This window comes from Macaca nemestrina, chromosome 8, assembly GCF_043159975.1.
Source record: "Macaca nemestrina isolate mMacNem1 chromosome 8, mMacNem.hap1, whole genome shotgun sequence".
Lineage (NCBI taxonomy): Eukaryota > Metazoa > Chordata > Mammalia > Primates > Cercopithecidae > Macaca > Macaca nemestrina.
Genome location: NC_092132.1, coordinates 8,982,509 through 9,126,687, shown reverse-complemented (window position 1 = coordinate 9,126,687; position 144,179 = coordinate 8,982,509). Strand labels below are relative to the sequence as shown.

General features: G+C 38.0%; 1 long non-coding RNA gene across 2 annotated transcripts; it reads right to left on the bottom strand.

Moving 5' to 3' along the window:
• Window positions 1-34,074: 34,074 nt before the first annotated feature.
• On the bottom strand, window positions 34,075-101,605 carry LOC105488255 (uncharacterized). Of its 2 annotated transcripts, none has more exons than XR_011606711.1 (5): window positions 101,296-101,605; window positions 44,846-44,991; window positions 36,328-36,463; window positions 34,418-34,511; window positions 34,075-34,331 (listed from the first exon to the last, which is right to left on the bottom strand). It is a non-coding gene; the product is annotated as an uncharacterized lncRNA (long non-coding RNA). The 2 variants fall into 2 exon arrangements; XR_011606710.1 differs by lacking the exon at window positions 101,296-101,605 and adding an exon at window positions 89,264-90,035.
• Between the last annotated feature and the right edge of the window lie 42,574 nt (window positions 101,606-144,179).

Sequence of the window (144,179 nt, the reverse complement as noted above, 5' to 3'; positions counted from 1 at the left end):
GTGGTTTAGTGATACCTCATTTACAGATACCTAGGCACACTCATAAATCTGGAAGTGACATGCTTCAAGTTCTGGGTTTAAATGCCTGCAAAGGAGTCTGAGTGATGTATTTATCATTAAGTAAACATACGTTAAGTATCTTCTACATTCCATTTATTAAGCAAACAGAGGTTTAATAAATGTTTATCATCTTCGATTTTCCAGTATCCGGTATTCTTCTAGTATCACCTAGTTTTGTTTTTGAAAAATAGCATTTCTCACATTGTATGTAATCCTAGTGGGAGAAAATGCTTAGCTCCTACTGCCAAAGTTTCTGAGAGCCCACTGCCTTCTCCTTGCACCAGGTGAAACCTGGATTGTGCTGTAATGGTGACCCAGTGACATCCAAAATGTCATTCTCTCCAGAGTGTTAGAAATTTAAGCCATTGATGCATGGACACGAAAAACAAATGTAATAAATGCAACAGTGTAGACACTTCCTGCTTTACAACCAACTCTGTGTTTCTTAAGACCTCACCATCTCTATGACTTTATTCTTCTATGTTCCCAACAGCCTGGGGAGATGACTGACATACAGCTTATAAGGGGCTAATGGGCTCTTGTTTGGTATAACTATTTTTCATCATCTGGTATCTTATTCTTAAAATATATATTCAATAATCATTTTAAGGACTTACTTGGTCCGTAAGACCCTACTTAGTGTCAAGCAATGTGCAGGTAACTTAGGTCACACTAAACTGCTTAAGGAATTATACCCACTCTGAGGAAGCTTACAGGCTAAGGCTAGGGCTTATACATTTGCAAAAGCAACAATTGTAACAGTCACATATTAAGAGGTGGTCAGGAAGAGAGTACTGTGAAAAACCATAGATGTAAAAAAATATTAAAGTATAAGGATCAGGGAAAATGTTGTTGCAGAATTTTGAGATGCTTTTGGAATGGTTTAGTCGTATGGCAATGGGAGAGGGAGCACCAGCAAGAACAATAAAATCAGCCAATGCTGTATGCACATATATGCCTGCCCCTGTATTATTGGCATTGCACTCTGCACACACCGACTTTTTTTTCAACCCAGCCATGAGAAAATATTTCCTATCACTTTAAATAAATTAAAATATAATTTCTAAAGTCACAATGTTGTCCCTTAGTGTAAGACATACAGCAATACTTTGAATATGAACTAAAAATGACATATAACTCTTTTAAAGGCAGAAATTCAGACAAAAATAAGTAGTTTATGGAGACAATCCAGAAAAATAAAGAAGAGTCCTGACTGTGTCTGCAGAGAAGGCTTTTATTGTAAATGAACAATGGAGAAACAGAACCAGCCACTTGGCAGGACTCTAGGGCCTAACATTTATGGGAAGGATATTATGGGAAACATTGCATTAAGTTCCCTTTAAAACCTGAAGATGGATCTGCTCTTGCAATGAATACCACTTTTTTTTCCTCTCTTTTTGGAGAAAACAAGAGCAATTAATATTCTCTGAGGATGGGCTATTTTTCTAACATAAGTCATATTAAGATGTATGTGCCATTGCCGAGAAGAAAAATTATACACTTTGCAATAAGGCAAAATAACAGGTAAAGTCTGCAACATGCCAATGAAAATCCTCTCTATTTCAGAAAATAATGTGTTCCGTTTAATTAGAGAATATAGTAAAATGTGTATCTTAGTATTCAAATAACCTCAAAAAGTTATGAATGGAGGTTTTTGTGGCACATTATTTCTGCTCCATATGGGAAAATAAAGAAATCAGAACATTTTACATTTTGGAAGCCTTTGTGTGTTTGAATCCTTGGATTTGGGCTGAGAGTCACAGGCAAACTCTTAAGTATTCACCCATTTAAAGAAGTAGGTGAGGCCAGATGAGGATGCAGGATTCTACCCATGTTTGAAATAATTTCCTCCTTGCCAAAGTAATAAAATAAACGCAGGAAATAGCTGAATATTGCTTAATAGAACTATGCATATATAAAAGGAACAGTAAAAGCCTTTTGACAGCTTCCTATATCTTACTATCCCATAACTCACTCTTAATTGCATTTAAAACAATAAAAATGAAGCCTTATCCAGAGAAAGAACTCATGTCTACTTTTGCAAAGATTCTGTAGTTGGTGAATCTTATGTCAAGGGAGTGCGAGCGGTTCTGTAGAATTGAATATATTCTTCTTTAATGTCTATGGTGGTTGTTTATATTTGGTAAAGTTCTGCAGGTAGGTCCGGAATGACTCAGGAGGTTGTGAGCAGCACATCACCTGTGCAGAATAAGCTCAAAGTGTCCTTCCAAGAAGTCAGTCATTCAGGAATACACTCCAAGGCAGAGTGTCCCCTGAGGTCTTCTATTCTGTGTAGGATCTTGTCAATTCTGTTCATAAAAGACAAGCCAGATAAGAAGCTGACCTGTGGAGATGGGGAATTCCTCCTTCATTTTCTTTCTGGATGAAATAAAGGGATAGTCATTTTGTGTCCAGAATAATTAAAGAGTTGTTACAAGCTCATGAGTCAGAGAACCTCCTTTAAGAAACGGTTCTTTGAGGTGACTAGGAGCTTTTACTTCTCCCTCATCACCTGCCCTCCAATTGAACTTGGAGCATTTGGGAAACTTCCTAATGTCCTGCTCCCTCTGAGGACCTTGTCCAATCGTATGTAGCCTCTTTTGCTAGATATCAAGATGAAAAATGGTAATTGTTCTGCTATTGAAAACGTAGTAACTTCAAATATTTATGATAATCATTTGTAGTAAAATTGTAAGTATCCCTCCAGAGATGGACTAGAGACCATAATCTAAGATTATGTGAGGGAGAGAGAGACTAGCTTTCCAGAGAGAGAAAAATTAAGCAGAAATCATAGTAATTTATGCTCTCTAAGAATGATAGTTCACATTGAGATTTCACGTGTATTTTTTGATCCCTCTTACCAGTACTGGGTAAGGCAATCTAAGATTATCTTCTCAATTGTACAGCTATACCTCAGAGAGGTTAACAGGTTTCTGTAAGGTCACACAGTCAATTGGCAGTGAAACTGGAAAAGACAAGACATCTTCTGGTCCAAACCCTGTGATTTTCTGCTACCAGTCAATAACAGTGAAACAAATGGAACACTGTTTTGTTGTTACTGTTGTTTTGTTTTTGCTATCATGGAGAAAGACAAGTTATGTACTTTCTAATTAAATTAATGCCACTTAGAGATAATTTGTTTATTGCTTATGTTCTTAAGTTTTGACATTAAAATTCCAGGATTTGAATTTCAGAGTCTATCACCTATTAGCTGTGAAAACCTGGAACATTTAAAACAATTCACTAAGCCTCACTTGTCTTAGTTATAAAATAGGGATAGCCATGGTATCTACCTCATAAGATCATTGCACATTAAACTGAATTTAAAAATGCATATAAAGCACAAAAGAGTCTTCAGTAAAAGCTAGCAGTGAAATGGTTGTGATGTTGATAGTAATAGTGCTGGTGAAGGTGATAACACTGGTGGTAATGGTGATGGTTGTGGTAATGATGATGAGGGTGGTAGTGATGGTTGTGACAGTGGTGTTGGTGATGTAATGGTAGTGGTGACTGTGGTGGTGGTAGTGGTAACAGTGATAATGATGGGATAGTGGTGGTGATGGTTGTGATGGTGGTGGTGGTGGTGATGTAATGGTAGTGGTGACTGTGATGGTGGTAGTAGTAATGGTGATAATGATGGGATAGTGGTGGTGATGGTTGTGATGGTGGTGATGGTGATGTAATGGTAGTGGTGACTGTGATGGTGGTAGTGGTAATGGAAATAATGATGGGATAGTGGTGGTGATGGTTGTAATGGTGGTGATGGTGATTTAATGGTAGTGGTGACTGTGATGGTGGTAGTGGTAACGGTGATAATGATGGGATAGTGGTGGTGATGGTTGTGACGGTGATGTAATGGTAGTTGTGACTGTGATGGTGGTAGTAGTAACGGTGATAATGATGGGATAGTGGTGGTGATGGTTGTGATGGTGGTGATGGTGATGTAATGGTAGTGGTGACTGTGATGGTGGTAGTGGTAATGGAGATAATGATGGGATAGTGGTGGTGATGGTTGTGATGGTGGTGGTGGTGGTGATGTAATGTTAGTGGTGACTGTGATGGTGGTAGTGGTAATGGAGTTAATGATGGGATAGTGATGGTGATGGTTGTGATGGTGGTGGTGATGGTGGTGATGGCAATGGTGGTGGTGGTGATGATGTTGCTCATGATAGTGGTGGCGGTGATGGTGGTCATTATGGTGGTGGCAGTGATGGTGGTGGTTGTGTTAATGGTGGTAGTGCCAGTAACAGCAGAAGCAATAGAATTTCAAAGGAGTGAAAAGTAATATATTGAGAGAAAACATGCCTAATTTTATGTTAAGCTTAGCAAGACTCTTAGTGTTCACCCTATTGCAAATTGTTCTTCTCTGTGAACTGTGATCTGTAGACAAAAATAACCTAAATTTATGAGGCCGTACAAACAAATTTTTCAGTTCTCATTGGGCCGTTCCACTCATGATGGGCTATTGTTGTTAGTTTTGTGCTGAGCATTAGAGGGTGAGGATAATTTCATGTTTGTCCTTGATCTTTTCTATCATAACAGCTCATGGATAAATAATCAATCTGAGGGTTTTATCAACTACTAAGTACGTCCATGATGATTTCTTTTGAGAACCATGAAAATTTCTACTGGGAGAGTTTGTAGCCCTAGCTGACTCACTGCAGTAGATTATATTGTTCACCAAATATCCTAGCTCTGCCCCTGGGATATATCTTCCTGCAAGCTGTTTTTTCTTCCCCATCCTGTTGGTTTTATGATGGTCATAGGCTGTACATTGAACAATTAAATATGAGCGGAAGTGATATGTGTCTTCATCTTTTTCCTCTCTGCCACAGGAGCAGCCATATTTCACATAGAGATGTTCCCATCAACCCTGTCCTGTTTTGAAGACTATACGAAACAGAGGTGAGGCTGAACTAAGATATGTAAGTAGCATGACTGAAAAATACATCTTGTTTATTCTGAAGTTGTTGGTACAATATAATTTAGCCTGACAGATACATCACACTGCCTAATAAACTATTTAGTTGAAGACCATGATTTTTGTTTGTGTGTTTGTTTTTTATTTTTTGTTTTTGTTTTTTGAGATGAAGTCTTGCACTTTTGCTCAGGCTGGAGTACAGTGGCACGATCTTGGCTCACCGCAACCTCCACCTCCCAGGTTCACTCCATTCTCCTGCCTCAGCCTCTCAAGTAGCTGTGACTACAGGCACACGCCAGCACGCCTTGATAATTTTTTATATTTTTAGTACAGATGGGGTTTCACCATGTTGGCCAGGCTGGTCGCAAACTCCTGACCTCAGGTGATCCACCCACCTCGGCTTCCCAAAGTGCTAGGATTACAGGTGTGAGCCACCGCACCCGGCCAGAACATGTTTTAATTATCATTAAATCCATATTGTCTACTACAATGCGTAGAATATACTAGGTGCTCAATAAAAATATTATTAAATGAGAAGTGAAAGCAACATATCCATTTATTAATATTACCTTAGTTTGAAAATCCATAAGTATATCTGCATTTTGAAAAATTACTAAGCTTTATCTTCTAATCTTCTACAGATAATGGTAAATAACACAAGACTTTATATGGCCAACATTTAATACATACATATTGATTTTCTAAAGACATCCATTTCTTTACCTTCCTGTCTCTCATAGCATCTGTTAATGTATCCCAATGGACTCGAAATTTCTCAAGCAAAAGAATCATTTTGTATTCTTATTTATTCCCTGAAATCTAGGTTATTCCTGTCACATTTGCCATACATATACACATTTAATATATACTTGTAAAATGACTGACAAAATGAGTGGTTACAAAGAAATATATTTCCCATGTGTATATTTCAGGCTGACAGTCATGAAGTTATCCAGATACAGGTGGGCATTTTTATCTCAAATAGTACCCTTTTGTCCACCTTAACCAAGCTAACTAACGATCAACTATTTATTTCATAGTGTCAGTTGTGTTCATAATATTGAGTATTGATTGATTGTGGTTTTATTAATAAAGTGTGCCATGTAGGACATAGAAGAGTTAGATAATTTTGGCTGGAAAAATGTTGTTGTTGCTTGTTGTTGACGTTGTATGTGTATGTATGTTTCTTTCTACTTAATTGATGAACATTCCCCAAAATGGGAAATTGCAATTGATGTAGTTTTGATGACTAACCTCTGCTAAATTTAATTATATGAAATGCCAGTTATGAGTGAATTTACTCACATTTATAAAACTTGTGGGGTCCATATGGGTGAACAGATTGCTTTATTCACATGTTGTCCCATGTGGGGGTTATAGCCAGAGATAAATATCCCTACCTTTGTGTCCTTGATGCCAGCAAGAATCAGCTTGCAGCAGTCAGTGCTTGTGGTAATTTGGAGCGAAGCATATGAACATCAATTACTAAGATGTACCTGGCCTGGACAATGAATTGCCTCTAACCTGTCCCTTTGCCTGCTGCCTCTCTAATCTTTCTTCATTTTACTGCCAGATTCAAATTTCCAAATCACCATTTTTATCAGGTTATTTCCCGCCTTCAATAGCTTCACTTTGCTACAAAAATCCAAGCACCTTGGACCGATATTCAACGTTTTCTGCTAGTCTCGTCTCACTTCAACTACTCTTCCAGGCTGAATCATTACCTCTTATCTGCATGGATGTAGAGTTGCAGCTGAACTTGATCGTTCAATATCTTCTTTGCACCTGATTCTTTTCTGCCTCCTCTTACTTGCTCAAGTCATTATCTCTGTTTAGAAAGCACTTTCCATATTCTTCACAGTCATTTGGTTGGTACATATTTATTGAGTATTGGACTATGAGTCAGGTCTTGTCCTCTCCACCAGTGATACAGCAATTAAAACAGCCTAGGGACCTGTTCTCTTGAAGCTTATGAAACAATGTATTATATTTCAAAAATCCTTATAAATTTCCTCATCGGAATATTTAATCTTACAGTTTGTTCAACTGAAAGAATTCTCTCCTTCTAAAAAAATTTAGTGCTTACTATATCTCCCTAATTATTTGTGCCTGTCTGTTCTCTATACTTTGACAACAAGCTCCTGGCAAGGACAACCATATACATACTCCTGTATATTTCCACACTCAAGCCTGGTTCCTGGAACATGGAACATATCAAAAACATTTGTTCTTATTATTTTTAAAGTGATTGAAAAAAGGAACCAATACCAGACATATTTTTGAGTGTTTGCTATGTACCAAGAATTGTGAAATATACTTAAAATATATCCTCTCTCACCTCCACAAAAGCCTGACATGGTACATGCATTTCTTACAACTTTCTTAATCAGAAACTATTAATGAAAAGTTAAGACAGGTAGTATGTAATTTGTTGAAAGAATGGAACATTTTTAAATTAAACAGTACTTAGTTCCTCTCTTTAACATAGAACTAATCTGTGACCAGATGCTGCCCTTACAGAGTCCATTGTGTTCATGATGATGTATTTGACTCTAGTTTTATTGATTTAGTGGATCATGTAGAGTAATGTAGGCTAATTCTGAGTTGAGAGAATTTTGGCTACAAAGTTATTATGGCTGAAGTGGGATCAAACTCAGGTCTATTTTAAGGCAGAGCGCACACATTTTCTTTTTCTATACTACTCTGCTGAATAAGTGAAATAGTGGAAAAGTACTCAGAGGTATTCACTGCAGTAGAGGCTGTTGGTGCCTTGTCCATAACCCCAAGGCAGCACCTCTAAACTCTGAAGCCTCTTTATTCCATACAACGATAGGGATTTTATCTGGCTGTGACAGTAATGACAAGCCACATTTGTTGGAGGATTAGTGTCTTCAAGATACATCCTCAACCACTACCAGGCAAAGAATTAATGTGTAAATGCCCTAGTGCCCTCCTGCCATGGTGGGGATAGTGAAGAAGTATGTTCTACACTGTATCCCTCATGTATTTAGTGAAATTAGACTCTGGTATCCTATAGGAGTAACTTGCTTGATAACGCACACCGTATTGAATTGTTTTGCTTCCCTATGTAACTTTTTGACTCCCCACCAGTATTCTTGGGATTCCTCCCAACCTCCACAACCAAAAACATGTACTATTTGCACTCCAGGTCTTGTCTAGTTCTGCTTCTGGGACAACCCAGACCAAAACACCTTTCTGATTTCCAGTTGTCAGTGGCTGTCTTGTCACCCCAGCCTGCTTTCTGCTGCCAGAATCCCTGTCTGCTGCTCGTTTTAGGATCCAGAGGTCTGTCACCAATGAGCTTGCTACTGCTTGGCTCTAGTTTTTAGCTCTCAGCCAATGGGTAGTGACGTAAGACGTTTATTTCCTACTCATGGCTATGATTTTGGAAATGTTTGCCACCCGCCTCCTAAGGTCAGTCGTGCCAGTCTGTGTTGAGCTTCGGAGAACCCACAGGAGCCTGGCGAGGCTGGCCACTTTTCTGGCCACCTTTCTTACATGTGGCCAGCCTGCCTCCTTCCCAGGGCCGTAATTTTATTTTCTCAATTCTGTTCTCTCTCTCTCTCTTTTTTTAAAATATAGACAATTTTTACTTGACAATTTTTAAAATAAAAAATTGTAAGAAGAGAATGGGAGAAGGGGTTGAAAATACTAAGCAATTAACATAAAAATCTTTTTAAAATACTCGATATATGACAAACAGAACTAATCAGTAAAGACAGAGCACTTAACACACACTGTATAGAAAAACATGGAAATCACAGGAAGAAAGAATTCAAAGCTGTTGAAACTGGAGACTGAATTTGGGTGGGCTGTCACTGTTTTTTATTATCTTACTTTTCATATTATTTAATTTACTTAAAAAATATGTGTATGTATACATTTAATAAAATTTCTATAAAGTAGTTGTTAAGAAATCAAACCTCAGAGGGGCGGAGCAAAATGGCCGAATAGGAACAGCTCCAGTCTCCAACTCCCAGCGCGAGTGACACAGAAGACCGGTGATTTCTGCATTTTCAACTGAGGTACTGGGTTCATCTCACTGGGGAGTGCCGGACGATCGGTGCTGGTCAGCTGCTGCAGCCCGACCAGCGAGAGCTGAAGCAGGGCGAGGCATTGCCTCACCTGGGAAGCGCAAGGGGGAAGGGAATCCCTTTTCCTAGCCAGGGGAACTGAGACACACAACACCTGGAAAATCGGGTAACTCCCACCCCAATACTGCGCTTTAAGCAAACAGGCACACCAGGAGATCATATCCCACACCTGGCCGGGAGGGTCCCACACCCACGGAGCCTCCCTCATTGCTAGCACAGCAGTCTGTGATCTACCGGCAAGGCAGCAGCGAGGCTGGGGGAGGGGCGCCCGCCATTGCTGAGGCTTAAGTAGGTAAACAAAGCTGCTGGGAAGCTCGAACTGGGTGGAGCTCACAGCAGCTCAAGGAAACCTGCCTGTCTCTGTAGACTCCACCTCTGGGGACAGGGCAATAACAAACACAGCCGAAACCTCTGCGGACGCAAACGACTCTGTCTGACAGCTTTGAAGAGAGCAGTGGATCTCCCAGCACGGAGGTTGAGATCTGAGAAGGGACAGACTCCCTGCTCAAGTGGGTCCCTGACCCCTGAGTAGCCTAACTGGGAGACATCCCCCACTAGGGGCAGTCTGACACCCCACACCTCACAGGGTGGAGTACACCCCTGAGAGGAAGCTTCCAAAGCAAGAATCAGACAGGTACAGTCGCTGTTCAGAAATATTCTATCGGCCGGGCGGGTGGCTCAAGCCTGTAATCCCAGCACTTTGGGAGGCCGAGACGGGCGGATCACGAGGTCAGGAGATCGAGACCATCCTGGCTAACACAATGAAACCCCGTCTCCACTAAAAATACAAAAAAAAAATTAGCCGGGCGTGGTGGCGGCGCCTGTAGTCCCAGCTACTCCGGAGGCTGAGGCAGGAGAATGGCGGGAACCCGGGAGGCGGAGCTTGCAGTGAGCTGAGATCGCGCCACTGCACTCCAGCCTGGGCGACGGAGCGAGACTCTGCCTCAAAAAAAAAAAAAAAAAAAAAAGAAATATTCTATCTTCTGCAGCCTCTGCTGCTGATACCCAGGCAAACAGGGTCTGGAGTGGACCTCAAGCAATCTCCAACAGACCTACAGCTGAGGGTCCTGACTGTTAGAAGGAAAACTATCAAACAGGAAGGACACCTACACCAAAACCCCATCAGTACATCACCATCATCAAAGACCAGAGGCAGATAAAACCACAAAGATGGGGAAAAAGCAGGGCAGAAAAGCTGGAAATTCAAAAAATAAGAGCGCATCTCCCCCGGCAAAGGAGCGCAGCTCATCGCCAGCAACGGATCAAAGCTGGACGGAGAATGACTTTGACAAGATGAGAGAAGAAGGCTTCAGTCCATCAAATTTCTCAGAGCTAAAGGAGGAATTACGTACCCAGTGCAAAGAAACTAAAAATCTTGAAAAAAAAGTGGAAGAATTGATGGCTAGAGTAATTAATGCAGAGAAGGTCCTAAACGAAATGAAAGAGATGAAAACCATGACACGAGAAATACATGACAAATGCACAAGCTTCAGTAACCGACTTGATCAACTGGAAGAAAGAGTATCAGCGATTGAGGATCAAATGAATGAAATGAAGCGAGAAGAGAAACCAAAAGAAAAAAGAAGAAAAAGAAATGAACAAAGCCTGCAAGAAATATGGGATTATGTGAAAAGACCAAATCTACGTCTGATTGGGGTGCCTGAAAGTGAGGGGGAAAATGGAACCAAGTTGGAAAACACTCTTCAGGATATCATCCAGGAGAACTTCCCCAACCTAGTAGGGCAGGCCAACATTCAAATCCAGGAAATACAGAGAACGCCACAAAGATACTCCTCGAGAAGAGCAACTCCAAGACACATAATTGCCAGATTCACCAAAGTTGAAATGAAGGAAAAAATCTTAAGGGCAGCCAGAGAGAAAGGTCGGGTTACCCACAAAGGGAAGCCCATCAGACTAACAGCAGATCTCTCGGCAGAAACTCTCCAAGCCAGAAGAGAGTGGGGGCCAATATTCAACATTCTTAAAGAAAAGAATTTTAAACCCAGAATTTCATATCCAGCCAAACTCAGTTTCATAAGTGAAGGAGAAATAAAATCCTTTACAGATAAGCAAATGCTTAGAGATTTTGTCACCACTAGGCCTGCCTTACAAGAGACCCTGAAGGAAGCACTAAACATGGAAAGGAACAACCGGTAGCAGCCATTGCAAAAACATGTCAAAATGTAAAGACCATCGAGGCTAGGAAGAAACTGCATCAACTAACGAGCAAAATAACCAGTTAATATCATAATGGCAGGATCAAGTTCACACATAACAATCTTAACCTTAAATGTAAATGGACTAAATGCTCCAATTAAAAGACACAGACTGGCAAACTGGATAAAGAGTCAAGACCCATCAGTCTGCTGTATTCAGGAGACCCATCTCACACGCAGAGACATACATAGGCTCAAAATAAAGGGATGGAGGAAGATTTACCAAGCAAATGGAGAACAAAAAAAAGCAGGGGTTGCAATACTAGTCTCTGATAAAACAGACTTTAAACCATCAAAGATCAAAAGAGACAGAGAAGGCCATTACATAATGGTAAAGGGATCAATTCAACAGGAAGAGCTAACTATCCTAAATATATATGCACCCAATACAGGAGCACCCAGATTCATCAAGCAAGTCCTTAGAGACTTACAAAGAGACTTAGACTCCCATACAATAATAATGGGAGACTTCAACACTCCACTGTCAACATTAGACAGATCAACGAGACAGAAAGTTAAGAAGGATATCCAGGAATTGAACTCATCTCTGCAGCAAGCAGACCTAATAGACATCTATAGAACTCTCCACCCCAAATCAACAGAATATACATTCTTCTCAGCACCACATTGTACTTACTCCAAAATCGACCACGTAATTGGAAGTAAAGCACTCCTCAGCAAATGTACAAGAACAGAAATTATAACAAACTGTCTCTCAGACCACAGTGCAATCAAACTAGAACTCAGGACTAAGAAACTCAATCAAAACCGCTCAACTACATGGAAACTGAACAACCTGCTCCTGAATGACTACTGGGTACATAACGAAATGAAGGCAGAAATAAAGATGTTCTTTGAAACCAATGAGAACAAAGATACAACATACCAGAATCTCTGGGACACATTTAAAGCAGTGTGTAGAGGGAAATTTATAGCACTAAATGCCCACAAGAGAAAGCAGGAAAGATCTAAAATTGACACTCTAACATCACAATTAAAAGAACTAGAGAAGCAAGAGCAAACACATTCGAAAGCTAGCAGAAGGCTAGAAATAACTAAGATCAGAGCAGAACTGAAGGAGATAGAGACACAAAAAACTCTCCAAAAAATCAATGAATCCAGGAGTTGGTTTTTTGAAAAGATCAACAAAATTGACAGACCACTAGCAAGACTAATAAAGAAGAAAAGAGAGAAGAATCAAATCGACGCAATTAAAAATGATAAAGGGGATATCACCACCGACCCCACAGAAATACAAACTACCATCAGAGAATACTATAAACACCTCTATGCAAATAAACTGGAAAATCTAGAAGAAATGGATAATTTCCTGGACACTTACACTCTTCCAAGACTAAACCAGGAAGAAGTTGAATCCCTGAATAGACCAATAGCAGGCTCTGAAATTGAGGCAATAATTAATAGCCTACCAACCAAAAAAAGTCCAGGACCAGATGGATTCATAGCTGAATTCTACCAGAGGTACAAGGAGGAGTTGGTACCATTCCTTCTGAAACTATTCCAATCAATAGAAAAAGAGGGAATCCTCCGTAACTCATTTTATGAGGCCAACATCATCCTGATACCAAAGCCTGGCAGAGACACAACAAAAAAAGAGAATTTTAGACCAATATCCCTGATGAACATCGATGCAAAAATCCTCAATAAAATACTGGCAAACCGGATTCAGCAACACATCAAAAAGCTTATCCACCATGATCAAGTGGGCTTCATCCCTGGGATGCAAGGCTGGTTCAACATTCGCAAATCAATAAACATAATCCAGCATATAAACAGAACCAAAGACAAGAACCACATGATTATCTCAATAGATGCAGAAAAGGCTTTTGACAAAATTCAACAGCCCTTCATGCTAAAAACGCTCAATAAATTCGGTATTGATGGAACGTACCTCAAAATAATAACAGCTATTTATGACAAACCCACAGCCAATATCATACTGAATGGGCAAAAACTGGAAACATTCCCTTTGAAAACTGGCACAAGACAGGGATGCCCTCTCTCACCACTCCTATTCAACATAGTGTTGGAAGTTCTGTCTAGGGCAATTAGGCAAGAGAAAGAAATCAAGGGTATTCAGTTAGGAAAAGAAGAAGTCAAACTGTCCCTGTTTGCAGATGACATGATTGTATATTTAGAAAACCCCATTGTCTCAGCCCAAAATCTCCTTAAGCTGATAAGCAACTTCAGCAAAGTCTCAGGATACAAAATTAATGTGCAAAAATCACAAGCATTCTTATACACCAGTAACAGACAAACAGAGAGCCAAATCAGGAATGAACTTCCATTCACAATTGCTTCAAAGAGAATAAAATACCTAGGAATCCAACTTACAAGGGACCTCTTCAAGGAGAACTACAAACCACTGCTCAGTGAAATAAAAGAGGACACAAACAAATGGAAGAACATACCATGCTCATGGATAGGAAGAATCAATATCGTGAAAATGGCCATACTGCCCAAGGTAATTTATAGATTCAATGCCATCCCCATCAAGCTACCAATGAGTTTCTTCACAGAATTGGAAAAAACTGCTTTAAAGTTCATATGGAACCAAAAAAGAGCCCGCATCTCCAAGACAATCCTAAGTCAAAAGAACAAAGCTGGAGGCATCACGCTACCTGACTTCAAACTATACTACAAGGCTACAGTAACCAAAACAGCATGGTACTGGTACCAAAACAGAGATATAGACCAATGGAACAGAACAGAGTCCTCAGAAATAATACCACACATCTACAGCCATCTGATCTTTGACAAACCTGAGAGAAACAAGAAATGGGGAAAGGATTCCCTATTTAATAAATGGTGCTGGGAAAATTGGCTAGCCATAAGTAGAAAGCTGAAACTGGATCCTTTCCTTACTCCTTATACGAAAATTAATTCAAGATGGATTAGAGACTTAAATGTTAGACCTAATACCATAAAAATCCTAGAGGAAAACCTAGGTAGTACCATTCAGGACATAGGCATGGGCAAAGACTTCATGTCTAAAACACCAAAAGCAACGGCAGCAAAAGCCAAAATTGACAAATGGGATCTCATTAAATTAAAGAGCTTCTGCACAGCAAAAGAAACTACCATCAGAGTGAACAGGCAACCTACAGAATGGGAGAAAATTTTTGCAATCTACTCATCTGACAAAGGGCTAATATCCAGAACCTACAAAGAACTCAAACAAATTTACAAGAAAAAAACAAACAACCCCATCAAAAAGTGGGCAAAGAATATGAACAGACATTTCTCAAAAGAAGACATTCATACAGCCAACAGACACATGAAAAAATACTCATCATCACTGGCCATCAGAGAAATGCAAATCAAAACCACAATGAGATACCATCTCACACCAGTTAGAATGGCGATCATTAAAAAGTCAGGAAACAACAGGTGCTGGAGAGGATGTGGAGAAATAGGAACACTTTTATACTGTTGGTGGGATTGTAAACTAGTTCAACCATTATGGAAAACAGTATGGCGATTCCTCAAGGATCTAGAACTAGATGTACCATATGACCCAGCCATCCCATTACTGGGTATATACCCAAAGGATTATAAATTATGCTGCTATAAAGACACATGCACACGTATGTTTATTGCAGCACTATTCACAATAGCAAAGACTTGGAATCAACCCAAATGTCCATCAGTGACAGACTGGATTAAGAAAATGTGGCACATATACACCATGGAATACTATGCAGCCATCAAAAAGGATGAGTTTGTGTCCTTTGTAGGGACATGGATGCAGCTGGAAACCATCATTCTTAGCAAACTATCACAAGAACAGAAAACCAAACACCGCATGTTCTCACTCATAGGTGGGAACTGAACAATAAGATCACTTGGACTCAGGAAGGGGAACATCACACACCGGGGCCTATCATGGGGAGGGGGGAGGGGGGAGGGATTGCATTGGGAGTTATACCTGATGTAAATGATGAGTTGATGGGTGCAGCACACCAACATGGCACAAGTATACATATGTAACAAACCTGCACGTTATGCACATGTACCCTACAACTTAAAGTATAATAATAATAAATAAATTTAAAAAAAAATAAAAATAAATAAAATTTAGGATTCATTAATAAGAACTTTTATATGCATGATGTATAAATCAAAGTACTGTACCTGATTCTTGGAAGTTAATGCATGTAAATCAGAATTCTGAAAGTTAATATTAATAAATCAAGGAAATGCAAAAAAAAATAATTAAAATGATATCTGTGAACTGTAAAAAAAAAAAAAGAAAAAAAAAAGAAATCAAACCTCGTATATTTATTAAATCATTATCCTATTTGACATAAGAAGTAGCCTGTATTAAATTTAAGGTGTTTACATGTTTATATACATACAAATTCACACACAGACACACACACACTTTTAATTTTTTAAAAAGTAAATTATATACTTTTTTTAAAAAGTCATAGATTCAGGCCTAAAAATGCTCCTTAAAGAGATCAGAATTGTGTGCAAATTCTGAATTGTGTGCAAAAAAAGTATATAATTTATTTTTAAAAAATTAAAAACTCTGCTTTTTTGTTTATATCTCTGTGTCTGTGTTGCCCAGACTGGAGTACAGCGCCACTCTCTTGGCTCACTGCAATCTCCACCTCCTGGGTTCAAGTGATTCTCTTGCCTCAGCCATCAGAGTAGCTGGGATTTACAGGCATATGCCACTACCACGCATGACTAATTTCTGTATTTTTAGTAGAAGTGAGTTTTGCCATGTTGGCCAGGCTGGCCTTAGATTCTTGGCCTCAAGTGATCCACCTGCCTCAGCCTCCCAAAGTGCTGGAGTTACAGGCGTGAGCCACCATGCCTAGTCAGTAATCCTATGACTTTTTGATGAGGAGACTTAATCCTGACCCTCCCAGGCCTTTGCTGGGGAATCTGAGCCTGCTTCTGTCTTTCCAAGTATTACCTTGGTCAGACTTAAAGACTCTGTGAGGGAATACAGAAAGTCACATCTAAACCTAACTTACAGAATGGAATCCAAAAGTGTGTTCTCTGGGTAGAAGAGTTTGCCATTACCTTGCCTTGGTGTCTTGGTCGCCACCATTTATAAATATGAGTCATTTTTTTCTGTTTAGTTTATTTTGCTTCTCTGATGAATATCATGTACCTCATTTCACTTGCTACTAGTTAGCTTGCTCTTTGCTCTGAGAGGCAATATAATAAGATGTTTTGCACTCAGATTTGAGCTTAAATTTTATTTATTTCCCTTATCAGATATTTGACCTTGAGCAAGCAACTTAGACGTTTTGATCTCCAGTTGCTTTATATCATATTGGAGGTAGCTTCAAAAACCCTAAAGTGCATTGTAAGGATAAAGAATATATTTTGCACAATTTTGTTAAACTTGTTGAATATTTAGTAATTGGGAGTTGTTGTTTAGTTATATGTCTGTTTTTGGCATTTCAATTTTGATTTTTGCTTTATATTTAAGCATTTTTTAATAATACAGAGAGACTCAAATCGTTCCTTGGTAATAATAAGAACTTAGGTTTTAGATCAACATTCGTGGAAGACGTAAGTGAGACCCTATCTTGGTGCAGCCTTGAGATGATTTCAGAGGTCAAAAGCACAATCATATTCACCTTTGACACAGCTGAACAGTGAGTAATGACTGACTTAAGGTGCCTTGCTGGGAGGCCATCATAAAAATTATGGAGTTGTCAGTGGCAGTGATTTGGGTTACATCTTTACTTTGGTCATTGTTTATTGTGCCAACCTTGTGTGATCTTCAGATACTCAGTTGGAAGCATCCATCATCTGACATCATCTGACATCATTCTGTGCTATGAAAGCATGTAATCTAGTACCCTCATCCTGTCCCTGAACACTGAGACTCATCACAACTCTATTTTTTTTCCCAGAAAACAAGTTGTATTTTTGTACCATAGCACTGGATACTTTATTCTTAATTATAAAGTTTTCTAAAAGATTAAAATCCTACTTGCAAGATATATTAGCAATGGATTTGGAGCAAATGATTTTACTTTGAATATCTTTTTATTTTTTATTTTTTTGCATTGAATATCTTTTCTGCCTCTCACTCACTGCATAACTTTAGCAGTTCACTTACCCCCTTAGTTTCTATTCCCTCAACTATGGTACTTGTTTTGCATATGATATAGGGTTGTTATGAGTCATAAATGGAGCATTCATGACAAAAGCACTTTGTGAACTATAGCACAATAAGACAAGGAACAGAAAGAGAAGGTGGAAGAAAATAATGAGGAGGGACATGAATAAGACACAAATTTCAGGTTCCTCCCTATTCAGTGTTCTTTTAACTTTAAGACTAAACTAACTTCTATCAAAGAAGTAGATAGTTTATTTAATTTTTAGATTTACCTTGCACGAATTTCAAATTTTCTATGTCTATTTCTACTGCAGTTAGATTTAAAGGAAGCAGCACAGGTGTAGAATTTCTTCCTATTCTGTGTGTCTTGTAGATTCATTGTTGCTCCTAGCTAAAAATCAGTTCCATTTACATTTTGTATGAAGAAAAGTAAGAATAATACTCTAGAAAGCAATTGATAGATGATTCTACTTGAAGTAGCACTCTTCTAAGCAGACAGTAATGGATACTGTTAAATGAGTAGAAGCTCTCATTATTGCCATCAGCGCCAGTTTGAAATCAGATGGTGAAAAATGTGATTTAGCTAAAATGCACAGGAGTAATGTCAGAGTATCTGAGATGTAAGACCAAGCCCCTAAAGTTGGTATGAACTTGATTTTGAGTCACCCTCTATCATTGATATAAAATTATGTCTGGGAAATCTAAGAGAAAAGCCCATCCAAGAGTACATGGGCAAGGTTTGGGATTACTAGGTCAATGTATGTAGATGAATATTTTTTGAAATGTGGTCTTGAAAATATCTGCATTTATTGCCTGAGCATTGCATTATAAACATAGACAATAAGACCTAAGGAATCTTGGTGGTAGAGCCTTGGGATATGAATATTTTAAATGTTCCCTAGGCCGGACGTGGCGGCTTGGGCTTGTAATCTCAGCACTTTGGGAGGCTGAGGCAGGTGGGTCACCTCAGGTCAGGAGTTCGAGACTAGCCTGGCCAACATGGTGAAACCCCATCTCTATGAAAAATACAAACATTGGCCGGGCATGATGGCACGTGCCTGTAATCCCAACTACTTGGGAGGAAGAGGTTGCAGTGAGCCGAGAGCGCACCATTGCACTGCAGCATGGGCAATAGAGCGAGATTCCATCTCAAAAAAAAAAAAAAAATTTAGCCACGGATCATTGTGGTTTGAATTTGCAATTCTCTAATAAATATTATTAAGAATGAGCATCTCTTATTGTGCTATTGGCTATTTACATATCTTTTCCAGTGACCTGTTTTCAACTGTTTACAGACTCAACATTATTCCTAAACACTCAGTTCAGCTACTATGGAAAGCAGTTTGGAGATGTCTCAAATAATTTAAAACAGAGCTACTATTCAACCCAGGAGTCCCATTACTGGATATATGCCAAAGGGAAATTAGCTCACCATACTAAAAAGACACATGCACTCTTATGCTTATTGCTGCACTATTCATAGTAGTGAAGACATGGAATAAATATAGGTGCCCATCAATGATGAATTGGAAAAAGAAAATATAGTAAATGTACACTGTTGAATACTGCACAGCTATAATAAAGAATAAAATCATGTCTTTAACATCCACATGGATAGAGCCAGAGACCATAATTCTAAGTGAATTAACACAGGAGAAAAAAGCAAAGTACTGCGTGTTCTCACTAATGAAGTACTATGTGTTCTCACTAACGGAGTACTGCGTGTTCTCACTTGTAAATGACAGTTAAACATTGAGCACCCACGGACATAAACATAGAGACAACAGACACTGCAAACTACTAGAGGAGAGAATGAGGGAGGGGGGTCATAAGTTGAAAAACTACCTATTTAGGTACTGTGCTCACTACCTAAGTGCAATATATCTAAGTTACAAATCTGTATATTTACCTCCTGTATCTAAAATAAAAATTGAGAAAAAAAATCTCACCAAAACATTTTTAGATGTGTAATGGAGAAATCAGAGAAAGTTCCTCTGTAATCCCAGGTCTAACATTAAATAGACAGCAGTAGTGGTCTACTATTGGAGTAACACAAGCTTGTGCTATCCTAAATGTAAGTAAAGCATCAATAATGCATTCTGCTTATTGATATACTAGATTTATCCAAACTCCCTCACTAACTATATGGTGTAAGAAGAGAAATTTTCTTTCCTTGGAGGAAATATTTCCCTCAGTCTTACTGTTCTTGACATACAATTTTTGACATTCGAATTTTAAAAACACACAAAAAAGCAAGAAACTATGACACGTCATCAAAAGAAAAAATAATCAATACAACCAGACCCAGAGATGAGATTGTACAAATTTGTTAGTCAAGTAATTTAAAGTAACTATAACAAAATTTAAAAGGTAGAAGACATATTTGAACAGGTGGGTTATTTCAGCAGACTATAAAAAAGAGAACCAAATGAAATTGCCAGATATAAAATACATGCTATCTGAGATGAAGGGGATAATCAGCATACTGAATAAAGCGATATAAATAATTTGTGAACATTAAGACTGGCTAATAGAAATTATCCAAACAGAAATAAAAAGAAAAAAGTATAAAGAAAAATGACAGCACATTTGAGATCTGCGAGGAAATATTAAATTTTCCAACACATGTGTAATTGCTGTCCCAGAAGGAGTTAAAAGAGAAGATGGATAAATAGAAAACATAGAGGAAGAGAGGATATAGTAGTCAATACTTACATGAAATTAATGAAAAAATAACCCACAGATCCAAGCTCAGAAAATTCTAATAAGTATAAAAAAACACAAAAGCAAAAAAACACAAATTTGGGCATGTCATGATGAAACACCTGAAATCAAAAGAAAATGAGAAAACCTTAAAATCATTCAGAAAATAAAAATGGAAACATTTCCCTGTGTATGAAACATAAGAAGATAAAGATGAAAATAATGTGAAAAATGCACAATTTGATTAACACTGTCAATCTGCTTGACCTCTTGAAAATTATGTAATGCTATATCCCACAAAAGCAGAATACACATTCTTCTCAAACGAACATGGAACATTCATTAAGGTAGAGCAGATGGGACAAACAGAAAACAAATATCAAGTGGGTAGTTCTACACCAAATCATATCAATATCTACATCAAACACAAATAATCTGAACACCTGAATTAAAAGGCTTAGATGGTCAAAGTAAATTAATAGCAGTCAACGTAGTATTTGCTGTTGATCAGAAATCCTTTTTAAATATAAAGACCAAGATTAAGGTGAAAAGATGGAAAATAATTACACACTGGAGAAAGATTAATTATAAAAAACTGGAGTGATTATATCAATATTAGACAAAATAATTTCAGAATACAAACCAAGATAAGGAAGGATATTTCATAATGACAAAAGAGTCAAAATTATCAGAAAGATACAACAATATTAAATTGTTTACACCCAAAAACAGAGTTTAAGACATATAAATAAAAATAATGAATATAAAGGAAAAATATAAAGTCTATAACCACAGTTGAAAAGTTTGACACAGTAAGTAATGTGTAAGTACAGAGAAATTCAGTAACATAAAAAATGTACATAATGCCATAATTCAGCCTTACTTGATTGACATTGTTACCACACAATAATAGTTAAATGCTCATTATTTTTAAGGGAACATAGAATACTCACCAAGATAGGCAAAATATGAGTAACTAAATAAATCTGATTTAAAATAACTGAAATAATGTAGAGTAAGTTCTATAGTAATACAATTAAATAAAAAACCAATTAAAAATATCTGGAAAATCTCTAAACCTTTGGAATTTAAAGAAACACATTTCTAATCAAATCGAACAAATGAGTAATTTTAAATTCCTAGGAAAGGAGCTATATAAAATCAATTATCTAAACTTTCACTGTAAGAAGCTAGAAAAGGAAGAATAAATTAAATTACACAAGTATAAATTTATGTAGCAGTTAGAAAGAACAAATTACCTTTGGTTATAAAAAAGGATAAACATAAAAAACAAAATAGGAAATTTGCAAGGACCAGTGAAGCTGAAGAGCATGATTAACTGAAAGGAAATAAACGAATGAATAAATGCATGGATACAAGGAATAGCATTATCTGGGGACCTGGAAGGGGTGAACAAGGATTAGCTTTGTTAGGTTCCAAGTTTGTACCAAGAACTTTTATATGGTACTTTGCACAGATAATGTCAGGTTCTAACAATTTTTTAAAATCCCAGATACAGAACCTGATAATTAGGGAGATTACGTCTCCTTTAAGTTTACCATGGTGGTAAGCATTTGAGGCAGGGGGTGAAACAAGTTCATTGGGTTCTGAGTCTATACACTTTCGTAAATATCACTGTGATCAAAAAGCAGCTTTTTGCTTTAGGCAAGAATTTACACAGGTCAGCATCTTTTTCAATCTCTTATTTATTTATTTTTAAACAAATGTTTCACACAGAACAGTGATATGGCAAAATTAATGGTATGAGCTTTGAAATCAGACAACAATTTTGAATCCTGATACACACACACACACACACACACACACAATAAAACAATACATACATCTTTACATCTTATTTTCTTTTAAAATTATATCTCTGGCCAGGTGCAGTAGCTCATGCCTGTAATCCCAGCACTTTGGGAGGCCGAGGCAGGTGGATTGCCTGAGGTCAGGTGTTTGAAACCGGCCTGGCCAACATGGTGAAACGCTGTCTCTACTACAAATGCAAAAAAAAAAAAAAAAAAAAAAAAAAAAAAAAGCCAGGCATGGTGGTGGGGGCTGTAATCCCAGCTACTTAGTAGGCTGAGACAGAATTGCTTGAACTCGGGAGACAGAGGTTGCAGTGAGCCGAGATTGCACCCCTGCACTCCAGCCTGGGCAACTGAGTGAGATTCCATCTGAAAAAAAAAAAAAATGATCTCCAAATATGGCTTACTGAGTTAAAATGGATAAACAATTTTTAGCTCCTTACTCAAAGATGTTCATTATAATTATATTTAAAAGAGGGAAAAAGATAAAAATTGGAACCTAATGTCCAACAATAATATTAAATTAACAAAATTAGAAGACTTTGGGGGTAGGATTAAAACTTCATAAAATATTTATATGTACATCCATATTATATTTATACCCATGTTAACCTCAACCATGCCTATCTCAAACCCTTGGTTTGATCAGAAACTGCACATGATTATTAAATAGCCCTTTCTTTTATTCAATGGATTGTTTATCCTAACTCTAATATTGTCTCTGTTTTTATAATCCAAGACTTGCCTTGGGTCTCCTGGATTGATTCCTACCATTGGCTCTGGCCTCCATCCATACATATTCTGGCCATAGTGGTGACAAATCTTGTCTCACATGCAGATTTACAAAGTATAAACACTGAGCAGTGAGGTACCTTTCCCTCCTTCATCATTACCCTTATTATCTTGGAATAGTTGAATAGAATAAAGTCCCTAGAAAGCCTATCACAGACCAGAAAAAAAACTTTCTAGTAGGAGATGAGAGTGGATAACCTAACGGTTCTTTTTTATTTTTTACTGCACATCTCTGTGATAAAAGCAAATGTAATTTTTATGTAGTTATGAGAAGGAAAATTGAAACAAGGATCATTTTGTAGTATTATATCCCCGTGCACTTGTTCCAACTTCCCTCTGCAATTGCTGTTCACCACTCTGGTGTAATTGCATAGGTCATTTGTGGAAAAGCATAATTATACCTTAAGGTAATGTTCTCTCATGCATTATTAAGTCATGACTTTTTCTAAAGTAGATGGAGGGAGGGAGCTAGGTGACTGGAAGAGAAGTCATAGAATTGTGCATCAGATGAAGCATCGAGACCAGGCTAACCTCTTTAGGGCTACACCCATGCCTGGAACATCTTCACCAAACATCTGGACCACATTGCATCAAAATTTCTTTATGTGTAATAATCTCTTTCATTAGGTTGAAGACGTCTTGACGGTAGTAATGAGTTATAAATAATCTTTATTTCCCCAGCGCCCAGCATATTGCCTGGCACAGAACACAAACTCAGTGTTTTCTGTTGAGTGAACATTGAGGAAATTGACAAGCAAGAAATGTGAAATGGATTTTCTTTGGCAGATTATGTTATATTCAAAGACATCTAGACCAGTGAAGGAGATGGCGTTAGAGTCTGCTTGAATCTGAATTTTCACAAAGGAAAACCAAATGTAGAATTTTAAAAGTTAGGCACAGAGACAGAGTTGGTTTGAATAACTCTGCTTTCTTCCAGCTTATGACTTCACCCCTATGAATGTCAGAATTCTAATTTAAAAAAAGGTGGATCACCATATCTATTGACATGGTTAGTGCTAGGTTCAAATGAAATCATGCATCTAAAAGTAGAGAATGCAGTGCCAGGTTCACAGAGGAACTTAATTATAATGCAAATTATTGTATTTTGCTACGAAGTGCTAGGCATGGTACAGGCTGATTTACAGTCAATGTATCTTCTTTTTCTCATTTGATGACCATGTATTAATTTCATTCAATGACCCTGACATTAATGGCATACCAAACAGAGTGCTGGGTCTTTTGGTCTAGAGCCAATGAGACAGAATTAGGTGGGAGAGGTAGGTAAGTAAACAGCCATGACTCATCACTATCTATCATACCTTGCCTCTGCCAAATTCATGAAACAGGTGAAGTTCGTCTTTGATGCATTCCACCTTTAATAGTTTAGTAGCTGATGTGGTTTGACTGTGTCCCCACCACAAATCTCATCTTGCATTGTAATTGCTATAATCCCTATAATACCCCTGTCAAGGAAGAGGCCAGGTAGAGGTAATTGATTCATGGGGGCACTTTCTCCCATGTTGTTATTGGGCATGCTACTGAGTTCTCATGAAATCTGATGGTTTTATAAGTGTTTGATAATTCCTCCTGCTTTCATTCTCCTTCCTGCTACTTTGTGAAGAAGGTGCCTTGCTTCCCCTTTGCCTTCCATCATGATTGTAAGTTTCCTGAGGCTTCCCCAGCCATGCTGAACTGCAAGCCAATTAATCGTCTTTCCTTATAAATTACCCAGTCTCGGGTGGTTTTTTATAGCAGTATAAAAATGTACTAATACAATCACTTAAAGAAGAAATTATGGTTGCAAATGAATCAGACTTGTGTTAATGGGTTAAAATATTTTAAGTGCCTATATTAGAGCTTGACACATAATAAGTGCTCAGTAAATGTCAGCCATAGTATTATATAGGAAAATGCTACTGATTTCAGTTCCCTTTGAAAAATAAAATTATAAATACAGAACTAAACAAAGCAGGAAAGTGGGAGAGAGATTTATGTGATTTTAATTTTCAACATGATGGCGTAGGAAAACTCTCTGAGGAACTGACTTAAGCAAAGAACTTAATGAATAAGAGAAGGAAGTAAATCAATCAATCTATCTATGTATCTATGTATCTATCTATCTATCTATCTATCTATCTATCTATCTATCTATCTATCATCCATATCTGTGGGAAGCCCATCATCTATATCTGTGGAAAGAGGGAAAAACATGTGAGAATACATTGAGCATAGGAATAGATGGTGTCCTTAGAGACATCACATAAGTAACAGCACACTATCAGCACACAGTATGTATCCCAAAAATACTCAGTATTTCATTTTATTTTTTCACTGAGACAGGTTCTTACTCGGTTGTCCAGGCTGGAGTGCAGTGCTACCATCTCAGCTCACTGCAACCTCTGTCTTGCTGCTCATGCCATCCTCCCGAGTAGCTGGAACTACAGGCGCGTGCCACTATACCTGGCAAATTTTTGTATTTTTTTTTTGTTTTTTTTGTAGAGATGGGGTTTTGCCATGTTGTTCAGGCTGGTTTTGAATTCCTGAGCTCAAGCCATCCTCTTGCCTTGGCCTCCCAAAGTGCTGGGATCACAGGCATGAGCTACCACATTCTGACCAAAAAATTCAGTATTTTAGTTGCTTAAATTTGCATCATTATTTACCTTTTATACATTATTTTCATGTATATTAGTTTATTGATCTTCACAATTGTTCCATGATGATATGGTATAAAAGGGAGTGAGAAGGGACTTCTTCCAGGTCCCACAGTGACCGAAGAAGGTCATGAAACCATATTTCCTAACTCACTCTTGTTATTCTTTCTTTAGCAACTGAATTTCCCTACTTCCCCCTTCTGTTCACATTTTCTAATCAAAATCTTTTCAGGGACCTATTTCTCCTGTGTTTAAATACTGAACATATTAAAAGACAATATGCCTATAAACTAGATGTTAGCTTAAATCTCATAGATTTGTAAACCCTCTCTTCCACCCATGCAATACATTTCCATTTGAATAGACATCCTTAGGGCAAGGTTTCTCTTAAAAAAGACTTGATTACAGGGTGTTTTAGTTTTTAATGGAGCAAGGACTTGTTTTTTCTTCCAGTTCCTCAGATCACATCTTACTTTTGGCTGCCTTCTCCTTCTACAATCTGTTGAAGCCCTCTGTGGAACAATAGTGTCTGCAAGTTTATGGCATTATCACAAATCATAGAGGTGGCTGTTGGACTCACATTTACAATCTATGGGTGTTCACACTGGTTTATTTTTGGCAAGATGTGGCTGCCGCATGGCTCATAAACAGGCTTCTGAAATAGCTCTGACAGAGAAAAATGCTCATGATGTTCTGGTCCAGATGCTCTCAGGGATCAAAGACTCCTGGCTATGAGCAATCCCCTTGGAAACTGTACAGTTGGCTTTCCTGGGCTTCATGCTTCCCTGAATGTCATGGATAATATTATCTGGGCATCCTTCTGGACAGATAGTGAAGAGCTCTCTTTACCTGCCATATCCTCACTCCCAGGTTAGAATGAGTGAAAAAGATAAATACACAAGTTTGAATCCAAACACAGTCACTTTTAAACTATGATTTTGAATAAGTTATTTAGCAATGCACACATTCTATTTGTGCAATTGTAGACACAACATATTTACTTTTTCTTTCTTTCATTGTTTTGAAAATATCACCTACTTTAACTTGGAAACAACTTCTTTGTCTGTCCGGTGCATGTGATCAGGAAGTAATGAAAATATCTCCCTTTCTGGAAGAAATGGAAAACAGGCCCTTTTGTTCTTTAAAGTTTGAGCCCTCCTTGAACCGGAAAAGGCAAATGATTGTGACATTTTTGTGGCTGATTTTGACAACCTCATTAAATATTTTTAAATCTTAAACTAATCATAGAATCAAAAGAAATTACAGACATACAACAGAGAGGTCTTGTTTACCTTTGATCACATTTCCCTCAATGATGACATTTTGTATAACTATGACAACATCACAGTATCACAGAAAAATGACATTGACACAATATAAGAAAATGTCAACTTTTAAGGATTCCATGTGACATTTGGAAGCCTGTATTCTACCATTCACTTTTCCTCACTGTAGAATTCTCATCTGAAGGAGACATTCACAGAGAGACAGGACCTCCCCATTAGCATCTGGCCAAATTATTAACACTACAGATGAGGAACTCTTGGGTAAAGCTGACTCACAGAACATGGTTGAGGCTTGAGGTCTAAGTGGAAATGCATTTTCTCTTTCTTTTCTTTGATTTACCCATGTAGTTTCACTTCCAAAGAGGATATGATACATATAGAAGCACTAGACAAATGGCTGAGTGTTCTGAGGAAGTAAGCATGTCTCCAATTGCTGGCCACTTATGTGCCCAGAGCATGCACAGAGAAACCTCCTTTAGGTGGGAATTCATTGTCAGAACAAAGAATGCAAGGGAGGGAGTGGTGCTGATGTTTATTTTATTTTATTTTATTTTATTTTATTTTATTTTATTTTATTTTATTTTACTTTAATTCTGGGATACATGTGCAGAATATACAGGTTCGTTATATAGGTATGCATGTGCTACAGTAGTTTACTGCACCTATCAACCCGTCATCTGGGTTTTAAGCTCCTCATGCATTAGGTATTTGTCCTAATGTTCTCCCTCTCTTTGTCCCCCAACCCTGACAGGTCCCGATGTATTTTGTTCCCCCCTTCCTGTGTCCATGTGTTTTTATTGTTCAACTCCCACTTAGGAATGAGAACATGCAGTGTTTGGTTTTCTGTTCTTGTGTTAGTTTGCTGAGGATGATAGCTTCCATCTTCATCCACGTCCCTGAAAAGGACATGATTTCGTTCTTTTTTATGGCTGCATAGTATTCCATGGTGTATATGTACCACATTTCTTTTATCCAGTCCATCATTGATGGGCATTTGGATTGGTTCTATGTCTTCGTTGTTGTAAATAGTGCTGCAATAAACATATATGTGCATGTGTCTTTATAGTAGAATGATTTATATTCCTTTGGGTATATACCCAGTAATGGGATTGCTGGGTCAAATGGTATTCCTGGTTCTAGATGCTTGAGGAATCACCACACTGTCTTCCACAATGGTTGAACTAATTTACATTCCCACCAACAGTGTAAAAGCATTCCTATTTCTCCACAGCCTCACCAACATCTATTGTTTCTTGACTTTTTAATAATTGCCATTCTGACTGGAGTGAGATGGTACCTCATTGTGGTTTTGATTTGCATTTCTCTAATCATCTCATATGTTTGTTGGCCACATAAATGTCTTCTTTTGAGAAGTGTCTATTCATATCCTTTGCCTATACTTTGATGATGTTGTTTATTTTTCTTGTAAATTTGTTTAAGTTCCTTGTGGATTCTGGATATTAGACCTTTGTCAGATGGGTAGATGGCAAAAATTTTCTCCCATTCTCTAGGTTACCTGTTCACACTGATGCTAGTTTCATTGGCTATGTAGAAGCTCTTTAGTTTAATTATATCCCATTTGTCAATTTTGGCTTTTGTTAGAATTGCTTTTGATGTTTTGTTCATGAAGTCTTTGCCCATGCCTATGTCCTGAATGGTATTGCCTAGGTTTTCTTCTGGGGTTTTTATGGTTTTGAGTTTTACATTTAAGTCTTTAATCCATCTTGAGATAATTTTTGTATAAGGTGTAAGGAAGAGGTCCAGTTTCAGTTTTCTGCATATAGCTAGCCAGTTTTCCCAGCACCATTTATTAAATAGGCAATCCTTCCCCCATTGCTTGTTTTTGTCAGGTTTGTTGAAAATCAGATGGTTGTAAATGTGTGATGTTATTTCTGAGGTCTCTGTTCCATGCCATTAGTCTATATGTCTTTTTGGTACCAGTACCATGCTATTTTGGTTATTGTAGCCTTGTAGTATAGTTTGAAGCCAGGTAGTATGATGCCTCCAGCTTTGTTCTTTTTGCTTAGAATTGTCTTGGCTTTATGGGCTTTTTTTTGTTTCATATGAAATTTAAAGTAGTTTTTTCTAATTCTGTAAAGAATGTCAGTGGTAGTTTGATGAGACTAGCATTGAATCTGTAAATTACTTTGGGCAGTATGGCCATTTTCATGATATTGATTCTTCCTATCCATGAGGATGAAATATTTTTTCATTTGTTTATATCCTTTCTTATTTCCTTGAGCAATGGTTTGTAGTTCTCCTTAAAGAGGTCCTTCACATCCCTTATAAGCTGTCTTCCTAGGTATTGTATTCTCTTTGTAGCAATTGTGAATGGGAGTTCATTCATGATTTGGCTCTCTGCTTGTCTATATTCTTGGCGTATAGGAATGCTCATGATTTTTGCACATGGATTTTGTATCCTGTGATTTTGTTGAAGTTGCTTATCTGTTTGAGGTGTTTTGGGGCTGAGACAATAGGGTTTTCTAAATATAGAATCATGTCATCTGCAAACAGAGACAATTTGACTTCCTTTCTTCATATTTGAATACCCTTTCTTTCTTTCTCTTGCCTGATTGCCCTGGCCAGAACTTCCAACTGCATGGTAAGAGAGGGCATCCTTGTCTTGTGCCTGTTTTCAAAGGGAATGCTTCAAGCTTGTGCTCATTCAGTATGATACTAACTATGGGTTTGTCATAAATAGCTCTTATTCTTTTGAGATATGTTCCCTCAACACCTAGTTTATTGAGAGCTTTTAGCCGGAAGGGTTGTTGAATTTTATCAAAGGCCTTTTCTGCATCAATTGAGATAATCACGTGGTTTTTGTCATTGGTTCTGTTTATGCGATGGATTACATTTATTGATTTGCATATGTTGAACCAGCCTTGCATCCCAGGGATGAAGTTGACTTGATCATAGTGGATAAGCTTTTTGATGTGCTCCTAGATTCAATGTGCCAGTATTTTATTGAGGATTTTTGCACTGATGCTCATCAGGGATATTGGCTTGAAGTTTTCTTTTTTTGTTGTGTCTCTGCCAGGTTTTGACATCAGGATGATGCTGGCCTCATAAAATGAGTTAGGGAGGAGTCCCTCCTTTTTAATTGTCTGGAATAGTTTCAGAATGGTACCTGCTCCTTTTCGTACCTCTTGTAGAATTCAGCTGTGAATCTGTCTAGTCCTGGGCTTTTTTTGGTTTGTAGGTTATTAATTGCTGCCTCAATTTCAGAACTTATAATTGATTTATTCAGGGACTCGACTTCTTCCTGGTTTAGCTTTTGGAGGGTGTATATGTCCAGGAATTTATTCTTTTGGGTTTCTAGTTTATTTTTGTAGAGGTGTTTATAGTAGTATTCTTTGATCATAGTTTGTATTTCTGTGGGGTCAGTGGTGACATCCTATTTATCATTTTATTGTGTCTGTTTTCTACTTGATTCTTCTCTTTTCTTCTTTGTTATTCTGGCTAGTGGTCTATCTATTTAGTTCATTTATTCAAAAAACCGGCTCCTGGATTCATTTATTTTTTTGAAGGGCTTTTCATGTCTCTGCTTTGCTGCGGTGTGGTGAATTCTTCCATAGAAACCTCCCAGTCTCCTTAGCACTGTCAGGGAAAACTGCCTCCTAACGCCACAGTAGTTGTGGTTGCGCCTCCCGCCATCAAACTCAATTGTCCCAGGCTGACTCCACACTGCTGTGCTGGTGCTGAGACTTTCAAGCCAGTGGTTGTTAGCTTGCTGGACTCTGTGGGAGTGGGATCCAGTGAGCAAGGACATTTGGCTCCCTGGTTTCAGCCCCCTTTCCAGGGGAGTGGACAGTTCTCCTATCTCACTGGAGTTCCAGACACCACTGGAGTATGAAAAAACTCCTGCAGCTCAGAGCTCGCCCAAACTGCCTCCCGTTTTTGTGCATGAAACCCAGGGCCCTAGTGGTGTAGGCTCACAAGGGAATCTCCTGATCCATGGATTGCAAAAATCCATGGGAAAAGCATAGTACCCTAGGCAGGTAGCACAGTCTCTCATCACTTCCCTTGGCTGGGTGAGAGAGGTCCCTGGGCTCTGTGCACTTCCTTGCACTTCCTGGATGAAGCGATGCCCCATCCTGCTTCTGCTTATTCTCCGTGGGTTGCACCCACTGTCTAACCAGTCCCAATGAGATGAACGGGGTACCTCAGTTGGAAATGCGAAAATCACCCACCTTATGTGTTGGTCTTGCTGCAGATCGGAACTGTTTCTATTCAGCCATCTTGGCCTGGTGCTAACATTTAAAGGCCAACATCCCTGCACCCCATAGGAAAAAATATGCTGCTTAATACATATTCTGAATTCTGGAAATCAACTTTTCTTCATTTAGGATAGAGAGTCCCAACTCAGGAAAGATATATGGACAGGAAGTCAGAAGGTGAGTGAAAAAAAGAGATGGTCCTTTATATGGTTTGGCTGTGTCCCCATCCAAATCTCATCTTGAGTTGTAGCTCCCATAATTCCCATGTGTTGTGAAACGGACCCAGTTGGAGATAACTGTGTCATGGGGATGGGTCTTTCCCATGCTTTTCTCTTGATAGTAAATAAGTCTCACAAGATATGATGATTTTACAAAGGGGAGCTCTCTCTTGCACATGCTGTCTTGCCTGATGCCATGTAAGATGTGACTCTGTTCCTCCTCTGCTTCCACCATGATTTTGAGGCTTCCCCAACCGCGTGCAATGCTTAGTCAACTAAACCTCTTTCCTTTATTAATTACCGAGTCTTGGACAAGTCTTCATTCACAGAGTGAGAACAGACTAATATCTGATGGAATTTTCATCCCTTACATGATGGAATTTCTGAGAGTATTTTATAAATCAACATAGGCAAGACCCTTGGCTCAGTGTTGGGAAACGTGACAGTTATTTAATAAAAAATAATACCATTCCCTTAACTTATATTCTTTTCTGGAAACTGACCCCCAAAGAGTCAAAGAATCTCAGTGTTGGAAGATACCTTAGAAAGTATCTATTCCCACCTTCTACACAGTGCAAAACTCCCTGGAATCTCCTCCAGGACTAATGTTCTGTGAGGATAAGACTGGTGGAAGAGAGTGGGCTGGTTCATTTCGACCCCACTCATGGTTTCCTGACATATGTTTCTGCACTGGAGAGGTTTGAAAGAGAAGAGCTACAATACCTAGACAGTCTTGCAGCTAAAGTTTCATGTAGGTCCAAGATCCTGCAAAGGAGATGTACACCTGTGACACCAGAAAGCTGAAGTGAGCAACCTGATCACCCACTCTGAGACAGCTCTGCTGACATTTCTTATACCCAGTTGTAGAGTCAGTTGCCCAGGATGGCCGTGGTGGCAGTAGCGTTTCTGCTAAACAACCCCCATGGTGTGTGCAGAGGGTCATGTCCTAGCTGCTTTATTAATGGCTGTGTAACACCAATCCCAAGACATCTGATCCTCTCAGAGGCTCTGTGAATGCTGTAGTATAATAAGTATTTATTTTCCTGCTTGAGATAGCTAGATTGATTTTATTTCTCAAACAAAGGTCCTGATTAATACACTGTTCAAAGACTCTATGTTATCTAAACAATAAAAAGTAACATAGTAATGTGACAGTTAAGAATTTATGTGAATTACCCTCTGGGACATCTCCTGCCTCATCTCTCACCCCCATCCAGATCATGCTCTTGCCTTTTATACTCTGCTTCAGAGTTTCATGAATATCCCCCATTCTATTTTGAGGAAGATTTGGGTTAGATAAACTAGCCTCTTATTGAGCTGACCCTGTGTCCTCAGACATTGTACCAATTAGTTCTCTGTATGTGTGTGTACAGAATCATTATTGGACACCTATGGTTTTCTAGTCATTTTTCTAGGCTTTAGGACTTAGAAAATCTCATTCATGAAGTCAGATTGAGTATGAATAGGAAAGAGATAGTAAAGGTGTACATTGGAAATGCATGATTTCATATAAATTCTCTTTGAAATGCATAATGACAAGTGGGTTGTCAGGGAAAAAAAATTTCTTTGAGGGGGAGTTGTTGGAATTAGAACTTGAGTTTTGACTAGGAGTCAGCTGTGGAAAACAAACATGCAAACTGGAGAAAAATTCTAAGCAGAGTAAACCGCAAAGGCGAAGACCTTGAGGAAGAGCAAAGCTCAGTGTCTATGAGAAATCAAAGGATGGTCCATGCGTGTGCAAGCTAGTGAGTAAGGGGCAGAGTGACAAGAGCTGTGTTCGGAGATGGAGGGAAGCTGCGGCATTGTAGCACCGGTGAGTAGTGACAATTTAAATTCTGATACCCCAAATCTCCTCCTCACATGACAGTGCTCCAAATTTTGAAGATCCCAATCAAAGCAGACTTGGGGCACCCTCACAAAGCATGGTAGAGGTGATTAAGGAGCTGACTGAGCAGGCATGGTGCAACTCCAAGCACTGTGGAAAGCTAGAGATGTTTGCTTCTGTAGGAGCCACACTGCCAGAAATAAAGCTTGCTGGTTATTCATCCCTGCTAGAAAAATTTTGTTTCATTTCTTTCTAAAGCCATTTTAAAGGGTGTACAAGAGATTTACCTCCTTGCTTTGATGCACTAGAAAAGTTTAACTGCATTATTTCCCTCTTCTTCCTCTCTATTCCCTTCCTCTTTTTCTTCACTCTCTTGCTGTCCTCCTCTTCATCACTAGCTACCTCTGTACGTTTTCTTCTGCTTGTGTTATATCTAACATTCACAGCTACTTTTGCAAGAAGTGTAAAATTATTCCCATTTTATAGTTAAGAAAACTGAGTCTTAGTGAAGCTAAGTATTATGCAAATTAGTATAGTTGGTAAGTGGTGGAATCAAGATGTAAACCCACTACGCTTCTGGTTTCAAAGTCTGAGATATTTTCTATATTTCATTATGCCATGCTTTCTTTTACTCAAGAGATTGCACATATTACTTGTTCTGCTTTATCACCTTTACTGTCTCTACATTTGATTATTTCTTACTGATCTGTCAAAACTCAGCTTAACATTACCATTTCTTAAAAGTTTTTCAGTGAGTTCACTTACCTGCTAGATTTGTTCGGATATCCCTCATAACTGCCCATCTATGTGTGACCTCAGCCTATCAAAGCACATGTAACATCTTACTGTATTCGTCAGTTTACTTATCTGCCTCTCCAACAGGACTGTGAGTTCCTTGAAGGCAATGAGTGTGCCCTTAATCTCTGTACCCAACATCCTACATTTTTTGTTTTCTCAATCTCTATTGAGCAAATATATTCTCTAGAATTTGGCGAGGTAATGGAGAGAGAAGCCTCAAGATGTCTAAAGGAGTGATTCAGCTATGGTTTTCTACTCACATCAGTCATCTTTCGTTATCAAAGTGCTGAATAATAAATTATCTCAAAATGCAGTGAATTAAAACAAAAATTATTTATTATTGTTCATGAATCTGAAGGTTGGCTAAATGTTGTCTGATCTAGGTTGGGCTTGACTCCAAACTGCACATTTATGCCAAGCCTTTTCCATGTATCTTTCATTCTTTAGGGATCAGGGACCACCAGACCATGTTCTTGCCATGGCAATTGCGGAAGCACAGGAGGGAAATCATCTCTCAAGCCTTTGATCATGTTGTGTTTGGTAACATTTCATTAGCTAAAGCAAGTTACACGGGCCAATTCCAGCACTGATGGGAGCATGGTCTACCTACAATGGGAAGGAAAGGAGAATGAGGCTTTGCTTTGTCATATTCCAAGTGAATGAACAAATGTAAAGTTAACTAATCAACTTACACTTAATTAAAGTCAGATCTAGCACAAAACACATCGAGATCTTCTCTGGTGAAAATTGCTGTCTCTGTCTGGTATGTTGGGAACAAACTGACACCTGGAATAGAGTAATAAGTGGTAGGGAGTCACTACGAAGCACTTACATTAAGCACCTGCTAGGTTGCAGAACCTGTATAAGAATTGTAAATACAGAGAACCTAGTGGCCAAGATCTGTCCTCAAGGACCCCCAGACTGAAAGGGAAGACAGGAATGTAAGTTAACCAGATCTATGCTGTACAATAACTCCCTACTAAAGCAATGCTCAAGATTCCAAGAAAAAGAGGGAGGAGAAAAAATTCTGATTATGCCTCAGGGAAGATTTTCCTAATAAGGCAAAATCAAAAGAGAAAAAATCTAAGTACTCCTTCTAATTTGTTGAAAGAACTATCCAGGTTATTTACTTTTCTCTGAATCCTCAGTTCTTATCTGACAGCCTAGCACAGAATATGCCTTCAGTGCATGGTAATTATAAGACTGGTGGATGAGGGCGGGTGTGGTGGCTCACGCCTGTAATCCCAGCACTTTGGGAGGCCAAGGCAGTTGGATCACCTGAGGTTGGGAGTTTGAGACCAGTGTGACCAATGTGGAGAAATCCCGTCTTTACTGAAAATACAAAATTAGCTGGGCGTGGTGGCACATGCCGGTAATCCCAGCTACTCAGGAGGCTGAGGCAGGAGAATTGCTTGAACCCAGGAGGTGGAGGTTGCGGTGAGCCGATATCATGCCATTGCACTCCAGCCTGGGCAAAGAGAGCAAAACACCCACTCAAAAAAAAAAAACAAAACAAAAAAAACTGGTGGATGACAAAATACTTCAGACTGCCTGTGAACTATCAACATAACCCTCATGTTTGCTTCTCCTTTTACAGATGATGAAACTAAAACCCAGATGTCTAATGTAATTGTAAAGATCACACAAATATTTAATGATGTTGCTGGAAGCAGAACCTAGGTCTTGTGGCTCCCAGTCCTGTGATTTCGTGCTAAAAATTGCATGAAAATCACCTGACTCTAGTTTTCGATGGAATAAAACAAAAATTATACAGCTGGGAGCTGTGTAGCACAGTGACTGCAACATAGTATCCACTCGGCAAATGTTTGTTGAATTGAATGGAGTTAAAAATTGGAAAGATTCGTAAAGATTCTCTCTTCTAATCCAGCTCTTCATTTTGCCACGATAAGGAAAGTGAGTGCAGGAACTGGGAAATGACTTTGCCAAGGTTGCAGGAACGGAGTTCTTTGCTTCTTCCTTTCATTGTCATTGGAATGCGAATGTGGTCCTGTAAACTGTGTCTGTGGGTAAAGAGGTGTGACATTGTTTAAAGTCATTTCCTTGTAAGCTCAGTCGCAAGCAGGCAAGTAGGAAAAGACAGTAATTCAAGTTGTCAGGGCCCTTAGAAACCTGCCCTAGGGTGTTGTATTCATAATGGAAAGAATTGAAATGCTTGAATATAGTTATTCTTGGGCCTATTCTGAAACCAAGAGTGTGTATCCTCAGCAGGCTTAATGCAGACAATTACAGTTAAACCCAGGCTTCCAGATAAGCTAAATTTCCAGGACCTTGTAAATAACTCTTTGTTCCCTGTCTCCTCACGCTGGGTCCTGTCGGTATAAGGCGGGAGACAAGCAAAACAACCGCACACTCTTTATTCCTTTCCGTCCTCGTCCTCTCCAGTAATTCCATCTTCCCAATTTTTCCATCTCAATTGTAACTTCATGGGGCACATACAACACTCCCCAAATTCTCTAATAATGTAGAGACACCCTGAGCTGTTCATTCTGTTTTCTTGCCCCACAAACTTATTTTGGTTGCAAAGGACATTCCAAGGACAAGGACACATTAATCAATAGCAGGACATAATGGACTCGTTTACCACTGCAGCTATCCACATAGGAAGGAAGAAAGAGAATCACACATAGCAAGACGCTGTATCTTCTCTCTCTTCGTACAGAGTCCTAGTGTGCCCTTTACTGCCTTTCAGTCATTCCTGGGTCCATACTGGTGCTCTTCTAGAAAGAGGAGAGAAAGAAAATAGATTGCACCAACATTGAATTCATTCCTCATTTTTAACAGCGTGTAAGTATAAAGTTTTACAAATTAGCATGTCTGCAAGGAGCCACTGTTCATTCAGTCTGGTCTTTTCATTTTCTGATGAGAAAACTGAGTTCTAGAAAGAATGAATGGCTTGTCCTTAGTCATCCTATGAAAACGGTTCAGGGCAATATTAGATCTCACGGTTTTTGTGTCCCAGGGCTATTTGCCCCACACCTAACGGATGTATGACTTCCCTAGATTATCTTCAGAACATTAATGAACTTGTGGATTTAAACACATTGAACTTCTGTAGCTACTCTTATAGGGCCATTTAATTACACACACGAAACCTTTTCCATTTTAAGCATAGTGCTTATTTCACCCCAAAAGTCACTGGATCATCTGATTACTCAAGCCAGGTAAGCTAAATTTCTCATAAGCCATGCCTCTTAGAAACTTGTCATTTTGCTCTTAAAGGTATCTCCAAAATAAAGAGATTTGAGTACATGGAAGGATGTTGAATCCATGGTCCAAAGACTCTGGATAGGAGCAGTGCCAAGGGAGCTGCTCACTTTGGAATTGCCTCCTGGTTCCCCTGGATTTAGCTTGTGTTTTGGGACTGGTAGGTGCTCAACCCTGAATTTCTTGTTGTGAACACTGAGCAAGGTATTGAATGACTTGGATTCTCAATTCCTTCATCTGAAGCTTCGGGATAATGATAGTCCTTCAGTGGTTGGACATGGTGGTTTTTAACTATCTGCCCATCCTCTCTACTGTTAATTTTTAAAGGCAGGTTTGCCAATTCATTTTTATCACACTACCCACTGGCATAGCCTCACAAAAAGCAAGAGTTTATATCCATTTACAAATTGAGATTATAGTAGAAACTTGCTTCTGCTAGTTTAAGAAAATTTAGGCAATAATTACAAATGTTAGGGCTATTTCATGCAACCGGGTGGAAGAAATGGGACTGGGCTTTAGGTTCCCAGGAGTGCCAGGCTGCCCAAGAGGGCAGTGACTATGAAAGGAATGATTTCCAGCCAGCTTCTGCTCATTTTCTGGGCATCAGGATTACCTCTACTCTTTTGTAACTTTCTCCTCTACTATGGGGGGGATGCTTGAGTCTTTCTTGCTCTTACCCCCCTTGTTCTTGATCTTTGTTCTGTGTTTTTGTTTTTGTGATCTCCTCAAGATCAAGGTTTCTGGTCATGATTCTACTTCCCACCAGTAGGGAGAGTGAGTCACAAACCAAGCTGGTCCAAGTCTATGGCACTGACTGTACTCTGTTTTCTAGGGGTAAAGATTTCAAGGACATTAACAGGTTAGCACATGGCTGTGTGGTCTAAAAGCAGGCTTGACTATTTATCTTTCTCTCATTCTTTTCAGGATTCCTTTTGCGTGCATTTAAGAGAGGATACTTGAGGCTTCTCTAGCTTGGTGATTTGTGCATATTCTCTCTCGCCTCCTCCCTCCGTCCTTCGACACGCTGATGGGTCCAAGTCGGCTGTCTCAGACGACCGGGTCTGGAGCAGACGGCTCCAGTCATCTCATTTGATGCAACAGGATAAATTATCTGGTTGCCCTCCCACCTACAAGGAACATAGGTGCCAGCAAATGTTCTCTGACTTCAACTTGCTTTGCTTCAGAGTGATTATACCTGACCTTCGGGCTTTGTGATAGCAGAGAAATACCTTAATCCTATCTTATTAAAAACTTTTTCTCAGTAAAATTTCATCCTTCCTGGTATCCATGAAAGGAGTCTACCAAATGGTTTAGGTGAAGTTACCAGTTTCTATAGTGGAGTTTTACACCTAAAATCTTGCATAATATGTAAAGGTTAGTTTTTCATGCTCTGCATATATTTTCTTTCTGGGAAAGAAGTGGTGGAGAAAGGAAAAATAGATTTCTTAATATCTAGCCAAAACACCAATAAAGTGTAATTTTATACCCTGATTTAGTCACACCCTAATTCATTGTTCAAATCATCTACCACAGTAAAATTTTATACGTTTATTTATTTTATTTTTTCTTTAGAGATGGGGTCTTTGTCTGTCACTCAGGCTGGAGTACAGTGGCATGATCACAGCTTACTGCAGCCTTAAACTCCTGTGCTCAAGCGATCCTCTTGTCTCAGTCTCCAGAGTAGTTGGAACTATGGGTAAACACCACCACAAATAATTTTTTTCTTTAATTTTTTTTTTTTGGTAGAGTCAGTCTTGCCATTTGGCCCAGAACTGACCAACATAGTGAAACCCCATCTCTACTAAAAATACAAAATTTATCCAGGTGTGGTGGTGCGTGCCTATAATCCCAGCTACTCGGGAGGCTGAGGCGGAGGCAGAGGAATCACTTGAACCCAGAAGGTGGAGGTTGCAGGACCCAAGATTGCACCATTGCACTCCAGCATGGGCGACAGAGACAGACTCTATCTCAAAAAAAAAAAATCTATCTTTCTGGTGAATACAGAATTTCACCAGCTGACTCTCCATGTGCTAAGTTCCAGTCATGGTCATCTTTCCACATTTGTCTTCCTCTGATTCAGGTCAGCTCTCTTCCATTATTTTTTTATTAGGGTTCCCACACTTCTCTTCCCAGCCATCTTTTGGTCAAGGATCTTTGTATATTTCTTGCTATGGACAGAATGGAGGAATACTAAGTTTTCAAATCCCTGCCTATCATTACTCTGGTGACCTTGAGAAAGTTACTAATCAATTTATGGTTTATCTTCTCCATCTATAAAATGAGACTACTACAAATACCTACCTCACAGGATGGTGAAGATTAAATAAATTGTTGCATATGTAAGGCCTGTAAATATATGTGGTTCATAGTAAGACCTCACTAAATGCTAGTTATTGTTATTCCTGTTGCTTATTAAGCAATGTATTCTGTTTATTTATTTATTGTTTTTTAGGTTGTTCCCCACCCGACTAGGAAATAATCTGAAGCTTATTTTTCAGTTAAAAAGTTATGCCAGTTTGTTTTGCTAATCAAAAGACAGTCTCCTCCATAAGATAAATTCTGACACTATGCTTAAGTACAATTCTTAACCTTTCTTTGTTTATTTCTATCTCTGTGACATATTTTTGGGAGACAAGAGGAAGGGAAGGATGGAATAAAAAGACTTAGCTGAGAGGGAGAATTTGAGATCCCAGAGCCTAATATTCTAGGCTCCAGAACCTCTCCTCAATCTTCTTCTATTTCATCTAGATTAGTTGAATCATTTAAGAATCTCCTAAATTTATTATTCCCTGTACCCACCCTTCTATTATTTTTCTTATCAAATCAGTCCCCTTTGAAAAAGTTTTGTTTTTTTTAAGCTTCTGTGCTCTCTAAACTACCTCTTGAGTTCTCCTTGAAGTCAACATTCATTCCTTACTGTCCTGACCTTTCTTTTTAAACCCCTGTGAAATGCTTGTATGAGAGTATCAGTGCAGAAAATGATAAATAAGGCAAGGAACTGTATGTCAAGTGTCTATTGGAGGTTAGCAACAAGAGATAGAACTGGAGTAAATTTCAGAGTCTCTGGGCCCACCTGGTACCTCAAAACCTCTTGGAATTACAAGGACATCAACAATCCTAATTTCAGGATTACCTGATAATTAATTGCTATGCAAAAACCTTGAACATGAGAAATAAATAAGAGGTGAATTACAGATAGAGAGGATATTTAATTTTAATAAGACAGTAGAGAAAGGAAGTGCTAAAAGGAAGAAATAAAGACAGAATAGAGACAATATAGTTAAAGACCCAAAGTGAAATTTAAAAGGAGCAAAGAAACTATGAGCTTTGGCTCAGGGAAAAGAAGCATGCATATGAAAATAACATAATTCAGGGCGGACATCAGGAAACAGTGATTTGAGTTAGTCAGCATGTGAAGTGCGGGAAAAAATCATTGTGTTTTCCTCTGTAGCTTCATCTTAAAGATCTTGGACATGGATTTTTTACAATCTGTCAGTGAACATATGGAAGGCACGTCCCAATACAATTTTTTAAAAAGGAGTCTTTAAGGTTCTGTTGGTATACAATCATATAATCAGCAAATAGTGACAGTTTGACTTCCCCTTTACTGATTTGGATGCCCTTTCTTTCTTTCTCTTGTCTGATTGCTCTGGCTAGGACTTCCAGTACTATGTTGAAGAGAAATGGTGAGAGTGGGCATCCTTGTCTTGTTTCATTTCTCAGAGGATTATATTCCATTATTCAGTATTATGTTGACTGTGGGTTTGTCATAGATAGTTTTCATAACATTGAGATATATCTCTTGTATGCTGATTTTGTTAAGAGTTTTAATCACAAAGGGATGCTGGATTTTGTCAAATGCTTTTTCTACGTCTATTGAGATGATTATGTGATTTTTGTTTTTAATTCTGTTTATGTGGTGTACCACATTTGCTAATGTGCATATGTTAAACCATCCCAGCATTCCTGCTATAAAACTCTCTTGATCATGTCTCATCAAAATGTGGTCTAAGGACATGAATAGACCATTCTCAAAAGAATATATACAAATGGTCAACAAACCTAACAAATTCTCAACATCATTAATGATCAGGGAAATGCAAATCAAAACCACAATGTGATACCACCTTACTCCTGCAACAATGACTATCATAAAAAAATAAAATATAATAGATGTTGGTGTGGATATGGTGAACAAGAAACACTGTTGCACTGCTGGTGGTAATATAACCTAGTACAACCACTATGGAGAAAATAATGTGGAAATTCCTTAAAGAACTAATAGTAGAACTACCATTTGATTCAACAATCCCACTACTGGGTATCTACCCTGAGGAAAAGAAGTCATTATACAGAAAAAGATACTTGCACATGCATGTTTATAGCAGTACAATTTGCAATTATAAAAATGTGGAACCAACCTAAATGCCCATTGATCAACAAGTGGATAAAGAAACTGTGATATGTATGTGTGTGTGTGTGTGTATATATATATATACACATATATATATATATGAGATAGAATACTACTTAGCCATAAAAAGGAATGACTTCATGGCATTTGCAGCAACCTGGATGAGATTGGAAAGTATTATTCTAAGTGAACTAACTCCAGAATGGAAAAACAAACATTATATATTCTTACTCATAAGTAGGAGCTAAGATATGAGGAGGCAAAGGCATAAGAATGACACAATGGACTTTGGAGACTCAGGGGGAAAGGATGGGAAAGGGGTGAGGGATAAAAGACTACAAATTGGGTGCAGTGTATACTGCTCGGATGATGGGTACACCAAAATCTCACAAATCACTACTAAAGAACTGACTCATATAGTCAAACACCACCTGTTCCCCAACAACCTATGGAAATAAAACAAATTTTCTAAAGAAACAACTTTGGTAATAATGTCTCTGGCATCTCCTGAATGGGTGGTTCCATTCCATTGGAGTGAGTGGGAGTTGTAGGGCAGAGGGAATCATAGCTTGTCACAACATAAAAGGGTACATTAGAGAAAAACTTCTGTAATGGCAACAGGAAAAGCATGGTGGGCACTATTGCCAGTGAAGCAATTACTTAACCACTGAAAATTGTGAATAAGACATATAAAAGCATTCAAAGTCTCCAAAAATAGTCCTAAGGGCATACAGTAGACAGAGGAAAAATATACTTAAGAAAATCTACTAAATCTTGGTAAGAACAGTGAGCTTTGGCATTTGATCCATGACCCACCCATGCCACTCCCTCTTTTCCCCAACTGAGTGTGAGGGGAGCTATACTCCAGGCATGCTTACCAAGAACATGGAGCTATGTCTTCACTAAATTTTCAGTTGAAGACTGCAGTTAAACCAGGGAGGGTAGGCCAGAGGCACATTTCATAGTATTGAGAGACAGGACTAGCTGGATTTCCTAGGCAACCTGAAAATCCCTAAGCCTAGCTGGGAAGGTAACTGCATCTACCTTTAAACAGGTGACTAGCAACTTATCTCACACCCGACCAATCAGGTAGTAAAAAGAGCTCACTAAAATGCTAATTAGGCAAAAACAGGAGGTGAAGAAATAGCCAGTCTATCACCTGAGAGCAAAAGGGGGAAGGTACAATGATCAGGATATAAATCCAGGCATTCAATCCAGCAACAGCTATACACTTTGGGTCCCCTCTCTTTGTATGGGAGCTCTGTTTTCACTCTATTAAACCTTACAACTGCACACTCTTCTGGTCCGTGTTTCTTACAGCTCAAGCTGAGCTTTCACTCACCGTTCACCATTGCTGTTTGCTGCCATTGCAGGCCCTCCACTGACTTCTATCCCTCTGGATCTGGCAGGGTGTCCGCTGTGCTCCTGATCCAGTGAGGTGCCCATTGCCGCTCCCAATCGGGCTAAAGACTCATCATTGTTCCTGCATGGCTAAGTGCCCGGGTTCATCCTAAGCAAGCTGAATACTAGTTGCTGGGCTCCCCGGTTCTCTTCCATGACCCACGGCTTCTAATAGAGCTATAACACTCACTGCATGGCCCAAGATTCCATTCCTTGGAATCGGTGAGGCCAAGAACCCTAGGTCAGAGAACAAGAGGCTTGCCACCATCTTGGAAGCGGCCTGCCACCATCTTGGGAGCTCTGGGAGCAAGGAACCCCTGGCAATAGTCTCAGTTCCAGATTATAGATAACTCTGTTCCAGAGTTCTTTCCTGATACAGCCACCACTTTCAGGATGAAGGCTCTGCTCTAGGTGAATCAGGTAAACAATCCTTGGCCCTGAATGCACCTGTCTGCCATGGCTTGCTTATAAGGCAGAAGTTCCACATGAGGAGGGACAAGCACGGAAGACTAGGGTCTAAAATCTCCTCTGAGATCAGGGTTGCTACTCCAGGAGAAGTGGGCCACTTCTCATCCAATGACATGGATTTTCTGCCCATGGAAAGAGACAAGACTGAAGCACAAAGAACCTCACAACTGAAGCAGAATAAGGTTTCTCCAATGATGTCCCTGTCTTAATACACAGAGCATGCAAAGATATTACCTTACATGGCAAAAGACACTTTTTAAATCTGATTAAATTAAGGTTATTGAGATGAAAATATTATCCTGGGTTACCTGAGTGGTTCCATTGTTATGAAAAGGGTCCTTATAAGATGGAAACCTGAGGGTTAAAGAAGGCCTCAAGCCAAGGAATGCTAATAGACTCTAGAACCTGAAAAGCAAAGAAACTGATTCTCCAGTGGAACTCGCAGAAGGAACGTAGCCTTGCCAGCACCTTGACTTTAAACTCTTACCTAAAGACTGTAATAGAATAGATACTTGTTATTTAAGCCTCTAAGTTTGCAGTTATTTGTTACAGTGGCAATAGGACATGAATATAACTCTCCCAAATAACACTGGCTTTATTTAAAACAGTATGGGAAAGATCATGCCCAAGAGCACTGCCAAAAACAATAGATATCTTAGTGGTGAGCAACTAAAAGGAGACTGATAGCTACAAGATCTTACAGCAACAGGGGAATTGGTAGAGCAGTTGAAGATGACCAGAGAAAACCAGGGAAAGAGACAGCTAAAAAAAGCCTCCCTGAGGTCTGAGCAACCTCAAAGCCTCAGCACCCTTCCCCTTTTAAAAGAGTCCCTATTTAATTGGATCAGATAGTGGAGCAATTTACACCCCCAGGGTATTGTTACAAAATATGAACAGTCAACTGCTTGATAAATGCTTTCTATGAAAAATCTCACATACTCATCATACTTAAAGGTGAAAGACATCATATTTTTTCTTTAAAATCAAGAGCAAGACAAGAATGACTACTATTGCCACTACTGTTCACATTGTGCAAAGGTTTCAGTCAGGGAAATTAGAAAAAGATAAATAAATAGAAGTTATCTGTATTTGTAATGAAGGAGTGAAAATTTCTATATTTTCAGGTGATGTGATCTTGTTAAAGAGAAAATCTTAAGGAATCCACTAAAACATTATTAGAATTAATAAACAAGCTCAGCAACATGAGTGAATACAAGATCAACATGTGGAAATCAATTGCTTTTATAGTAATATAAATAAATAACCTCAAACAAATTAAAAAGATATTTATATTTACAATATTACAGAAAAGAAAAATATACTTATGGATGAGTTTAACAAAGAGTGAAAGACAAGTACATTGAATTACTGCAGCAGGCAGAATAATGTTTCCCCAAAGATAATCTCCTTGTCCCTGGAAATTGTGAATATATTTTGCTTCATCGCAAAGAGGAATTAAGATTGCTAATAAGCTGACTTTATGATAGAGAGATTATCCTACGTTATCTGATTATTCCAATGTAATCACAAAGGTTTGTAGACGTGAAAGCAGAAAAATGAATAAGAGTCAAGGTAGAAGTGATGTAATGTGAGAAAGAAAAACTCAACCCACCATTGCTGGATTTGAAGATGGAAAAGGGCTATAAGCCAAGGATGTTGGCAGCTTGTGGACACTGGGAAAGACAAAGAAACTGCTTTTCTTCCAGAGCTTTCAGAGAGAAACGTAGCATGCTGACATCTTCATTGAGTCCTGTGACACTGAAATGGACCAATGATTAAAAAACAAACACACAAAAATGTAAAATAATTGTAAAACATTGTGTGATTTAAGCTATTAAGTGCACTAAGTATGCTGTAAAATGTTACAGCAGCAATAAAACCTGATACAACCATAAAACACAAAGGAAAGAAATTAATCAGAACTTAAATTAATCAGAACTTGTTAAGATGAAATTAATCAGAAATTGTTAAGATGCCAGTATTCCTCTGATCTATAGATACAACACAATTCCTGTAAAAATCTCAGCTAGCTATTTTCCTCCCAGAATTGACAAGCCAAGTTTTAAATTCATATTTAATGGAAAGGATAACGACTTTGCTATTTGTATTTAATAACAAAGTTGGGGGGCTCACACTTCTCAGATTTAAAACTTACTACAAAGCTATAGTAATTAAGAAAGAGTGGTACACAATAAACATGTATATCAATGTAAATGAGAATCCATAAAGAAGCCATTACATCTATGGCCAATTGATTTTGATAAAGGTGCCAACACAATAAAACGGAGAAAGAACAGAGTTTCCAACAATTTTGCTGGGACAATTGGCTATCCATGTGCAAAAGTATAAATTTAGACCCCTTCTTCATGCCATATGCAAATATTACCCAAAGGGGACCATACACCAAAAGGTAAGAGTTAAAATACAAATCTTTTCACGTGAAATACATGAGTAAATCTTCATGGCTTTGGGCTAGGCAATGGTTTCTTAGACATAACACTAAAAACACCCATAAAACAAAACCTATGGCGGACTTCATCAAAATTTAAAACTTTTGTACTGCAACTAATACCATCAAGACAGTAAAAATATAAACCTTAGGATGGGTGAATATATTTACAATCTTATATCGAATAAGAGACTGGGATTTCTATCCGGAATGTATAAAGAACTCTCACAACTCCATCATTAAAGATAAATAATCCAATTTAAAAAGTAACATAACTCAGTTGATATTTATCTAAAGAATATATACATATATAAATGGCCAGAAGAAATACTCAACATCTTTAATTGCTAGACAAATGCAAATCAAAACCACAGTGAAATATTACTTTTTTCCCACTAGTAGAGCTATAGTAAAAAATTAGAAATAACAAGTATTGGAGAGAATGAACAAAAATTGGAACTCTCATCTGCTCCTAATGGGACTGTAAAATTGAGTAGCCCCTTTGAAAACAGTTTAGCAGTACCTCAAAATATTAAACATGATGTTACTCTGTGTATTAGTTTGTTCTCATGCTGCTAATAAAGACACACCCAAGACTGGGTAATTTATAAAGGAAAGAGGTTTAATTGACTCACAGTTCAGCATGGCTGGGGAGGCCTCAGGAAACTTAAAATCATGGCAGAAGGGGAAGCAGACACTTCCTCACATGGTGGCAGCAAGGAGAAGTGCCAAGCAAAATGGGGAAAAGTCCTTATAAAACCATCCGATATCATGAGAACTCATTCACTATCATGAGAACACCATAAGGATAACTGCCCCCATGATTCAATTACCTCCCACTGGGTCCCTCCCACAACAGGTAGGGATTATGGGAACTACAATTCAAGATGAGATTTGGGTGGAGACAACCAAACCATAACACTATATGATCCAGTAATTCTGCTTGTAGGTATATTCCTAAATGAAATGAAGGTATATGTCCACATTTTAACTCATACACAAATGATTATAGCAAAACAATTCACAATAGTCAATAATAGGAACAATATAAAGGACCATCAACTGATTAAGTAGTAAATAAATGGGTTATATCCACATAGTGACATATTATTCAATCATAATTAAAAGAAATGAATTTTGGATACTTGGCAACAATACGAATGAACCTTTAAAACATGTTAGTATATCAAATAAGTTGGTCATAAACGACTATATGTTGTATGATTCCATTTATTTTACATGTCCAGAATAAAAAAATCTGTAGAAACACAAAACAGATGAGATGTTTCCTAGGGTGTGAGAAGTGGGGTGGTGATGGTCACATAAGAAACGGAGACTAACTGCTAATGCAGAGTTTCTTTTCAGATTGGTGAAAAAGTTCTAATATTGTATTACGATGATGGTTACACAACTCTTAGTATACTGAAAAACACCTTAAATGAGTGCAGAGTATGGTGTGTGTGTGTTATGTCTTTAAAATGATGTTTAGGAAAAATAAAGATAGAAAAAGGAGAGACTGAGACATGTAAGGTATTCAAAGAATCTGCGAGGATTATTGTTCCAAAGGTGGAACAATAGCTACTTCTTCAATAACTACTTTTAGTAAAACAGCTACTACACAATCACTACCTCTAGTAGACACTTCTACTACCTAAGATTATTTGGTTCTCCTCTTCTGAGATGCAGGAGCATACTTCCCTGCTAGTTGGTCATAGCAGTACCATCTGACTAGTTCTGGGCAAATAGTTGTGGGCAGAAAGGTTGTGTATTATTTCCCAGTCAAGCATTAAATTTTGATGTGAGGTCCTCCAGCACTCTCTTCCCCTGATGTATCAGCTGAAGACGCTGTGTGCTCCAAATGGTGCAGTGACAATTTCATAGAGTTTTTCAGAGCCTCATTCACTAGATATAAACTGGAATTCAGAAAAACAGGAATGTGTGCATGAGCAAAAAAATGCGCTTTTGTTTGTGTGTTGAACCACCGACATTTTAGAGTTGCTTATTACTGCACCGTAACGTGTGTTATGTGACCTACACAACAAGGTGATGGAGAAACAGGGGTATAGATAAATATAATAACTGACTTGCAAGTTTGAAAACCCAGTACTCTATCATAAAACAGGCAGAAATTCTGCGTAATTTATTTTGGGTTAGAAAAATAATGGCTATCACCATTTCTCCCTTCTGGAATATGTTGAGTCTTGTGAGGGATAGTGAAGCCTGCTTTTAGTTGGCCGGTGGTTCATTTGAAACAATCTGATTGGCAGAAGGGGAATGGCTTCATATATATATTTTTTTCCATAGGACTAAAATAGAATCTCCCACACATCTAATAATTCTCCATTTTCTATTTTCATATGTTCTTATTTTTTATTTAGTGGGTGGATAAAAGATTTCTAATAGATGGGAGTGAATTTGGATAAAGGATCTATCATATATATATATAATATATATACATATAAAATCTCATACAAGTTGAGTATGCCTTATCTGAAACGCTTGGGTTCAGAAGTGTTTTGGGTTTCAGAATTTTTTAGATAGTGGAGTATTTGCATTATATATTGGTTCAGTGTCCCTAATCTAACAAAGCCCAAAATCTCAAATGTTCTGAAACATTATGCATTTCAAACTTTTTGAGTATTTCAAGCTTTTGAGGACCAATGACCCTCAAAAAATTATTTTAGAGTATTTTGGATTTCAGCTTTTTGGGATTAGAGATGCTCTAAATGTGTACGTATAAAATTTGTCACTGTTTGTAACTTATAAGTATGCAAGTTTTTATTTTTAGAGAAATTGTTACTAAAATATAAGTTCTTTTTTAATGCGTTTGTAAGTTTGGAGTTTGTTTTATCTTTCATTTTCCTTATTCCACGTTCCCGAGATCATTGGTAAGAGAAGAAAGCATACTTTGCTGTGGGTCAGGTGCTACATTGGAATATCATGGTCATGACACCAGGTTCCATTTAATAAATTACTGCTGTGGGGACACTAAATGGTATCCGTAGCTTCAAATCCATTAAGCGACAATTTGCTAACTTTGTGGGGAAGGGATCAGGGTAGTATTGGTATTACCTTGTGTACCTGAAGTTCAGGACTCCTCCTCACAGCGATTTCATCCAATTAATTTAGAAGGCTATTATCCCCATTATACAAATGGACAAAGTGGTCTGTAAGATCAGTGCGAATGTGTCAGGTTTCCATAAAAGAGGATGCCATTTCTGGATACAGGATAAAGGTGGCTTTAAATTTTTCTGTCCTCCCTCTCAGACATCATAGGCTACCCTACCATGTTCTTTGTGTAAGTTTGAGGCAGACTTGAACGACCACAAAGCAAAGTAATGCTTGGAATTACACTGTTGGTTACCCTAATTGCTTTAGTTCTTATAGTGGGACACCAGGATAAAGAAGAAACAGAGGATTATGTAATATCTATATAATGAAGAGTAGAGAAATCAAAATATTCAGTTTAGAAAAAGGAAAAACGTAATGCTAAAAATAGTACCCATATATCCGGTCCTCTAAATTGACAAATAACTTACACATCAAGTGTTTTCTCATTTATCCTTGAAAAGAATGTGTAGGTTAATTGACACTCTTATTTTCACAAAGGAGAAAACGGAAGCTTGAGCTTGGTGATGCCTATAAGGTGACGCTCCTAGGAACTTGAGAAAGCCTCAATGTAGGCTCAAGGTAGGCTCAAGGTTATCTCAGGGTAGGTATGAGATAACTTACCCCATTCATTACCCTTACTAATCAAATTCAAAATTCGCATTGTCTCATAACTACTGACCTAATCTTGCTCTTTCTTTCCAGTGCCATCTTTTTACCTTCCCCTCATTCACTACTCACTGGGCACATCTCTGTTATTGCTGTTTCTACAAAGACCAATTTTATTCATGCCTTGAAGAATTTACATTTGCTTTCTTATCTTCCTGTATAATTCTCTCTGAAGATTTTCACATGGCTGGCTACTCTTTACAATTCTCAAGGCTCAGCTTACACACTTCCTGCTTGGATTAGACTTCCTTGTCTACTTCATCTAAAGAAGTTCCCCTTGAATATTTTTATTGTATAACACTCTTCTCTATTTTTGATTTTAATCTTCATAACACTCATTTTTATCCTGTTTAGTCATTTAACACCTGCCTCTCTCTTCTAGAATTTAATCCTAAAAGAGTAGGTTCACTGTCATTTTACTCAATACCACCTTCTCAATATCCAAAATAGTCTCTCGGGTATAGTAAATGGTAAATAAAAGTTTACTAGGTGAATGAAATAATATATTGACTTTGGGGGAAAGAAAGATAGTGTATCTATCTTTATGAAGTACAGAAGAACTAATAAATTTACATTTAGCTTCAGAAATGGGCTCAATAGATGAGGCTCTGAATAGATAATCGAATTTAACCTTTCACAAAGAAATAATTTTATAAAATATCACACTTCTGATTTCAGGAAACAGGCTGTCCCACACGGTGGTTCATTAGCACTGACAAAATGTTCAAGCAAAGGATAGGTGTGCATTCTGAAGATGTAGGGATGCCTGAATCAGGCATGTGGTGGTGCTAAGGTTGCCTCCATCCTATTTTATCACTTCTGAAACCTATCACTCTAAAGAGGTATTTTGTATAAATTTTTTTTTAACCAAACAAAAACAATGAATTGGGCAAGTCTGCTAATTATACTTCATTATTTTCCATTAAACTCAGAAAAATCGTAAGATTCTTTTAGGCATTGCATATGATCTTGTTTGCAATAGCCTTCTAGTAAAAGAGAAAGTTTTAACAGCACATTAGATTTCAATTGACATTAAATGTGTAATTACCCCCAATTAATCAGTAAGGAATGATTTAAGCTGCAGCTAACCACAAATTGGACTTAAAAATGGCTTAAACAAATAAGGCTTTTTAATTTCCATGTAAACAGAAGTCTGAGGGCAGGTGGTTTCTAGTATACATCTTCCAATGGTGTCACAAGTTCCAAATTTTATTTCCGTCTGCTCCTCTGTACTATGGATTGATAGTGCTACCTCTCAAGTAGTTTCACAAAGAATGTATTACTGTTGCTGAGCATCAGGTTCTCACAGGTAACATATTAAATGATAGTACTTCTTTTATACCATTTTTACTAGAAATAAAGAGAGAATGTATGACAAGTGTTTGGCGTTGGTCATTGTCTTGGAGGGCTCCATCATTTTCTCCTTTTTTTTTTTTTACTTTATTACTCCATTTCGCTTACATTTAATTCCTCTGTCAGCACACAAATTGCACCTTCATCTGCACTTATCTCTTTGCCTATTGTTTAGGTCAAGATATCCACTTGATGAAGTTTTCTCTTACAAATGTGTACAACTTATTCTTCTACAGTCGCCGCCGCCAACTCCCTACGTGCCTAGACTTTAGAGTTCTGAATACGACTACTGAGGGAGTATGATTACTTAGGTCATGACAACAAATACTATATATTTCAAACATCCAGCTTCAGTGTCATTTCAGTTCAAGCCAGCAGTGTTTATGAAAGTAACTACTGCATGCCAGGCACGGTAGAACTTCTGAAAAGCCACCTTCCAATTCCTGTGAGTACAGTTATTCGCTTATACTTCTAGGAGCATGCAGCTGGTTGGGCTCTCTGAAAGCAGATGCTAAAATGGAAGTGTCACGGGGAAGGTGTTAATTAGGGATCAACAGATACCATAAAAGGAACAGGGGGGAAAGCAGGACTGTGCAGAGGAAGAAGTCAAACTGTGGCACAGCCGGAAAGAGCCTCAGCCCCAAACAGGTAATGCCAGTCAAAATCATTCCAATTGAGCCAAAATGGCCAGGTCTTCACATACCTTCCTCCCTCAGTCACCAATGTGGGCTGTCCAGAGACAGTGATCTCAGGCAATTCTGTTTTGAGGGACAGCTGGAGTTGGTCTGCTAACCACACTCTCTGTAGCTGGGAAGGAAAGTCCTTTCTTGAAGAGAGAGCTGTGTTGCTCCTTCCTGTGTCTACCACAGTCTATGTCTTAGAACGCTGAAGTCCATTTCTTAAGATATATTCAGGATATGATTCCTTCAGGATTCCAGTGGACTTGTCTTCCTTAGAAGAAACTTAAGAGGCAGGTAAGAATGATGAACTATAGCCCATGATACTACAACAAGTTTCAGTTACACAGTAGTGTTGTCCTCCTTTAGCCACCATATGGTCTAGATTCTCCTTCACCTCTGCTATCATCAGGGGTTTATCTGTGGCATGACCTAGACCTCATCACCAAGAGGCCTCAGTCCTTGGTTACAATGTCCTTATTAGGCCAGCATTGCCAAACCTGCTATTTTACAATCACAATTAGCAATGAAGAGACACCAAGACCTACCTAAGTGGATTATATGAGTTCCACAGATATTCCTCTTTGGTCACATTCTGAAACAGGAGCTGAGCCTCCAACTGCCTATCAGAGTCAATTACTTCTGCTGCAAAAATGGTAATTCCTTTTGCCTGGTAGTCTATTGACACCGCAAGCCCAAACTGCTCAGGTAGCGGCTATAGCTTATAATTAAACAGAAGTGTTGCATAATTCCCTTGCAAGAAGTGCCTCCCTTTTAAGAACCAAGATTTCTAATTCTATATTCCAAGGTTTTGGAGATGGGAAGTAAAAATTCTCAGGTGAGTCATTTGGCGTGATAGCACTTGGGGTCATGCCTGCTTCTATTCTTCGGTTCCTAAACCCATGTATTCTTCCTGTTGGGACACATCACCACGTAAAATCTTGCTTAAATGCTTATAAAAATCCTGGCACTGTTTTTCACAGGGTATTTCCCTTAAACTGGCACTTCAGTGGTGCCTTGAGCAGGACATTCAATCCTCTTTCAGGCTGGTGTCTGGATGGGGCAGAATGTGGGACATTCCATTGTGATGGTACTACTCCCATACCTGGATGCAACACTTTCATCTTAATAAAAACAATTGTTGGGCTTCCTGTGTTGATCCTCATATACTTGACAAAACCAAGTTTACAACGGGTAGTTTTGGCTACATTGTCATAGAATGTCCTGTGGTCAGATATTTTGTTTTCATCTGGGGTTGTTCCTCAAAAACTTACAATTATTTGTTTCGGTGGCTTGGATGTGTTATTAAACTCTGATGGCTTGTGTTGAATTTTTTTTTCTCATTGAATCTTGCCAAAAATTCCTAATGACATTTTCTTTTTCCACCACTGAAGTCTCCAGCACCGTAGTGTATGCCAGATTATATGGTCTATACTGGGCCCCAGTATGGCTCAAACTCCACTATTGCTTCCATAGCAGCCTGGACCTGCTGCAGAGCCCTTTCCTTCTCTAGGCCCCAACAGCCCTGGTAGCCTCTGTGTTACCCAGAAGATGAACCAAAGCAGCATTTCTAGCAATGGACCACATTCCTTCCAGAACCCAAAGAGTCCCACGAGGCATGGAGATTTATTCTTCATGGTGGGAGGTCTGACATGGTAACTTATCTTTTGCTTTGGAAGCCATGTTTCCAAAGCATGATCTTATGATCATGATCTTATGTTCTCATGATCTCATGATCTCACAACATTACAATTATCCTAAGTATTCAACCCCTAAAATGTACAGACACGCGTAGTCTCCAAACATTTTTTGGCATATTTTCCATCTTCTGGAGCATAGGTTTCTTACACAGGCTTCCAGCTTTTAGCCACTACTTGCTCATCCAGCTCAATAAATATAGTATTATCATGTAATTGATCAATGTGATGCTTGCCATAATATCCAGAAAATCAAGGCCAGGTTGGGTTTTACTATGACAGACAATAGAGAGTTAGCACATTCCCAGGGCAAAACTCTGTGTGATTGTATGCGTGCGTGTGTGTGTATGTGTGTGTGTGTGTGTGTGTTTTATTTCATGAAAATTCAAACCGCCTTCATCATCTTTTCTGATAAGGCTGGAAAAGAGCACAACAGCCAAGTCCACGCCCCACTTACTTGAGGACATATTTATATCCTTATTCAAAGACACTATTTGCATGATGGCTCCAATTGGAGATAGTACTTGGTTGAACTTGAAGTAGTCTACAGTAATCCTCCAGGATTCTTACAGTTTCTACGTTGTTTAATGTGGTTAGAAAAGCTATCATTGTGATCACTCACTCCCCCGAAACTTTTCCCTTAGGAATGGCACTAATCACCCCTTTCCTTTGGGATACAGTATTGTTTCTAATATCTTATCTTGGGTATGAGGAAAACAGTGTTGATGATTTCAGTTTTCTACTTGGCCTTTTCCACTGCTTTTACCCCACAGATCCCAATATGGAGATTTTGTGTCAATTTCCCAATCTGTCTATTTCAATTTTATGGATCAGAAAAGTGACCGCTGGAATCATTTTTGTGGTTGATATCATGGATCCCTGTAAGGTAGATGTTGAGCAGGACTCCAGGATATCATCTGACATCCATAAGACCCTACTCTAACAAAGAACCTTCATGATGGTTTGTTTTATGTGTAAACTTCGCTAGGATATAGTACCAAGTTATTTAATCCAACACTAGTTTAGGTGTTGCCGCACAGATAGTTCTGGATAGGTTTAACATCTACAATCAGCTGATTTTAAGTAAAGAAAATAGGCATTGTTTCCTCCATTTACCCGTCTCCTGTGCCTGATATGTGATCCTCAGTCATTGAATCCCTTTCCCATACAATTTCCTAATTCATCAGTAAAATATTTAACCATTGGACCACAAATTTCTGTCAGGAACTACCTGTACTCACATTTTTTTTTTTTTTGAGATGGATTCTAGCTCTGTCACCCCGGCTGGAGTGCAGTGGTGTGATCTCCGCTCACTGCAAGCTCCGCATCCCGGGTTCATGCCATTCTCCTGCCTCAGCCTCCCCAGCAGCTGGGACTACAGGTGCCCGCCACCACGCCTGGCTAATTTTTTGTATTTTTAGTAGAGATCAGGTTTCACTGTGTTAGCCAGGATGGTCTTGATCTCCTGACCTTGTGATCCGCCCGCCTTGGCCTCCCAAAGTGCTGGGATTACAGGTGTGAGCCACTGTGCCTGGCCTGTACTCACGTTTTACTGTTATTGTGCACTTATTGCCAGCCAGACTGTGAGTGGCTTTGTTCTAAAGCCCTGTCTTACCAACTGCTTTCCTAGATTGCGCTTGGTATCAATGCTTGAGGTTGGAAGCTGTCAGCTTGCCAAGGATTAGAGCTCTAAGTAAATTCAGATGTGCTGAAGGGTATGGGGCAAGGCACAAACAGCATCTGCCACGTTGGCCAGTAGAGGGGAGCGGCTCTTGTTACTGTGGTTGTTGAATCTTCTGCTGTTGATGTCGTTATTATTATTATCGGTACTAGTGAGTGGCTGCAGAAAATGATCAACACCTGCACATTTTAAAAAAAGTGTTGTTTCTCTAGTTTTACATTAAGGCAATGCCAATAATACAGACTCACTTCAAATACAAATGAATAATTTTCAACATTCATTTTCCAAAGGTAAGTAAAAGTTGGATCCCAGAACAGGCACACTGGTCTTAGGGTTAATTGCCGTGCTTTCCCTGTGAGTCCACCCTTGTTTTGCAATTTAGTGTCTTCCTTTTTTCCTCCCTTTGTGTCTGTTTGCCGGAAGCCTGTGGTCTGGGCACGGTGCCCAGTTAGATTTAATTTTGGTTTCCTAGTTATGCAGCATCCTAGCTGTGGTTTGGAGATGACATTTTACAAATTGTGTTTAGGCATTTTTGTTTATTTATGGTGGAACAAGTACAGAAAGCTTGTGCCCAGCCTGTTCAGATAATAACATTTAAAATAGAAGAAATAAAACTAATAGCACATGATAATACATACAAATGTGTGGTTATACAGACACTAGTGCATGTTTACATGCCTTTGAATGGAGCTTTGGATATAATAACAGGACAATACTGTCATATTTCTCTTCTTTTCCAATCTTTTCCTGTGATAACCTGAAAAATGAGAGACCAGAATATAGGTGTGTGGCCATAGTATGCCATCTGAAAGGACTGGGTAAGCACGTGGGATGGACACTGAGCTGGGAATTAATAGAGGGTGTCCAGACTCCAGAGTCAAGAAATGAGCTGGGCTCCTACCCCATTCTGAAGTTGCCAGAGAGTGAAATTGACCTGTATTCCTGCTATAAGTTGCTTCTTTAAGGTTCTGCTGGAGCTTTCTTAGTTTGTGAATGGAATCTGGGCTGGTTTCCATAGTTTTTCTGGTTACTTTCAGGGATTACAATGTCCAGTTTCCCCTCATGGAATGTCTCATACATCATAGAGCTTCCCTCCACCCTTCAGCCTTTTTAGTGCCTCCAACTAGAACATCTGCATCAGGAAAGAGGCCAGGGTGGGTGGGCTTCTTTACCCTTTCATTAGACTCTTCCTCATCTCCTCCTCACTCATTCACTGCGTGGTCTCTGATCCTGCAGGGATAGAGCAGAAAGAGAGGAGAGGTAATGGACAGAGACCTGGGAATGCTGTTTTATGCAGTGTGTGTGTGTGTGGTGTGTGTGTGTGTTTTGCAGATATTTATAAGCTGATCCCTCCTTCCTGGAGCTCCTTGAAGACTCCCCAGGTGGGCACCTCCCTGTATCGGTAACTCTAATTCATTGGCTGCCTCCCCTGGCTGCTCTGTTTTTCAGATGCTCTCACATTCATTCCAACCGCCACCTTTTACCCTCAGACACTCTCAGGGTTGAATCAGATAGCCATTTGCAAATGCCCCAAATTTCAGGAACACACATCCATCTTGGTAATTAGTTCCCTTGAAGTTCCGCACTTGGTTTTAGGTGGAAAAGCAGAAGGCTCTCCTCTCCCTGTGGCAATCAAGAGTTTTCTGCACACCTGCAGCCCTCTCTGAAGCAGCCGTTCCAGTCCCCAGGCTCGGATCTCCCCTATTTATCTGGTGGGCTAACTCTGCTATGGCCATAACTACTGGGCCGTTCCATTTGCAAGACCGGCACTTCTGTGGTGTTTTACAATCAATTTTTTTTTGTTCTTAGCATTTGTAACTTCTGCAGAATCTTCAAGATCACAAGAGTAGTCACTTTTTATACCCTATTATAAACAAACAAATTTCCAGTAGAAGCCGGATAAGTGCATGTATTAGAATTCATATACATGTTGGCTTTATTCCTGTTTCACTTATGCAGATTTTACCTCCACCCACTAACAGAACCGTAAGTTTATTATCAAATTTTGAGGGGTGTTACCTAGAAATCTACACCAGCACAAGTTTATGATATTATTTGCCTGAGAAATAAGAAAGTAGCAGTTCAGTAGCTGAGAGGCAGTGTGTAGCACAGAGATTAAATGTATCGATTACTCATCCCTACCTTTGTTGAATTTTATCTCTGTAAGCCCATACCTATAGATCAAGAAAATGTATTGAATCTTTCTGTGTTTCATTTTTTTTCATCAATCAACTGGTAATAATAATAATTGTACCTACCTTACAGGTAGTTATAAAGATTAACTAAGATAATATATATGTGATACTTAGAACACTGTAATTAAAAAAATGCTCAATAAATGTTAGATATTATTGGCTTAGGGTTTGGGTAAAGCACACACACACACACACGAAGTAAAACCATTTCTGGACAGTTGGTGATTAATTTTAGTCAATCAGTTAAGCAACTGTTTACAAGCTTCTCTGTGCCAGAGTATTATGCCAAGCACCGGAATACTGGGGAGTGTGGGTGAGGGTGGAGAAAAGCAATTAAGCAAGACTCACTAGTGTAGTAGGAGAAACAACTATCAGGAGAGTCTCTTGAGATATTTAAGGTCCAAGGTACTCATATTGTGAAATAGTGCAAATCCAAACAAAATGAGGCAGTGTTCACCCCTCAAGTTGGCAAAAATGCTAAAGTTTGAGAATACCCATTGCTGGAAATGATGTGAGGAAAACATGCATTCTCCATCCATAATCAATAAAGGTAGACACTTATCAACTGTTTTGTGGAAGGTATTAGAAAACATCTACAAAGGATGAGATACGTGTGTAAGGACGATGGACTGTAGTCAAGTGTAGGCCGAGGTACACATCCGGGATGGCATGACACAATAGGATTGGAGTGCAGTTGCACAGTCCCATGCATTATATAATCACAGTTATGAAGCCATAACATGGGAGGGCTCATCACCTGGCTCTGAACCACTATCGTGTGTGACATGCATAAATGCAACACCGACAGTGTGAGTGAGCTGCTGAATAAAACCTTGTCCCACCTACCTGTGATCTCTTGAGTGTTCTTTCAGTTGCTCACCCCTTGACGCTGACTCCCCCCTTGCCACTGACTCCCCCAGAACCTAACAATGTGTATCTACTGATTATTGTATCTTGCACGTACAGATATCCTAGAAAAGGATAATTAAGATACACAGGATGTTTATTTCATTTTTGTTTGTAATAAGAGGGCAAATAACCCTGGAAACAAAATGTCCTTCAAAAAGGAAATGAATATATAATTTATGGCCCAATAGTGCTTCCTTGTCCATAAGGGAAGCATTCCAAGACCCCTAGTGGATGCCTGAAATCACAAAGGGTAATGAACATCATACAGATACTCCTTGATTTATGATGGGATTGTGTCCCAATAAACACATCACAAGTTAAAAATATCATAAATTCAAAATGCATGTAAAACAGCTAAACTAACAAACATCATAGCCTAGGCTGCCTCAGGTGTCCTCAGAGCACTTATGTTAGCCTATAGTTGGGCAAAATAATCTAAAATAAAGCCTATTATAAGTGTTGAATATCTAATAAATTCCTTCAGTACTGTACTGAAAGTGAAAAACAAAATGGTTGCATAGGTACTCAAAATACTGTTTCTACTGAATGCATACCACTTTTCCACCATCATAAAGTGAAAAAAATAGTAAGTTGAATCATTTTAAGTCAGAGGCCATTTGTATATACCACGATTTTTCTATATACATATATACCTATGATAAAGTTTAATTTATGAAACAGTAAAAGATCAACAAAAACTGAAAATAGAACAATAAGAACAATCTACTGTAATAAAAATTATGTGAATGTGGTCTCTTTTTCTCTCCCTGAAAATATCTTATTGTCCTATATTCACCATTCTCGTGATCTGTCAATCTAATAACCCCAGCAGCTACTAAGTGATGAATGCGCAGGTAGCAGATGCAGTGTGGATACACGGGACAAATGGATAATTCACATCCTGGGTGAAGGGTAGGAGACAGGTAGAAGCTGAAAACTTAAGCTAGATCAGCTTATTGCTAGAATTTCCATTTAATATTTTTGTACTGCATTGACTGCTGGTAACTGAAACCACGGAAAGGGAAGCCAAGATGAGGGGGCCTACTTTACATCCAAATAATGAAATATGATGTGGCATTTAGAAGAATTGAAATAAATAAGTACATGCTAATATGGAAAAATAAGCAGAGTATATTATTAAACCAAAATAAAAAAGCAAGGCCTACAGCAATATGCATTATTTGTTGGTATCTGTAAACATACAAAATATATACACATGTGCATATAAACCTGGAGTAGCATTAGTACTGAAATATTTCTAGAAGCCGTTACAAGAACCTGTTAACGGTGATTATTTTTGAGGAACTGCCTTAGCAGGTGACATATTTTTCTTTTCTTTGTTTTTTCTTTTTTGTTTTTTTGACGGAGTCTCAGTCTGTTACCAGGCTGGAGTGCAGTGGCCCGATATTGACTCACTGAAACTTCTACTTCCCAGGTTCAAGCGATTCTCCTGCCTCAGCCTGAGTAGCTGGGACTACAGGCACCCACCACTATGCCCAGTTAATTTTTGTATTTTTAGTAGAGACGGTGTTTCACCGTGTTGGCGAGGATTGTCTCGATCTCTTGACCTTGTAATCTGCCTGCCTCGGCCCCGCAAAGTGCTGGGATTACAGGCATGAGCCACTGTGCCTGGCCTCTTCTTCTTCTTTTTTTTTTTTTTTTGCATAATTCAAGGCAGTTTAAATGTTTCCACTATGTATAAGAATTTTTATAGAACTTCTTTGAGTAGTGATATTATAGAACTTTTAACAAATTTGCCTTCATTCCATATGGTATTTAGAAATACATGTTTCATCTTATGTGAAACACACATGAACACAGATTATTATTATTCTTAAGCCCAAGAAAAAGAAGTGCACCTGGAACCCCACAACTGAGTCAATGGACTTTCTCTGGTCTCTGGCCTATTTACACTCTTACTTTTGTTGCTTATTCTATCAGCTTTGCTCTGATTTTTCTTTGCCGATGACTTGCTTTTGTTGATATCTTCATTTTAAATTGGCTTCTCTCACTCCTGAAAACACTTCTCACTTGAACTGAATGTCAGCATCACCTGAAGGAAGTTTTAGGGAAATAGAAGCCAGCATCTTCTTCCTGATAATTACACAGAATTCCTGGGAGTATGAAACACCGTGTGTGTGTGTGTGTGTGTGTGTGTGTATGAAGCTCGCCTGATGATGGTGAGGTGCCTCCAGTCTTAAAAGGAGCTGAGTTTCTCATAGTTTCTCATAGTTTCCCAGTTCATGTACAAAAGGGACAGGGTGTCCAGATGTTCATACTCTTCTACTACTTCATCTCTTCTTCCCCTGATCTCTCAGCTTTTCTCTTACCCAAAACAACCTGCAACTCAAAGATTTTTCTTTAACTTCTCATCTTGCCTCTGATGCATGAAGTCAGCTACGTTTTTCTAAGTTTGCTCAGTATTTTGACTTCTCTGGTTAGGAATACAGATCTTTTTAAGTGAACTGACCCTGAAGAACAGTCTTGGATAGCAAAAACTTCTCTTCTAGAATTCCATTTACTGGCGCTGTCTCTGTAAAATTACCTGTCAGTTACCTGTCAATGGGTTTACCCTGTAACTGTCTTTACTCACCATTGGAGAATTCTATTTTTGTTTTGTAGTTTTTGCTCTGAGTTACACTGTTTCTCCAGCATTTGCCTTACTGGGGCCTGAACCATTAAAGCAGTATTTCTCAAATTTTACTGTATTATGAGTCACCTAAGGATCTTGTTCAAATGCAGATTTTGAATCAGTAGTTCTGGGGTGGGGCTGAAGATTCTTGCTTTTTAATGAGCTCCCAAGTAATGCTGAAGCTCCTAAAGCATCACGGTCCACACTTTGTGGAGCAAAGCATCACAGCTCCTGGCTCCTGGCTTGCAGTTTCCACTCTACTAGCCTCCTTCAGATTTATAATTGCTCTATCGCCCTTCTTTGACCAGAGCTTGCAAGTGAATCATGGCATTAATAAGTGGCATGGTGAGGATTTAGCCCTGGGTGATCTAGACATTGGTATCTACTGTATGTAGAAACATGTTTTCCAGGAATGATGATCACAGATGGCACTTGCCAAACACATGCCAAGCACTGAACAATGTTCTTTTTATTTATGGTTTGCTAAAAATTATACCTCACAATTCTATAAAGTAGGCACTACTATAATCCCAGTTTTGCAATTGAAGACCCTGAAGTTAACTAGCACAAGATATCACAGAAGGTGATGGGGTTGAAATTCAAACCCATGTAATTCTCTCCAAGAACTACTATTAACTTTTAGATGTATTTGTTTGTCTTTATATTATTGTGCAAAATGAGGCTATGATATAAACCAGTTATGTAATTTCAAACTGATGTTGATTATCTTTACTGTATTTTTATTCTATCTGAAATTATATACAGATTTTTAAATTAACTTTAAAGAAAAACTGCAACTCAATAGATTCAGCCCACCATTTTTCATCTTACTTTTTTCCCCTGTTTTCTCTTTTTAATTTTCGAAAGGTGTGAGTTCTAGTCTCGACCCCATACTACAGTGAACATCAGCTTTTTATTTGTTGCAGAGGTGGGGATTCTTCTGGGAAGAGGATGAAGGTCTGGGCATCCTGTCCCTTTTGTACGTGAACCGGGAAGCTCTATGAGAAACTCAGCTTCTCTTAAGACTGGAAGCACCTCACCATCATCAGGCGAGCTTCATATGCTCACACACACACACACACACACATTGGAGTATGCTAAGGATTTATATAAGTTTACATACTGTCCACACCTATGAGATTCTAATTCAGAAGATCTAGGTTGGTGTCCAGGAATCTGTAATTCAAAGGACCCACAAATAATTCAAATGCATATTTTAGTTGTGAATGCCTTAGCTAAATGGTCCCTACGCTATTTATTTTCACACTGAAACCTAGCTATGACACTAATCCCCAGTAAATTGTGTTTTTACTTTCCATATGGGGCTTGTTGTCTTTCCTGTAGGAGCAGACAGTGCTAGAAGAAAACTTGTTTTGTTCCTGAAATCTTCCCCATTCAAGGTGAAGGATTAGTGTGACTGTTGCCTCTCCTAGAGCAATCCCAACGTGGGATGCACTGTTGGTCAGGTGATAGGTGGCTTAATTAGCAGGAGTCAATGCACAGCTGCTACCAGTCTGGGCTCTGTTCGGCTGTCGAGCATCTGTTATGACTTTACGAAAGCTGGAGGGCGGGAAACCATGGGGAGTAGTCTATTTCTATGGTGTGTGTTTCCGTTGATGATATTGTCTGCATGCAGAATGAGCCCATAGCTCTTTATTTGGAAAGTCTTGAGAATCTTTTTTGCTTGAAAGCGTGTGGCAGGTTTTCACTGTATCAGCAAGCAGAGACTGTATTGGGATTATTGAGTGGCACATGTTACAGCTATCTCTTTAGTCAGCTGCAAAACTGCATATATTCTTAATCCTCATCCTCATCTTATTCCACATCCTCTCTGTCTTGGTCTTTCTGTCTCTCTCTCTCTCTCTCTTTCTGTTTCCATCTGTCTCTCTCTCTCTCTCTCTCTCCCTCTCTGTCACTTATAATCATCAAGTATTAAAACAAGAAAGGCCCAAGGAGGTCATCCAGTTTGGTAGTCCCTGAGTGATGGCCAAGAGATAATTGTTTTTTATTATTTCCTATCACTAAATACATAGAGTTTTCCCATTAAGACATTCTGGCAACATACACTTTGAAAAAATCTTCAAAGCAATTCTTATGCACAGCAACTTTGGGATTCCTCATGTTATTGTTAGTTAAGTTGAAATCCAGAGAAGTAAAAAAAAAAATTGTTCACATATAGAAAGTGAAAGAATAGAGACCTCAGATTACCTGATTCCCAATCCTCTCTTTTTTCATACTCTATGTTATTTCCATTTCTCACCCATTTATAACCATATTAGGACATTTCTGTAGTGCATATTAGTTAATTTTGTCCATCTAGAAACTCATTACTTTGGGCAACTATGTACAATAATGTGATTATTAAATGGTGACCAATCATAGAATCGCACTCTCCTGCCCTAGGTTGGGTATGTGACCCAGTTCTCATTGGCCACTTATTTCTCTTATCTCAACATGTAAGTCCTGGGTCGTGCCTGTTATCAAACTGGGCAAAGAGAGCTCTTTTTCTGGGTTCTTCGATTTGGAGGTAACGAAGTACTTGTTCCTTAGGTTAAAAAGCTCAATGAGTGCAAGTTAGGGGGTGTCACAGTGCATGTTTTTTGGAATAAAGTTAAAAACCCAGTTGCAGGTGGGGAAAATGAGGCCACAGATAAGATAGGCAGAGCCCAGAGAGGCCGATTTGAAAGGAGAAGAAACAATGTATATTTTCTATAGAGACTTTTAGTACCTGGATTCGGTACTTTTTGAAGCAAGTTGTCTCCTGATTGCATAATGTTTCTCTATTAGTCTCTTTCTGATTTCCCACTAAGTTTTCCTATATCGTTTTCTGCATTATGAATTGAATGTCTGTGTCCCCACAAAATTCATGTTAAAGCCTTCATTCCTCATGTGATGGTATCTGGAAATGGAGCCTTTGGGAGGTAAATAGGTCCCTCATGAAGGGATTAGTTCCCTTGTAAGAAGAGAAAGGGAGTGATCTCTCCCTGAGGTGGCACAAAGGGGTCATGTGAACACACAGCAAGAAGGCTGCTGTCTGCAAGCCAGGAAGAGGGCCCTCACTAGAACCCAACCATGCTGGCACCCTGATCTCAGACTTCCATCCTCCAGAACTGTGATAAATAAATGTCTGTTGTTTCAGCCACCCAGACTATGATATTTTGGTATAGAAACCTGATATGGTTTGGCTGGGTCCCCACCCAAATCTCAACTTGAATTGTTGTTCCCATAATCCCCACAAGTCATGGGAGAGAGTCAGTGGGAGGTAATCAAATCATGGGGTGGTTACTCCATGCTACTGTTCTCATAATAGTGAGTGAGTTCTCATGATATCCAATGTTTTTAAAAGGGGCCTTTCCCCCTTTTGCTCTGCACATCTCCTTGCTGCCGCCATGTGAAAAAGGACATGTTTGCTTCCCCTTCCATCATAACTGTAAGTTTCCCGAGGCCTCCCCAGCCACCCTGAACTGTGAGACAATTGAGCCTCTTTCTTTTATAAATTATCCAGTCTTGAGTATTTCTTCATAGCAGCTTGAGAATGGACTAATGAAAAACCCAAGCTGATGCTTACATCATCTGTCTACCTATTCCCAACATGTGGAGAATAGTTCCCCAGTTTAAAATCACTGGCTAATTGCTAACACTGTGCCTAATTATTTTTGGTCTTCTATTCCTCTGGTTTGTGTTTTAATCCTTTTATTTTGCAGAGTAAATCAAAATTAAACAACACCCTTGTTATCATCTCTATACTTTAGGTTCTAGGCTCATTGGTTTCTACTTAATACTTAATCTTCACTAAACTTGATCATTTGCTGTCAAACTATAAGTCAGTGTCAATGAAGTGAAATGATATCAGCATTAAATTTGGTCACAGTTAAATTAATCTAAGTACAGATGCATTGAAAACAATGGAACTTTGAACAAGTTCCTTATTAGTGCCTCGCTATCTTCATTTATAATGTTCCTCATATTAAAATGAGCATTAGAAATAACACACAGGATTACATCAAGCTAACTAAAATATTTATCACCTAATATACTTCTTTTTCATAGTGAGAACACTTAAGATCTATTATTTTAGTAATTTTGAAATATACATTATTATTAACTTGGATATGTTAATTAACTTGACATAATAATTCTACATTGTATACATATATCAAAAAATCATATTATAACCCATAAATATATATAACTATTACTAGTAATTAAAAATTGAAATAAAAAATAACATAGGAAATTATTTAGATAGTAACTGATACTACTTGCTTAATGGCTCGTCTTTCTTATTTTTTTAATGTAACTGTTTTACTAGTGTAACATTTTTGTTAGTTTATTGAAAAATGACTGACAGGAGGTAGGACTCGATTCTAACACAAGCAAGATACACAGCTTTCCTTGGGCATGACTGACCAGTCATTTCAACCTCCCAGTGTCAGATCTTCATCTGTAAAGCATTATAATAAAACTTAATTTTCTGATCTAACAAGGTTTTTGAGAAAGGCAAAATAGATCTTGTCTGTTAGTGCATTTTTTTATAGCTGGCTGTCTGACCAAGGGTCTTGTCTTTACCTGCCCTCAAGATCCTTCCACCTAAACAAATACAGCAGTGCTCTCTGTAAAAGTCCCTGACCAAAATCAGGAAATAAACTTAAGGATGCAGAACTCAAAATCTATTAAAAAGCAGTGGAACCTACAGAAGGAAAACAAACCAAAACAAAACAAATACATCCTCCGGCATATTGTGATATATATTTTTAAAAAGCAATTACCAGAAATGAATGTGTGTTCAGGATGACTTCCTTCATTCAAAAATAAAATGATCCACAGTCGGAAACATGGGACACACATCCAGCTCTCAAAAGGCAATATGATTTTGCCCCCTACATTATCCAGCTGTGATTGATGAGTGACATTAGGAGAAATACACGTGGCTGAAAGTACACAGCAAAGGTTCTCAAAGGTTCACTGGGCTAGGTGACTTGCATTTGTGTTTGACTACATGTAGTTATTATGGTGAGTAGGTATGGGAGGAGAGAGAAGAGCAATGGTGCCAGGAGATGAAGACATAGGGACAAGATGGCATTAATGTTGCTAGATGAGGGAGAAATTGCAAAATGATCCTGTTTGTCTATGCCATTCCACCTTGCCACAAGCCTGGGGGCCAACTGTTCTGTTTTATCTTACTTCATAGCAGCATTTGGCAATCAACCTGTTATCCTCTTCTTTTGTGGTTGGCATTACTTACTATCTTCTTCAACAGTTTGTTTATTGGAAATTGCAGGCATCAAAGTCAATTCCATGGGAGCTTTGAATTCTAAGGGTGTCCAAGGTACAGTGTCAGAATTTCAATCCACTGTTCTCCAAGAACACTAAAAACACATATGGTTTTAGATGAATGGAGATAGGCTTATTTGTGGAAACTGCAAAGATACAGAAGTTGTCCAGAGGAGTAGCAAGAGAAAGAATCAACATCCACTTGCCTTGAAATAAAAAAGAAATAAAATGTTTGGCTAAGATCTGAGAATTTGGTACAGATGTATAAGAAACTTTGTTAGATATTTCAAGAATATAGAATTACATATTATTCCCTAAATCAGACCTCTATTGAGGACCTGATGGATACAAGTTCTGGGAATACAGAGCTGAATAAAGCAGGGTCTTTTCTTTAAAGGAGCTCACCTTTTATTAAGAAGGCAAACATATACTCATAAATGCAAAAACATCTGGTAAGGACATTTGAACATGAAGATTCTGGATCTGGGTGTCAGACGAACCTTTCTAAAAGACTTGACTTCTGACCCATGTTTTCAGAGGAATAGTTTGCTAACACAACAAAGGGATATATATTTTCAGACATCTCTCACCTACTGGATGTTGAGTTCTGACAATTTAAAGGCCATCCAAGGTCATCTTTATAAACCCAGAACTTAGTATATCCTGAAGACATGTAATCAATGTCTTCGCGATTGTTACTGGAATTTTATTCTGTACCCCAGTTCTGGTAATGGAACACACACACACACACACACACACACACACACACACACACACGACATAGATTGATCTCTTTGAAAGATTAGAGTCTAAAACATTTATGCATTAATACCAGGACACACACTCTTCCACTTTCTCTTATTTTTAGGCTTATTTCTTTTGGAGTGTAGAAGTCTTCAGGGCATGATAGAGAGACAGGCAAATCCTGCTTAAGGTGGAACCTACCAGTTAGAAGCGAATCTGAATTGTCCCTAACAACCATGACTGAAACCAAAAGGTGGGTGAAGGGGCTATAGGCCAAGAGGATGGGGGCATGTGCTACTAATTTTCTTGGGGAAAAATTATGTAGCATAAGTTCAGAAGGAACCGATCTTATTGGGATCAGCTTAGGTTTAGATACAAACACTCAATTGATGCATATATTTATTGAGTAGGGCTTTAGCTCTGTTTTTCTTCTGTAAAGCTAAAAGTTTGGCCTAACATGCTTACAGATAACATGGTTATACTTCAGTATAAAGAAAAGTCAATTTCTATTAACCATTAAATTTCCCTTCTTCTCTGTACACATGTTACTTCAGAGTATTTGCTGACCTTTTCGTGATAAATGTAATTCACTCCAAAACCCAAGGGTCAAGTGAGAAAGAGGAAAATCTGACATTTGGAATCACCATCCATTAGGCTCTATAAGGCCAGAGAGCACCATAAAAGGCAACATATGTCACCTCAAATTGATAGTGTTGTCAACTCACAGTGAATGTTTGAGCAATTTTTTAAAAAGTTTTTTTTTTCCAAAATACTTAGCAGCTGATAGTTTTGAAAGCATTATTTCTTTAATATCCAAAATCAGACAGAACCTGAACTTGGGTAGCTAATGTTGTTGCATGCTGATATGATAATGCTTATCAGTAAATTGTCCTCAAATTATCCTCTTTATTATTCTATCTGTACTTAGGAAGCATTGAACTCTAGACAAGCTTTCCATCATTTATTCTGTATGTTATTTTGATCTAGTCCTTTAAATTTTTGTTTTTCTTTAAAAGTTTCCTTTTGTTTACATTTTCAAATAGAAATTCTTTTAACAATTCAGTTTTGATCACCTACCATATCTAAGGCATTAAGCTAGGTAGTGAGGTCTCAGCTGTGGAAAAGATGGACAAGGGCTTACAATCTAACTGAGGAGATAAACAATACATGATGCAATTTTGACAGGATGGTCCTGATAATTAACTCTGAATACAGGCAGGTAGAATATCTGGTACATACATTGAAAGTCTGTGGTAAAGCAATGATTCTTCTATTTACAAGATGTGTGATCTGAGAAAAATATTTTTTCTTGTCTAGAAAAAGGAAAATAAGACTTTGATTCAACAAATATTTACTGAGGGTAAAAATTACATTTGAAATTCTGATAAGTGGTCGGGATATAATATTAGATAAAAGAGATATGACAACACCTTCTCTGGGCTTACGTTGTTATTTATCTTAGTGTTTATTTAAGGGCTACATAAGAAAATACATGCAAAAGTCTACTTAAAATTATAAATCAATGTAATTATTCAGCGAGTGTACAAGATATTAGATCATGTTTCCTAGGGTTTTATGACCTCTGTTTCATTATATTATGCTCTATATTCTTTTCAAATTCTGGCCTTTGCCTCCATGTGTAATAATAGCTTGTTTATTTGTCATGAAATGGGAATCAGTATTAACTTCCTCTTCTACACAACCACACAGATATGATGCTTTCTGAATGGATTCTTGATCCTGAGCACTGTTAGCTTGCAAGGGATTTTCAAACTTTCAAGGGAAGAAGGTATGATAGAAATATAGTTTTGGTGAGTGCTAGTTGCATTCTAGTTTTTTACATTTGAGAGTTTTAAAATATCTCAGTATATGATTAAGTTGATTATTACAGAAAAAGAGAAGACAGGACAGGGTGAAAGAAGTTCGCAGTGACTATATATAGCAAGTACCTAGAACTAGAATGGCATAGGCAGTTCTTCAAAGCTCCTTGTCAACATCAGCAGAAAAAAAAATGGGGCTTGTTTACTACAAACCTGAGCACAGTGTCAATATTCCCAACAGGGTGCTTGATGCAGCCACACCAATGCTGCAGAGGTGGCACATGTCTTGAAATTATTGTCTCTGTCCTGACTCAAGATTCTAATTTGGCAGTGGAGGAGAGATTGTCTGCAATCATGTGTCAGTTTATGACAAAGAAAGCATTTGAACCCAAATCTAACGCCCTTTTTGCATTTTTTTTCTATTTTTGTTTATCTCACCAAAACACCATGATCTTTAGTCACAACATACCACAGACTGCTTGTATTACATGTCCCAATTTTAAAATAAAAATCAGAGCATCAGATGGTCCAACGTCACAGCAATCGAGATATTGCCTCTTCATCTTTCCTTTCTCCTACATCCAACATTAATTAAAATGATAACATCAAATTATAGATCACTGTTAGAATCACTGAATAACAAAAAACTCAATCTGAGTCACAGAAATTAAGATGATTTACACAGACTTCCTGATAAACAATTGAAGCAGATGTCAGTGGTGCCCTGCCCATAACCTCTTACTATTTTTGTGATGCCAGCCCAACTTCCAGCTGCCAGCACCTATAATTCTTTGCCAGTGGTCATTCTCTGGCTGCAGAACCTCTGTGTGTATGAGGGGTGGAGAGACCTCTCTGGGGAATAATGTGCCTGGGAGAAGCCGTCACTCAAATGATGAGTATGAGTAGGCAATTAGTACTCCAGCAACTCCACTGTGCTTTGGAGGTGTGTGTCCTCCGTTGACTCTCACGGTTCCCTAGCAGGACCAAGTTCTACACGACAACAGCAGGATTTGCTTTCTCCTCAATATACCTTTCACTGGTGCCTTCCCTTCCCTGACTCACTCTCCATTTCCCTACTGGTGTTTCCTGAGACCACTTCCCAAATAACTGTTTACATCCTAGCCTTGTCTTAGAGTCTGACCCTATAGTAACCAAACCAAGACAAAAATGTATCCATACAAGAAATTGAATGAATGTATATATGAGTTCATTTCTGTTCTAGGGCTAAGGTTATAGCAGCAAACAAAGCAGAATAAAATTTTTGCCTTTAGTGTGCTAAATAAATGTGTATGCTCTTCCCTGCTTAGCAGTTCTCTCAGCTGAAGAAAGCAAAAAAGAGAAAGAAGAGGCAATTTTCGTTTTTAGGCTCCTGCCAAAAGTTAAACAGGTATCAAAGAATGATGCATAATGAGAGCTTAGATTTTACATAGCAATGTAAAGTGTGTAAAAGCTTTCACCTAGAATGTCCTAAAAACAAATAGACAACCTCTTCAGATAGAGTGGGAAACTATCATTCTTACCATTTCACAGATGAGGAAATTGAGGTTTAGAGACATGATTGAGCAGATTAATTCTGCAGGCAAACACCAGGGTCCATTACAACTTATCCTTCTTCTGCCTTGTCAAAGTCTATGACATTATAGCCTGTATGACAAGATCACAAAGGCAGTGCTGCAAATCAAATGATCACTTCCAGTAATCCTGGCTTGCTACTGAATTACAGTTTCCTCACCTTCTTTTGAAACAGGCAGATTAGGTCACTGCTGGGAAGAGCTACTTCCATGGCCAATTGATTTGCTTTCATTGGGTATTTTTTTTCCTGGAAGAATAGTTTGTCGATGATATTAGGTAGATGCAACTTATCATGCATTACAGAAGTTTATAACTCTAGGGAGATGAATAAAAAGGAGAAAAATAGCTATTGCTTAAAATAAGACTCTCAGATGTTGGTGTGCTTGTGTAGGGAGAGGAGGTTACCATGGAGATCAAGACTTTACAACACACTTTGCATGATATAATGGCACAAGTCTTCGGCTGGAATAGGCCCTTATGCAGCTCTTTCACCATCATTGTGCCACATGCTGTCAACTCTATCTACAGAGGGGTCAACCTATGTGCCCCTATGCCACCCAAGTTCATTCCAGTTCGTGGAGAAAGTTTATGTATAGTGGGAACCTGCCAATAACTCAACCCTATCATCACGTTCCAAATGGAAGTAAATGTTATTAGCAATTTTTTTATTCTAAGAATAAGGCAAATAGCAACAATAAGAATAAAAGCAATCATTCATTTTTTATATCCCCTATGCAAGATATTGAGCTGTGCCACATACATTTATAGTATTTAATTTTCAAAGCTGGGAGCTGTATGTTTATCTCTGTTTTGCAGGCAAGACAACTGAGGCTTAGAGACGTGAAGCAATGTGCTCACCACCACCCAGCACCTAATGGAAAGAGCATGGATTCAAACCATGACCCATGCTTTTTTTTTTTCCTTCCAGGAATGCTTTATGTTTCTGCCTTCTCTGCCCCTCCCCTTACTGACCCAGTCTATGGACGTGAGTTTCTTCAATATCCAAGTGGTTCTTCATTGCCTTGCTGACTTTTCTCCTTTAAGTATCTCACTTTCCCATTAGCACTGATACTTCACCCCAAGGCCGGCCCATTTGTTTGAAGCATTGATACACACAACTGGATTAGTTTCCCAAACATCTCATTCCTCTTGGTTCAGTTCTGCATGTTCTTCTCTGTTTAGTTAATAGGTCATAGTACCTCCTTCCTGACCAGACATACTAAAATTAGGAGACATAGGTTCCAGGCTTTGTTGTCTCACTAATAACTCTGAATCATTAAGCATGTCGAGGCTCCATTTATTGTGACAGACGGATATCCAGGTTGATTTACTCTTGTACATAAAGGTAGCATAACTGTATATTGAGCACTTAGTATGTTCAGGAACTTTGAAAAAGAGAGGTAAAGCAGCCGGGCGCGGTCGCCCATGTCTGTAATTCCAGCACTTTAGGAGGCCGAGACGGGTGGATCATGAGGTCAGGAGATCGAGACCATCCAAGCTAACATGGTGAAACCCCGTCTCTACTAAAAATACAAAAAATTAGCCAGGCGTGGTGGCAGATGCCTGTAGTCCCAGCTACTCAGGAGGCTGAGGCAGGAGAATGGCATGAACCTGGGAGGCAGAGCTTGCAGTGAGCCAAGATTGTGCCCTTGCACTCCAGCCTGGGTGACAGAGCAAGACTCTGTCTCAAAAAAAAAAAAAAAAAAAAAAAAAAAAAAAAAAAAAAAAAAGGAAAAGAAAAAGAGAGGTCGAGTTTACACATTAAGCATAATTCAGCAAAAAGAGCAAAGCATTGTGAATGGAAAGCATTTGATTTAAGTTCATAGGATTGGAATTTCCATAGGTGGAGAAGGCAGACGTGCAATCCAGCTGGAGGAAGCATTTTGAATGAAGACAGAGAGAACACAGAATAAGATCAGGTGGCAGAAGGTTGTAGAAAAGTCATAGAAGACGATTTGTTGTTCAAGAGTGGTTGAAAACAGGAATCTCATTTGAACCCTTCATCTTATATGTGGGAAAACCTAAAGCCACTGGAAGTCAGCAGCTCATCCCCCAAACACAACTGGCTGGTTTTAGGGATGTAAGTATATCAAGACCAACAACTGCCTTTGCTGAATTGACTAGTTCATCCTTATAAAATGATTATTCCAATAAGCTCTTAGAGTAACAATTAAGCTGGACATGCTCAAAGGATTTCAAATAATCCAAGAAAACATGACTGGTAGTGAAAACAAGTATAGACATAAAGAAGTGAAGGGAAAGAGGGCATGTAGGTATTTCTGTGATTGCCTTAGTTAGCAGCATGACTCGTTTAATTTATTGGTTGGTCAGAATTAGACCCTGCCTTTCTAAATAAGCTCACTGGTATGTAATTTGCTTTCCACAACTTCTGACTAGCTATAAAACAAGAAGAGAAAACTGAGCAATAACCCAAGGAATTCTGAAGACTGATTTATATAAATTGGCTTTTGTTCTTTTTACTAACCAAAGGTAATGATACTACTCTTGCTGCTCCAGATCTCCTGGTTTTTATACTATTTTGCAGCAGGGAGGTTTAGGTTTTGGTGGGTTAGGAATGCTTTGAGAATCTCAGAAAATCTTTAGGATCTACATGTCGTTAGTGTCCAAACCCAGAAAAAAAAAATACACTTTTGTGCATTCACACACAATATATATAATTTTATTCCATATTTTTGGTACCTCCAAAGCATGTGCAACCATAAATACAATTGGGATTTATAAACTCTTGTAAAGAAATCCTATTTTATACTTCACAAGACAAGTTCACAAATATTCATGTAAAATTTACACCTCAGTGATGGAGATAAAGAAATTGAGATATGCAAAGGTAAAAATGGGCTTCCTTCATTCACACAGCTGGCACTTGGAGGAGCCAAACACAGTTCTAGAACTTTTAGTCATGATGCATCACACTGCATTTTTGTATGCATCATGTGTACTATTCCTTGGATAGATTATGGCTGGTAAGAATAAGTGGGATATTATGCAGAACACATTTTATATCTAATTATAAATAAAGCAAGGGTCAAAGAGATAAAAGGGCATCTCTTTAAGCTATCTTTTCCAAAAATGGAAGGATGAACTTTCCAGTGTGTAAATTTCAACATGGCTTCCCCATGCTGAAACATCAGTTAACTGTAAGTCAGTTTCACAATCCCGTTACACTCGTGTTCATTTGACTACAGTTAGGTCCCTCTCATTCAAGAGACAGTCAATTAAAGACGGATTTGCCAGGCTTAATTTAGTCTTCCATATTCAAGAGTGCCCTCTCCATTTGATAAGAAAAGAGATATTTAAACAGGCTCTTTTCTCTTAAATATCAAAATCTCTTAGCTGGGCTTACAGAATTGTTAAGACCATTAGTTCCTCTCCTGTTTTATATCTCCCAACCTCTAATTTATTACCTCTACCAGGCTGTCAGTGTCACAACGGTCCAATTATATCATATTCATCTTTGTGCTCCTAATTTCTAGCATTGTGTTCTTTATTTAACAAAACCTTGTTGTGTATGGACTTCGTGCAAAGCCCTGTTCATGTAGGGATGGGGATAGTAAGGAACAAAGCAAAGTCTTTGCCTCCATTGTGCTTACTTCTAGGGGGAGAGAGAGGCAATAAACAAACAAATAAATGGAAAATATAATGCCAGATAAATTAAAGTGCCATGAAGTCGGGGGTAGGGAATGATAAAGAGCAGTTTTTAATCTTTTTTTTTTTTTCTTTTTCTTTTGTTTTTGGATGGAGTCTCTCTCTGTCACCCAGGCTGGAGTGCAGTGGCTCAATCTAGACTCACTGCAACCTCTGCCTCCTGGGTTCAAGCAATTTTCATGCCTCAGCTTCCCAAGTAGCTTGGGATTAGAGGCACCCACCACTATGCCCGGCTAATTTTTATATTTTTAGCAGAGACGGAGTTTTGCCTTGTTGACCAGGCTGGCCTCGAACTCCTGACCTCAGGTGATTGGCCTGCCTTGGCCTCCCAAAGTGCTGGGATTACAGGGTTGAGCCACTGTGCCCACCCAGGTTTTTATTCTTGGATAGTGCTCTTGGGACTCTTTCTGCAGTGGTCTAATTGAAACAAAGATCTGAATGAAGGGAAGACAGTAGCACTTAAATATCTGGAGGGAGAATATTCCAAAGAGAGGGAGCAGCAAGTACAAATATTTAAAAGACAAGAACCTACCTGATATGCTTGGCATAAGGGAAGAGACATGTGTGGCTGGAGAGCAACACCCCTGTATGGTGTCTGCCATATGGTGGACACTGAACAGAATTCAAAAGAACTAGCACCTAAAATAGTGCTCACCACGTAGCTGACCTGCAATTTATGTTTTGTTGTTGTTGTTGTTGTTGTTTTGTATGGATACGTTTGTACTCTCCTCCAATCTGCCCATACCCTAAATATCCATAAATGCTAGCTGTCTTCCCAAATTAGTGATCTCATTTAATGCACTCTGTAACAGGAAGGGAGCTAAAATTGGCTGTTATATATTGAGGCATGGCTTTATGTATTAAATGTTGGTTCTCTTTTTAAATTCCCATGCCATGGTTGTGGTTATCCTCATATAATGAACAAATAACGTATTGTGATGAACTAACTTGTTCAGGCCCACTCAGTCGTCAGGCTACAAAAACTGGGAGTTCAGATTTTGTTTAAAAGCCCATGCTTTGTTTATTCTCTGTATTGTCTATTCATTCAGGAGTCAGATGAAGGAAATGCTTTTCTCCTGATGTTAGAGATGAGGAAAGGTAGTGGACTCAGTTAAGCATGAGACAGATTATGGAAATTTTTTTTTTTTTACTTTATTAGTATTATCAAAGTCTTGCAGGAAACAGACATCACATTCAAAGGAGTGTCTGAAAAGAATACAATGAAGAGACTGTTTCCTGAAGTGTAGGCACAGCAGAGGGAATTAATGAGGAATAATGAAGATCCCAGGCACTATCAATTGAGGGAAGCCATCATCTCCCACAGGCCTGGAGAGGCAAGAGGGAATTACCAGAATTTGATAATACCCTTGAAGATGTAGTTGAACTGTGGCTGTGTGAGGGAGGCCACCGGATAGGAGTTGGCTGGGGACTTTCCTGACTTGCCCAGAGCTATCCCAGTTTCATTATCGAAAGTCCTGCATCGTGAGAAATTTCTCAGTCCCAAGCAATCCAGGATGCTGAGTGAACTTACCTGTTCCGATTTACATAGAATATTGTAACCAGTGTCAAGCCATAGCTAAGGAGGGATGGGAATGGGAGAGGGATAAGGTGGAACTAAGCTCTTTGTCTACAGACAGTGCCTTATACTGGTTCCACCCAATGGGATGCTTGAATGCAAGGGAGTTTATGTGATCCAACCTGTAAAGGTCAGTCTGTAGATGATCATAAGCAGGAAAGAGAAAGACAGAGGACAGATCTGGGAAGTCACATGGAATATCCTCATGGGAATGCAGTGCAATAGGAGATAGGCTATTTGCACGGGGTGATGGGTGTGACAGGCCACTGGGTACAGTAGTTGCCTGTGGAAAATCATGAGCTGTTTACAAAAGACAGTTTCACTCCCTAGCATGGCATCTTTGGCTCTTTCATAGCCCCAGCTTGACTTTCTAATCTTATCACCTGAAACGTTTCCTGTGTACACGGATTTTACAGTCACAAGGGACTACTTAGCATCCTCCGTCATACCTGCGCTTGTTGATGCTATGACCTCACTGATTCTGCTCCTGTAATGTCATTCTCACCTCCATCTGCAAGCAGTTTACTCACTTCCAAGACTATAACCTGTGCTAACAGGCTTCAACCCACAAAACGACTGTTTTTCTTTATTTTCCCACCATATTTTATACCATACAAATGGTTATTATTTACCTCCCTTGTCATGTGGCTCTGAGCATCTCTCCAAATCTTTGCTTCTACGGAGGTGGTGGGATGCTAGTCAGCAGTGACTATGTCTGATTTGCTTTTGTCTCCCAACCTGGACCTAGTGCAATATGTTACACAATGTGTGTACTCAATCAACTCTTGTTCTGTGTAGAATTGAATTCAAAAACAAAATGTGACAAAGAAAATGTCCTGCAGCTTGAAACCTCTATAACTACCCTAAACAGCCTGAAGAAATTTAATTAGAAGAAAAATGTAGATTTCTCCCAGACACTCCTTACATGCCTTATTCTTGAGGAGAAAATGCTCACTGATGTGTCTACTTTCATAGGAAATAGATTCTGCTGAGTGATGATGATTCTGCCTGTCTGCTTCAAATTGAAACTCAGTAAAGGGTTCAGGAACAAACACTGGGTCTTGCCAACAGAGCCACATTTGTAAATGGGTTGCATAGCTTTTCCAGAAAGAAAACAGATTTATATCATCATCAGACAAAAGCGTACATTGCCAGATTAAAGAGAGAAAATTCTATGCTTCCGTGATTTTTAGTAAGTATATGTTTCAGATATATTAAGTCAAGCCAAATGTCTTTGCTTTCTTCTAAATACTTTAAGAGAAAACAAGCTACTAATTATGCATGTATTTAACAGTAACTACTGAGGCCTAGTTGGCTCCAAGTGATGTGCTAAGGTAAGACAAAGAATAAAGAATTTGGAGTCAACAATCTTGCAAGTCCTAGACTCACCACTGCCAGGTGTGTGGACTTCAGCATCTTACTGGGTCTCTCAGCCTATTTCCACATCTATACAAGTGGAAACAATGAATCTATGCTGTTCTGCCTTGTTTTGAAATTTTTTTTTGTAGACTCTACAATTACATTAACATTACACTCTTTCTTAGGAACTTAGTGACTTTCTCTGCATTGCAAGTCCCTTGTAAAACAAAGAGAGTGGTGCCAGTTCTGTCGATGGATCACGGTATTAGAGACAATGTTATATGTGCTGAAATTATACAAATCACAAACGAAAGACATTATTACTGAAAAGCCTTTGGAGCCAAAATAGTAAGTTCTTCAGAGGTCTGGGTGCTTGGGTGTACAGCTTTTCCTTTCCACTTAATAACTGTGTAGCATAAATACATTTCTTTATTTTAGTCTTAGCATCATTTGTAAAGGAGAGATGAAGATGCTCACTTTACCTGGCCAAGCTAAGGGTAGAATAAAATGATATGTGTAAATAAAAGACTTGGAACATAGTTGGCATTCAGTAAAGTTGTTCTTTTTCTTCAATTATGGTATTTTACATTATTCAATAGAGATATGCAACATTTAGCATGGACACTCATAGAAATTCCTCAGGGACTCTCACTTCTGCTAAAGTAATATAGGTATATCAAAGGCAAAGGCATGCAGTGAGTTGTTAAAGAAAGCTGATCTCCTCTTAGGGATTGAATTTCTTATAAGCAGTTTCCCATATTGTGCCACGGTCCTTACATCGCATTTTACAATCAGCAAAACTTTCACAAATATTATCATTGTGGCATTGAGCTGGGATTGGCAGGCTTTTTCTGGAAAAGGCAATGTAATTAATATTTTCAGTTTTGCAAGCCATGTGGCCTCTGTCACAATAAGTCTACTTTTTTTGTTATAACAAAAGTGACTACATACAATATGTAACTGAATAAGCATGACTATATCTCAATAAAACTTTATGTACAAAAGACGGCAGGTAGCTGGAATGACCCATGGGTTACAGTTTGCCAACCCCTGGCATAAATGGTGTGTGACTTTCTAGTAGCCAGATAACGGAATAGCCTCACCACGTGCCCAGCCAACAAATACTGCAAGGAACACAGAAACAACTATAAAAGCTTAAATGTTTGCTTACAAGACAAAAGGTTTCCCATCAGTGATTAGCCTAGTTTAACATTATCTCCAAAGAGTGATTTTCCCTGGTACTTTCAGGGCTTTATGCACTGTTTGGATTTTCCCAGTTGGAAGTAGAGAATGAACTGATAAAAATGAAGTAGAGAAGGTTTACAATGCCTTTGCTAAACTTAAAAAAAAAATTAGTGAAGCCTCAGAATCCTAAGGACTGAACTCTGAGCAATGCCTAACAGGGAACTGAGAACGATGGGTAAGAGCTATCTCAGGCTTCAGGTGACACAGAGTGGGATGAAGGATCAGATTATTCGAGGAAAAGAAAAAAGAACATGAAAAATGACCTACACTGGGACAATGAGAGACACTCTTTTGGCCACTTCTGGTCAATGTCTGATTAGTACCTAGCACCAAGCACAGACCCTCACACAGAGAAGGTGTCCAATGAAGGCTCTAGGTTCAAATCACACCTCTGGCACTGAATACCGATGTCCCTATGGATAAGGTTGTCAAATCCTCTGCATCTTAATCTCATTGTTTATAACATAGGGATAAAACAGTATCTACTCACAAGTTTAGAGTGAGAATCAAATTAGTAAAGCATATATAAAATATTTAGTATAATACTTGGCATATATTAAGTTCTTAATAAATGCTTATTATTATTGTTATTATGTACATCAATGAGTAAGTGACCTATTGAGTAACTGAATAATGTGTTGCATGATTTTATCTTTCAGTAAGGAGGGGAAGAACACATCCCAGAGGATACAGGGCTTGAGTTCACAAACCAGGCCCAGGCTCTCTGCTGGATGGTGGTCTGTGAATAATTCCCATGGACTCTTTGTACTTTTGGTTCTGTTTTGCAAGCTGATAGTTCCATCTCAGCTACACAGTGAAAAACCTAATTTATTAAATTTATCTTCACTTCCTTACCATCACATTTATTTCTGTCTGCATGAAACTATATTCATTCCACCTTGTTTATAACTTGGGTATTCATGAATCACTCAGTCACACATTACAGACAACTGCTGCTTTTATTTTTACTGATAATTAATTTTATTCATTAAGAAGACTTCGTTCTCCTACATCTCAGAGAATGATGTTATAGTGGTTTGAAAAGATCTGGACTCTAAAAGTCTGGAAAAGCTTTTGATATAAGAAAGAAAGTTTTCGAGATAGGGTACACAGAGAGATGGTATGTCAAAAAAATTTAGAAAGATCAGCATGAGAGAGCATGTGAAGAAGGGATTGGGAAAACATTAAATACAGGGGAAACAGCAAGTGTGAAAAAAACGGGTTCTCAGGAAGTGTAGGTTAACAAGTATCTCAAGAATATAGATTATTTGTATGGGAAGGGGATAGTCAGGTCCTCACTGATGATGGCTTCTCTATATCATTATGAACATAGTTGACCCTTTAGTTACCAGAGCTGCTCCCTGTGAGATAGGAAAGATAATTATCTAGATTGAAAAAAAAAAGGTTGATCCAGTCTTCTTCTTTAAAACCTCCTTCTTCAAGTGATTTGAAACCACTTCCTAAGGAATGGATCACAGGATATTTGAGTGACAGCACCCTGTTTTCATGGAAGTATTCCTCTCCCAGCTTTCCTATTTTCCTTGTATGATAATTTTAGCCTCTAGGTGAGTAGATGAGTGAAGAGCCTTGCAAAAACATGTCAAGCCAGCTCCACCTGCCTCTCGCCTCCATGCAGACAAAGGAAATCTTTGGTGTAGCCTGAAATCTCTGAAGTCACATATGATTTTATAAACCTTGGGGCCTTGCCCTTGCTTATGGGCCAGTATTTCTGAATCCTACCACTTGTATCCATAACAGAACCCATTTCTTAGTATATGCTTATAGTACATATTTCTTAGTTAGACTCAATCATTTCATAGCATTTTAAAGTTAGAGTGCATAGTTTTTAGGAGGTCAGTATTATAGATGTATCTTATGCAAATCACAAAAGCAGGAAAAGAGGAAGCAAGCATTCAGCACAGGAAGAGAGAGTGTGAGAAGACTCAGCAAGCAAATCTATCCCCCTTTCTTACATCTGCTTTGTTCTAGCCATGCTGGCAGCCAATTGGATGGGGTCCAACTACGTTGAAGGTGTGTCTTCCCTTCCCAGTCCACTGATTCAAATGTCCTCTTCTCTGGCAACATCTTCACAGACACCCAGAAACAACACTTTACCGGTCATCTAGGCATCCCTCAAAACAGTCAAGTTGACACTTAATATTAACCATCACACTCCCTACCTCTTTACCCATCCCAGGCCTCTTGTTTCTTTGGAAAACCCTGCCTAAAATAGATTTTAATACCAAGAGTGATGTTAAAGCAATGAAATTTTAAGAAAAAAAATAAAATTTTAAGCAAACCATAAGTAGAGCTTAAAGATTTTGAAAATTCTTAATCTAGCCATATTGTAAACAATTACAACACTTAGGGTGTGAATGAGCATCCGTTTGATAGAAGGATCAGTATGGGTGTGAACCATAGACTTAACAAGTAAATCCAGGAGGAAATCGAACTGAAGGAGAAGGAGATGAGAAGAAATAAAGGAAGACTGTCAGACTTCTTGGATTTTACAGGACAGGACCAGGAAGCTGTTCAGCTGAGAACATGGGCTATTCTTCAAGACAAGGGAAGAATGCCCCTGAAAGCGATTCACAGATCATCAGGGAATGCCTCCTCAGTTTCAAAAGGGTAGCTCACCACCTTGCTTTCAACAAAAAAAAAGGCCTCTGCCCAGAGCTGTGGGGTTGGGGCCACCCAGAGCCATGGGGAAATAATCCCTGCTGAGTAGAGTTGTTGGGGCAGAACCTTCACCTCAGTGGGTCTAGAAGGCTAAATCCCTGACCCAGTGGGTCTGGAAGGCAAGAGGTCTACCCCAGTAGGCCTGGGATATAGAATTGAACCAAAGAGGATTATTCTTGAGCCTTATGATCTCATGAAATTTGCTTTATAGTTTGGATTTATTTGGAATCTGATACCTCTTTCTTTTTCCTATTTTTCCCTTTTCAAATGAAAATGTCTATCCTATGCCCATCCTGCTCATGTATTTTGGAAGTACATAACTTTTTTGATTGTATGGGTTCACAGCTGAAGAGCAACTGACCCCAGCATAAATCATAGTTCAAGTCTCACCCGTATCTGATTTAGTTGATATTTTATTGAGACTTTGTACTTTAGAGTTTTGAGTTAACACTAAAAGAAGTTGGAAGTCTGCGGTGTGTTAGGATGAAATAAACATATTTTGCATATGAGATGGACATAAATTTTGGGAGACAAGGTGTGGAATGCTATAGTCTGAATGTACACGTCGCCACAAAATGCATATGTTGAAATCTTAAGTCTCAACATGATGGTAGTAGTAAGTGAGGCCATTGGCAGGTGAATAGGATTAGTGTTTTTATAAAAGAGACTTTGGAGAGCTCCCTTGTCCGTTCACACATGTAAAGACACAGTGTGAGGATGGCAGTTCATGAAGCAGAAGGCAGGCACTGACCAGTTGCTGAATCAGCCTTGATCTTGGACTCCCCAGCCTTCAGAAACGTGGGAAATACATTTCTGTTGTGTATAAGGTGCCCAGTCTATAATAGTTTGTTATTGCAGCCCAAACAGACTAAGACATGATACCTCATAGGACTGTTGTGATAATGAATTTTATATTTACTGATAACATTCACTTAGGAGTTGTTTTCTCAGTTTATTCCTGAACTTAATTGAAAGTAAAAGAGATGTTAGTTCCTATTGAGTCAAGCGTTACATTAATGTGGCTAAGATGCCACTTAGAAGAAGTGGTTCTCTTTTCTCTAGTTAGATAATTTCTTGAATTTTGCTCTTTTCTCTACCATCATAGACTCCATTCTAATGGATTATGATTGATTTTCTTGCCTTGACTAGTTGGAACTCCAGGATATGTACAATACACATCAGCAGTCCCAGGCTGGAAGACTTTATGGGGCCTTGCAGATCTCAATTCTTATTCAATTCCATGAGGTCATGTTACTTTTAGCTCAGTTTCAACTTACAGAAGCATCAATTTCAGTTTAACTTAAGTTTGATAAACTGAAACCCTAATGTCATACTTAGTAGTTTTTTTCATACCCAACATCCAATTTTACTAATCTTTTTTAGAATCTGTAACCAACTTATATCCTAAATGAAACTTCTGTAAACTGTCTTGCACCTCACCACTCACCTGTAATACTGAATTCCCTGTTTCCACTTATACCAATCTCTGATTCATTTTTCACAAAGGATTTATTAAGTTTTATCTATACAATGACTTATCCGTTACAATAAGACTAAAATACAAACTACCTATCATTGTGTACCCAATACTACATGATTTGGCCTCTCCCTAAGTTCCAATTCCATATCTTTCTGCTTCCCATACTGTTGGCTGTGCTGTGACCACACTGGTCTACTTGACTACACCAAGCTCAATTCCCATCTCCAGGCCTTTGAACCTGGTCTTCCCTCTACTTGAAATGCTTTTCCCTCTTGTTGTCAAATGTCTCTTTCTCTTAAGAAGCTTTTCTTGACCACTCTAAAGCGTTCTCTTCACTTTCAGTCATTCTTTACCATATCAAAAACATAAGCCTTTATTGCATCTATTAAGATCCAAAATTATTTATGCTATGCATTTTTCTTTCCTCATTATAGTGGAAGTTCCATGTAGATCAAGATCCTGACTGTTTTGTTTGTTATATTCTCGAAACTTGGAAATAATAATAATGCTTGGCAGGCAGTTAGAATGAAAGAAATGTGTGTTAGCTAACTAAAGACAGCATCATCATAATCTTGGAGGAAGTAGATGTGTTATGTACAGGTGTGGGGGTTGTGAGTGTAACTGATCAGCTAATGCAATTGCTAGTTCTTTTTTCAACTTTCAATTAGGTTGAGAGTCAGTTGTGCTGTTGATTTAAAAGGGAGAATCAGTTGTCCCCATGTGCTCCCAACAGTCTTGACACAGGGCTCATGACTTTCTCATATTTTCTAAAAAAGGAAACATAGTTGTAGCAAACACAATAATTATTCTGAATTTTGTTGACATTTCCATGGAAAATGTGGGAGTAGGCCCTCACTGCAGATCCCCCAGCAAGCAAATTCACTAGATCCTATTAGACATATATGTTCTTTCCAGAATCCTTAGTAGTGCCAAAAAATATGACTGCTTCTCCTTTTACCCATTCCTGTCTAGCTCTCTTCCTCTGAGAGGCGTGACTTTCCATTGTGTTCTCTAAACCACCCAAGCTTCTATTACGTCAATGAGTATAAGGGCATTGAAACAGCTCCACGCTTGCAAACCCATCAGCCAAAAACAAACCAAACCATAACAACCGAAAACCTTCAGGTTAGAGGATTCACACATTAAATACTTTTATATCTAACATTATCCAATTGTGTATTGCACAGGATTGTATTTGAATTTACTAAATCCTCACTTGTAGTAAGAAGATCTTTCTTCAAAACCACTCCTGTGAACTAGCAAGTCAGGCTGAAATTCGAGAGAAAGGGCCCCGGAGTTAGCCTGCCGGTATTCTACCCACACATCACTTTCTCTTTGTATGAATTTGGACAAGTTATTGAATCACTCTGAGTCTCTGACTGTTCATGTGCTGGAAAAGATTAAAAAATAATTTGGCCGGGTGCGATGGCTCACGCCTGTAATCCCAGCACTTTGGGGGGTCAAGGCAGGCGGATCACGAGGTCAGGAGATTGAGACCATCGTGGCCAACATGGTGAAACCCCATCTCTACTAAAAATACAAAAAAAAATTAGCTGTGCGTGGTGGTGGGTGCCTGGAGTCCCAGCTACTCAGGAGGCTGAGGCAGGAGAATGGTATGAACCCAGGAAGCAGAGCTTGCAGTGAGCTGAGATGGCGCCACTGCACTCCAGCCTGGGCAACAGAGCGAGACTCTGTCTCAAATAAATAAACAAATAAATGGTAATAATTTTCACTTTGAAAGACGGCTGTGGTTTTAGTGGTATAGTCTCTTGTAGAGTGCTTATTCCCATGTCTGGTACATGGTATACCTTAATAAAGGTAAACTTTCACTACAAACCGTGTACTTTTTGGTGAATTTCCTAACCTCTGTGCTTCAGTCTTCCTTAGTAAACTGGGCACAATAATACCTCAAGAATACAATGCATTCTGATTTACTCTAGTCACCACGATGTAAACTAGAGCTCCACAACTCATTCCTCCTGCCTAACTGGGACTTTTTACCCTTTAACCAGCATCTCCCCATTCCCTGTGCCCCCAGCCCTTGGTAACTACGCTGTACTCTATACTTGAAAATTGCTAACAGAGTAGATTTTAAATGTTCTCATCCCAAAAAAATAAATATATGTGGTCATGAATATGTTAATTAGCTTGATTTAATTATTTCACAATGTATACATATATCAAAATACCATGGCATACATGATAAATATATAAAATTTTTTATTTGTCAATTAAGACAATAATAATGAAAATATAAAAGAGGGTTTTCATTAAAAAACATTTTAACATTTTTTAATATTTTATATATTTATATATTATTTATATAAATATAAATATAAATCTATTTATATATTTAAAAGATTTTAATATATTGCAAAAAGATTATTTGGTGGGAGTTTAGAACAGGAATGAATCAGGCTTACTCAGCCTGGGAAGTTTCAGGGTCTCTTTACAAAATGTACTATAACCAAAATATTGTACTTTTACCACCAATATAATCACCCTGAAGAGGTGGGTAAAAAAGCATGGAGAAGAAACTTTTCAGGGACGCCAGCGTCTATTTGTTTCTCCCTCATCCCGTGGCGATTTCAGCTATGTTGTAATTAGGAGCTCTTTGCTACTGAGCAGGATGCTCCTGGTGAGGCACTTAGGCTTGTCCTAGGCCTGGTTCTCATTATATCATTTTCTTCTCCAGCTCTTCTCTCCCTAGGCTGCTGGGCAGGCAATTGACCACAGGTAATTGGTGCATTAAAACAGAACATGTAGATGCCTACTGAAAAGGAGCTTTTACAATTAGATTCTGCTTCAATTAGGAGGCTGTTTCCCTTTCTCTTCCTGAGGCCTTACCCCTCTTCAAAGCAAAGTTTGAGTTCTATAAACAAAAGTACAAAATCTGTGTACTAAAACCATCTTGTGTCAGTAGCGGGAGGGGACCTGGGGCTAGGTTAGGATGCACCGATCTTTTGAGCCAAGTCAACTTATTTAATTCATGGAAGGAGAGTGTGTTCCTTTCTTTTGCTTCTGTCTTTGCTCAGATATCTCTTTGAGAGTTCTCAGATTTCTGTAGCTGCTGTAATATCAAGAAATAGGAAGAAGGAGGAAAATAAAGAGGTGACAGGGACCCTGTCTCTAAGCTCATCCACACCCCCAGCTGAAATTATCCTTCTCACTGGGGCACAGGTGCTGATTTCCCTGCCTGATTTGGTCATTAAACACTTCTTGCTGCTTCAATACATTTTCCCCCAAGGCTCCTGTCAAGGATGCTGCTTCTCCTGTGATTAGAACACAGTCAATTGGGCCTCTGAACCTATTACTACCCTTTTCTTAATGACCTTATAATAGCTGCTGGACTTATTCAGCCCACTTGACAGATAACGATGTCAATTATGCACACCTCAAATAGTGTCTTCTCGCCTGGAACAATTTCTTGCTTAGTTTTGTTTTGTAAAAAATAGAACCAGCCAATAGCAAGATAAATGCTTCTCTAATTTATATTTTCTAAATATGTCATACAGGTTTGGGTTCATGATCCAATACATTCATGAACTGCCATGGGACTAATAATACTAGTTGCTTCACAGACTGTATGTTGTCAGAATTAAATAAAGTGAGTTTATTCATATAAAATTCTTAGGAAATTATCTTAAGATGAAGCATTTTAATTTTGTTAGTGATTGCCATCCTTATTCATTACAAATACAGCTTTTCTTCCTCTTGTATGCAGGTGAGTTTTACTAAGTAGAGGTGAGGTTACTGAGGGAGGAGAACAAAAAGGTAATAAAAGATGAGTTGTGTATTAGGCTGTCCTTGCATTGCTATAAAGAAATGCCTAAGACTGGCTAATTTATAAGGAAAACAGGTTTAATTGGCTCACAGTTCTGCAGGCCTGATAGGAATCATGGCACTGGCATCTGCTTGGCTTCTGGGGAGGCTTCAGGAAGCTTATAATCATGGCAGAAGGTGATGGAGGAGCAAGCATACCACATAGCCAGAGCAGGAGCAAGGAGGAGAGGAGGCGCCGTACACTTTTAAATGACCATATCTCACCAGAACTCACTCCCTATTTCTAAGGAAACACTAAGCCATGAAGGATGTACTCACATGACCCAAACACTTCCCACCAGGCCCCATTTCCAGCACTGGGAGTTACAATCCAACACAAGATTTGGGTGGGGACAAATATCCAAACTATACCATTCCATCTCCGGCCCCTCCCAAATCTCATATGCTTCTCATACTGCAGAATACAATTATGCCTTCCCAACAGTCTCCCAAAGTCTTAACTCATTCCAGCATTAACTAAAATGTCCAAAGTCTCATCTGAGACAAGGCAAATCCCTTCCACTGATGAGCCTGTAAAATCAAAAAACAAGTTAGCTACTTTCAAGATACAATGGGGGTATAGGCATTGGGTAAACACTTCCACTTCCTGTGTTACTCCAGTCATAACACTCGCTTGAACTGCCCTGGCTGCAGGCCTCTCAGCCTCAGGAGCACTTTAGGAACTGGCTCACATTCCCCTGGAGCCAGAACACCTGTCGCCTATAGCCCCTGGGCTCTGTCACTGACTCAGGTGGTTCCCCACCTTCCACAACCAATCTGCACTTTCCAGCTTTTGTGGGTGGACAGTGAAGAAGACAAATGCAAATAGAATATTCTTTATGTTATCTTTGAAGTGATCAATTTCTCATTGTCATTAATTGCAAACTGACAGGTTAAAGAGCATAGGGTCCATGCACACCATGCCTCTAAATTGCCTAATATTGGGATGAGATTTACTTTTTTTTAATGTTCTAATCTAGTTGTGATGAATTCTAACTCCTTCACGTTGAGCTGCCTTTCATTGTGGTTTTAGTTTTGTTCTGCTGGGCAGGGGTTTCTCTGCTGTAGAGCTTTGACCAGGATGGGGTGGTTTCCTTCAACCCCTAATTCTTGGCAATTAGTTAACATTCCTTTCTGCTGTTCCATCAATTCTCATACATGCAGTGCCCGAGTTCTACTATTATAAATAATGAACTGGAGGTTATTTTTTTTCTCTCTCTCACTGCAGCCTTCAGCTTTCTTCGCCTCTGCCCACATCTTAGATACTAAAAATACCTCTTAATATATCCTTGTACCACTGGTTGGAGTCAAAGGCCTCCAAACATAAATGTTATTAATTTTTCAATATTTTCTCCTAATTTAATTAGAAACCTCTTCCTTTCAAGTAATAGACACCTAGTTCAAACTGAATGATAAAGAAGGGAGGGATGGGGGAAGGGAAAGAGGGAGTTATTGGTTTACATTGGGTGGAAAGTACAGGAATTGATCTGGCTTTTGTCAGGAGGAGGATCAGGGAATCACGGGTTAGCAGGATGTCATGAGTCACCTGTGTCTCTCTCTATTTCAGATTCACTCTCCTCTGTGAAATGACTTCATATTGGTGAGTCATTAATCAGGTGATCAGGAAATGTGGTTTTTGGCAGACAGTTGGGGTCATGCAGCTTGATATTTTGGAGAAGTCGAACCCTCTCCTCTTCCAGAGGACACCTCAGGTAAGGTTTTGATTAGTTTTGCTGATTTCATGACTATCTTGAACCAATCACTCTGTTGGAGAAATTAACACTGTAATTGGCTATTGTGTAACAAGTAAGAATGTTGAAGAGAGTTCTTTGTGTGACAGTTCGTTAAATCACAGTTCTGAGTAGGAAGATTTCCCAGAAGAGAAGAAAAAGTTTATACTGAAGAAGATAAAGGGATTCAAAGGCCTCAAAAATGGGCAATGACCCAGCTCTCATCAAGATAAGGCATGAATCCAGCCATTAGTTTTTGCACACATAAATAACTATGCCCTTCATGTGTCAGAGGTCATGTAGACCTTAAAGAATTCCCACACCCACATGACAGTGGGCTGGTGTAATCACCTCCATTCCAAACACATATCTATGTGATACGGTGCTTTCCAATAAAGATAACTCATCCATTCAGTGACATTCCCCTGTCTCCAAAAAAACAGGCTTCTGTGACCTTGGGTTTAGTAAATATCTTGAATGCTCTTGCTATATTCTGTCCTCCTTTACTGCGTTGTCTTGAGTCTCAATTGGTTTGACTTCATCTCGTATTTTCTTTTACCCTAGGGTTTAAAAATTCATTTAAAACTTGAATTGACTCTGTGTTGAGCCATGAACACACACTGGTTTACCTCCTGCTTCTGATTTCTCCACTTCAACTCCTCCCTCAGCACTTAGAAGGTTGAATGAGAAAAGAGAATGAACGCGGGCTTAGAAGGCAGGCAGGCCTGGGTGTGAACTGTGTGTTCACTTAACAACAACAGTGATGTCAGCCAATATCAATAACTCACATACATAGTGGCTTGCTACTATGTATGTAGCATGCACTGCCCAAAACACTTTTAAAACATATTTTCATTTTAAACACACTCTCCTTTACTTTATACTCTATCTCTGACTCTTCTTCTTTTTCTTCCTCTTTTGCATCCTCCTTTGCTTCTCCCTCTTCTATCCACTTTCTGCTCACTTACCGCCATTTTCACTGCGGAGCTTTGCAGAGTGGGAGGTAAGCACTGCTTAGTATTTAAGTCACTCAAGTAACCTCTGCTCCATATAGTGTGCTGGCATGGCCCAGTATCTCAGCTGTATGCCCGGTACTGCCCCTTCTGTACTTCCCAATAGGTATTTCCTTTGGGTGCCATTTTGTTCATCCAAAGAGAACTCTGGGAGAATCCCAATCACTGTCGTTGCATTTATCCTCTCCATGCACTGCTGTCAGTGTCCTGTGCCCCATTAACATATTTGTCCTAACTGCCTTCTCCTTTACCCTCAAAATTCAAATTGACCCTGTCTGGTTCTTCTCAACTCCATCATTAAGGAAGGCATGCTAATATCAAGTATCCACCATATGTCACACATTCCGCTGGGCTCCTAATGTAACTTATTTCCTTTATATTCACAGCAACCCTCTGAAAGAGGTACTCTTTTCTTAATCTTATGAATAAAAGAATTAAGACTCAAGGAGGTAAGTGACTTGCCAAAGACAACATAAGTAGAAAGACTGCCTGGGATTCCTACCACGACCCGTTTAACTCAAAGGTCCACACTTTCTCCATTCTGCCAAACTCTATCACTAACAAGAGGACTAGATGTCGTATCGATTCACTAACCACACCCTAGACAACCATGCCTCTGCACTCTCCATGGCAGCAACTGACTTCCCTGTTAACTCCTTTAGTGTTTTTTGTTCACTTACCTGGAGTCCAAGAAGTTAGAGAGGCCATTGTAAAGAAATGTTAGATTCTAACTCCTGCTGGAAGCAAGAGAGTGGAAGTCGGCAGGACACTGAAAGGTCACTACAGTTTGTGGCAGCTGCTGGTTTTGAAGCACTGGTTTACACTCCACTTTCCTTTCCTGTCAACCCATCCCTGGATCTTAAAGAGGTCAAGGTCCTGCTGGGTAGCTAATGGATACAGTTTCTTTCTGTTATGACAATTATGAAGCAAAGACTTGTCATCTCATGCTCACCAGTAAAGCTTTGCCTTTGTTTCATTCAGATATTCTGTATGAAATCTGAGGTCAGTTTTAAGGACAGAGAGAAACCATGCAAAATAAAGCAGAGGCTACTGCTGTCTTAGGGATGGAGGAAAGGGGCCATGAGCCTAGAAATGCAAGAAGCCTCCAGAAGTGAAAAAGTCAAGGAAAAGATTTTCCCTAGAGACTTCAGAAGGGGCATAACCCTTTAGATACCTTCATTTTCGTCCAGTAAAACCCAGTTTGGGTTTCTGAACTCCAGAACTGGACAGGAAAAAAAAAAAATTCTGTGGGTTTTTTTGTAACTTGTTTATGGTAATTTGTTACAAAAGCAATAGAAAACTAAGTGTACTTATCTCAAGTCTTTTTTCCTCCTGTAAAGATTTTCATTGTGTGTAGTCTTGATACTTCTCATCATCCTACAGAGACAAAGCATGGGCCAGCACTGACCATATTACAATCCCGAGGTGGTAGATCCCTACAGTATAAGGATAATACAGTTTAAATTATTTTGTGTTTCACTTTTTCTTTTGCACAATACAGTATTGAAGGTTTGCCCATCTGCAAAGCGACCGTTAGTTCTTCTCTGTAAGTAAAACTTATTCTGCTTCTTTGAGACAAACGCACTGTCTCACCCTTAGGCTAAATGGTATAGTCTCAGAAAATGCCATTAACATTCCACCTTCCCACTTCAGAAGTGAAGTATCATTCACTTGCTTTCTCTCAGTAGAAATATGTTTCATGATTTGTTTTATCTTTTTTCTCAAGCCCCTCCTTTTCAGTGTCTTTATCGGCTTGTCTTCCTTTGTCCATCCCTTAAGTATCAGTGTATCTGATGGCTGGGGAAGTCCCTGCTTTTCACACAACCCTGCTTCTTACACAATAAAGGCAATTCAATTTTTTAGCATTTGGGGTCGGAAACCTCTGAACAATTGTTGATGTTCAAAAATTTACTTTTTTACAGTCCCACATCTAATCACTGAGAAAATCCTGTTGGCGTGGCTTTGCCTTTTTATCTGCCCAAAACTGACTTGCTTCTTACAACCTCCTCGGCCGTCACTGTGGTCGAAGCCAGTGTCTCTCTCATACCTTAATTATTACATTTACTTCCTAGTTGCTCTCTCCCTGCAGCCACCCTTGCCCAGAGTGCTACTAAGAACTCACCAGGCAAAGCGGTCATTTTGAAATGTGAGTCCTATTAGGACATTCCTCTGTTCAGCCTTTCCCACGCCCACACACATCACTCACAGTGAAGTTTGTTCTCAGTGTAACCTAGTCACTAACCTGACTTCATCCTCTACGACTTTCTTCCTTGCTTACTCTGCTGTGGCCACACAGCCTTCTTGTTCCTCCTAGAACACATCAAATAAGCTTCTATTTCGGTGCATTCACATTTGCTATTTCTTCATCTTCTTGGAGTGTTCGCACGGATATCCATATGGCTCACTTCCTCACTTCCTCCAACTTTTTCTTCAAATGTCCTCAGTTTGGCCTGTGCTGATAACCATATTTCAAATTTCAGCTTCTGCCACAGCATTTACTTTACCCTAAATAGCCTATGTGATTTACTCGTTTATCATGTCTAATGTCAAAATGTGCCCTCTCACCCACGTAAACTCTGGGAGATCAAGGGCTTTTGTCTTCTTCCATTTCCCAGCTTTTCCCTCAATACCTAGAACAATGCCTGACATAAAATAAATGCTAAAAAATTGCATTTTTCTCATTTTATACATTTTTTTGGGTAACTTCATTCAGTTTCATAAACTCCTATGCCAGGGTTTCCCTGATCTCCCTCAGAGTGGCTCTGTCTGAAGGACTGTCCCATTGTCCATTCAGTTCCCCAATCCAGACATTAGGAGCTGCCACATATTTTATTCAGGCATTAAGTGGTCAGGCATTAAATGCACTCGCCTCATACGCCAGGCACAGTGCCACACACCAGGGACATTTTGTATGAAACAGAAATGGTTCTTGCTCTCAGGAGCTAATAGTCAAGTTGGGAACAGCTAATCACAAAACAGATAAGCACCCAGTGAAAAGAGACAATATTTACTTTATAATCTTCCAGGTTTCTATGGTAGGAAAGGAACTTCTATTGTCACAATGTTAAAAGATAAGAGTAATGATAATAATGCTGGCAACATTAGCAAATGCCCATATTGCACTTCCTAAGTGTCAGGCATTACACCGAATGCCGAGACCAACCCTACGAGATGGATAGTGTTATTGTCCCCTTTTACTGAGGCAGGAGCAAAGAGGTCTCATGGCTGGCTCAAAGGCACAGGACAAGAAAGTGTCTGAGTTGGATTTGAACCCAGACGGCCTGAGAGCAGTGTCTTAATTGCAATGATGACATTTTCATTGTCTTGCTCCAATCAGTAGATTGGAAAGTAGAATCAAGCATTTGGAGCCAAGAACATTCTGGGTTTGCTTTTTCTTCTTAGCAGTCTCAGTACCAGCCCCCAAATGCACCCCACTGTTTGCTTCCAGTTTCAGGCAACATGCATTCTTCTCTCTTCTTCCTTCAATCTAAGGAAAGTCACAGCTTTCTGCAGTCATTGATTTTCATTTTTGCTCTATCAGTTTTCCAACACCTGTGTAACCGTATTTGTGTGTTTGATCCTCTCTATGTGAAATATTCACTGGGTTTTATTTCTTGACTGAGTTTGAGTGATCCAGTTTTATAGGTGGCTCTGATTTTCACAATAACTCTATCCACCATAGATGATTACCTCATTTTATACCTTAAAATTTTAAAGTTTTGGGTAAGTTAAGCCACCTGTTTTTCAAGGTCAAGGATAGGTTTAATCTCCAGGACTTACTACTTTCAAAAACTGTGCTCACTTCACAGGAACATTGGTTGACATTTTCAAATTAGACGTTCAAGGACTTATCCATTCAAAGCCAGATGTCTCACTTAAATTGTCCCCTTCAAAGTTCTATTCTTGTCCTCAAAATGTTTCAACATTCCACATCATATTCTTTTAAATTTCATCAGTTGTAGCTCTTCAGTCTTTCAATCTTTGAAGAAATATGTGTGTTTAAGAAAAAGCTTATAACCTAGATCTTCAGAATAAAATGATCTTATTATACTTGAAAACATCATTGGAATTAAACACATCACATAACTACAAAATGACAAAACTATGTTCTCTATGAGATGCATGAATTGACTCTGAATTAATTTACTGAGATCCAGTTAAGTAGCTAAATCCGGATTGAGAAGATAGTTCCTAAGGAGAGAATAGTCCATGTGGTTTGAGTGGATAATTTCTGTCAGAAAGGAATGTGAAACATGCAAAATTAACATTAACACACGTTTGCTAGATACTTCTATTGCTCTGTCTATGTAACAGACATGCGCCTAGAGGGTAAATGAGCATGACAGGTGTATGAACCTATTTTGAGTTCCAGCCGTAAGTTTCCAGGATATCACTGGCAGAAAATTCTGGAAACAAAAACACACAATAAAGTTGTATAGCGAAGAATCATTTTCACCTGATTCTGACGGTCCTTAGGAGCTGTGATTTACTTCCATGATCTCACTTTATTAAAATGTCTTTTTTCATCCACTTTTCAGAAATTGTGAACTGCAATTTATCTTTTTTACAGATACAAATTAAAAGGCAAACAGAAAGAGTGTTTGGTTTGGATTAGTAAGAAAAGAAAAAAAAAAAAGGTGCAGCTTCCGCAGTCACAACGCCCTAGAAATGTTTGGGTACCAATGTAGCTTTAAAAAAATCACAAAAAAGAAAAAAAAAAAAAAGCTTCAGAAACACAGGGTCTCCTTCACTGCTGTGGAGACTCTTAGCATCTTTGTCTTTATTCAACACAATCAAGATTCAGCTTCGGGTGAGGAGAGCAGCAAACCAGAAGTAAATAAGGGCCTGGAAAGACAGGCAAGAGAAAGCCATCCTTTTTACAGAGCATCTTATTACAGCAAAGTGAAAGGATATGGTGAGAATAGAAAGAAACAGCAGCGAGAAGTAGAAAAATAGATAAAAGAGAGAAAAATTCTCAATGTTTTGGAGATGTTTCTCAACCAGGAGAATCAGGCCTAAAACTTTCCCATATCCAGAAGGATAGGGCTGTGAAAGGTGGATATTGAGGAAGAGAAGGCAATATGCTGGGGGTGGGTGGTTCATTTTCTGATCATAAAGGGCTCAGTCAGAGTGTTTTGGGGGAAGATGCTGATGGAAACTTAGAGCATTTAGAGTGTGTTGCAGAAGATGCATGAGGGAGACAGGGTCTAGAGACCACACTGGAAAAGACAATATGAACACGAGTCCAGAAAATAGGGAGCAGATTGGACTTGTGTGTCACATTATTTATCTTACCACTGACCATTTTGTACCAGGACAGGCTGAGGGTTACTTATGTTGTCTCCTGGGAGTTTCTCCCCTGCCCTCATTGCAGGGGAAGCTGCACCAGTAGGTCAATGGGCTGCACTCATTACGACTGGCTGATGCCTGAGCCATACTGATTTTTATTATTCCGAATCTCTCTCCTATTTAGTACATTTTCTGGGACAGTGTAATGATGCACCAAAGAAGAGCTACAAAGCCACTGAATGATTCCTATTATGTGCACCTAGCCTGCATAAAGCTCCCTTTCTCGAGAAGTTGGAGTGAGTGGAGTACATACAACTTAACTTTGATCTATCTCAAAGGCATAGCCAGCTCCCTGACAAGCCAGTCTCAGCAGAGCACGCAGGCATGGCCAGGCACCCAGTGGTTCTGACAGCCACAGTAGCTCTGTTGTGCTAATGGGCTTCTCTTAATGCTGAGAGATCAGCTCTGCAATTTGCTCAACAGCGCTGGGTCAGCTTTGCAGAGGCCTTATTGCTCCCATTCAGGCCATGTGGTCTGTGAGTTGGAGCAAGAATATATAGTGAGTACTTCCGTGTGAATAACCCTGCGGGAGCTCCCTGCACTCCGGTTATTGACTGAGACAAGTCCCTGAGCCTGGATAATTACCTATAGGAAGCATCAACTCTGATCATTGGAACTGGCCAAAAGGCAAATGTGGCCTCTGAGAGTGACCATGTTGGCCTGGGTGCCTATTTAAGAAAAACTCAATGATGTCTTAATTTGTGCTGCACTGTTTTTCTGTTTGAACACGTAGAACTGCTTTCATGGTTCCTGTTTTCTCATCTACGACCCCATCAGTAGGCATCACTCTGAGAGCAGTACTGATTTTCTAACATACATTCTCTGAAGAAGGTTCTTTATTCTCACCTCTGCATTTCTTGGAAGAATGTGGTGTCATGACAGCAGGGAGGCAAGAGTGTAGGCTTTGGAGTCAGATAGAAATGGGTTTGGAGCCCAGTGCTACCATTTAAAAGTTTTGTGATGTAGAGAGAGTCACTTAATCTAACTGTGCCTCAGTTTTCACATCTGTATAATGGGATCAATATAGTCCTCCTAAATAATGGGGTATCATTAGGATTAGCTGAGTGAAAGCAACCATGTCTAGCACAAACAAGCCCTCTGCAAATATGAGGCAGGACCTCCTCCAGAGTTGGCCTTTACTTGCAGACTCAAGTTTGCTGCAGGCCTTATTTTAAAATGCAGTGTGTTTATTTTTGTTTTTTAAATTTCCAGGTATGCTGAGGCCAACAGATTAGATGATGTCATTGTAAAGATAGTTTATTATATTCATAGTTCCCAAGAGAAGATGACACGCCACACCACACAGGGTCACACAGGGTCACACAAGGTGTGGGTCAGAAGGCAGACGGGCAAGAAAAATGGGGAAGAGCCTTGATTGGTGTTTCTGTGGGAAGGAACAAGTGAGGCGGGTATATAGATTTCGAATTGGCAAGTTTGAATAACTTCCACAGCCTCTGGAGTATAGGACTTGTCTCTAGTTATCTGGTACCTGGTTCTGGGTGGTTACAGTAGATGAATAGTGGCCCAGAGCATAAGAGCCTGTAGAGGAGGTGGTTGGGGTTTGGGTCCTGGGTGGGTTCATTTGCATATGAAAGAGGTACTCTAGAATGAGTCTTTTACATCACTAGGAATGAACTAGGTCTGAGAAGAGCAGTGTCTCCAGGGTCAGCAAGACCCCAGATGCCAGCGCATAAAAAATACAGAAAATAAAAATGCACAATTAATACAGGTCTTTTCCTAGTGTGTCCAGACAGAAAAAGGAAAATCAAGGAAACCAACTGTTATTGAGTACCTAGCCGACAGCACCTAAGAACATTAACACACGTACTTCACCTCTTGCAGCCTAAAGTTCTGCATTCCTCAGTTTGGGATAGCACCTTGAGCTCCATGCTTTCCATTTCTCATATCTGTGAAGTGTTACCCAATGTCCATGCTTTGATTCTCATTATAATGACAATAGAGCTAGTATTTCACAATTAAGTCTTGAGTAGACTACTCCTTTCAAATATGTCTTCTTTGTGACAGGAAACTATTCTTCCGTTTCTGGTCTCCTACCTTGTCTTCTTAAATTTATTTTTGCCCTTCTCCTATCTGTTTTTGCACTACATCAAGAACGAACTTTTAAGAATGCAAACTTAATCATGTATTTCTCTACTTAAAATAATTTTCCATTGCTCTAAGAAAAAGGTCACCATCCTTAGTCTGGTCTACAAAGCAGGTGGGACGACCCCCTGCTTTCTTCACCACCACCAGCTGATGTCACTGTTCTTGTCATTTTCTGCCCTGTAACCACATTGGTTTCCTTTTTCTTTCCAAGAGTCATGTTCCTCTCCACCTAAGGAATTTTGCATGTACTTGCATCACTTGGAGATATATTTTCACCACCCAGCCCTGAATATTCACTTGAATAATTTTCATCTATCTTTCAAAACTCAGACATTTCTTGAAGAAAACATTTGTGATCATCCCAGTACAGGTCAGGACCCTAAAATCTATTGTCATGCACCCAATATTTCTGTTTTATTATAGTTAAAATTAAAAAGTTAAATTCAGACACTTAATTGAGGGTTTTAAAGATATCTTTCTGTTGACTTCTAACATATAAAATTAGGGTCTGTGCCTGTCTTGTTTTATTCACAATCTCTAGTACATAATCTCTGACATAATTTAGAAAATATTTTGGACATTAATCCCAAATTCTATTTAAAATTTGTACAGACATTATTGTTAACATTAATTTCCTCTTATTTTCTTACCCCATAACAATTTTCTTGCCCCATAACGATTTTCTTATATACATCCTAGGGACCCGAAGGTTATTTATTTGTATAATAGTATATTAAAAATTTGTACTACATCAGATTGTAAGAGTTTAATAAAATTATGCATGTGAAAACATGTACATGATAATGTGTTACACAAATGTAATGGGTATTATTGCAAAAAGTCAATGATCCTGTTTGAAATTTAGTCTTAATTCAAGTCATCAACTCTATGATTTTCATAAATTGTTCATTTCAATGTGATTTATTTCAACATAATTGACAGCTGATACATGAGCAACGGACTATGACCTTTGAACTTATATTTTAAACATCTGCTTATAGAGAAAGGATATGACATTCACGTTCTTCTATCACCTTCTAAATGAAATGAATTGACTAGAAGAATGTCCGATCAACAGTAGTCCACACCTGCAGCATTCTTCATAGATAGGTCTGGTACTAAGTACCTGTAAAAACTAGTATACAAGGTTGGTGCAAAATTAATTGTGGTTTTTGCCATTATAGAATGCCACACACAGAAGAACAATCTGAATAAAAATATTAATAAAAAGACTAAGGTCTAACTATTCAAAAGATCACATGCATTAGCCAACACAGAGCAGTGAGAAAAGAATGTATTAGTCACCATAGGCTAAGTTAATCTTCAGTAACAAATGAGTCATGATCTTTATGACATTCCAGAACAAAGTTCATTTCTCATTCCTGTTCATGGGTGTTATGGATTGTCTGACTGTACTCCATATATGTATGGTGTGATATGTACAGTGCGTTCTGGAACATATGATGAAAGATAGCTCTTACTTAGGTTTTGCCATCTCTGCGGAAGAAGAGAAAAGAGAGATGATGGAACCACGTGGGAAATATGTGTTTTGTCTCGGCCAGTGATACATGAGTGAAGGTGACATGTGCCATTTTTAGGCAGAGATTTAAATAACCATCATTTGGGATGAATACAGACTTCCTGCAGAAGCCACAAATGGCTTGAACAAAATCAATCACAAATAGCAAACGAGAAAGTAGACTTCAATTGACACATGATTGAATTTGGAACAGGTAGGCTGGAGAGAATATAGAAAATTATTCTGGACATTTTTGTTGGTTTTTGTTTCGTTTTGTTTTTCCTAACAAAGCATAAAGCCAAGTGGTGCATAATGAAATAAACAAGCCTTAAAAGCCAAAAATTTGATGGCAGCCTCTTAGAGAACACATTTGCCATCATAGGACGTTTGTCTTCAGGTCGATGATGTACCTTCCACTGGCCCTGGTCTTTGCTTTACCCCTTTTCAGTCATCACTCAAACTCACTCTAGGACTCCTTCCCGCCTGCTGTAGAATCCTTTTGTGATGTCTCCAGTCTGGGATATATAACCCCTGGTTCATTGCTCCTGTAGCAGCTGCGTGGTCCTTCTCCAAAGCGTATGTCAGACAACTACTGAATATATACATATTCTTTTTTCTTTCTGTCATTAGCTTGTGTATTCTCAACAAGAGTGATGTCATCTAGGGGTGAAAATTAGTTCTTTGTGGCAAAAATTCTTAAAATCTTAGCTATGACAATGATCTGTGACCCTCTAAAGGGCCTTTCAAGGGCCCCAGTACATAAATATGGTAGGGTGATTAGAGAAAAAAATTACAAATATATATATAACTGCCTCTTAGGGAAGTATTACTATTTAAAAATGAGATGTTGAGAAACACTGCACTAAACTTGATCTGACAAGAAGCTTCCTTTCACAGAGTCTGGCATATACGAAGGACATCATAAGATTAAATAAGTAAATGAATAATGAATGAAGCCCATGTTGTAGATCATTAGATAAAGCAAGATGAACTGAACAAAATTTAAAGGGAATGACCCTGGAAATGACCCAAGTGATCAAACCTAACTCAGGTGAGGATTGGTTCCATAGAGCACATTAGACCAAGCCAGTAGGTGATGAGGCCATGTCTTCAGGTGTGTAAAGTTAATAATAACAGAAGCAAAGAACCAGTCAGGGGCTGATACAGTTTTGGGTCCTGTTTCTCATTTTAATTTTTAATTACTTTAGAAGGAAAGACAGAGCTGAATTGCCATTCATTCCTATAATCCCTTTCCATCTTGACCTTTCTGCATCCACAGTTATCCTGCCAACTCCCTTAGACATGGTGACAGAGGGAGGTAGAACTTTAAGAGTTGGTAATAAACTTTTATACATGTAAAATCAATTTTTGTTGGCATAATCTGAAAGAATGTCAATTTTTCAATGGCATTTTTTGTAATGAAAAAACAGTCATGAGGTTTGAAGCTATGAGTGTTCTCACCTGGGGAAGGGCTTTAAACTTTAATGAAGGTCTTTTTTTCTAAATGGCTGAAAGATTTCCTAATTATAATGTCACTACAGGAAAAAAATACCTTTGCAAAAAGTGAGAGTTTAGTGCAGTGAAAACATTGCTGGGGAAGGATATGGGAAATTGCATTTTCTTCCAATGTGTCCACTGTGGCCCCCACTGTGGGACTGAGCAAGTCTCTTCACTTTCATGATTCAAGTCTCACATAATGAGGGCTTTAGGAGTATAGGTCAGTAACAAACATTTAGCAAATATTGAGCCCTCTCTCTGAGCCATGCGTGATGCTAAACTGCGGATGTGGAAGCTTCTTGTCAAGTACGAAGTTATGTCACTAATAGAGGTCTCAGGTTGATTGAAAACATAGTTTGTCCACTTTTTCTGCGTCACAGATTCTATTATTTTCTCTCAAACAGTCCCCGTATTTTGCAATCTTTTACTAAATAAAATCTATTTATAAATTAAATTTTGTTCCAATTTTTACTTTAGTATTTTACTTATAAAAACACTAACATAAGGGGAACTGTGAAAATTTTAAAAATCAAGAGAAATATATCCACTGGTGACAAACAACACACTAATAAAAAATCATAATGATATTCACATTAATCAAAAGAAACAATACTATTACTAATATCCAAACTAATAAAAAATCGTAACTTTCGGATCTGGATTTTTCCTTACAATTTATTCTATATTCATATGCATATTCTGTATACATATTTTAATATCTATGCTAATTTAAGAAAAAAGCTATCTATGTTTTGGTTTTCCTTCCAGTTCATTGTATAGCATATTTGACATAGTTATAATGCACATGCAATTTTATCTACATTTCAATTTTAAACATTATAATAGAACTATTTTCTATATTCCTACATGCTGTTCCTAATTAACATTTGCAATTTCTGCCCAACCTTGCAGGATATGCTTGTGGCAGAATTTATTTTGCCAGTTCCTTCTTGGTCATATATTTTGCTCTTTCATTCTATTTGTTGTTTTTTTCTGAAATGGAGTCTTGCTGTGTCTCTCAGACTGGATTGCAGTGGCTCACTGCAACCTACACCTCTCAAGTTCACGTGATTCTCCTCCCTCAGCTTCCTGAGTAACTGGGATTACCTGCACCCACCACCACACCTGGGTAATTTTTGTAGTTTTAGCAGAGACGGGGTTTCACCATGTCCCAGGCTGGTCTCCAACTCCTGACCTCAAGTGATCCACCCGCCTCGGCCTCCCAAAGTGCTGGGATAACAGGCGTGAACCATCGTGCCCAGCCTTGCTCTTTCATTCTTGATATCAAGTATGGTGCTCAAGTGGAGTGAACATCCCTCTGTATGAGTTTGAATAAGGGAATGAATAAATAAATGAAGCCCATGTTGTAGATTGTTAAATAAAGCAAGACAGACTGAACAAAATTTAAAGGGAACTTGATTACGAAAGTGACCCAAATGTATATAGCCTTATCTTTTATATTATTTTCTTTACATAGAGTTTTAGAAATAGGATTACTGGAACAAATATTGAATTTTAAAATGTAAAACAGTTTTCAAAAATTTGGACAATAATAGTAGCTGACTCACCTTATATTTATTGTAATTGTGTTCTACATTTACTTAAAATAAATACAAAATAGAAAGTTAATAATGTTTTAATTTCATATTTTTATCAGACACATTTGTGATTTACAGATCTCTGGGCCAGCAGAAGATGACTGAGTTTACTACACCAAATCTTGGAAATTCTTGGCAAGACAAAATACTTCGCATTTTGTTTAGGGATTTTTTTTCAAGGTTAAATACATTATTCAGTTTGGCTTTTTAAACAATTGAAACTAAGTCCAAGATTCCTCTTAATAATTTCATGACCACCCTATGGGCTCTTACTTGAGAACCACAGAAATGCATTTTCCCACATGATGTAAGGTCTACACACATAATACGTTTAAACTAGAAGAAACATCATATACCCATGTGTTTCATGATATATAGTTTGAAGATTAAAACTCCAAGGCTTAAAATGGTGGAATACCCACCCACGTAGGAATTTCCTACACGATCAAGCTTTACGATGCTCAAGGGCAGTCACTCCATTTCCAGGCTTGTGTTGAATATGTCTGGGTATTTTATGGATAGTTGAGCCTAATGATATAGGATGCACTTACATCCGCACTTACGTGTTTAACCCACAAGCTTGCTATCATTGCCATCACCCACCACCCTTCGACTCATACGGAGGTGGAGTGAGATGTCTTACCAAGTGGCATATATCCCACGTCTGCCAGCAGTGGTCGGCACACATCATCCGAGCATCATGAATGTGAAGGTCTCCTCAGATTCCTGTGGGTCTCTGAGATGCTGAGCTTCCCCCATCTCTGCTTTCTTTAAGACAGCTCTTCTGATAGTGTTTTCACCAGCTTTGCCAGCAACAGCTCAGCTGCAGATAGAGTCTAATGCCTTGGGGCATCCCAGCCAGAAGGGAGACAAAGCACTTTTTCTTCTTATGAAGCCAGCCTGGTTTCTACCAGCCACTCACAGATGTGTCCAGCTGGTCCACTCTCCACTGAGATCTGACCAAGTAACCGTTCACACGTTCCTACTATTTTGTCCTCATATATAAAGTTTGATTTTATAAATTTAGGTCTAGATGATTTTTGTGATGATCCTAAGTGTCACATGTTCACACCAACTATTTTGTTATCATATATAAAGTTTAGCTTTATAAATTTAGGTCTAGATGATTTTTGCAATAACCCTAAGTGTTCCTTTTTATAAGGAATTTCGACTCCAGGATAAGAGGGATTTTTCTCAGGTTTTCCTGAGTACTTCAATGTTCCCCAGATCGGAACCTTCTGTTCACATGTATTCCAGTTTCTTCTTCTCTACATGTAGCTGAAATGTGTGTAAGACAATGGATTTCAGAACAAGGAAGCAATAACACTTTTTCCAAAACTTGTCCATATGTCTTGTAAATGAAAATATTATGGTGAAATAAAATCCTATAATCTTCACTAAAATAAGTAACTCATCTTTTCTCATATTTCCGTGGGCCAGCAGGGAAAACTCTAGAGAATTTCTGTTGGTTAGGGTTGTGCCCACTGCACATAACTTACTAACGTGTGCTTTGAAAGGCTGTTCTTGAGTGTAAACCTAAACTTCTCCACTATATAAACGTGTGGAAGTTAATTAGCCTCTCTATCCTCTGCCTCCACATCTCTAAATTGGTATGGTTTATTCTTCAGTGGGTGTGAGAATTAAATAAGTTATTGAAAATAAAATGCTTAGCATGGGGACTGCCTTAAAGCATATTGGCCCACACTATGGATGATTTATCCCAAGTCATGCATGCTACTAGGTTGTGAATATATAAAAGTTGGTTTGGCCTTAGCACTTTTTTTTTGTTCTTTTCTTCTTCAAGAGTCTCAATCAATTTATCTGTTCAATGGAAATTTAAAACTTCAAATCCAATTACCTCAAAGATTTGCTGTGAAGAAACGACGAGATAATGCATTTCAAAGTTTTTCACAAGCTATAAAGGTTCAGCCAAAAGTAGTTAATGGGAAAATAGATCATGGAGAAGAAAGAGGATGAGAACACAAAGGAAGAAGAGAAGGAAAAGGGTCAGAGCTTGAGAGTTTTTTTAATCCTTTCTTTCCGTGGTAAACATCTAAACCTTCTTATCTACTTTACCCTGTTGCCATAGTGAGTTGTGGGTGATTTCTCACACTCGTCTTCTAATGCAGTGTCTCACATCTGCTCTTTAACCCATCTGTTGATTATGATTACTGTTGTTACGGTTGTTGTTATCTCAATGACTATAACTTTCCAATTCCAGCATTTTTATTTTTATTTTATTATTTTTTTTTAATGGAATTTTCTTTATTTCAGGATGTGCCTACCTGGTACTTGAAAAAAAGATCAACCAACTGATTATTTCTTTTTTTCTTTTTTTTTTTTTTTATACTTTGAGTTCTAGGGTACATGTGCATAACGTGCCAGCATTTTTATTTGAAGCGTTTTTGAAATATTTTTGTTCTTGTTAAAAAAATAATATCCTCTACTTACCTGTGGACTCATTTTTTTAAAATTTCTTTGAATATTTTAAAAACGATTATTTTGCCTTCCAGTTTTGACAATATCACCTGAATTTTATGGGGTACAATTTCATTCATTTCTGAATCTGCTGATTTACTGTCCTTGAGTTTGGGGTTCATTGAAAGGAAAGAGGCATGTGATTTGGGAAGTCGGAAGGACTTTGGGTTGGGAAAGAGGGATGTGTGTATGTGTGTGTGTGTTTCTGTTTACATGTTTAATGAAAAGTTCTGAAAGACAATGACTGCTATTAGCTTCTCTTTCACGAGTTTTTAAATGTACTTTAAGGCAGGCCCCATGCTAAGCACTTTATTTGCAATAACTTATTTAATTCTCACACTCACTGAGGAATAAACCATCCCAATTTAGAGATGTGGAGGCAGAGAATAGAGAGGCTAATTAACTTCCGCACGTTTATATAGTGGAGAATTTTAGGTTTATACTTAAGAACAGCCTTCCAAAGCGCAGATGAGTAAGTTATGTGCCAGTGGGCACAACCCTAACCAACAGAGATTCTCTAGAGGTTTCTCTGCTGGCCCACGGAAATATCAGAAAAGAAAAATTACCTTTAGTGAAGATTAAGTATGATGAAAATAAAACTACAGAGGTCTATGTAAATATTTGGATGAATCTGATGCTAATGGGACCTTGCATAAGTGATTATTGTACTGTGAGGTATCTTGATGGTAATAATGATGATAATCTGTGTTGGGTGTCATCTTTGCTTTACTCATATCTGGCTCATAATTTCAGATCCCCAAGTCGCTCACCTCTGTAACCTCTGCTAAGCCAACTACAGATGTATAATTTTTCTCAGTGACTTGTAGTAACCTAGTTAATCCCCAAATAAATATATTCATGCCACATAAAACTGAGACTTTTGATGTCGTCACATTATCTATTTTTTCTGTCTTAAACTTCTCACCATGACCTCTAAGAACTTTCTGGAATTTTTTGGTTTCTGGCTTTGTGACTCATTTTTCTGATCACCATCTGACCTCACTTCTCAGACTCTCAGTGCAACATTTTAGACCTAACCAAAGCTTTCTATCTTCAATCATGACTGCAGTTTATTATTTGGCTTTGCTCCCACTAATGATTGGGTATTAATATAGTTTGGATATGTGTCCCCACCCAAATCCCATGTCAAATTTTAATCCTTAGTGTTGAAGGTGGGACCTGGTGGGAGGTAATTGGATCATGGGGGTGGGTTTCTCATGAACAGTTTAGCACCACCCCCCTCGGTACTGTCCTCGTGACAGTGAGTGAGTTCTTGTGAGATCTGGTTGTTTAAAAGTGTGTAGCACCCTCCTCCTCACTCTCTCTCTCTCATTCCTGCTCCTGCCATGTGAGAAGCTTCACTCATCCTTTGCCTTCCTCCATATTAGAAACTTCCTGAGGCTTCCCCCAAAGCAGAAGCCACTATACTTCCTGTACAGCCTGCAGAACCATAAGCCAATTAAAGCTCTTTCCTTTTAAATTATTAAGTCTCACGTGTGACCTTATAGCAATGTGAGAACAGGCTGACTCAGGGGTGTACTACAGGCCAATCTAACCAAGTCTGAAATCTCAGGATTTAAGATTTTTATGGACCCCCTATCTTTTTCAGCATGCTTGTTAGATTGACAGACTTTGTATAAATGTCTGTCAACACAAGGGACTTACTACTGCATGCGACGGCATTTTACATTATTGCACAGACCTAATTGATATAGTTATATGCATATAACTTATACTGTGGTGTTGCCATTGTTCTTCCTTGGTTCTATGCCTTTCCCAAACTCTTCAGACTTCAACTCTCAGATCCTGAAGCCCTCAAGTAGACTTAGGCATTCCTCCTGCTTGGATCTCTCTACACTTGTAAAAAAGCCCTTCATTAGTGCTCAGAATACATTGTGTTAGACTCTGTGATTCTTTTTACAGAAAAAGCCAGGTAATTTCATTTTATTTGTATAAATAACACATAAAAACAGTGCTGGATGCCTAGTCTATATATCTCTGTTGAATTACTGAGGAATAAATGAATTACTAAATCTAATGCATAAGTGAATGAAAGTAAATGTTTGTCTCTGAATGTGGTTCTCTATGAAAATTAGTCTATGCATTTGGAAAACGTGGTATTCTCTCCAGAATAAATTAAGCAGAAAAAATATCCCAATGTACTGTAGAGAGTGTATCCTTTATCCATTAGATCATAATGGATAAGGTGACCTCTAATTTTAAAATGATACTTTAAAAAGTATAAAATGATATACTTAAGGTTTGCAACATAAAAAAATACCACCATAATCACTGTCTGAACTGTGAAACTACTGAGCTAAATTAAGTCTGACATTAACAAGAATTCTAGCAAGCATTACCTAGTGGAATCACGAATAAGACCCAGGAACTTCAGCTCCTTAACCACCAACAGGATAACACAGGTGCCCATAAGACAAGAGAAAGCTAGAAAAGTATTAATTCTGTTGAGCCAAATTGTTTTCAGAGAAATTTAAAGCATGAAGAGAAGGTGAAAGCAAGGGGACTGTTTTGATCTTGTGAGAGCTGGTGGACAATGTGGTCTAGTGCTCTTGTTCTCTGTTCACTATTGTCTTAGTCTGTGTTGCTATAAAGAAGTACCTGAGGATGGGTCGTTGATAAAGAAAAGAGGTGTATTTGCCTCATGCACAAGATGCAGCAGCACTGGTATCTACATCTGGCGAGGGCCTCAGTCCACTTCCATTCAAGGTGAAGGAGGAAAGGAACCCAGCACGTTCGGAGATCATATGGTACAAGAGGAAACAAGGAGCAAGTGCCGGGCTCATTCAACAACCAGGTCTCACTCACAGGAACCAACAGAGGGATAATTCACTCATTACCTTGAGGATGGAACCAAGCCATTCCTGAGGCATCTGCCCCGAGGACCCAAGCACTTCCCATTAGGTCCCACCTCCCACAATGGGGATTACATTTCAACATGAGGTTTGGGGCGACAAATATCTAAACTACAGCAATTGTAAAGAAAAGTAACTGGTCAGCTGCAGTGGCTCAGGCCTGTAATCACAGCACTTTGAGAGGCCAAAGTAGGCAGATCATGAGGTCAATAGATTGACACCATCCTCGCCAACATGGTGAAACCTCGTCTCTACTAAAAATACAAAAATTAGCTGGATGTGGTGGCATGTGCCTGTACTCCCAGCTATTAAGGAGGCTGAGGCAGGAGAATCACCTGAACCCGGGAGGCAGAGGTTGCAGTGAGCCGAGATCACGCCACTGCACTCCAGCCTGGTGACAGAGCAGGACTCCATCTCAAAAAAAAAGAGAAAAAGAAAAAAAAGAAAAATAACTTTGTAATAAATGTTGTGGTGTTGGTTTTGTTTCTGTTGTTGTTATTATTATTATTATATAAACTACCATTTATATGGCATTAACCTAAAGCTAATATTTTGGCACTTGTATAGTGTCTAATGGTCATAGTGAACAATATCATCTGTTATGCTCACTGTACGGATGAGGAATAAGAGGTTCAGAAAGGTTACATCACATGCTTAGGACTTCATAGTTACTAAAAGGAATCAGTGGTAACTAGAGAATGTGTTATTTTTCTGTCACGTTGCCTCCTGCTGTCTACTTCTGCAGGAAGAATCGTATTGTTTTTCTCCGTGTGAGCCTGGGCAGCCCAATTTGAGTTGGATTTTGCTGTGATTATTTGGTTACACTGATGAAAGGGAATCCCAGGATGTGTGTTATGGATTTGGCCATCTCCACCAGTCACACGGTTATGTTTCCTTCTGCCTTCTCACTTGGGACACCGTAGATATAGATTCCATGTATATCAATCAAGCAATTCATACATTTACCACGAGTTGTATTAATGAAGTATTTTAGTTCTAAGAAGTCAATAGAGTTATCTCATATTTTCTCACATAAAATCTCTGTGAAATAGAGATATTATCTATTTTTAAGAGTCAAGAATATGAGTATATGGGAGTTGAAGTGATTTGTCAGAAACGAATACTAAGTGGTGGCCCCCGACAAACTCCTTCCTTTGTAAATTTACTAAGCTTCTCTTCTGTTCTTTCTTTAAGGGCGTACAAAGTGCAAAACATAATGCCAAACATACAAGCATGAAGAGGAAATAATTTAGTATTTTGCTCTCAAGGAGGATCACATTGTCTTCTATCAGCATTTTAATGAAGCATTGAGGTAAGCTTGAATTTTATCAGCCCAAGCATGGGGAGTGTTTCAAATAAGAGGCAGCCCTAGGGCCATCTCTATCACTAGCGGTCTGTGCAGTCACCCAGGGTCCTCAGCTCAGAAGACCCCTTCACTTGGCTTAATGCTCTACTGTTGCTGTCTCAAAATTTGTAATACTTTTTGAAGGAGGGACCCTGACTTTTCATTTTGCACTGGGCCCTGCAAATTATGTAGCTGGTTCTGGATATGCTTCAATCTGCTCCTTGAATCCATAGGGAGGATGAAAGTCAGACAGGCAAGAAGCCAGCAATGCAGGCTTTATAATACCAGAAAGGATTAGGTGGCTAATTGAGAGCCATTTTTGCTCCCTAGTCCTGAGTAGAGATGATCAGTTCTGAAGATCTTAATTTTATTTTGTGTAACTCACATGTTTCACATTTAAGTGCTCCAGAAAATTTAGCTCGATTAGGCAAAATCAATTCTCATGATTCTTGCCAACTATTGCAAAAATTATCAGCAAAAAATTGAAAGAACTACATGTTAGCTATAAATTGAATTACGATTCACATGGATACACACACACTCTCACACACATATTGTTGAACTATTAAAAATAAGTATCAAACAGTATGGAACTTTAGCCTAAAGTATTTAACCATACCTCTTCTAAAAGCATTTTTCTAAGTTATCTCATTTTTCTTGTAACCTCTAAGAAACATAATGAAATTCACTAATATTATTTAAAATCTAATTCATATTCAAATCTCCCAGTGTCTTAAAAAGTTCCTTTATTTTTAAATTAGGAATCATACAGTATCCACATACTGCATTTGGTTTAAAATTTTTTTTTAATCCATGAAGGGTTGTAATACACCAATTACATTTTAAAAATTAATCTGTAGTAATATTAAAAAATTATCACAAATTGCCACTCTTGGAGGTGACAAATATACCACTTCTCAAACTGAAAAATGTTAATTAAAGGGAAAGAAGTAATACATACTCTGACTTTTTCAGAAGGAACTGTGGTTCATACCCAGCTGATGAGACAAGGGCGATTTTTTTTTTTTAACAGAAGAATGTCAGTCAATAACTATAGAAAGAACGTTATAATTAAAAATAATAATTTTACAATTATTATTGAAACCATTCAAGTAAAAATCATTAGTGGATGCTTAAAATGATTGCACATAAGAAAGTTTGGAAAAAATATTTACTCTGTTCAAGATTTTCCAGTCATCATCACTATTGTTGGGACTACTTGATGCTATGTCCTTCCTGCAGTGCTGCATCACCTGAAATATTTCTTTCCTTCAACAAAAAACTCATTCTTAATCTAATGAGACATCAGTCCTGACCTCTAGCTTATGGGAAATACGGAGGATAGAGGACCAAGTTAAATGACACCATGAGTCAACAATCAGAGGTTGGGAGATTCCATAAATAACTTACCTAGTTACTTAAAACATATCAGTTGTGAAAGAAAAGATAAGCAGTTATGTCATAGTTTAAGCATAAACTCTTACATTGCATGGCTTTATCATTTATCATTAGTATACATTCATATTCATACACATATGAATATGTATGTCTGAATGTGTTTATTAACATGCTTTAATGACTAAATGAGTAAATAATGAAGGTTTAGTTTACAATAGTCTTTATTACTGAAGAGGGATTCATTTGGGAACCAAACTAGGATGTTTTCCACTATATAGACATTGTGATGAAAATATATATTCCTGAATTTGCTTGTTGCTTTTGTATTTGCAGCGTTCCTGTAGTAATTACTAACATTACTTTTATTTTATTATGTGGTGCTTTCACCTTTCCCTTTTTTAAGTTGTAGAAAATATCAATTTAAATGTTTTTAGCTTAATTTGTTAAAGCTGGGCTTCTGAAAGAACCCAAAAGTTCTTGGTGTCAAAGTGCTGGAAAATGTACATATTCAATAAAGGGTCCTGTTGGCCACATGATGGAAACACTAAGAAGGAAAAGAAAAAGATGCTTGGTTTCTGAGGCTGACCTGGGGATGAAGGTTGTTTTCGAGAGATTTATTCACTTCAATTTGCTCCTCCTCTTCATCTTTCCATTATTTTCATGTTGTTTAGGGAGTGGGAGTAGAGAGGAAATCATGCAATGAATTGTGAAATACTATCAAGGGCAAAGTTCTTGTCTTTTGAAGTTTTAGTGGAATCTAAATACTGAAACTAGGCTTAAGATACCTATTATTTCCTGAAGAAATTGATGAGTCATGGTAGCCACTTGCTCCTCTGAGATTTTACAAAGCGGATCAGATAAGGTTTTGCAGCTTTGCTTCAGGAACTGGCGAGCAACAGTAAGTAAGTAAAGTTGCTACTTACCATATTTAACAATACATTCAATGAAATATCCTCAAACTTTACTAGACCTGATTATCTGAAAATTGTGAGAAATCAATTTTGGTTCTCATTTCTGTATTTAAAAGACATGGAATCATTCACATTGCCACAGTAAAAGGTGGAAACGGTGAAATGAAATATTAATACTTTAAGTTAAATTCTTATTGTTTTATCTTTTCAGGCTCCATCCCACCATTGTTAGACAACTACATTAAAAAAAATAATAATAAGGCACATTAAAGCAGGAAAATTCTGGTCCCCTTTGCATGTGGTTATGGTTCTCAGAGATAATTATGATTATTACAAACCATTAGACTAAGAACTTGTTGAAACTTGCTCACTTTTAATGAGATAGTTCAGGATAACACACACACACACACACACACACACACACACACACATATTCCAAAAGAAATGACAGAAAAATATTTGGAATTATATCACCAAATTGACTGAGGTGGAAAGACCCCCATCTCCTTAGGTTTTGCAGCGGCACTTTCTTCCAGAGGGAGTGTGAGTCCTGTGCTGCCTCACTGGACTGCCTGTAGAAGAGACCCAACTTCAGTCCAGAGCCAATTATACAGATGAAAGAGGGAAACGATTGAGAAGATGCTTCACTCCGGTGCGGTTGGATTCTGAATCAAATACAGGCTTAGTTTCATTTTCAGTATCAAAGTCACTCTGATTTTTAAAGTCTATGTTTGCTTGTTTTCTTTTTGACAGCTTTCTTGAGGTATCATTGATATACAAAGAACTGCACACAGCTAATGTGCTCAACTGAATGACTTCGGACATCCACAAACACTCATGTTACCATCACCACAATCGAGGTAATCGATATGCTGAACATCTCCGGAAGTTTCCTTCGGTCCTTTTGTTTTTATTTTTTGTTTTGTCTTGTTTTCTTTTTGGTAAGAACATTTTCTTGGTAAGAACACTGAACATGAGATTTAGCCTCTTGACAGATTTTGAAGTGTGCAATACTGTATTGTTAACTGTAGGTACTGTGCTGTACAAAAGATCTCCAGGGCTTATTCATCTAGCATACCTGAAACTTTACACACATTGAACAGCTACCTATTTTCCCTACCTCCCAGCTCCTGGCAACCAGGAAAATTATTTTAGGTACCTCATATAAGGGGAATGATGCAGTGTTTGTGCCTGGCTTATTTCACTTAGTATAACGCCTTCCAGGTTCATCCATGTTGTTACAAATGGCAATATTTCCTTTTTAAGAAGGCTGAATAGTATTTCATGATACATATAAATATCCATCAAATGTGCATTGACAGATGAACCATGATATACCATGAAATACTATTTTTTATCCATTCATCTGCAGATGGACATTTAGGTGTCATCCATGTCTTTACAGTTGTGATTAGTGCTGCAATGATCACAAAAATACAGAAATCCCTTCAAATACCGATTTCAGTCTTTTAGATACCCAGAAGTGAGATTTCTGGATCACAAGGTGGTCCTACTTTTATTTTTTATTTGTAGTAATCTCCATACAGTTTTCCACAGCTGCTACACCATTCTGCACTCTTACCAAATGGGTACCAGGGTTCCAATTTTTCCATATCCTCACTAACACTTGATATTTTTTGTTTTGTTTTGTTTTGTAATAGCCATTCTAACAGACATAAAGTGATATCTCATTGCAGTTTTAATTTGCCTTTTCTTGATAATTAATGACATTGAACACTTTTATCTGTTGGGCTTTTCTATATCTTCTTTGGGGAAACATCACTTTAAGTCTTATTCCCATTTTTTAGTTAGATTATCTTATTTTGTTGTTATTTTATTTTATTGTTGCTATTAAGATGTAGGAGTTTCTTATATATTTTGGAAATGTACCAATTATTAAATATATGGTTTACAAATGTTGGTTTCTATGTCCTAGGTTGCCTTTTCATTCTGTTGCTTGCTATGCAGATAGTTTTTGGTTTGATGTATTTCAACTAGTGTGTGTGTGTGTGTGTGTGTGTGTGTGTGTGTGTGTGTGTGTGTATTTGGTTGCCTGTTCTTTTGGCATAATTTCAAGAAATCATTGTAAAGACCAATGCCACAAAGCTATTCCTTCTGTTTCTTCTAAGAGTTTTACATTTTTAGGTCTTATGTTTAAGTCTTTTTTAAATTTTAATATAATTTTAGTTGATTTTTCTGTATGCTTTAAGGTAGAGGTCCAATTTCTTTCTTTTCTTTCTTTCTTTTTTCTTTTTTCTGTAAGTGAATATCCAGTTTTCCCAGCATCATTTGTGGAAGAGACTATCCTTTGTCCATTAGGTATTCTTGTCACCATGTCAAAGATCTTGTATGTGTGGAGCTGTTTTGGGGCTCTCCACTTTGTTCCTTTGGTCTATATGCCTGTCTTTATGCCAGTACCATAATATCTTAATCAATGTAGCTCTGTAATGTATTTTGAAGTAAGAAGTGTGATTTTTCCAGATTTATTCTTCTTTCTCAAGATTGCTTAGGCTATCTGGGATCTTTTATATTTTCATATAAATTTTAGGATTGTTTTTTCTATTTTTATAAAACAAACATCATTGGGATTTTGATGGGGATAGTGTTGAATCTGACGATTACTTTGGAAAGTATGAACATTTTTACAATATATCAGTCTTCCAATCTATGAACACAAAATTTATTTCTATTTATTTATGTCTCCTTTAATTTCCTTAATCAATGTTTTGTAGTGTTCAGTGTACAAGTCTTTCATGTCTTTAGTTAAGTTATTTCTAGGTATTCTTTTTTTGATTGTACTGTAAATGGGATTGCTTTCTTAATTTTCTTTTCTGGATGCTTTGTTGTTAGCGTATAGAAACACAATTGATTTTTATATATTGATTTTGTATTCTGTAACTTTACTGAATTCATGTCTTAATTCTAGTGAGTGGGATGTGTGTGTGTGTGTGTGTGTTTGAGACAGGGTTTCACTCTGTCACCCAGGCTGGAGTGCACTGGTGCTATCATGGCTCTCCGCAGCCTCCACCTCCTAGGCTCAAGCAATCTTCCCATCCCAGCCTCCTGAGTAACTACAGCTGAGACTATAGGGGCATGCCACCATACCCAGTTATTTTTTTTTTCTTTTTTGTAGAAAAGAGGTCTCACTATGTTGCCCAGGCTGGTTTGAACTCCTGGCCTAACATATCCTCCAACCTTGACCTCCCCAAATGCTGGGATTACAGGCATGAGCCACCACACCCAGCCAAGAAGGGTATTTTTAAGGAGTCCTTAGAGTTTTTTTATATGTAAGATCATGTTGTCTGCAAACAGAGACATTTTTATTTCCTCCTTTATGATTTGGATGCCTTACAATAATAACAGAAAAAGTAATGCTAGTATTTATATGGAATATCTTATTTTGTCCTTTTGCTTTTAAGCTATGTCTTTATATTTAAAACACACTTTTTTAGACAGGTTCTAGTTTGGTTTTACTCTTTTATCCTGCCTGACATAATCTTTCTCTTAAATTTTTGTATTTAGATACTTAGACTACGTACATTTTATGTAATTATAGAGAAGTTCGTGTTTAAATCTCTTATCTTAATTTTTTTTTCTTTATTTGGCCAATTTTTGCCTTGATTCTCCTTTTTATCATTTCCGTAATTCTTTTGGGAAGATTTATTTCTTATTTGTTTTATTATTTTATATTACTGATTTTTCATGCTTAATAGCTCTGCATCTTTTTATTTTATGTTTCAATTGTTGTCTCAGATTTATAGTATGCTTTCTTAACTCTTCACAGGCTACCTTCAAAAAATAAAATTTTATTTTACATATAGGGTTAGACTATACAAAAGTATAATTTCATTTATTTTTCTCATCTTTTGCAATATTATCATATTCATTTCTACGTACATAATAACCTGTCAATGCAACATTCATACTGTCAATTAAAAAGTTGAAGTGAGTAAAACATGTCTTCTATTGACATACATGTTTGCTACTTATGATTTCTGTGTTGGTATAGATAATAGTTCCATTTGGTATCATTTTTCTTCTGCCTTAGGAATCTATTTTAATATTTTTTCTAGTGCAAGCGAGTAGCCAATAAATGCTCTAAGCTTTTATCTGAAAATTATTTTGGCATAGTTTTTATAGTGTCTAAGTTTGCTATTATTCCTATTATTATTTTTACTATACTTATCACTAACTCATTTATTATTTTTAACATCTCCCTGGTTCACCAAATTGCATTGTTTTTTGAGTGAGAATGCAGCACTAATTTTGATTTTCTCCTTTCCACCTAATGTATTTTAATGTCTCTGTCTGCTTCAAAAAATTTTTATCTATTGTTTTCAGCAGCAATTTGATTGTAAGGTTCTTTGGTGTATTTTTCAATGTTTATTTTGTTCAGGCTACATTGAGATGATTGGATCTGTGGGTTTACGGTTTTTATGAAATTTGGAATGTTTTTGGTCATTGTTTATTCATGGCTTTTTACCTCACTTCTTTATTCTCTCCATTTTGGGATCCCAAATACTGCTCAATGAGTTCCCTGACATCAGTAAAGATCCATTTTTTTTTCAGATACTTTTCTTCTTTGTTCTTCAATTGGGTAATTTCTATTCCTGTGTCTTCAAGTTCCCTGATTTTCTGCTATTATCTAATCTACTATTACTATCATCTGTACAATGTTTTATATCTGATTTTTTAACTAATAAGTTGTTGGGATTATTTTTCAGATCCTCCACTTCTCTCCTCATTGTGTTAATATTTTTTTAATCCTTGCCAAACATTTTATAGCTCTTCTGTAGACCTTGTCTGCTAATTGTATTATCTCTATCGTTATTGAATGTGTGTTTATTAAATGAGTTGTCTTTGTGTGAATCACGTTGCAGAAGCTTTTATGTCTAGCTCTTTTACACTGTGAGTTTTTAAATCTGAATGTCAGTGTTTTGTTGCCTTCACATAAAGAGTATTGAGTCCAGTTTTGGAGTTCAGTTAAGTTAGCCACAGAATGTTTTTTAAGTCTTTTGGCTTTTTTAAAGCTTTTTTTTTTTTCCCCCTAGCAGAACCTTACTCCAGGCCTACTTTATTCTTCTTTGAGGTATGCCCCTCTGGAGCTCTGCCTATAACTCTGCGGGGTGCCTTTTGCTCAGGTTTAAGGAAGTCTCACTCTACAACTGGACAACTTAATGCCCTGCCAAAGACTCAGGTGACATTCATGTCTATTTCTGGAGCTCTTTGTCTATACAGCTTCTTCTAAAATGCTATTATGTGCCAGGAATACTAGCATCCTTCTCCCCACACTCTGATCTGTTACTCATCTCGGTGAGACCCCCGTGCTCTGCTTTCCAAACATTTCTTCCTGGAAGGAAGGTGAGGCAACTATGGGGTTTGCATTGTTTACTTCTCTTCTCTAGGGATAATGGTCCCGCACTTTCATCTAGTCTTCAACAACTTTCTTTTTCCATGTCTGACCACATTTCCCCTCACAATATTGTATCTAGTGTTCTTGAAACGCATGCCAAAAGAAAAGTTTTTGTCCTGTTTTTCTTACATGGCTAGACGTGGAAGTCCCTGAGATTTAACTGTAACCATGCAATTGACCCCATGTTAATATTAGAAATTTAATATTAGAAATGTTTATATTTTTGGGATTATATATTTTTTATCTTCAAAATGTGTTCAATAAAATTACTTCACATTCTTATTATAAGGAGTGTTGGACAATAGAGCTACTGATTCTCTATTATTATACTTTTGCCTTCTTCTATATTTTTAACTTTTATGTGTATCATTAGTGCTCTAAAATATCCACTGAGGGCTATGTTATTATTTTTCCTTTCACAAGTTAGTCACACAGCCTCAGAGAAGTTAAGTAAGGTTTCAAAAGTCTACAGCTGGTTAGAAGTGCAATTGAATTTCAAACTGAGATCATTTAGACATAAGATCCGGCTATTTCAACCATGTCACATTGCTTCTAGTCTATGTGAAATGTTCTTGCCTGTAGCTTGGCAAGGGCTTTGAACTCAATAAATATACATTTCTTCATTCCCTTTTCTAATATGTTAAGGAGGACTATATGTGTGCTTTTTAACTCTCTTCCATGAAAATAAAAACGGCATTACGATGGCCCCATGAAAGAGTAAAAGGCAAAAAATAAAAACAAAAACGACAAAAAAAAAGAAAAAAAATTCAAAATTTTCTTTTTGAATTAACAAAGGTTGACATCCTGAAGGATGAAAACTCTGAAATCATAAGATTCTGAGAAAAGTATTTCAAAACAAATGCTCTCCCTTAAGGGAATAAAGAGGCTGTTCCATCAGAGAATGCAGCAAACCTCTATGTCCCAGTAAAGCCTCAAAGGCAGATTGTAACATGTTAGAATGTGAAGCCTATCAAAGAATTTAGATCACTCAGCCCCATCCTTAGTCTCCATTCTTCTTGCAGAGAAAATAAGTTCTAGAAATGTAAATGATCTGTGCATGGTCAGACCAAGTACTACGGTCATCGGTAAAAGAATATACAAGTGTACCTACACATACGCAAATAGGAGTACAAATTTCATTCTTAGATAATGCTTCCTTTCTACCCTGGCTTCTAAAAGACAGGCTGCCATCTCACATCCAGAAAGAAAAGAGCCTCCTAAAATGTGAATAGCCAAATGTTAGCTGACTTTCTTTATCTTAATATTTGTATAATGCATATTTCTCACTTGCTTTTTAAATAAACATCATTAGTAAGCTACAGATTAGTCAACTATTGTAATAATTGTCCAGCTAATACAATGACACTGCATTCTAAGCTACCCCAAAGCTCAATGGCTTAAAGCATCTCTCTGTGAACACTTGTGCATACGCAGCTCAGTGGGTTCCATTCGTTTGGGTTTGGCTATGCTGCTCTGCTTTTCACTGCAGTTCTGAGGTTGGCCGCAGGAGCTCTGGTCTAGGTAAATCTCATCCTTCATCTGTGACTAGTAGTCTGCCCCAGGAACGTTCTTATCATGGGGATGGCAGATGGCAAGAGAAAAAGCAGTAACATGTAAGGTTTCTTAAGGCCTAGCCTCACGTGTGGTGTAGTTATCTCCACCTTGTTTTATTAGCCAAAGCCAGCAGGGCTCAAACCAGAGTCAAGTGTCAAGAAAATGAACTCTGCCCATTAGTAAGAGTGGTTGAAACATCTTATGTTGTCCCAGGCCACAGGTATAGAGAAGGGTAAATAATTGGGGCCAATAATGCAATCAATCACAAATTAAAATGCCCTTTGAAAATTTCCTTTCTTTTCTGGGTTTTATACATACTCTTATAGACCTTTAATTACATCTATTTTTTAGAAAAAATATAAAGTATGGGCCGGGTGTGGTGGCTCACGCATGTAATCCCAGCGGTTTAGGAGGCTGAGGCAGGCGGATCCCCTGGGTCAGGAGTTCAAGATCAGCCTGGCCAACATGGTGAAACCCTGTCTCTACTAAAAATACAAAAAGTTATCTGAGCGTGGTGGCGGGTGCCTGTAATCCCAGCTACTAGGGAGGCTGAGGCAGGTGAATCGCTTGAACCTGGGAGGCAGAGGTTGCAGTGAGTCAAGATCACGCCATTGCACTCCAGTCTGGGCAACAAGAAAGAAACAAAAAAAAAAGGCCGGGCACGACGGTTCAAGCCCGTAATCTCAGCACTTTGGGAGGCCGAGGTGGGTGGATCACGAGGTCAGGAGATGGAGACCATCCTGGCTAACAGGGTGAAACCCCGTCTCTACTAAAAATATAAAAAAATAGCTGGGCGTGGTAGCACGCACTTGTAGTCCCAGCTACTCGGGAGGCTGAGGCAGGAGAATTCCTTGAACTTGCAACAGAGAGAGATTCTGTCTCAAAACAAAAACAAAAACATATATATATGTATGTATGTGTGGGTATATATATAGTATTTAACATATGAATGTGTGTGTTTGGATATATATTTCACATTGTACTTATTGCTCCATTTGTATTTGTCACCCAGTAATATTCTTTGGTTGACTTTCTATATCCATACATGTAGCTGTAAGTCATTATTTTTAACTGTTGAATGATATTACAAAGAATAAATATGTGTTTACTTAGCCATTCCTCTAGTGTTAGGCCTTTATATGAGTTCTTAATGCTTAGCATTATAAATAGTGCCTTAATGAGCATTCTTGTACACATCTCCTTCTTTTCCTGTAGAATAATAGCCTGCAGAAATGAATAGTTTAGAGCTTGTCATCTGTGAATTTCATATTGTAGTATATTTTGCAAAAGTACCTCTAGTGTAGCTATATAAATCTACATCTCCTCGGGCAGTGAATGAATACCTATTTGCCTACACTGTCATTAACACTTATTATCATGCAGTTTATGTATATTTTTAACTAGATGAGTAAAATATTTGACTTTCTCAGACAGTGATTTCAGAACGTTTTTATTTAAACAACGGAATAATCATTCTTCACAGAACGCTTTATATAAAACAAATTAATGTAGTTCTGTCATGTAAACATGGTGCTTTGGAAAGTTCGTTGTGCACTTATCCCCTCTTGTCTTCTACTGATATCCCAGAGTACACTTTACATTCTCTTGCTTCAGGTCAAAACTTACTTAGTTTGCTATTATTTCCCAGTAACAGTGCCCTCCCTTCAGCCCCTACCTCCGTCATATCCAGAACGGTTGAGCCAATTGTTTTAATTTCCCAACTGTTATTGTCTCAAGGGAGTACTTTTCCCAGTACCAAAACCTCATTCTGCTCACATTCACAGTCACAGCATGGTCAGCTCACTGGTCTCTCTCTTTAACAGTGAGTGGAAAAATGTAGGCTCAAAGAAAAAAAAAGCGTATGTCTTATCTTTAATATAACAGGTACCAAAATTAAAGACATCCTAGATTCCAGGATCTATGATGAATTATGTGAGGATAGAAGATACGAATTTGATGAAAGAGCATATTTTAGTAGAGAGAGCACTTGACTCACTTCAGGGAAAAATTTCGCCCACCCTCCTCTCTCTCTCCACACACACACATGCTTTTGCACACATGCACACATATGCACACGCAGACACACACAACACACACACATGTAAATGTGCATGCACAGACATGCATCCAATACACATGCAAGCACCCACCAACACACACACACCTGAAGATGCTGTCACTAACTAGTCCAGTAACATTGGGAAAATCGTCTAATCATGCTTATTTTCTTTATATGAAGAATGAAAAAAGCTGCAAAAAATGTGTAATATTTGCGAGCAGATAAATGATGTGTGCCAGTGAATGGTTTGTATTGGGTACCAGCTTACTAGACACATGCACACATAGTGTGAAAAACCATTCAATGTAATTATTTTCACCAATATTGGATAAATCAGCCCTTAGTGATTTCCAAAGGAGGATGCTTAGTGCTGGATTTAATATCTATGTGCCATAATTTTACTAATATTGGAATCATTCAGACTAATTAAAGTCCACAGGTGGGAGTCAGCCTAGGCAAACTTAAGACATTCCGGAGGGAATGAGGAATTGGATCACATTAGTCATTGAATCATGTAGCAGGCGCTGAGAGAAATGTGAATCTACTGATTACCTGAAGAGTCTTCCAGTCAGTCATTAATATGCCATCTCAGCTGCCAAGGGCAATAATGATCTATATTAAACAAGCATATATCTTTTGGAAATAAAACTCCAAGATGATTCTGGATAGGGTGAGAGCAATATGATTCCTCCTTATCCATCACTTACCCCGACCGAGCTCTGCTAGCGTACCCCTTTTCATTTCAATTGACCTCAAATCGGAAGTGATGAAAGAACGTCATGGGGCTTTGAGATCTTGCCTATTTCCCACCGTGGGAATGGGTTGGGGTGGGAGATGGCTCTTTTTTTTTTTTTTTTTTTTTTTTTGAGACGGAGTCTCACTCTGTCGCCCAGGCTGGAGTGCAGTGGCGCGATCTCGGCTCATTGCAAGCTCCGCCTCCCGGGTTCACGCCATTCTCCTTCCTCAGCCTCCGGAGTAGCTGGGACTACAGGCACCCGCCACCTCGCCCGGCTAATTTCTTTTTGTATTTTTAGTAGAGACGGGGTTTCACCGTGTTAGCCAGGATGGTCTCGATCTCCTGACCTCGTGATCCGCCCGCCTCGGCCTCCCAAAGTGCTGGGATTACAGGCTTGAGAGATGGCTCTTTAGATAAAACTGGGAAGCTAGGCTCCACAGGTCTGGCCACTGCTATGGTGAAATGTCATCTGAGACCCATGGAATTGTACAGGCACAAAGTACCAAATCGTCCTTACTAGAAACATGCCACAAATGCACCCGGAATTGTCAAAATTCAGGAGGGTAGGGGAAACAGAGAGAAGCAATTCTGAAATCTGGGGAAAAACATGTGTCTGCAACCTAAGAAAGATAACAAGCCGTACCATTCATGGGTGAGGGTGATATCCTGACCAAGTGTTGAGCACAGTGGTTGGAATTGCTTTTACGAGTCGGCAGCGCAGAGATCTGTAAGTGAATCAGTCTATTTTGAAAAAGTAAATAAATAAACAAAATATAGAAGCTAAATTAGAATCTTTATAATCTGGCCTTAATCATATTATTCATTTTCAGCTTTATTGCTGTCTACATTTATCCTTCCCCAGCCCCTCCGTGTATCTTAAGAGCCATGCTCTCCAGTCTCACTAAAATAATTGCACCTTCGCCTAATAAGGCATCTACTTCTGTGCTTTTGTTCCTTCACATGCTCTTTCCCCTCTTCCCGGAATACCTTGTCCTCTTTTTCTGTTTTTGAAACTCCTATTCATCGACCAAGCTTTGGCTAAATATAACCTTCACTGTGAAGCTGTCCCTGCCTTTTTCAGGAAAAGCTGTTTCCGTTTGCTTCTGTGTTCCTGCTACAATCAGGTAGCCTGGTGTAGCGATGTCAGAAAACCCAAGCTTTTTTTTCTATAGACTCTCACCTAGAAAATGGAAACAGACTGTTAAACTTGCTTATGATCTCTCCATTTCCAGCCCCTGTCCCTACTCAAAGACAGACTCCTGCCAGAAGGATGTTTCTAAAATACATCCTTGATCAGGCTGCATTTCCATATGCATGATCTCAATATTTTTTTGTGAAAATAACACCCACAGGGTTTTATGGCACATCCAAGGCTTTTGATGAAGTTAGAGTTTCGAGAAGTTAAGCAGTTTGACCAAGGTCAGAGAGCTCATAAATGGCAGAGAGAAGACAGGAGCTCAGACTTGTTTGAGTCTAAAGGTGATGACCCACGCTGCTCCTTCCAACCACATGGCAGGACCTACTTTCTTTGCTGTTTCCCTCTGAACTGGCAATGCAAGGGGTAATTTTGGAGAAAAAAGTTATATAAGCAACGTAACATATTTCAGATGCACAATATGTCTTTGCAGCCTGAGATTATTTTAAACCAACTACGGGAATGTGTATTGGTGAACACATATTTGAGCTGACAGATGGGCGTGGGCACCTTTGTCACTCATAAATAGAGCACTTTGACCAGTTGTGGAGGAAATGCAAGCGCTGGAAAGTACAACTCATACTTATCTCCTGCCTGTACAACCTTTTCTGAGCCCCTAATTGTCTCTGTCTCTCACATACACACACACACCTCACACACACGTGCCTTTAGCAAGTTTGTTTATCTGTGTAAGAAGGATTAATATGAAATAATTTTTATAATTCAGGTACAAAGGGACTTCCTGGAGCTAATGTGGTGCTTTTTTTTTTTTTTTTTTTTTTTTTTTTTTTTTATTGCATTCTTTTTCACTTAACCTGAAGCTGAAAGTTCACATCTGTGTAGTGGGTCTTTCTTCAGGGTATTTCTGTCTAGATGTTTTGCAAAGCATCTAACACCTGGAAATGAGATGCACATTTCTCTTTGCTCCTATGGTACTTCATGCTTACATCTTCAGTAGTACAAACTATAACATGATTGAACCTGTTTCTCTCTTCCTGTATCTAGAATGTAAACTTCTCCAGATAAGACATTGTTTCAATTGTCACCTGTGTTCCTAGTCCGTATCACAGCATCTGGCACTTAAGCACATTTAAAATAAGTGAACAAAGGAAATTCCTGGTGTGGAGTGATTGGTGGATTCTTTGCCTGTTGTTGGATACGAAGGCTCCCTCCAAAGACCTGAAACAGCCATGTGCAAGATGAGTTAGAACTCCCTGGTAGAAGTAGAGCTGAGGCCAAAGGCAAGCGGTTCCATGCTAATATAAGGAAGGCATTTCTAGTTGAAAATATTTCAAAAGGAAGCAAACTGTTGCCTAAGGAAATGGACATCTCATTCCTGGAGATTTTAAGCAGGAGTTGAATGGCCTGATATCTTGTCTGGGGTGTGTCAAGCAGAATTAAGCATCCGAAGCAGTCCATTCAGATCATCTTTAAAGTTCTAGCTATCTTTGTGCATCAAAAATTATATATATAATTGATATATGTAGTACTTCTTCCTAGGTTATAAGCCTTGTTTTTCCTATTCCTCAACATTCCCCGTATTATCATGTCTTAGCATCTGCATCCAGGCTTCATTGCCTAGCTATTCTTTGTTTCATAACTACCAATCGTAAGCTTCGGGACTCAAATTATATGTCATTTCTTTTAAATTCAAGTCCTGCTGTTTTATGAAATTGAAACATCCTGTTTTCATTTGTTTACTTGTAGAGTTCTAATCACAAATTTAATCAAGCAATTGCTTTTTGTTATTTAAAATATATCTGTTCCCACTTAACATACGTGCTATGTCAGGACTGCCATTCCCGGGTCTCACTACAGTTTGTCTTGTATAGAGTAAATATTCAGTAAGTAGTTACCGAGCAAATGACTGGGTGAATAAATTGATGTTTAAAGACACTTCTCTTTCTATTACTAGATGTGATTTTCATTCACTTTTTTTTTGTTTGTCTTCAGAGGAATTGCAAATTCTTTACAGCAAAGAACTTCCAAGAAGCTTCTTGAAATTGCCAAATAATGAGTGTTCTTTGATAGCATCCAGGGATCATGATGGCTTCTTTGGGCAGACAAGGACTTTGGGATACAATGATTCCCTGACACTCGCTCTCTAGAGAAAGGAAAAGAAGGTCTGGGAAACAGGACATTAACAAAGGAGTGGGAACCAGTGGGCCTGCAGCAAGGGTCCCTCACAAAGACTGGGAAGGGCTCCATCCCCTTCCTGGGGTTTGCCTATTGAGCATTTAGTAGGTCCAGATTTGGCCCCCAGCCAGAGGCAGCTCTGTGAGGTTTGGAGGGAAGAAGGAATGCCCCTTTGTTAAGTTTCTTTTGTGTTTTCCTTCCGTTCCACATTTTCTGCATATATCAGTCTTCATTTTGGCATGAGAGAAAAAATACAACTTTCTTATCACCCTTTGTTTCTGACTCATGATTTTATTGGAATCAAAAATATAACCTGATTCAAAGATTATGCAGCCAAGCAAACTGGCCTCCTGGGTTCTAAGAGAGTGCAACTGAAAACATTGGGAGGCCCTTGAGGCTCAGCTGAGACCATGCCTTAAAATGTCAAAGAAAGTCAAGTAATGTTGACTTGAAAGAAAGTTATGTTGGGTTTCACTGACGCAAGAATCGAGTGTTGAGCTCCCTGTCTACACAGGGTGATGCAGAGGAGGTTAGGGTCAGCACAGTGTAAACCAGGGTGCAGCAAACTCTTTCTTAAAGGGTTAGATAGATAACATTAAATAGTTTAGGCTTTAGTGGGGCCTAACTATTAAATAGTTTAGGCTTCAGTGTCACCATTATTCGTCTCTACTACTGTAGGGCAAACACAGCCACAGACTTTACCTAAACAAGTAAGAGTGGCTATGTTCCCATAGAGAATTATGTACAAAGATGGGATATGTCTCATGGGCAAAGCTTGCTCATTTCTGATTTGGAGGAAAGAATGGTAATGCACAGTATGACCTTGCAGAACCCTGAATTTTCTGTGCTGCAATTATCTTACTTATTTAATATAAAACTGAAATAATTCTCGATTACTTATACAAAACATACACCTGGGCATTTATTGTAAATGATATAATCTGCAGTGTACCCTTGAGGGATTGACATGATTTGTGTGTATGGATGTGGAAACTTACAGAAGGTAAGAAACTTACTACCCAATCATGTAGCAGGTGGGTGGCAGAGCTGGAACCCAAATTAGATTTCTAAATTAATGTGATGCCAAAATATATGAGTACCTCTGCTGCTGTAATCAAACAAGAAAGTTTATTTTCAGCATATCTTGTAAATTTCCTTGGAATTCTTTATGTCTTCTTTTATTTATACTTTCCACATATTTTATTTTTCTATTTGTGAAGTAGTTTATATTCATATATAGTCACTAATGTGTTTTTATATACATATATATTCGCTTATATGCATATATGTGTGTGTGTTTAGATGCATATATATGAAGTTTGTGTAGTGTTGAGCACTGTATATGCATGTGTTAGTGCATGCCATACTCACATTGTTACTAGAAAGTAGGCTCAGAAGCAGGATATGTACTGATCTAGCCTAGGAGACAAGAGACATGCATGACATGGGACCCCAAGAACTAACTCATTCCTCCAGAGGGATGCAGAAACAATAGGGTAAGAATACCAATACTAATATGTGCAAAACCAAATCTAGGATTTGCTGGGGATGAGGAAGAGGATGCTATGAATCTGAGAGACTATATTTGTAAGGATGCTAAGTCAACCAAGCTCAAATAATCACACTTGGCTATGGTGGCAGTACCACTATGGAGATGAGATATACAAGAAGGAAGGAGACCTATGGAAAAGCAGAAAATCAAAGCCAATAAAAATTGAGTGACAAATTCTGGTAGAATATGGGTCTATCTATATATATTAAATTAGGGTTAGATCACCCTTGGGGGTAAATGGGCAAGGGTTTGGATTTAAAAGCAGATACTGTGAAATTTTCATGTATAGTTAATCCTAAAATGTATAGCATGAATCGAAAACTCTAGTAGAGTATGAAGTAGTATAATATAATGGGCCGGGCGCGGTGGCTCAAGCCTGTAATCCCAGCACTTTGGGAGGCCGAGACCGGCGGATCACGAGGTCAGGAGATCGAGACCATCCTGGCTAACCTAGTGAAACCCCGTCTCTACTGAAAAATACAAAAAACTAGCCGGGCGAGGCGGCGGGCGCCTGTAGTCCCAGCTACTCGGGAGGCTGAGGCAGGAGAATGGCGTGAACCCGGGAGGCGGAGCTTGCAGTGAGCTGAGATCCGGCCACTGCACTCCAGCCTGGGCGACAGACCGAGACTCCGTCTCAAAAAAAAATAAATAAATAAAAATAATGAACCCGGTAATGTAGTATAATCATCATTACCATAATGAGCAATGCAGCATAATTTTCTATGCATGTGACTTAAGTTCTCCAAGCCTCAGATTCCTCTTTTAATGCAGAGGGATAATAGTAGTTTTCTAATAATGGTTATTCATGGTTCAAGAAATATTGGCTGCTGTCAATTATTATTATCCAAAAGATCTGTGCATGTAGGTAACCAGAAAGTCCACTGGAAAATCTGGCTGTATGGCTAGCAAAGGTCTGATCACAGTAGGGGATTACCCGTCCCCTAAAAAAGGATGGAGACACTGGAGGTCCATTTAAAACTCTCCCTATTCATGGGACAGGAGCCTCTTTAAATGCACAATCACCCTGTTTAGGTTCAGAGTTAAAGACAAAGCAAACTGTCATGACTGACTGGTTGATTGGAATCGGATAGGGAATGGGGCTAGGCCTGACTGAGATCATTGATGCCTACAAGAAATGTTAGACTGCTTTTGTGTGGACAAAAGGCATGAGGTAAGAAATATGCACTTATTACATCATTAAGAGCATGGCACTATGCTCCATGTTTTCACTAAAACTGTCTCATCTAGGAGGCAATCCTGAGGGTAGGGAAGCAAACTGATTTGACTCAATTCCACAGAAGCTAGTGTTGGGCTGGGTGTGGTGGTTCATGCCTATAATCCCAGCACTTAGGAAGGCTAAAGCGGGTAGATTGCTGGAGTCCAGGAGCTCAAGACCAGCCTGGGCAACATGGCAAAACCCTATCTCTATTAAAAATACAAAAAGTTAGCTGGGTGAGATGGCAAGTATGTGTAGTCCCAGCCAGTAGGAGGCTGAGGTGGGAGAATCACCTAAGCCTAGGGGATTCAAGGCTGCAGTGAAAAAAAAAAAAAAAGAAAAAGAAAGAATTATGCCATTGCACTTCAGCCTGGGCAATCAGAGTGAGACTCTGTCTGAAAAGCCGAAAGAAACACACAAAAAAGCCAGTGTTAATATTCGATCGTGTGCCTGACTATAAAACTCATACCTTTCCTCCAAATCATCCCATCTATTATATTTTACATTTTTGTGATTATATATGTGTGTGTATATGTGTACACACATACATATACACACATGTATAAGCATATATTTTCATATTTATGTACTTATACACAGATATTGTATATTGAAAGTTCACAATATTTGTCCATACATATATATACACATATTTAGTTCTCCTATAATTTTTAATTCTAGGATACAAGTTGCACAGAGGCTGTTCTCTTCCCTTCGAATCCCAAGCAGTGAGAAGAGGGCCTGACTCCCAGAGAGTCCTCCACAAGCATTTGCTAAATATGCAGATCACTGCATCAGAACTTCTTTGAAGAGGGCAGGAACTAATTGCACACTTTGTCTTATTTAGTTTCACACATCTCTGTTTTATAAGAAGTTCTTGGTTAAAAGAAGGGGAAAGTGAGGCTACAAGAAGCTAAGTGATTTTCCTAAGTACATATTGCCAATAAGCAGAGTTGTCAGGATTCAATATCTGCCTATCAACGTTTTAGCTTGCTTTATCTCATTGCCTTCTGGCATACAGGGCCTCAGCAGCTACAGCTGTCTTGTTGCTGCATCTAGGAGGGCATCCAGCACCTCGATACCCACTTCTTGAGCAGGAGAAGTTGAGGGACAAAAAGAAAGTGCATTTTCCAATGTTTGTAATGACACTTTATGCACCTGGATTTTATGTGCTGCTAGATCTTGTGGTTCATTTCCTCTTGGATATTACCAGGGATGTTTCTATTGACAGAAAGATTCTGGCACAAATACTGAGCGCTAATGGCTTCAGGTCATCTGCACCTGCAGGGCAGTGTCTATTGAGGACAATAGTGAATTTACACAACAGACTGGGACGACCTCCTTCTCAGGAAGGCCACAGCAGCTTCAGATACTGGGCCCTGGGAACAGATATTCCCAAAGCTATTCATTTATTCTGAAAATATTCAGAAGAATTTTTCTGTCTTGTGCGTGTCAGGAATAATATGACGTGTAAATATGGGCACAAGCATGCTGGGATCTCAGCAGTGAGAATCAGGTGAAGAGCTGGCGTTTATTTGAAGAATTCGGGAACTATTAACACAGTCTCTCTGTAGGAGAAGCTCTCTGTGTTCATCAAAGCATCATGGGCCCTGGGTTTGTTTATCTATCCATGCAGTATTGATGAAGAAACTGTGGTACCAAAAGGCAGGAGGAACTGATGGTTAAGAGTGAAGTCTCTGGAGTATGCTGCCTAGAATCTTGTTTGTCTCTACCTCATCTTAGTAATAACACCTTGGGCATTTTCCTTAACTTCTCTGAGCTGTATTTTCCTCTTCTGTAAAATGATGATAAAGAAAATATTTATGTACATTGAATGAGTCAATATATACTACTTTTAAGCATTCAATGAAGGTTAATAATTACTGTTTACCAATCTGGAGCCAGTCACTGATGAGGGTACTGAAGAAAAAAAATCAAGTGTGTGAATATCGACAGTCAAACATAGTAAGGTAGCAGAAAACAACAGCCTCATTCATCCAAAACCCTTTCAATTTATCACTGGATTGCAGAGTGTCTGGTCCTCCCATTTGCTCTCCCCTTGCCCATCATTTACTACTATATGACCTTGGAGTCCTATTGCATATATGTTTTAATGTATTTTTCCCATTTAAAATTAGGAGATATATAGTTTTATGTCATTGACCTTTCCTTTCTTGTGGATTCAAGATCAACAGATGTACAGAAATTAATTAGTTATAAGTCTTGGTATATTACTCCCTCTTCATCATTCCATTCAAGGCTGTCTTTACTTCATTCTAAACACTATTAGACTTCATACCCTATGTAAAAACTTAAACCCCTTTCTGTGATCCTCTTTAATGTTCTTTTCCTCTTTTCCTGACCCAGAACAACTGCTATTCTGAATTGTGTGTTCATCATGCCTTTGCTTTGAAGTTTAAATTATTTTGTCACATCCATATGTACTGTATTCAAAAAAGTATATTTGAGTATTTGGTTTTCTTTCTTACATTATTTTTAAAAGATCTCATACTGTATGCAATATTTTAGGTACTCTCATCTTATTAAAATTATGCTTTTAGGTAGGTAGTCAGGCAGACATGAGTACGGTGGGAGAGGGCCGCCTCTCACCTCCTACCAGGAATGTCAGGAAGTCCTCAGGTGATGGTCAGGTGATTGTTAAATTGCCTCCCTAAAATAGTAATTGGTCGCAGCCAGCACAAGGGAAAAACAGTCTCCCAATAGATAAAAACATCTGAAGTTTGTGTTCAGCAGCTTCCCAGAAAGTTCTTAGGGGTTAGGTGAGTGTGCTCAAGCATGCACACTAAGAGGTAAAATGGCAGAGTTGAACTGGTATACGACCTTCTTCTAGAAACACTCAACGGGTAAGGGAAAAATGCCTCAAGTGAGCATGTGTACAATTTTGGTAAATACACTGTGCATGTGGACCCTCCGAAGTGCTGGTAGGCCACTGCGCATGTGGTCATCCCACCCCAAGGGAAGAATTATGGGAGAAGGGATGCAAGACCCGGGAAGTATGACAATGTATAAAACCCCAAGTCAAAGGTCAAACAGTGCACTTGCTCTCTCAAGTCATCTGCTTGGCCCTCTTCCAAGTGTACTTTACTTCTTTTTGTTCCTGCTTTAAAACTTTTTGACAAACATTCATTCCTATTCAAAAACTTGCCTTGGTCTCTCATTCTGCCTTACGCCCCTTGGTTGAATTCTTTCTTCTGAGGAGGCAAGAGTTGAGGTTGCTACAGACCTGTATGGTTTCACTGCCAGTAACCATGCAGCTAAGTCTTATCCATGCCGTTGAATGGAGCTGCAGTTATTCAATAGTTATAGCACTATATTCAATGTACATTAAGTCATTTACCCACTTTTATGTCAATGGGAATTTGAGTTATTTCCCAGTGTTTATGTTGTTTTGTTTTGCATTTTTGAAGTACTCTATTGATGCACAACCTTTCTTACCACTGGAATTTTTACCTCTAAACTTTTGACACTTGAATGGATGAGGAATGGTGTCTCATGATCTTTATTCATCTTTCCCTGAATAATATATAGAGAAAGACATTTTTATATGTTTATATGTATCTGCTGACCAGTAACCAGGTGTTGAGTAATTTTCTCCATATTACAAAGACATAGGGCTGGTATTAAAACCTAAATCAGTCAGATTTTAAAACCATGCCCTTTCCTTCAGTATGCTACAATGATGACAACATTGGAAACAGACATTATTAGTATTGATGTAGCTGTGGACTCAGAGTTTTTAAACTCTTGTAAATTTTTAAATGTCAACATTTGAAACTCGTTTTATTGACAGGAGATCTGTGCCATCACTATGAGATATCTGTAAAGAGTACTTCAAATTTGGAAAGGGAGAAGAGATCTTTGAGTATATTTATGGAATGAAAAAGAAACTGACCAAATTTTCTTTGTCATAATTATAGAATTTCAGATTTGGAAGAAAATTAGAAATGTAGAAGTGCAGCCTCTCTCAGCTCCCTGCCTGCTATATTATTTTACAGTCAACAAGCAAACAAAAACTGAGAACTACAATGTAAAGTGGCTTCCCAAGGTCATGATTTGCTGGTAAAAGAGCTGTAACCAAAACTCGGTATGCAAATGTATCAGTTATCTATTGCTGCCTGAGAAATCACTGAAAAAATTAAGTGCCTTTACCCACCTTCATTTAATTTACTTATAATTTGGTAAGTTAACAGTTTAGGCTGGGTTCCGCAGGGTAGTTTTCCTGTTGGGTTCACCTAGAGTAACTTGTGGTCACAATCAGCTGGTGGGTGTGTTGGTCTAGGAGCCCTACACTCCAGTGGCTTACCTCTGTTTTATGTGTTCTCATTTTTTTCTTTCTCTCTCTCTCTCTCTCTCTTTTTTTTTTTTTCTTTTTTTTTGAGACAGGGTCTTGCTCTGTTTCCTAGGCTGGAGTTCAGTGGCATGAACATGACTCACTGCAGCCACAACTTCCTTGGCTCAAGCGATCCTCCCACCTCAGCCTTCTGAGCAGCTGGGCCCACAAGCACATGCCACCACACCCAGCTAATTTTTGGAATTTTTTTCTTTTGCAGAGATGGGTTTAGCTGTGTTGCCCAGGCTGGCCTCAAATTCCTAAGCTCAAGCAATCCTCCTACCTCAGCCTCCCAAAGTACTTACAGGCTTATAGGCATGAGCCACCATGCTTGACCTTATGTGTTCTCATTCTTCACAAACTACCTTGGTCTTCTCTTGGTGGCTAAGAGGTGCCTGTGGTAGAGAAGATAATCCCCAGTTCACAAGCACATTTCAATTAACACACGTTAAAATGCTATTGGCTGATTCATATCACATGATTAAGCACAGGTTTAATGGATAAAGAGGTAGACTTTAACTGTTGATGAAAGAAAAAGCAAAGTCAAATTTTCTTCAAAAGTAAACTTATCTTTAAATGAACTTTATTTCTTAAGCAGTTTCCATTTCATGATAAAATCAAACAGAAAGTAGAGTTTCCATACACTCACTCTCCCCCAAGCCTTGCTCATGGCTTCCTCTATAGTGATATATTGCATTAGTGTGGTATGTGTGTGGTTACAATTGATGAACCAATATTGATATCTCATGATCAAATACAGTGCATAGCTTTCATTAGAGTTAACTCTATTTGTTGTCTAGTTCTTTGGGTTTGGTCCGAATGCATAATGTCATGTATTCACTATTATAGTATTATAAAAAAATAATCTCAGTGTCCTAAAAGTCCTCTGTGCTCTGCCTAGATCACTGGAAACCACTGATATTTTCACTTTCTCCATAGTTTTACGGATCTTTTCTCTTCCAGATGTCGCATAGCTGGAATCATATAGTATGCAATTATTTTAGGCTGGCTTTTTTCATTTAACGATAAACTTTTAAGCTTCCTCCATGTCTTTTCATAAGTAGAAAACTCACTGTTTTTATCGTGGAATGATATTCCATTCCGTAGACGCATTATGGCTTATTTCTCCATTCACCTTTTGAAGGACTTCTTGGTTGTTTCCAATTTTTGACAAAGATGAATAAAGCTGCCATAAACGTTTATATGCAGGTTTTTGTGTGAACACACCTTTTCAAATTATTTGGGTAAATACTTAGGAGCACAGTTGCAGGACTGTATAATAAGACTGTGTTTATCTTGTAAGAAACTGACAACCTGTATTCCAAAGTGACTATACCCTTTATACTCATATCAGGCATAAATGAGATCCCTGTTGCTCCACATCCTCATTCATATTTGGTGTTGTCAGTATTTTGCACTTTAAACATTCCAGCAGGTATGTAATGGTATCTCATTGCTTTAATTCACAATTCCCTAATGACAAATGATGTTGAGGATCTTTTCACATGTTTAGTTGTTCTCTGTAAACTTCAGCTTTTTAATCATAATTATATTGAATTCCCATTCTAATAATTCCCAGATCTTTGTCATATTTGAATCTGATTCTGACTTTTTTTTTTTTACTTGATACTGTAGTTTTGCTTGTAGCATGCCCTGTTTTGTTTTTTAAGTCAGACATGATGTATTGGGTAAAATGAATTGAGGTAGTCAAGGCTTTAGAGTGAAGTTTTGTGTTTCTCCTGCTTAGATTTAGGCTGTGCCTAGTGTTTGGTAGAGCTGTGTTGTCAGAAGCTAAAATTACGTCTGTGTCCTTGTTTTTTTCTCCTTTGTTGTCTTTGGATTTTCCTAGAGCTCCCTTACATAAAGTCTGAGACTTGTAGTTCTATTATATGCAATCCTCTGCTCTACAGGATCCAAACTGACGTGGTGGCAAGGTGTATGTGAGGGGAGGGAGCCATTCTGTCATCACACAATGAGGTCTCAGTCTGTTAGTGAGTCTGAGTTGGATATTTTCCTTCCCCCACGTCAAAGGCTGAAGGGTGCTGGAGCCGGATATTTCTCTTTATTCAAGTTGAATGCTAGAATGGGCTGGAGTTGGGTATTTTTATTCTCCCAGGTTGGGTAGGGAGGGCTTTGAAAAAATCACAGACAGGCTTTAATAAAATAGTTTTTTTTTTTTTTTCTTGAAAGCAGGTCTTGTTCAGGAAAATAGTAAGCTCTGGACATATTTCAGAATGGTTAATTTTCTTCACCCAGCGCTGGAAGCATAATAACATTTTTCTGTAATTTTTGTAATGAGTACCTGGTTAGATTCCTGGAGGTAAAACATGAAAGTGTGGGGTCCATCTGCATTGGGCCCCTTTAGGGTTTTTATTTCACAAACTGGTAAACTTTGTACCTCCAGCAATGATCCTAACAGTGGCTCCAGCTGTGGACTCTTGCTCCTGACAAGCTCTGATGCTCTGCATCCAGCTGTCCTTCCAGTTTTGGAGACAGCAGTTTGCCCATTGACCTCAATCCTTAAAGAATATAAGAGTAGTTGTTGATTTTCAGTTTGTTCAACTTTTTTCTGTGAGGATGGGAGTGACAAATTCCAAGCTCTGCATGTCATATCAGGAACTGAATGTCTCACAAACTCACATTTTGAAAGCATGTGCATAAAGGAATGGGAGGCATTTGTAGCCAATTTTTTTTTGCAGTTTACCACAAAAATACATGTTTTAGTGCTTTCAGTGACATTAATATATCTCTTCTCATTGTAAAAATGGCTGCATGAATTTATATAAGTAACAATTACCTAACATTTTTAATTTCTTACTTATGGGCCAGGAAGTGGTATGTATTATTGTATTAATCTTCCCTCAAGCATCTAATGTTAGGAATTGAGATCATTATTTCAAAGCAAAATAGATCAAAGTTTAAATAGATATGCGGTCCCTATAGTACTGTCTGCTTTCATATATACTCCTGGTCCTTTTGTTCTTTTAATCAGTAACATCAGGCCATATTTCCCAAAAAGCAATGTCAGCTATCTCCCAGGAAGTTTGGCCAATGGAGGCACTAGAAATCTGTCAAAAGTCAGGAGGAAGGAAAAGCAAAGACGCTTCTCCCTCTTCTTTTGTGCCCCGAGCACAAGGTATACTGTATATTTTGTATACCTAGCTGCTGCATTATGAGACAGCCTCAATGTCCATGGTGAGGCTTCATGTCTCAGCAGACACATCCACCTTGATCTGTGCTTTCAGGTTATTGCATAGACTCTAATAACAATAGCTCCTTCCTTTGCCCCACTAAGAGATAATAGAGGCATCTTTTCTTGCTAATATCTTAGTTGCCTCGTTTTACATTGCTCAACCTCTCAGCCTGCTTCATCACCTATGAATCTAATTCCATTTGTATAATCCATCTATTTTATTTATGGCTAATATTTTATTTCCTTTGGTTGAACTCATTTAAGCAGCAGCTTTCCAAAGTTTCATACCTTTTTAGAACTATAGATAAAATATAGACCCAAATCCAATTCCTAATCCTCCCAATCTCTGGTGCCTCTTATGTGAAATATTTAAGTTTCATATAAAATGAAACTTCTAGAAAAAGATTGATGTTCCCAGAAAGATTAGAGCAGATACTGCCTCTAAAAAATGAGAACAATGTCATTTGAAATAGAAATAAATATCAATGCAATACAACTGTTTGAAGACAAATGCAAAGAAAAGCCCCCATGAAGTAAAACAAAAAGTCAAAGACATGGATACTTGGAGATAAAACGTTTATGGTTTAGCTGGAAAGAAGATTTTAAAAACAATGTAATATACTTACATCTTCTTGTAATGGTGAAGTGATTTGGGTAAATTGCTTTGCCCACAAGTAACATTTATAAAACATGGACAAAATGTTAATAATAACAAACTTTTTAGAAAGTGACTAAAAGTGGGAAGCAACTGGAGAAATATATCATTTGTACCAAAGAGATTTGATAGTTGTGGCTTCCTTTTTTGCATAAGATTATTACTTAATCGGAACATGCTGTTTGTATGGTAAAAAGTCATAGTCTTACTAGCTTGAGGTGTACAGAAAATAGGAGCTAGGAGAACAGATGAAAGCTGAAATGAGAAAAATCTGGAACAGAAGGAAATACATAGGAGATGTGCACAAATAACCTATACATAAACCCTGACCTCTATGCGTGAGAGTTCCTCGGAGATCCACAAGACCCAGTGAACAAACAGAAGCTGAAATCTGAAATAATTGAACAGATTTCAGCTGGTGTTCATTGATAGAGAGAGAGAGAGGGAGAATGAGAGAAAGGGAGAGGGCACTGTATTTGTAGGATCCACCCAAGTGAACTGCTTGCTGAATGGTGGGCATGAGTTTGGAAGATACTTCAGGGGAATATAGTAGAATCTAGGGGATTAATAACATATTATTCACAGTGTTGTACAAAAAACTAAAAGTCACTAACCAGAGAGAGAAAATGTAAAATATGACCCATGCCTAAGGAAAGAAAAAGAATTGACACAGTCATTGAGATGAGCTAGAAGATGCACTAACCTTAAGGCAGCTGCTGTAAATATTTTCAAGTATTAAACAAAAATATACTTTAACAAATAGATGAAAAATTAACTACCTCATGAATTATAGACACTAGAAGTTAAACCAAATACAAATTCTAGAGCTGAAAAGTACAATAAATAAGATAAAAAGCACACTAGATAGGCTTGTTGATGGGATATAATAGAATGTAAAACTGTTTTACAGGTGACTTAAAGGTAATCAATAGAAATTACACAGTTACAAGAACAAAGACAAATGGATGAGAAAAAAATAAGCAAAGCCTGAGAGGCTTATGTAACAATATCAATCAGTTCAACATAATAGTAATCTTATCATCAAAAGTAGTTGGCAGGGAGGAGTTGGAAAACAAAATAAAGAAAGAATGGCCAAGACATTCCAAATTTAGAAAGAAACATTTATCTTTCAGATCCAAGAAGCATAGCAAATGCCACTGATGATAAATACAAAGAGAACTACAGCTAGCCACATCATATTCAAACTGTGGAAAGATAATGTTAAGCAGAAACTGTGAAGGCTGACATTACAAAAAGGGGAATATAGATACAAGTAACAACTGATTTCTCGCTAGAAGCAATGGAAGACACAAGAAAATTGAATGGAATCTGGTAAGTGCTGAAAAAGACTGTTTACATCAAATACTGTATCTAGCAAAATTATTTTTGCTAGATGAAACAGTGATGAAATAAAGGCATTTTCAGGTAAAGAATAACTGAGAAAATGGGTTGCCCATAACCTTCACTAAAATAAATGCTTACAGGAAGTTCAAGCTGAAGGAAATGACACAGAGGCTAACTCAGATTTGCAGGAATTAATGACAAGAAACAGACATGGTAAATGTGGGAAAATGTACAAGATTATGTCTATATGTCATTTACTTTATGCCCTTATTTTTGTTATTGGAATGTTATAACATTGATTATAAAGAATATAATTCACTTAGGTATGCTATATGTGATAATAACATAAATGGCACAAAAGTGTTGAGGTGCAACTGCACTGTTTCAGGTTTCCAAATTCTACATGATATAGTCCAATATTCACTCAAAAGGGATTCTAATTAAATTTAAAAGAAAAACCTCTAAAATTAATGCAAAGGGTTATATTTAAAGGACAAAAAGGCCTTAAAATTTAATACTGAAAATATTTTAATTTAGCAGAGAGCATAGAAAAGATTTAAACAAATGGATGAGAAAAATAGAAAATAAATAGTAAAACAGTTGACATAAATTTATATAGACATATATGAGTACTCCAATGGAAAATAAGTTTGTTAGACTTAATAAAACCAAAATATCCAACAATATATCTATTGAGATGCACTTTAAAAAATCATAAGTAGACTGAGATTAAATTATCAGTGAGCAAAAAAAAAAAAAAAAAAAAAAAGGCAGAGTTGCAATATTAATATCAGAAACCCTAGATTTCAAGAAAAGATATATTACTACATGTGAAGGACAGTTTGTAATAACAAAAGCTGCAGTACATGAGGAAGATATAAAAATTTAAATGTGTATCTTCCTGAAATCAAAATCATCTCAGTAAATGTGGCAAAAGCTTATTACAAATTTAGCATTCATTCAAGATGAAAATCTCTCAATATAAAAGGAATGAAACAAATTTCTTAACCTAATAAAGGTCATCTGGAAAGATATCACTAGCATCATATTTATTGATGAAAGAGTAGATTATTTCCACCAAGATTGAAAAATATTCAAGAACTCTTACTTCACCACTTCAATTCACCTTTGTACTAGAAATCCTATACAGTACTGAGAAAAATAAGTAAAAGGCATATAGATTTTAAAGGAAAAAGTAAAAATATTCACAGATGACATGCTCATGGATAGAGAAAATAATGAGGAATATGTCTTGGAGTAAAGTAGTAAAGTTAGCATGATTGCAAAGTATAAGGTCAATATACAGTAATCAATGATATATTTAGGTACTAAGAGTCGAAATTTGAAATTGAAATTGTTTAAGTTCCATTTATAATAGCATGATAAAATATAAAATATTTAGAGATAAATTGAACAAATGTGCTATGCATCTGCATGAGAGTTATAAAATATTGCTGAGAGAAATCCAACATACCTCAGTTAAATATATTTAATGCAAACTCAGTCATAATCTCAGCAGGAATTTTTATAGAACTTGGCAACCTAATTCTAAACTCATATGTAAATTCAAAGAACCTTAAATAACCAAGGTATGATATGTAATGTTTATACATATTTTTGGAATACATATATTGATACAATGTGTGATGATTGAATTAGGGTAATTGGAGTATCTGTCACCTCAAACATTTAGTTTTATCTTTGTGTTGGGAACATTACATTTCTACTAGCTATTTTGAAATACACAATAAATTATTGTTAAGTGTAATTTTCCTACTGTACTATCAAATACTAGAACTTATTTTTTCTATCTAAGTGTAGTTTTGTACCCATTAACTAACTTCTCTTCATCCTCTCCCACCCACCAACTTCCTTTTCCAGCCTCTGGTAACCACCATTCTACTCTCTCTCTCCATGAGATCCACTTTTTTAGCTCCCACATATGAGTGAGAAATTATGATTTCTGTACCTGGTTTATTTTACTTAACATAATAACCTCCAGTTCCATCCATTTTGCTACAAGTGACAGGATGTTATTTTTTTATGTCTGAATAATATTCTATTGTGGATATGTGCCATATTATCTTTATCCGTTAATCCATTGCTTGACATTTGGTTTGATTTCAGATCTTGGCTATCCTGAGTAGTAGTGCTGCAATAGACATTGGAATGCAGACATCTCTTTGATATACTGACTTCCTTTCGTGTAACTATATACCAAGGAGTGGAACTACTGTATTATATCTTAGTTTGACTTTTAGTTTTTTGATGAACCCTCCTACTATTGAGAAGCACTTTAAAAACATCATATGAAGACTGAGAGTAAATTATCAGTGAGCAAAAAATAAAAAGTAGAGTGGCAATATTAACATCAGAAAGCCTAGTAAGTTCATTTGAAACAAGTTCAATGAAACAAGGGGTTCTTTCAACTGAAAATAAATAACCTAACCTTGGAGAAATGTGTAAACTCTTTGTGAGTACAGTCTTTTTCTCTCAGCTCAAAACATGTTATCTCAGTTCAAAACAGTTCAAAAAGTGTTTTAAAATACATAAGAATATGGTTATAATGTTACTGCAAGGAAGCTGAAGCAACTGTAAGGAAGTTGAAGACAAGCAACCCAACACAAGAATGGCCAAAAAGCTTCACAGAGGAATAGGTTACCAATGTATACATAAAACATTGCTAAATATCATTACTTGTGAGGAAAATGTGAATTAAAACCACAAGTTACTGATATAATCTCACTTAAATGCTAGAATTAAAAACAAGAGGCCCAGTGAGGTGGCTCATGCCTGCAATTGCAATACTTTGAGAGGATGAGGCAGGAAGATCACTTGAGCCCAGGAATTTGAGACCAGCCTAGGCAATATAGTGAGACCCTATCTCTACAAAAAATAAAATCAAGTAAAAATTAGCCAGGCATGCTAGCATGTGCATAGTTCCAAATACTTGGGAGTCTGAGGTGGCAGGATCACTTGAGCCTGGAAAGTTGAGGCTGCAGGGAGCCGCGATGGTGCTACTGCACTCCAGCCTCGGCAACAGAGCAAGACCCTGTCTCCAAACAAACAAACAAACAAACAAAAACATACAAACCTTAACAGCACCAAAAGTTGGGGAAGATGTGTGGGAACCACACACTTTTATATTACTGGTGGGAATACCGATGATCTAACTATTTTAGGGAAAGTTTGAAGTTTCTTGTGTTGTTACACAGTCACAGTAGTTTCACTCCAACTTTCCGAGGAGATATTTAAACATATATCCATAGAATGATACAACAAGAACATTCACAGCACCTTTATTTACAATAACACCAAACAAGAAATACTAATACCCATTAACAAAAGAATAGATGTACAGTTTGCATTGTTTTTATGTAAAGAAATAATACCTGTTAATAAAAAGTAACAAACTAGTAAATTCCCAACAATAAGGATTAAACTTACAGGCAAACCAAACACAAAAGCCTACACTATGTATGATTGCATTAATGGGAAGACTAAACAGGACCTACACATTTCATTGTATTGAAAGTTTACTTCAAAAACCCTATATGTGCACAATAGTGTAGAATTACATTTCAATAACCAATACAAACACCTTGCTAAGAAAATATCAACATTACCCAATTCCAATTATAACACTTGAATATGATAAGAAAAACAAATACTTTAACATTTTGTCAATTATTAATCCCCAAAAGGTGCCAAGCCCAAACTGATTCATAAGCAATTTCTATCCGTTGTTAAAAATATTTTGTTATCCCATATTGCATAGACTTTACTAGAACAGAGAAAATGATTAAAAAGTTCGCATACACATTTTACAAGACCTGTAAAACTTCGATGCCAAAACTGAAATGAAATAGAAGAAATATAAGCTAAAGTCACATACACTGAAATTCATAAATTTAAAAAAAAATCAGAGGCCTTCATGATCTGAGTCTAAATGAGGAAATGCTATTAATTTGCAATGCTTTTAAAACAAAATGGCCAACATTTTAGAGAAGATTGTAAAGAAAGGTTTATTTAGGTTTAAATTTGACAAAACACAATTAAAATTATGAACATAATTTAATGTCATAGTTAACAAAATTCAGTTTATGATTGCTCTGTTGCCATTGTTAAGCATATTAAACATTAGCACTCCAAGACATTCATTATTGCTGTTATTATTGTTGTTTTCCTGAAGCCATGACATGCCAGAATTCCACTGCTTTCTCTTTACTCAACATTTGCACGCTGCAAATTATCATGTGGGCAGAGCATTTTTACAAAACAGTTTTGAGAGTTTCATCGCTTTCTTCAATAACCTTTTAATCTTTTCACATTTAAGTACACATCTTACCTTAGTTATTTTTTGTCTTCGATTTTCTTATCTGGTTGAAATATGAAACTGTTTTTTAAATTTTTTTGTGATATGCCTGAACATCCTGTCTAAATTCACTCCTCTTCCTACCTTCATGCTCTGTTCTCCTACTCTGCTTTGTATTTGGCCTTGTAGTTTCTTGTCATATTTGTCACTAACCAGCACTTTATTTTTGTATAATTTGTTTATCTGTGTCTTCTAATAGAACATAATATCTATAACATGTAGAGACTTTATTCATTTGGTTTCACAGTTATATCCCCAACAAATAAAATCATTCCTGACACACAGTAGTTGATTCATTAATATTTATTGAATGAATTACTTGTACTTTCAACAGTGAATTTTACTAACTCCTAAATTTCTACATCTTCTGTGATATCCATGATTTTATTGTGCAATCTGTTTATATTATATTTGTCAAATAACTAGAATTTCTGACAATCAGAGATAGACTTAAGGTTTATAGCATGAGCTGTGATAGACACCCAGTGTTAAACAGGGAGGGACATTTGAGTGGAGATCAATATAATTTACCAGATAAATAAAATTGCATTTTGGTCCTTTCTAGGAAACTTGCAATGCCAACTCACATTATGAATACTTAGATACTGGGTATCCATGCATTAATAATACAATCTAGCAATATATCAAAAATATTAAGCCCAAACTAAAAGACTTTAATTGTAAAAATTCAAAGATAATTCAATATTATAAAATGTATCAATGTGTTTTATCTTTTTAAATATTATAGAAGAAAAACAAAGTAAGCTTATCTAACGGGACATTCAAAAAAGTATGTCCAAGTAAATGAATAAATCTTCTTAGTTCAAGGACAACAAAAATCAATATTGTAAAGACCTACTTCCTCCCCAAGGGGTTCTATACATTCAAGGCAATGCTACTCAAATCCCTACAGGAGTTTTTATAGAGTTTGACCAAGTATTTCTAACATTTGAGGAAGAGAAAATTAGTATTGAAAGGAAGATGATATTGATATAAATTACAAACTAGCCATTAGAACAGAAGAGAGTCTATGTGCATTTGAAAATTTGGTTAATGATAAAGTTGACTTTTCAGAGGGAGACAATGGCTATACAGCCCTAAGCTGTGCAGTCCATATTAAGGTCCCTGTGAATAGTGACCCTTAGTGAGGTGGGCCATACATGACCTGCAAGGTCACGCAGGGAAGCTGGCTTTTATGTCCTTAGTAAAACAGTAAGCCAACCAATAAATAATTTGTGAACATTAAGCCATATCTTTGGAGAACAAATGAAATTGATTGAAACTTTATACGTTTGCCCAAATCAATAAAAGATGGATCAAAGCACTCAGTCTTAAATAAGGACTTCAAAAAATGTTTAAAAATATGTAAGAATATGGTTATAATGTTACTGTAAGGAAGCTGTCTTCAAAAAGACACCAAAATCAAAATCAATAAAGAAAAGATTTGAAAAATTCAACTGAATCACCCTTACTTTCATTAATTGAGAAAATGATATTATAAACACATATTAGAAGACACACAAAATGCTGAGAAAAAGATATGTTGGGATATATTAAATTGTCCAAAATATGTACAGAACGTCTTCAAATATGTTTGAAAAACATACAACTTTAAAAAGTCCCACAATTTAAACATGCTTTAAAGAAGGGAAAATATGATTTGTAAAGCAAAAAAAAAAAAAAAAAGAAAATTAAAAAAAGATACTTAACAAAACTACTAATCAAGAACCTTTAAATTATGAATTAATTTTTAAACATAAAATAGATTGGTATTTTTTAAAAAATTAATGATGTCAGTTCTGGACAAGTTGATAAAACATCTACATATCTATACTTGCTTATAAAATAATAGTGGATTTGAAATCTGATAAAGCATCATTTTATATTTTTACTAAAAGTGAAAGATTTAAATTAGCTCTCATGAATCCATATTGAAAACAAAAACAAAACTGTAGAATGTGAATTATAGCTCTGAGTGCTACCCAGAAAAAAATTCAAATCTTAATGTACTTCAAAGCAAATATTATACAATTAAAATGAAATACATTGATCCATAATTATTTTATGTATATTCATTCTTTAGTTTGGTAGGTGAAGGTATACAAGATATACAAGAGAGGAACTTATATCCATACCATTAAAGTGCTTTATATGAAAATGTATTCTCAAGCAACTTATGTAATTTAAAATAGACAGTCCTCTGCTTAACAATGGTTCTGCTTACGATGTTTTTGTATTTTCAGATGGTGCAAAAGTGATATGCATTCAATAGAAACGGTACTTTGAATACCCATACAGCCATTGTTTTTCACTTTCAGTAAAGTATTCAATAAATTATTTAAAATATTCAACACTTTATTATAACATAGGCTTTCTGTTAGATGATTTTTCCCCAACTATAGGCTAATGTAAGTGTTCTGAACATGTTTATGGTACACTAGGCTAAGCTACGATGTTTGGTAGGTTAGATGTGTTACATGGATTTTCAAATTAGGATATTTTCAATTTTCAATGGTTTAATGGATCATAACCCCATCATAAGTCCAGGACCATCTACATATAAAACTGGAAAATTAAATTATGTAATTACTGTGTGGAATACCTTTTAAATCAATTTAATTTATTTAACTTAGAGTTTTATTTTATTTTTTGTTTTCTCCAATAAATTACCTTTTAAATACATTTAATTCTTCACTAATATTTTTTCTGCCTTTCAATAGGCAAAGTCTGTGCAGTCAGGCCACCAGCACTGCCTTGGAGCTGGTGTTTCCATTTAATCTGGAATGAAGAGGCCTGGGCTAGTCTCCTCTTCCTGCCAGTGTCCTAACAATGGTGCTCCCGCCCTCATGGCTTTGCACAGTGCACTGTGCCATCTAGTTCTAAGAAGAAGGCTTGTGAATTAACTATCTATTATAAGAACCGTACTTCGAATCATTTTGAAAAATTGCTTTTGTAAGATTGATTCGAGCGCTTCTAAATTGTGCATATTTTGTGTTTAAAAGAAACTGCACACTTGCCATTTTGCACTTTCTCACATGTTACCTTCGAGTACCTATGAAACTCATTTTAGAATCTGCCTTTTACATTGCCATGTGGTTCCTGACATGAAATAAAATATTAATGCCTTATATCTTATGCTGTGAATAATTGATGTTGTTGTCCCATGCGCTCTAAGTGATATAAGCCTTCAACTATGGCTGTTCTTTAATTCAAGCCATGTCTCTTCTCCTTGCATTTGAGAATACTTCAACAGACAGGAAAACAAAAGAGAAAGTGTGATAAAAGCTATGTGTTTATTTGAATATTCATATTCTGCTGCAGATGTTGTGTACCTGGCTGCTGAGTTGCTTGAAACTTAACCATAGTTAGTGTACCCTGTCTAAAACTTGCCACAATTTAATATCAATTTTTTTTTTTTCTCAAGTCTCTTGTCCTCAGTAGCATAACTTCAGACAAAATGTACCTATTTTCCAGAATGAGGATCCCGGCTAAACCAATTCTTTTCTCTCTGGTTAAATATACGATCTCTCAACAGTGCCTTATTTTGCTTGTTTTCATACATTTAATGTCTGGCCTGCAGTATGAGAAATAGAAGAAGAGAAAAGAGGCCAGAGCAGCAAAGACCAGAGAGGGGAGAGAGAGAAACCACAAAACATATTTTTGCAACAAAATTCTAAATAAATGTTAACTGTCAAGAAAACTTAACTGTGAAGATTTTAGCCATTTTTTAAAGAATTTCAAAAGATCAGTGAAAAGCTAACACTATTGCATTGCTTGCTCCACAGCCATCTACTCACTGCATACATCCTCATGTCTCTACCCAGCACTGCACGCTCAGACACAGGTACCAGCTCCCACTGACACAATTACATTGCACACTTACATGCCACAAACACTCTCAGCACAGACACATTTCTCTTTACTCATCATCAACGCATATGTATGTATCTGCAGACTCACTGACCCTCATTTATATTCCCGCAAACACTCACATACACACACACCCCATACCGCCTATTGTTTTGAATCAACTGTGACTCCAATAGTCCTGCAGAATTTTATCAGGCAAAGGCCAAAGGAAAGACTGCAGTATGAACTTGACAAAGGATGACAGAATGAAGAGAATAAGTAGAAGCTTTTCTTGCTTTCAGTTTTTCTCATCTCCCGATCATTCCCCAGCCTGTTATCTAGATGTAATGGCAGTGCAGAGAGCGTTTCCATCAGGTTTCCATACATGTGTGGCCATGTATGTCTTCTCAACCCTTGTGAGAAAAGGAAGCATTCTTAGCTCTGAGCTGTTGCTGTTCACATTCTTGAGTCTGTAATGTCAGAGGCCAATTAAGAAGCTACAGGCTCTGGAAGCCAAGTTGGCACTCTTAATCACAGCACTGCACTGTTTTTCAAGCAAAACTACTTCTACCACATACTTCTTTCTCAAAGCTTACCTTGACTCACAATTTAGTTTCCTGGGACTCAATAACATTTATTGTTTCTGTGGCAGTCCTAAAATTTGCCACTGTTTTTCCCCCCTTTTGCAGAGGAATCTTCAGCTTTGATTTGAATTACCAGATAAAATATAACACACATCTAAATTTGAATTCTAAATAAATAATAATATTTATGTAGTATAAGTATAGCTCCCAAAATAAGTGGAACAAGCTTATTCTAAACATAGTTATTTATTTTAAATTCAAATTTAATTGAGCAGAGTGCATTTTTATTTGCTAAGTCTCACAACCTTAA